This window comes from Asterias rubens, chromosome 12 (genome assembly GCF_902459465.1).
Source record: "Asterias rubens chromosome 12, eAstRub1.3, whole genome shotgun sequence".
In the NCBI taxonomy this organism is placed as follows: domain Eukaryota; kingdom Metazoa; phylum Echinodermata; class Asteroidea; order Forcipulatida; family Asteriidae; genus Asterias; species Asterias rubens.
The window spans coordinates 8,100,021-8,239,684 of NC_047073.1; the positions used below are offsets into that span (position 1 = coordinate 8,100,021).

The following is a 139,664-nucleotide window of genomic DNA, read 5'->3' on the forward strand; positions in this document are numbered from 1 at the left end:
GAAGGAGAGTTCTTTTGGTGACAATAGGTCACCAAGACAAGAGAATGGTGACCAGCAATTAACATGTAGGGATTTACGTAATGTTGCGTGAACACAGATGCCTAATTTTCTTTTATTAAAGTGGTAGTTTTTTGGTATTGTGGCGGAATAGACTTGTTTACTACTTAATCCCGGGCCTACTTTCACCCTCAGAGTTTGGATTAATAAGCTACTGAGCGTTAAGGAGCTATGTCCGTTTTGGAGGAAATTAACCGCCGATCGTAGTCAATTGTCTAGCTCTTATAATAACAGGTAATCAATGCACAAAATAAATCACAATGGACAGTTTAATTCAGAACAACAAACATCAATCAGTTTAATTATATTGGCCATCTCAAGTATCGTTCACAGAATATCAGTGGTTGAATTAGATAACAATGAATAAACAAATCACTTAGTAAACCATGTACTGTGTCCCTGTTCAACCAGGTGTGCCCGTAAAACCACTATAAGGCCACCACCGCGCCAAGTCAACCAGTACACCCGAGCCTTGACGGTACACTAGGGTTCGAGGCTGGTTCCAAATGGTCGACCACAGTACGGCCGTCATATGGCAAAACAGTGCAACTCATTTTGTGGTGTTTTTGAGAAAAACAGTTGTCTGGGTAAGTTGGGGGCGCTCTTTTCATATAGCCCGGTCTCGTTTTCGCACGTGGCTCCATTATCAAGATACAACTAGACAAATTGTGGTCTTTTTGCCTTTTTGTGTGTTTTAGTATGGCAAAACGCATTATGTTGACTTAGATACTTTGTTCTGCACTTTATTTTATGGCAAAACGGTCCATTTATAAGAAGCATTCTTCTGCTTGACTGTAGCTATGTGTTCAGCACGTCAGTGTTTATCTGGTAGAAGAGGCTTTCATTATGATGTAGTGTTTTGGCTTTAGTAAATTTTTACCACTACGGTAGTGTTCACATGGCAGAACGCCTTATCTGTATGATACACCGTTTTTGCAAACAAAGAAATTCAGAAATGTTTCATTCTATGTTAGACTTTTTACATGGCAAAACAATGTATCTACAAGACGCTTCATTACTCCCTATCTTTTAATGTGTAAAGGACTCGTACAATGTAATACATGTGAAGCAGTGTTTTGATTTGCCAGATATGGTGGTATGTGCATGACAGTATGATCTCATGGCTAGATCTAGACCATCTAACAGCATGCTATGCGCAATGCTACAGCACCAACTGCAACAACATGTAGCCTTTTAGTTCAACTAAAATGAATGAGAAAATAGAAACCATTACAAAAACAGTAAGTTTTAATGAGCATGAACTGCTCATGCTGTACTAGACATAGGCATCCTTCGAACCCAGTCCATAATGTTATGAATTGTAATGTCATTAACTCAAGCTGTGAATTGCCATACATCTACATGTACACATTTTTTGTAGTGCAAGTTTACTGTTTTGTATGGTGCAAGTTATACTGTTTTGTAGGTGTAAGTTTACTGTTTTGTAGGTGTAAGTTTACTGTTTTGTAGGTGTAAGTTTACTGTTTTGTAGGTGTAAGTTTACTGTTTTGTAGGTGCAAGTTTACTGTTTTGTAGGTGTAAGTTTACTGTTTTGTAGGTGTAAGTTTACTGTTTTGTAGGTGCAAGTTTACAGTTTTGTATGGTGCAAGTTTACTGTTTTGTATAGTGCAAGTTTACTGTTTTGTGTGGTGCAAGTTCAATACACTAATAAAAATAATTAGAAATTTGTACCGCAAAACATGAATTGTTTTTTTACAAAATCCTTAAAATACTCTTTAAAACCTCACCGTAATGAGCCGGAAACTAAATTTTTGTTTCTCCCCAGTTCCCCAAATCACTTATTAAAAAAAAAAAAAAAAAAAAATAGTAGATTCAAACCAGTTCGAAAACAAGATTTCTTGTTTCGGTTGATTAATGAGATCAAAACTGCCTTAGTGATGTTTTCATACTTACATATTGTAAGTTGAGTTGTATTTATTGATGTGTTGTTGTTCGATAAAGTTCATAAATGTGAATAATGTTGACCCAATTTGTAAAGTCATAATAAACAAAGATTTAATTTGAATCAATCGAAAATTACTTCTTCGCCCCATGTTTCTTTCTAAAAGGGATATTCAAATTTTGACAATTAACGTTTTTGGTTGATAAATACTTGTGATACAATTGTTTAAAAAAATTGTTTTTACACAGTTTAATAGGATCGTACAATTAGATACGTTGTTCTGCCATAAATTGACGTTTGTGTTAAACCTTTAAAATCGTTTACATTGTTTTGGTAGGAAATATTTTGGAAAAACGGACAATTTATGGGAAGCAAGATAAGATACTTTGTTTTGCCATGAAATTTCGGGAAGAACATTACTAATGAATTTTTAAATTAATGTTTGATGCATTGTTTTGCCATAAAAATACATTATTTAATATTAGTAACATAAGTTGCATTATTGTCAATGAAATAACAAAAGTGGCAAATTAGACAATTTGTTTGGTAAAACAATGTAACTTCGCTTAAATATTAATAACAACAAAACCATTTGTTCTTTTCAAACGATTTTTTTCTGGCTGATATGTCAACAACTCACAAATATTCTGTAACAGTTTTAGTTGAATAGAGAAATACATTAAAAAATGGCAGACGATGAATCTTTGAAGCACTTTTTCTTAAAATGCTCATTTTCGAGTTGCATTGTTTTGCCATGTGACGGCCGAGTAGTCAACCAATGGTCGACCAGCTTGGGTTCGAGTCAAAATGGTCAACCTTTAGTTAACCATTGTGCACACTCGAACTTGCTCTAAGTTGCAACGGGTACGAAGTGTCTGACAACCTAAATGTGGTGTATACTAGAACTAAAATATTTTACACGAAACGGTCATTTTCCAAGTCTATACGCATACATCGTGAAATTCCGTTTTTTTTTTAATCTCTGAACTCGACTGATTGATAATTTGACTTTCCGATAATTTGTCAGCAATAAACTTTCACCAAGAGTAAACTAAAACCACAAATTTTGTGAACACTACTTTTTAATCTAAGTTCTATTTTATCCTGATGGTGACGACCGAATAACCAAGTATATGTACGAACAGTATTAATTTATTTTATTTAAATTTAATCTCCATCCATAATCTGACCTCAAAGTATTAAATTCACCGCATGACTAAGACCAAACTCTTATTCTGTAAATGCACAGCTTTTAGAACCATATAACCGTGTACTAAGTTAATAATTACTTTGTCCTTTAACATGAGTCTTGTTTAAAGGCACTGCACAGCTTTGGTCAATGGGTCATTTGTTTCTTGGATGATTGTGATAGAGGAAAATATGTTCTATCAAGTGATTTTTATTTTGTTGATTTTTGGAATGATGCGTTATTTCAAAAATTGGGTCAAAGGTCACGATAACATATTAAAGATCATAGTGACTTGTACAAAAATAGTCATAAACTTGTAAATTTTGAAGAGCCCAACTGTTTCTTAGTGGATTCTGATAGAGGAAGACATGCTCTATCAAATGATTTTTATTTCGTTGATTTTTGGAATGATACATTATTTCAAAAACGGGGTCAAAGGTTACGATAACATATTAAAGATTACAGTGACCTACATTTCAGAAAATTTATTTTTGATGAAAGAATTGATTTGAGCATGCAATTCTCATCAATTTGATACCAAATTTGCATATATGTGATATAAATTGACATGGTTATGACATATTTTTACCAAAAAGGTGGTATTTTACCCTAAAAATGTCAGACCACATGGAAAGTCCGATCGGGCTGAAAATTTGTGTGCATTCATTGCTCATTAGGACCTACAAGCACAGCAATTTTTATCAAAATCGGAAGACATGAGGTAAAAAAGTGCGTTGGTCTGACATGGAATGACCCAAATGTGAAAAACCAGTCTTCTCCTCACCTTGCTGTATCTCAACATATGCATAAAATAACAAACCTGTGAAAATTTGAGCTCAATATTGGTCGTCGAAGTTGCGAGATAATAATGGAAGAAAAAACACCCTTGTCACTTAAAGGCATTGGGCACTATTGGTAATAACTCAAAATAATTTTTTGCATAAAACCTTACTTGGTAACGAGTAATGGGGAGAGGTTGATAGTATAAACATTGTTAGGAACGGCTCCCTCTGAAGAAATGTAGTTTTCAAGAAACAAGTAATTTTCCACGAATTTGATTTCGAGATCTCAGATTTACAACTTGAGGTCTCGAAATCAGGCATCAGGAAGCACACAACTTCGTGTGACAAGGGTGTTTTTTCTTTCATTATTATCTCACAACTTCGATGACCGACTGAGCTGAAATTTTCACAGGTTTGTTATTATTTGTATGCATGTGTTGAGATACAGCAAGTGAGAAGACTGGTCTTTGACAGTTACCAATAGTGTCCACTGTCTTTAAGTTGTGTGCTTTCAGATGCTTGAAATCGAGGCCTCAGCTGTGGTCTCGAATTCAATTCAATTATTTTATTAAATGTTTTATACTATCAACACCTCTCGTAGTTTTAATGGTAAAACTTATTTTGAGTAGTTACCAATAGTGTCCAGTGCCTTTAAACAAGTTGTACAATCACGTGGAGCCTGAGCACTTCTGGGTCAGTTTGACCCGGACTCTAGTCAGCCAAAACGAAATAGAAAAGAGTCAAACTGACACAATCAAAACAACCTTATAATCTTTACACGACCTCAAATTGTTGTACCGTTGTATCACTAAAACTTTAAAACTATGATTGTGCCCCATCTTAGAGTAGATACTTTGACACAGATACAAGAAGGACGTCATAATAAATAGTTCCAAAGGAGGCAGAAAGATCAATAAATGTCAGAAACAAACCCGATATTTTGTCCAAATTATAGATAAAATATAATGTTGAACCCCGAGTTATAAAAATTACTATTTTTGAACTGTGACATTTTGCATCAATGACCTTTGATCTATGCATCTTTTCTGACGTCATCAGCCAGTTTTTCCAGAGTGCGCATGAGTTGTTGTTTCTCTTCCAATGGGGAGTCCGTGTCCAGTTCAGGTTTATGCATAGAAATGACCGAACGATCTGTATTAATATGAGAAAAGTAAAGACAATAAGAAAAACAGGGTGTCTATTAAAAGTTCGAAAATGTTATAAGGTGAAGGTATGGGTATAGTTTGATGGTGTCTTCGAAGGCAAAGTATGGAACCGTTCAATTAATTTTAATCTAGAAATGTAGAAATACACAATAAAACTAACCTGTGAAAATATCAAAAGGTGGCGTTTTTGATGAGGCAGAAACTCTAGAGGGGTTTCAACGTCCACGCATGAAGAATAATCCCTCATTGGAATAGAAACGTTCCACGCACGAAACGTGTCTCAAATTGAATTTTTTATTATCTAAAATCTTTTCAAAAATGCTATACACTTTCAACGGTCAGTTTAGTCTTATTTCGTCCTCTCTCGAGGAAACGAACGTTTATTTAGTTCCAACCAAATAATTTAGAAATGTTTGTATTTCTTATATTCTTGTTTGTTTACGTCACTTTAGGGGATCCACACACTCATTAGTCAATTAATGGTATGGAATTTGGATGGGGGGGGGGGGGTAATATATAAATGCGCACCCAAATACAACTGCGCACTTGGTTGTTGAGCGACCTTCTCTGCAACACACAGCCACACGACGGTATCCGCACCCTGTTCCGGTGCGCGCAGTTTGCTCTTTCCATCACGGGTCCTCTTAGTCACTCGAAGGAATTTGTACAACAATGGCGTGTCCGTTATCCCAGGACGCATTGCCGAGAAGTGCACGTTCGGATACTCCTTGGCCCACATTTCAGTCATGATCAGTTGTTGACGCTGCATGTATGGATGAAATGTACATGACGTCATTAACCGCCATTTTGGAAAAGTGCACTCGTGTGCGCGCTACGCACGACTCTCAGCCAATGATGGCTGCACGTGTGCACGTTTCGTGAAAGACAGCGGTCAATGTAGGGGTCTATAGATTGGGGTTGTATTGAATCGTAAATCTTATTCTTGCAAAAACTTTCACACTAAAAATGAAATGACCGACAAACGTAATTATTGTGTCATAACTTTAAGGGACAAAAATGAAGAAAAAAAATCAAGATTTTATTTTGCAAGAAATATCAGTCAGTTGTCAATGGAACTTCTTCGAAATTGAGTAGATTCTATACTCTGTGACAATTGTAACTGTATTCCAAATATTATTGAACCGTTTGTCATGTCCTAAAGAAATAAACGGTTGTCCCCGGTATAAATAGGTAAACAAGTACATGATAATGAAACTGTATACCTTGCCCCGTGCATAGCAATCGTGTCCATCGAATGGTTCCATGTTTTCGTTGTTAAGATCGGAGAGATTCAGTTTTTCTGGGTAGACACCGCATGTAGAAACCATGATCTGTAAAAAATGTAAACAGTACTTTTATTTTTTACCTATAACACCAAATAAGAATCTGTTGTTTTTCCAAGGATTTTATTTTTGTTTTACAAACTTGTCATTCCCTTATAAAAATTGATGGGCAAAGGCCATTTATTGAAACATAACTGATTGATTATTTATCTTGTATTTGTCCATGTGTATTTATTCGAGCCTCGAAGTGTTACGTCAAACGTTGTTCAGGCGTAATAATTTACGTCGAGTAAAACGATATGCTACCTCACAGATAGGCGTAACTCACCACTCGTGATCCAGGCGTCTTGTTGATGGTCGGTAGCAAAGTCTTCGTAAGAAGGTACGGCCCCATGGTATTTATTGCGAAGTTTTTTTCAAAACCGAAGTCCGTAATCTCTCTTGTATATACTACATCTGCAGCATTGTTCACCTTGCACGATAATTAAAAAAAAACAATAAAATGGCATTGCCTATAGAAAAACACAGAATCACTTCTTTGTAGGGTTTTAGTAATAATTACACATTTTGTTAGAGTTTTGTTACTCTTTGTAGAAAACAAAACACAATTTCCACATATTATTTGAATTGGCCTTTGGTTTAAAGATAATGAAGCTTCCCTTAAAGGCAGTGGACACTATTGGTAATTGTCAGACTAGCCTTCACAGTTGGTGTATCTCAACATATGCATAAAATAACAAACCTGTGAAAATTTGAGCTCAATCGGTCATCGAACTTGCCAGATAATAATGAAACCACCCTTGTCACACGAAGTTGTGTGTGTTTAGATGGTTGATTTCGAGACCTCAAGTTCTAAACCTGAGGTCTCGAAATCAAATTCGTGGAAAATTACTTCTTTCTCGAAAACTATGGCACTTCAGAGGGAGCCGTTTCTCACAATGTTTTATACCATCATCCTCTCCCCAGTACTCATCACCAAGAAAGGCTTTATGTTAATAAATATTTTGAGTAATTACCAATAGTGTCCACTGCCTTTAAAATATTACTTGCTGTGATGTGGTGTAGTTTTTGAGAAATGAGTAAAACAATGTCACGAAAATAATTTTCGACTCATGAGACGAAAATCATTTAAGCAGGTACACTGTATCAACCCGTATTGATATTTAAATACCAGAACTGGTAAATACTTTGTATGCTCTCTCATGAGACGAACACTATTTCCGTGACATTGTTTTACTAACTTATCAAAACAACAGCACCTCAGCAATCCAGATTTTAAGGGAAGATTTCTACCATCATTATCTTCAGACCGTGTGAGTTAAGGGTAGACAGTGGACATTTCGTTTTGTGTCATACAAAAAGTATCCAAAGCCCTTAAAGGGGCCTGTGTCGTCATGATCAAACAGGCCATGTACATGGAATTGTGAACTTTCACCCATAGTAATGCTGCACGCACGTGCCCTCACATGCAACCTCAGAGTGCAACCTCACATGTAAACAGGGCTTTTTTATGACAGGCACCTTTAAACTAACAAAATAGTTGAATAGTCACTTAATTATGCAGCAGGTGCTTCAACATTCAGTTGTTTCCTGCAAAGTATATGTGGGACTGCGTTTGAGACCTTCTCTTTTTTTACACAGCACCTTGTAATGGTTGACAAGGTGCTAGCTGTGGCGCAATATGCGGCCAATAAAACTTGGAACACCGGGGCGAATTCTCTTTTCGATTAGTGCACTGGGTTCTTCTACGTACGTTACTCAACACAATGGACAAACGGCCGTTAAAGCCCACCATCTATACATGTCTAAAACGCTATGTTTTTAAAGTACAATCAAGTCGTAAACTACTTTGACTGCAAATTTCTCCCACTTTATACAAATCACATAGGCCTACAACGACTTCATTTTATTCCTTACATTAACATGACAGGGCTCACCAAAATGATGACTTTGTCCAAATGTAATGATTTGAACATGATATAGAAAGGTTTGCGGTAACACCATATAATGACTATCTCTAATGAGTTGGGGTGGTTCTGAAAAGAACCGTCGGTCTCAACTCGGCGTTTCGATCAGTATGCTCTGATCGTCTTCTTGAGAAAAGATAGTCATTACATGGTGTTACCACAAACCTTTCTATATCGTATTTCCACCATGCAAAGTTTCAAATCCTACTGATTTGAACATGGTAAAACCATAGAGAAAGGACCACTCTATGGCAAAACAAAATACGTTTAAAGGCACCTGGAAATAGGAATTGTTTTCTTTTAAACATAAGAGTATATGTTTATTAACAATAAAACAATTTTTTTTTTTTTTTTCACGATTTATATGTAAAAAAAAAAAAAAAGTGCTGGGGGGGGGGGGGGGTTGACTCCACCTACCCATTTTGTGAAGGAAGACTTTGCCTCGATCAAACATAGACCCCCCCTCGATGCGTAGATAAACACACATGCAAAAGTACATGTGACGTGAGTTTGTACGCTGCGAAAAAGGTTTTTTTCTGGCATTTTTCCGGCAATGCCGACCAGGTGTATTGCTGCTGGATGCAGCAAAACAACTAAAGATGGGGTCAGTCTTCATCTGTTTCCTGCAGATCCCAAGTATAGGCGGTTGTGGGCTGCGAAAGTCAGATTAACTAGAGCAAAGTGGTCCGGTCCGACGTCTTTTTCAGCGCTATGCAGCGAACACTTCGAGCCGTTGTGCTTCGAATCCGGGATACACCACTCATTTGACATGACGAGAAGAGCCATTCTTAAACACGACGCCGTCCCAACAATTTTTCCAGCTAGTGGGAAGTCGAAGAAGGTATCTGAAAGACGTGACGAACCCAGAGGAGCATTTGCTAAACGTGAAAAAATTCGGGTAAGTTTGAACTTTGAGGGTATGTTTTTAGCTTTTGCCAAGTGACACGTTAATTGTTGGTACCGCATGCGATTCACCGTGCGTGCAGGTCCTATGTGACCGTCCGCACATTATACAGCAGCCATAGTGCGTGCGTGCAGTCTGCTCCGTGGCCGTATTTCTATAATAATACGTAGGCAGACCCACATATTACAACCCATTTGGTCACTAAAAAGTCGCAAAGTTAAATAAAAATAGCAGCAATAGCTTTTGTAAAAACCACAAGGCGTTCAACATGTTCAAGTTTCAATGTACGTATGTGTGTAAAATCGTGTATAAATTTGTTTTGATGTGCCATGTTCCCAGACGTAATGTACGGGGGCCTGACTACAAATTTTCTCTATAAATATCGCGCCTTGAATTACGTCACGAACAGCGCCCTCTCGGGTCGAGGCCTACTCGTAAATTTGTAAATACAATCAAAACTAATATTTTTAAACCTTAGTTAACTTTTTATTTACATTCCTCTCATAAAAACACATATTTTAGTGACAAAAGCTTTATTTAAAAAAAATACCACTTCCAGGGACTTTAAAACAATTACATTCAAGTTTGTCGTTTACTGTGGGGGATGCCATCTTGTTTATGACCCGCTGCCTGGTGATCGTGAGATGTCGGGCGCATCATGGATATGCATAAAGATGACGTCGGGTAACTTGCAACGCTCACGTCACGACTTAGTACACGCGACGTCACATCATGCATATTCATAACTCTTCAGACAGGCCAGACTTGCCCATCTAATGAATATGCCAACTTATGCAGATCAGCCGGCGCCATGTCAAAAGTGATAAAATTAAGACCATTCCATACCAAAACATGAAGCTCCTTCCAGTCCTTCGCGAACTTTGTTGCAAATTCGTAGACCTCTCTGGGCTTGGATAGCTCCAGTACGTGTAGATGTATGTTCTGGGACAGGAAATAAGAATGTGTAAACTATAAAGGGAAATAAAAACACTTTCTTCATTAATGATAATATCGGAATTTAGCCAATTTAGAAGTTGAAAAATTAGGGGAAAAGATCGTACAGGGTATTGAAACGTTTAAATTACTGAAGAAGAAAAACCCAGATAATATGACCCGTTAGGCAGTGGTGTACAGACTATTAAAGAACCTGAATGACAAAAGGTACTCGGCGGTCTGGCTTCCTACCCCTCCAACATTTTCGAAAGCTCCCAGCTCTACATATGTCCTTGGCTATGTTTTTTTTAGTCGCCGCTCTATCATAATACCTGATTGAAAACTTACTTTAGAGTCTATTTTTCAGCCAAAAAAACACACACAAAACAAAACAAACTGCACTTTTATGCCGATGCTGGTATGACACTTGGCGTTAAAACAAAACAACAGTGAGTGTTATTTTACAGCGACCTTGCTGGTACACCAATATTTGCTGGTATGACGTATAGGCGTTAAAAAACACATCAAGTTGTATATGCTGATGGATAATAAGTCTTCGCCTCGGGAAGATAGGCTGCTCCGGGGATCACCTCGAGTGACTAGTTTCACTATGCCACTCGAAGCAGTCAATCTTTGTGTACTACTGTTATAAACTCGAAAAATGTAAGTTTCACTAATCACTAATCGACTGCGGATCACTCACCTCGTTCCCAGTTTTCTCAACAACCTCTTTCCTCGTTTCCTCGTCCGCATACTGGCAAAGCATATGGACTGTGCCACCTGAAAATTCAAGCATTTTTTTTAATGCATGTTCGCTTCAAACAAAGCTAAAAGACACTCTTGGTAAGGGGCTAGGCTGCAAGAGAAATTATTTATTTAATATGAAATAAAACTCTTTTAAAAGTCTAGATTGTAGGAGTGGGGGGGGGGCATGCACCATTCAATGAGATCGAAATGGATAACAGTATGTGGAATAATAATAATAGTAATATTTATAATAATAAGTGCGATTTATATATTACCTAATATAAAGTATCTCTAAGTGCTTTACAAATAACTCAAATAAATAACCTAGTGAATGATGTACAATTAACTGAATTAATGCTGTTCAGAAAAAAGGTGGGTCACTTCAGGGGACTTTTGTATGTTTTAAATGAGGTGACTGAACGAATGTGATGTGGGAGATTGTTCCAGAGAGTGGGAGCAGACGCTATAAATGACCGGTTTCCGTAGTATTGTGTGTTGAATCTTTGAATTTGAAGGAGATGTTGGTGTTGTGAGCGAAGGGAACGGGTTGTAGTGATGAGGGAGATCTGTGGTGTAGATTGGATAATAAAGCTGTTGGAATGGTAAATTGATCTACATGATCAGAGGTATATTATACAAAGTTTACAACAAAATCCTCCCTTTCCATGGACGTTGTCCATCTTCCCAGGGCTTACCTCGTTTAGCAAGTTCCATAGTTACGCTTTTCCCAATGCCTGTGTTTGCTCCGGTCAACATAAATGATTTGCCAGACAAATCAACTTTCAAGTCATTTTCGTCAAAGTTCTTTGAAGCAGCCAGAAATCCAGGCCTTTTTGGAAAGAAATGAAAAGAAACAAGAGGGGGATAAAAATGGGACGCGAAGACAATTGAGGATTGAAAGCCATTTTATACTCGAAATAGTTGTTAGAGCATCAACATAACACATTGTGACATGGTGTCCTTTAGAGTATAGCGTATAGTTTTTGAGGAAGAGGCAATTTTTCACGTAAGAAGACTTCTGCTGAAGCCTTTTATTATGCACAAGACACACAACATTTTGCAACAAGTGTTTTTTTTTTCTTTCATTATTTTCTTGCAACTTGATGACCAATTGAGCCCCAAATTTCACAGGTTTGTAATTGTATGCATTTTGGGACACCAAGTAAGAACACTGGTTTTTAAATATTACCAAACATGTCCAGTGCGTTTACGTTTAAAAATAAATGGAAATTAGAAAACCTTTTTGACAAGCCTACAGCAGCGTTTGATTGTACCAACCATTTTGTAAAAAGAAAAATTCACTTCAAAGTTACGTGGTTTTACGGTGGCTGATCTCCGCCAACAAATACACACTTTTTCAGTAGGGCGTTATAACGCCCTATACGGCGTTATAACGCCCTATTTTACGGCGTTATAACGCCCTGTTAGGACGTAATAACGCCCTGTACGGCGTTATAACGCCCTAAATTACGGTGTTATAACGCCCTAATTGAGAAATGAGGAGTTTTATATAACACCCGAGCAGATCCTTGCCATTTGATTGGAGGATTGTCCGTCACGTGATAGCAAATAAAAGTGCCATTGCACGCTGAGTCACTCACCGTGCTTTTTCGTTCCATCCGAAAAGTACCATTGCACGCTGCCAGCGTGCAATAGTACCCTTCTTCCCGATCCTAGGAAGGTTTCTGCCGCACGGTTGTTTAAGCTCAAAGTGTTTCCAGAAAATAAAAGTGCTTATAATTTAACTGTGAGTTTTATTTTTTTACATTTTTTTATTCTTGCTATATGTACTTGACATATTATCACCCTTCGTGATTGAGGACTAGAAAAATGATTGTCACCATGGACCTGCTTGCTTTTAGCTGATGGTTTTATGCTAACATTAGTCGATAGGCGTCGTTTCTGTGGAAATTATTTAATAAATATAATTTGTATGCTATCCCCACACTTTGTTTTTTAAAGCCATTGGACCCTTTCGGTAAACAGTGTTGTCAAAAGCCCACACTTTGTGTGCCACAACTTCTACATCAAATAACAAACCTGTGAAAATTTAGGCTCAATCGGTCATCGGAGTCGGGAGAAAACAACGGAAAAACCCACCCTTGTTTCCGCGCGTTTCGCCGTGTCATGACATGTGTTTAAAATAAATCCGTAATTCTCGTTAACGAGAATTTATATTGTTTTGCTGTTTTCTCAAAAAGTAAAGCATTTCATGGAATATATTTAAAGAGAAGTCTTTCACCATTGCCTTCTGTAAACCCTGTAAGTTATTTGTAAATCTGTGAATTTTTTTTTTCTGAACCAAAGGGTCCAATGGCTTTAAAACGGATGCTTAATCTACAAGTTTTCATATTTTTTCCTGAATTCTTTGGCATAATATAATTACTATTAAAAAGACAGATTGGCTGGAAAGCACCGTTTTATTCTTTAATTTCTCCCTTTGGAAAACAACTTGTGGAAGAGCTTTATAGCCCTTAACTTATGAAGAAAATATAAAACACTTTACAAAACTTGAACAAGATAACTAAAAACATTGGATCGGTCTATAGTTGGTCTTTGAAAAGCATTTGTAACCGTTTGTTATAAAATGCACATGGGTAGAAACATGTTGTTAAAAAGTAGAATACATGTACAATGATCCGCCGAACAAGCCTAGAAAAATGCGCAGTTTTCCTTTACCTTGTGACTAACACGGTCGGCAATTTATGGGAGTTTAATTTTTGACTCCAACAATTAATGGCCGACCGTTTTAGTTCGCAGAGTAAAAAGAAAACCACGCAATTTTCGAGGCAAATTTGTATGGATCATTGTATTCTACTTTTAAAACATCTTTCTACCCATGTGCATTTTATAACAAACGCTTTTTATAGATCAACTCGTCCGATCCAAGGCAACGTGTTCCTTATTTACAACTAATACGAGTTGCCCAACATGTTCAACATGCTCATCACGGTCATACAAAGAATATGAAAGGGGTCGGAGACCACGTGTGACTTTAAAAGGTTTTTAAAATACGCATCAATTTGATTGAACATTTTTGATAAGTAGTACTTTAGGGCGTTATTTTACGCCCTAATAGGGCGTAAAATTAGGGCGTAATAACGCCCTATTACTCAATTAGGGCGTTATAATTTAGGGCGTTATAACGCCGTATAGGGCGTTATTACGCATGGTTTTATATAAAAAAATGATAGTTTTCTTACCCGTAATTCGGGTGTACGCTAATCCAAGGTTGTGAATTTCTGTTACCGATTATTTATTTCTGCGTTGATAATAATTAATAAATTTTCGGTGGTATCTCAAAAACATGACTACTTTGAAAATCAATTTTTCACATACTAATTCAATTGTGTATAGCAAAAAGGTATACTTTGCCTTTAAATTATTATCAGAGTGGAACCATAACAAAAACATTTAAAAAAATACAGGTATCTTCTCCTGAAGACAAACACAGTTTTGTTCGAAACGTCGAGACCTCACACAACAGCTGTCAGAGGAAACACATTTTCTTTTAAAGGCATCTGGAAATAGGATTTGTTTTCCTTTTAAACACAAGAGTATATGTTTATTAACAATAAAACAATTTTTTTAGTAATTGTTTGTCACGATTTATATGTTAAAAAAATTAATCAAGTGCTTGGGGGGGGGGGGTGACTCCGCCTACCCGTTTTGTGACGTAGGAAAAGGAAGACTTTGCCTCGATCAAACATAGACCCCCCTCGATGCGTAGATAAACACACGTGCAAAAGTACATGTCATTCCAAGACGCGAGTTTGTACGCTGCGAACAAGTTTTTTTTCTGGCACTTTTCCGGCAATGCCGACCAGGTGTATTGCTGCTGGATGCAGCAAAACAACTAAAGATGGGGTCATTCTTCATCTGTTTCCTGCAGATCCCAAGTATAGGCGGTTGTGGGCTGCGAAAGTCAGATTAACTAGAGCAAAGTGGTCCGGTCCGACGTCTTTTTCAGCGCTATGCAGCGAACACTTCGAGCCGTCGTGCTTCGAATCCGGGATACACCACTCATTTTGACATGACGAGAAGAGCCATTCTTAAACACGACGACGCCCCAACAATTTTTCCAGCTAGTGGGAAGTCGAGGAAGGTACCTGAAAGACGTGACGAACCCAGAGGAGCATTTGTTAAACGTGAAAAAATTCGGGTAAGTTTGAACTTTGAGGGTATGTTTTTAGCTTTTGCCAAGTGACACGATTTTTTGTTGGTACCGCATGCGATTCACCGTGCGTGCAGGTCCTATGTGACCGACCGCACATTATACAGCAGCCATAGTGCGTGCGTGCAGTCTTCTCCGTGGCCGTATTTCTATAATAATACGTAGGCAGACCCACATCTTACAACCCATTTGGTCACTAAAAAGTCGCAAAGTTAAATAAAAATAGTAGCAATAGCTTTTGTAAAAACCACTAAGCGTTCAACATGTCTCGGGTCGGGGCCTACTCGTAAATTTGTAAATACAATCAAAACTAATATTTTTAAACCTTAGTTAACTTTTATTCACATTCCTCTCATAAAAACACATATTTTAGTGACGAAAGCTTTATTTAAAAAAAATACCACTTCCAGGTGACTTTAAATTAAATATACTTAAAGACAGATTGGACACAGATTGTTAAAATGTCAAAGACCAGTCTTCTCACTTGGTGTATCTCAACATATGCACAAAATAACAAACCTGTGAAAATTTGAGCACAATTGGTCGTTGGAGTTGCGAGATAACTATGAAAGAAAAAAACAGTAATTACCAATAGTGTCCACAGCATTTAAAAGGGGGATAGTAATCCATCAAGGGACCATTTCCCCCCAAATTAAGCAGATTATGCCTGCATGACTTCACTTACTCGAAATCTGTGAGTTTATCCATAACGACATCCAGTGCGCAGCAAGTCAATGTTAAACGGTCTCCAACGAAGTAATGTAATAGGTTTAAATGTTGTCATTTCTTTTAACTACAACGGAGCTCCGTGTCTGGAAATTTGTTTGCTGGTACTACGGAAGAGTCGGTTATCTATGGGGCGCCGTTTATGACTTTATTACGAAACAAATTTCCCAGTATATCTGTCGGGGGTTGTGTTTGGACTGTACCTGGGGGAAGTTTGGCCCTGACTAGTATGTCACCAAGGTTCTTAGGGCGGCGGAATGCAACCATGGGAACCTCAGGGATTGCTGAGTGTAACCTGCTGGAGGAGTGAAGTATAGGCATGTTATTATTGAGAATTGAGGGAAGTTTGGGTAGTTTGGGGTGGAAGGTGGTGACCAAAGCAACTCTATTGGTAGGAGCTTTTTTAGCTCCCGTGTTAGTCAACAGAGTATGACGAGGTACGTTGAGAGCCCTGTTGATAGCAAGTTGGACCCTACGTTCGCTGTGTCCCCTAGATACAAGGTGTTTCCTTAGCTCTGATGAGCGCCTCTTGTACAGGGTATCTGTGGAACAGATACGCCTGATACGTATGGCCTGACTGTAAGCAATTGCCTTCTACTAGTGACTAGGGTGACAGCTATTGGAGAGAAGGTACTGGTGGGTGTCGGTGGGTTTACTGTAAACATCTGTGACAAGACCATTAGGAGACTTGGTTATTGTCACATCTAGAAAGTTCATTCTGGTGAGAGATTGTGTGGTAGTGAACTTTATGGTTGGGTGAAATGAGTTGATATAGTCAATAAACTCATCCAAGCTGTCTTGGTCACCACACCAGATGGAGAAAATATCATCAATAAATCTCCACCAAACTAGTGGTCGGTTGGGGGAGGAGGACAGGAGTCTGTCCTCCAACTGAGACATGAATAGGTTAGCATATGAGGGTGCCATTTTGGTACCCACGGCAGTACCCTGTACCTGTAGAAAATGCACGTCAGAAACTGTGAAATTATTCTTCATTAGAATGTGGCTCATGAGTTCCTTAATATGACTCACTGAGGGGCGGGACTGATTACTAGCATTGAGGGCAGAGACACATGCACTCATGCCTTCATGATGGGGTATGTTAGTACATGTATACAGTGATGAAACATCAAAAGTAACCAAATTAGCAGAGTCAGGTATTTGGTGCTTGACCTCATCTAGCTTGTGGAGAAAGTCTTTGGTATCCTTGATGAAGGAAGGATTACGGCAGACTAAGGGTTTGAGGAAGCTATCGACAAACTCAGAAATGCGCTCTGTGGGGCTACCATTCCCAGATACAATAGGTCTCCCCGGGTTATTGGGCTTGTGTATCTTCGGTAGAAGGTAGAACCTTGCTGTACGGGGGTCATGTGGGAGGAGATAGTTAAATGTATCTTTCTCAATACCATTGGCGTTATAAATCCTAACCAGGGTGTCACTGCTATCTTGGGAGAAAGATTCAGTGGGATCAGAAGCACATTCAATGTAATGATCAGTGTTACTGAGCTGTCTAAGGCCCTCAGCAATGTAGTCATGTGTGTTCATGACTACAACTGCGGACCCCTTGTCAGCCCGTTTAATCACTATGTCTGGTAATTGGCGGAGTTGTGTAAGGGCGTGCCGCTCATCTTGGGGGAGGTTATTGGGAGTAGGGGTACTGGGGGCCTTAAGAACCTCGGAGTTAACCGAATATGTCTCTAGAGACACATCTCGGTTCTTAGGGGGTACCCAAGTACTCTTTTCCCTGAAGCGGTTGCGGGGAATAGGTTGGGTCTCCACAGATGACTCGAAGCGGGCGGCGCTTCCTGCTATTATGCTAATGTACGTGCTACTTTGCTAATATAGCGCGAAACAGAAATATATATAGAAAGAAACAAAAAAATATAATATAGAATGAAGAGACCGCACTGTGCGGCCTGGCCATTATTCGTCGAAGGGGGCGCTTCGTTCTATATATATTTTTTTTCATTCTATATTATCTGTTTCGCGCTATATATGTTTCGTTCCATATAGTTCTGTTTTGTTCTATATATTTTTTATTTCGTTATATATATTTTATTTCGTTCTAAATATTTTTATTTCGTTAAATATATTTTTATTTCGTTCTATATATAGATATTTTCGTTCTTTATATTTTTTATTTTGTCCTATATACATTTATTTCATTCTATATATTTTTTCGCTCTCTATATTTTTATTTCATACTATATATATTTTATTTTGTTATATATATTTTTATTTCGTTATATATATTTTTATTTCGTTCTATATATAGATATTTTCGTTCTTTATATTTTTTATTTTGTCCTATATATATTTATTTCATACTATATATATTTTATTTCGTTATATATATTTTTATTTCGTTCTATATATGTGTGTTTTGTTCTATATATATTTATTTTTGTTCTATATACTTTTTATTTCGTCCTATATATATTTGTTTCGTTCTATATTTATTGGTTTCATTCTATATATATTGGTGTCGTAATAAATTCGTAAACGGCGCCCCATAGTAATCGGTTTTTTTTTTAAGGAAAGGGTGGAATGATGTGTAGAACATTAATGTGTAGAGTGAGGGAAACAAAAACTCATACAGGTTTAAATTCTACGAAACACAAGAAACTCCAAAACATTCCATTATTGACAAATCTATTGCTGGTATGCACGAAGTACTGGGATGTACGAAAGTACTGGTATGTTGGATTTCTATGGACCGTTCCGGCTTTCCACTAAGCTCCGCCCACCGCGCACGTGAGCAAGACACGTGTACAAGCCGGATTGGTCCATGAACAAAAATTACAGCACAAGGGTTAAAGCCCCTGCTCCACACAGCGTCAGATGCCGAAGCCGCAGGAATCCTGCATCCATGACGGGAGGTACTCAAAGCCTTCGGGAAGGTGCTTCCTCGACAAAGCCCAAAGCAATGACGCCCAAGCCTGACTTGCGTAAATCCATCCGCGTCGCAACCTGGAATGTCTTGACCCTAAATGGATGTGGATAACAAACAGCTATTGTCCACCAGATGGAATCTTATAACATCTCCATAATAGGTGTCACCGAAGCCAGACTGGTTGGTAGCAATTCTAACCAGTCCAAGGAGGCCACATTCCTGTACTCAGGCGGTTCTACAAAGACAAACGGGGTAGGTCTTTTTTATACGGCCACCCCTAAACATAACTATCACCAAATGGCAGGCGATTTCTGATCGTCTCCTATATGCCAGGCTACAACATCGTCATGGTCAACTCTCAGTCATCGTTGCCTATGCTCCAACAAACTCATCCGACGACAGTGCCAAGGACCAATTCTACGATCAACTTGTTGCTGTGACTGAAATTATCTCTCCTCACGATGAACTTGTCATCCTCGGTGATATGAACGCCACACCATCTTGCTGTTCAAGGCAGGGTTTCGAGTTCATCTTGGGCCCTTTTAGGTCTAGCACCACTAACGACAACTCAATAAGGCTTCTCTCTTTCTGTGCCTCGCAAAATATACCTATCACTGGTAGCTGGTTCCGTCGTAAAATCATCCATACAATGACCTGGATATCCAATGATGGTCGCACACAAAAAGAACTCGACCACATCTTGGTGAGACAACGCAATATAGTTAAATCCTACAGAGTTTACAGAGGAGCGGAAGCCCCAGCTAACACTGACCATCGCCTCCTCATCGCAAGGTTGGCCATCACTCCATGCTTCTACTCCAAGAAGCTTCCTACACCTCAGTATGACGTCGACCGCATCTGCCAGGACAAGAACCTAGCATCGAAATACTCGGTCGCAATACAAAATAGATTCCAAGTCCTAAGCGACCTCCCAGAAGACGTAGAATCAGCCTGGTCCCACATATCTGCAAACATCCGCGAAACGGCTGATGTAATCATCGGGAGGAAACAGCGCATAAAACGACGCCCCTGGCTTACTGAGGACACCCTTAAAATCCTGGATGATAAGTCAAAAGCCAGACTGGAAAATCAACATTCAGAATATAGACGTCTCCGTGGGGTCTTCCGAGCTAAGGCAAAGCAGGATAGAGAACTCTACCTTGTGAGTCTCTCCACGAGCATTGACAATGACTACTCCCACCACAGTCTAAAATCCGCATACCGAGTGATCCAAGAACTCCGCCCAAAAACCACCAATAGCGTAAGCTCCACCATCAATAAATCCAACGGCACTCCTTGTACGTCGGATACAGAGTCACTCGATAGATGGAGAGAACACTTTGAGGTCGCTCTCAACCATCCACCTGCCCCACCCCGCAGAACTACACACATCCCAGCTCCCGCTCCCCCTCCTCCAGACCCAGATATTTCTGACGATCCTCCAACATTGGAAGAGGTTAAAACAGCCATCAGTAAGTTGAAGAACGGCAAAGCAGCTGGCCCCGATCACATCCCTCCAGAGCTTCTGAAGTTCGCCCTTGAACCAATCAGCACGGTCCTTCATGACCTTTTTATTCGGGTCTGGCTTTCAGGGAAAGTACCTGCAGAATGGAAAGAGGGCATCATCGTCACTCTGTATAAAGGGAAAGGCTCTCGTTCTGAATGCAGTAACTACCGGCCCATCACCCTTCTCTCTGTTCCAGGGAAAGTTTTCGCCCACGTATTACTAGCCCGACTAAACCCATTATTAGTCAAGCACAGACGAGCAGAGCAATCCGGGTTTACTGCTGGCCGCTCTACAATGGACGCCATTCTCGCCCTCCGCCTTCTGTCGGAGTTACACCAAGAATTCAACCAACCGTTGTCGGTGGCCTATGTCAATCTGAAGGCCGCCTTTGACTCAGTCGACAGGTCAGCACTCTGGGCAACTCTTCATGATATTGGAGTCCCTGACCGTCTACTCGGCCTTATCAAAGACCTTCATGCTGCTACCACTGCCAAGGTTCGCCAAGGAAGAGATGTCTCTGAACTCTTCCAAACACAATCCGGCGTCAGGCAGGGCTGCATCCTAGCACCCTCTTTGTTCTGCCGTGCCATGGACTGGACTCTAGAGAGGGCTGTTGCAGATTCAGGCATCACCATCGGTCTACATAAGTTCTCAGATCTGGATTATGCAGATGACGTTGTTCTATTCAGTCACAAGTCCGAAGATCTGACAAATTCTCTAGAGTCGTTCCAGAGCGAGGCCTCAAACCTGAAACCTCAACATCTCCTGGAAGAAAACAAAAATTCAAATTCAGAAACCAAATCAGAACAATCCCTCATCTCATATCCTGGTCAGCGGTCAATCTGTAGACGTTGTCGAGGACTTCATCTACCTTGGCAGTAAAATTTCAAACACAGGACGCAGTGGACCCGACATCCTCAGACGGCTTGGCCTAGCATCATCTGCCATGAGTAGCCTTCGCAGGGTCTGGAGGCTGAAGAAGCTAAAATTAACTACAAAACTCTGTATTTACCGGACGTGTGTTATCCCTGTCCTGTTATACGGATCAGAGACCTGGACCCTCCTCAAATGCGACTTTGGCCGTCTAAAAGCATTCCACCTACGATGTCAGAGATCCATCCTTGGTATTCGCTGGTTTGACTACATAAGCAACAACGAAATCATCGGCACAACACAATTCCCCTCGATAGCCTCTCTAATCCTTCGCCGGCAGCGTGCCCTCTTCAGCCACATTGTGCGCCTGGATGATAACACCCCAGCCAAGAAGGCACTCAACATCGCTATAAATGCCTGGAAGGGTCGACCCCCAGCCACCGGCTGGACGAGGCCCAGAGGTCGCCCAAGAAGTCCCTGGATTGCTCAACTAGGTCGACCGAGCAAGGTAGAGGCTATCTGGAACCAAGCTGTTCAACATGGACATATGAGGTCAGCGCGACGGACCAATGTTGTCTTTGCGGCTGATTGATTGATTGATTGATTGGTCCATTAGACCGATCCATTAGGCTCCGCCCACGACGCACGTGTGAGCAAGAACACGTGCACCTCTCCCATGCATGTCGGACCTTATTTGTCGGACCTTCGTTGCGTTGTGATTGGTCAATACGCAATGGGGCGGAGCTTAATGGATCGGTCTAAGATGGAGGGGGACTGGTGCATAACATACAAGAATTGGAGATCTATGGAACGCGGGATCTATTTTCTCTCGTTCTCCGTGGTGGACTTTTTTTTAAAGTGACCTAAGACCTGCGCAATTTGTCCGATGGAGGTTGTGCAGATGATACACGGCATAAAGAAAAAATACATCTCAGCATATTATACAGCAATATTAACAAGCGTACCAACATGTATAGCATAAGCTCATAATCATTATTTTTATGTTGCATTATTCTACGTCATCTGCCTCATAAACAAACGTTGTATACCACTATCTTTGTATTTACTATTGGTAAACAACAGCTCATTGGTGTACAGATGCGAGGCCCTTACTATCGTGAAAGTCTTCCCCCACCAACAGTCGGGCAGAAAGGAATGAAAAATAAAACAACAGTTTTACTCTTCAACTATTTTTTTCGTTAAGTTCTGACACCATAAAATCACTGTCAGCGAGCGGCTGCATGCAGTAAAGTGCGTGGATCCGTTTGGCGGAAAAATACCCAAAACACTTTCAAATTTGCCAAGAGATTCATATTACACAGCAGGGGAAAAAGAATGGCTTTGTATAGCATTTGTTTTATAAAACAAACGACATATCTTTTTGTATTCAACTTTCAATGTACACTGCATCATTGAGGGACAACATGATCAGTATATAATATTTTAAGTGAACTTATGACTGGATTAGCAACAAGTGCGTTGGATGGAACTTTAAATAAAAAGTACACTTATAATCTCTTTTGTGGGAATGATGGCTCTGAAAAGAGCCGATTAGGTATCGACACATTTTGAACAGCATACTATGCTCCACTAGATGGCCTCATCTTCCCTGGGAAATCAAATACGCTTAGAATGTTGTTACCGTCGCCTCGCTCTTCCCGTTGCCTTGCGAAAGCTCGCTATTAAAATAAGCTGGAGGAGAATGACTCAAAAGAGGCGCTCTCAGAAGAAGTTTGTACACAGTTTGCCATAATTATGGGGGGGGGGGATCTCCGAGTAACAGAATCTCCTGCCACACCGGGCTGCACAGCGATGCATTACGTTAAAGTAACACGTTACCTTAGGTGATCCGTTGAGTTGGTCTTTGAAAAGCGTTTGTAACTGTTTGTTATAAAATTCATTATGGTTAGAAAGATGTTTTAAAAGTAGAATACAATGATCCAAACAAAGTTGCCTCGAAATTGCATGGTTTTCCTTTTAGTTTGTGAACTAAGACGGTCGGCCATTTATCTGGGAGTCAAAAATAATTTACTCCCTATGGCTGACCGTGTAAGTCAACGAGGTGAAAGGAAAACCACATAATTTCGAGTGATACTTGTGTGGATCATTAAATTCTACTTTAAAAATATCTTTCTAATCATAATGCATTTTATAACAAACGGTAACAAACAATATTCAAAGACAAACTCTTCCGATCCAATGGAACGTGTTCCTTTAACTGCAGTAAAATCGATTCCATTAAAGGACAGTCCTAACCACCTCAGCACAATAAAAAAAAAAAAAAAAAAAAAAAATCAGATGCCAGCTGTTATTAATATGGCATCAGACACGCAATAATAGCCCAGTTTTCTATGGTTCCATACTGGTTTGTATTATAGGCTGCCATGAATCTGAAAACAATTGAACTCAATCCAATCAATGGATTTATGGACCAATCGAAAACACAATGACGTAGTCCGAGTGAAAGGAACAAGTGACAGGATGGAGCAGTTCGCCTAAAGTGCATTTTTGAAATTGTTTTTCGTTAGCATCACACGGATTTTTCTTCTTCAGAATGCCGGGGAATTTACACAAGAGTAAGACCACTCCGGATGGATGTTATACCAAAGGGTGGAGATGCTTTCTTTTAGGGCTTATTTTATTCCTTTGCATGGAGTTGAGTTGCATTATTTTAACATATAAGCCTGGTGGAATGCATGTATTTTGTAACCAAAACAACCAGACTGAGTGCAGGCGAGCGCCCTTGATGCTCAGTGTGCCTCGGTGCTCAAATTTATCACACAGGCTTACTCTGGATTCTAGAGGAAAGAACGAGGATGTGTCAAAAGGGATGGTTGTTCTGCCTTCATGCCACAAGAAATGGGACATCAATTGTACTAAAATCCTACAGGGAAACAAGGAGGAGATCCGACGTTCGGTCAGACTGCTTAATGTTTGGCGCCTCGATCCCAAGCGACCGACAGATCCGTTCATGCCATCGGATAACGAGGTACGGACATGGACGCATGACTGTGATGTATTCAAGAGAGCTAGACACTACCGGAGACAACCCACGTCTGTGGAAGAAGCTGACTTTCCCATGGCTTATATCATCGTAGTCCATCGCGGTTCCGCCCAAGTGGAACGACTATTGAAGGCGATCTATCAACCCCAAAATATTTACTGCATACACCCAGATCGGAAAGCACCGGGCGATTTTAAAAGCGCCATCAAGGGGCTCGCGGATTGTTTCGAAAACGTGTTCGTTGCTTCGAGGACAGAGAGTGTAATTTACGCGGGATACACGAGGCTATTGGCAGATGTGAACTGTATGAGAGACCTGATTGGACAAAGGGCTTCTGGTTATGCCTGGAAGTACGTCATCAATTTATGTGGTCAAGACTTCCCCTTGAAATCCAACCTGGAGATTGTGAAAAAGTTGAAATCGTACAACGGACATAATGATATCTCGGGAAGTGAGCCATCGGGCGGGAAGCGGCTCCACACGACATACCGTTATGTTGATAAACCAGGAGGACCCCATAGGACCGAGGAGCGTAAACCCTCTGCTCCTCACAACATACACCTGAGAACGGGTATAGCTTATTACATTGCCACGCGGGCTTTCGTGCACTACGTCCTGACAAATCAAACTGCCATAGATTTTTTGGAGTGGACCAACGGTACGTACAGTCCGGACGAGACCTACTGGGCGTCACTTCAGCAGGTAGCCGGAACTCCAGGTGGACGGTACCAGCCACCGGGCGGCTCGGTCATCCGTTTCATTCGCTGGTACGGTAAATCGCCTTATCCAAGGTGTCGCGGGAAAATGATCAGAATGGTGTGTGTCTTCAGCATGGGATATACGCAGCATCTAACAAAAGTGAAACATCTTTTTGCGAATAAATTTGACTATGCGTTCGATCCAATCGCGCTGCAGTGCATAGAGGAGGCTTTCGAGTTTCGAACTCTGCATCCGGGTGCACCAAACTAAACAAGGTTCCCGTTATCAACCAATGTGAAATGTCAATTATTCCAAAATATTCGCATTACTCCCCACAGCCACGAGATAACAAACCGAATATATTTTCTGACAACAAAACTTCGATTTTTGTTTTCCTTCTAAAACTCTGGTAGATTAGCCGTTTGGCTTTTGATACATGCTCATCCAGAACAGAATACCCCTTGAACGATTAGCCAGACTATTTCTTCGAAAAAATTACCCCACACCTATGTTAACCCCAATTGCTTCATTGCCTACGACAATGTATTTAAACAAGAATCAGTATGGCAGTGGAAACCCTATTTTTAAAAAGCATTATACCAGAAATAAAACAGTCGTCTTATCCTTGATCGACAAAAACCAAACCCAGGTGAGATGAATTGCATAAAACAGTCGTCCAACTTTAAAGGCCATCTTTTGAAACAGCCATGAAAACACCACGTGCAGCGAATTGCACGCGGTATGTACCTTTTGTATAATAGGTGAACAAAAACAGTTGGAAAATCACACCCAAACAAAGGATACTGTGAACGTTCAACTCCAGTGTTTCTGAACTCAGCTCACACACTGCAGTTGTATTCAACTTGTAGTGCATGTATTTGCGGTGTGTCATTGTGGAAATAATATAGCGTGTTTTACGAAAGTCTTCTACCGACGATGGGGCAGTTTTCACCGTCAAACAACATTGGGTTGATCCGCTATCTCGCCCTGGTGGTGCTGTGTTGCGTGGTCGTCACCGAATGTTCGTTAGTAAGGTTGGTTTGATTTGAGGAAGGTTGTCACTCCCTGAGATCTTTAAAGACACTGGACACAGTTAGTTATAGTCAAAGACCATTTTTTCACTTATTGTGTCCCAACATAAAATGATAAATCTGTGATGCTTTCAGATGTCTATTTAACGGGTCCAGGCCTGAAGTCTTTTAATATTTGAGTTAGAAATCTCCAAAACTATGTTTTACTAGTTCAGATGGTGCCGTTTCTCACAATGTTTTCCCACTAAGTGAGTAGTTAAGCAGGCGGATATACGGAAATTTTCGGATTAGCATAAATTAATTTTAATGAGGCGCTTAAGCATTACGAGATAGGGAAAAAATATGCGGAAAAGTGATCTGATTTGCATAAGGGGAGGAGTTAAAGCCGATGAAGGGGCGTAAGCGTTGGAGTAAGGGGGGAAATTTATACGGTAAAATGATTGTTTTTAAATGAGATGTTGATGAGATGTTAATGACTTGGAGATAATGAAGTGTCTAAAGTATTGGGGTCTAGGCTCGGAACATACGGAAATCTAGCCTGATCTGCATAGGGAGTAATGAGATGTTAATGAGTTGGAGATAATGAAGTGACTAAAGCATGGGGAGATAGGCTCGGAATTTACGGAAATCTGGCCTGATTTAAATAGGGGGTAATAAGATTGAAGACTGATGAGAGAATGACGTAATGCTGACGTACGCAAAAAACAAGAAGGGCGCACGGCATGGGGTCGGAACTGTTGAAAAAGAACCGTTGGTGGGAGGGGGTAGTTCTGAAAAGAACTTTTGGTGTATAAAACAACCAACTTACCCCCAGTGTGTAGCGAAAGTTTGATCTGAGATCGTGTCTCGTAGCGCAAGATATCTGCTAGAAAACTACCACAGATAGGTACAGAAAATTAAATGGAGAATATAGGAGAGCACAAGCGCTAGTGAGTGAGGGTTTTCTTTCTTTCCAGCAAACACCTGGTGTTTGACTCTCGAAGAAGTTCCCATTGTGGGTCTGATTAAATAATTGAAACAGGTCAGTCACCTTTCCCCCCGTCAATGTGACGTAGGTGTTTGCTGGAAAGAAAGAAAACTATGTGGATAATTATTGGACGCCTTGCAGCGTCGTATCCAAGCTAATCGTTCACCCGCCCGTTTAACCAAAAAAGGGCCCCCTTTTGGTCTGCTGGATCTAGGGTGATTTAACTTGTTTGCACGCGAACCATAAGAGAGTGTCAAAACTCAAGCGTATTTGATAACAATATTTATCAACACTAATACGCTAAGTGTAATATAATAACCAACTGCAATTTATTGATGACATCCTAAGTTTTTAAACTGTGAAAATAACACCAAAACCCTGTATTCGGTTTAAATCAATAATATATTATTGCCAGTTAAAATAACATTAAAATGGAAACACTCGGATTCATTTTCCAATTTATGGTTTCATATTTCAAGGTAGTTTCTTCGTTTCCTCTTGATTCTTTAATTGGTGTATAGGGTTCAATTGACTCATTTTAAGAGTCTCCGCAAACGACTGGGGCAAGCGGGGAAACTTCCGCAGAACTACCGCCCGAAACCTTGGTCAAAGTACGATAGGGATTTCATGAACACCGGTCCTGTACAAGAGCCTCTCCACAACTACTTTGATGTAAGTATTTACCCTGAAGTTGGCAAATGGTCAACTGGTTATACTGCTAGTTGAACAATTGATGGTATATATACCCCTTAAAATTCTAGTTCATAAATACCTAAGACAGTTTCGCTATTCCTATTGGTGGAGAGCGCGTCACGTGGGGGTGTTTAAACCTTTTTATAATGACCAGTAATAAGTGTTGAAACATGGGCGTGACACGCGAGCTTACACCTGTGTTTATAAGACAGTTTCTTCATTCCTATTAGTCGAGAGCAACGGCTGGAACAGTTGTGCCACATCATGCGATACGCGCGACGCGCACAGCATTCCATTGTAAGGAGTTGTTAACCCGAGGGCTTTACAGTTTCATAGCTGGAGGGGAGTTGTGTTGAAAGAAATCATTGAAAAATTAAAATGTTTGCATTTATTTTTATTGTTGACAAAAAGTGTTGATGTTTTTGACCGAAAAGGTATTTATGAATGGGAATCAAAGCGTGTTGAATCAGTTTTCAACTAGTGGTTTAAACCCGCCGAGGCCTGGTTCTTGACAATTACTCAACTTTGTCTCGGTAAAATTATCAAGAACCAGGCATCGGCGGGTTTAAACCACTAGTTGAAAACCTCTTCACCGCACATTGATTCCCATATTAATTCTCTGAATTAAAATAAATAAGTACAAAACAAAAACATCACTCACAAAGAGCTCTATATGACACTATTTCTTCCTATACAAAATAGACAGAAATACACATAGAACATAATGTGCATTCTCTTTGCTCAAAGCCAGAACAAAAAAAGAGAGTGAGCCCATTGATCATTGAACTAAACATTTAAAGATGAGCTTGGGTTTCCTACAATCGGAGCTGTGTATTAAAAGAGTTGACATTGAGGGACCAACTTTCTTAAAGGCAGTGGACACTATTGGTAATTACTCAAAATAAGTATCATCATAAAACCTTTCTTGGTTACGAGTGATGGGGAGAGGTTGGTAGTATAAAACATTGTGAGAAACAGCTCCCTCTGCAGTGACGTAGTTTTCGAGAGAGAAGTAATTTTCTACGAATTTGATTTCGAGACCTCAAGTTTAGAACTTGAGGTCTCGAAGTCAAGCATCAGAAAGCACACAACTTCGTGTGACAAGGGTGTTTTTCTTTCATTATTATCTCGCAACTTCTATGACCGATCTCGCAACTTCTATGACCGATTGAGCTCAAATTTTCACAGGTTTGTTATGTTATGCATATGTTTGGATACACCAAGTGAGAAGACTGGTCTTTGACATTTACCAATAGTGTCCACTGTCTTTAAGACACGTAATTGATGGATGCCCATTTCGAAACAGCAATAATGTAGCTTCTCCTGTCTTGTATAGGCCCTAACCCACTTTGCTGGCGTGACAATTCGGTGTCGCATGCAATTATGTCCTTTATGCAATACTATCCGCGAACATTATGTACAGTCATGTACATGTCCACCGGACGGTTTCTGCATAGTGTCGGACACGATTGCATATGCAAAAGTGTCCGGAGCGGACAGTATAGCACGGCGGACACAATTGCATCTGACACCGGCTGCATTTTGCTCAGTATTCATTTTTCTAAAAGGGACTGCGTGCTTATTCGTGGAGTCATTTTTGCCACTAGACTTAGTGTCTGCACAAATTATAGTTACACACAGCGATATTGCTAGACCGTCTTCAGTATTAAAGGAACGTTACAGAATTGGCAAGAAACAAAAATCGCGATGATCACAGATTTACATACAACTTACGCGGTCTAATTATGATGATAGTTGAAAAACATCCCTTGAAATATATCTGTCTGAAGTGTCATTTTTGATGAGAAATAAATAATCTAACTTCGCGTTTGGAGTTTATCGCTCAATGAGCGGTTTTATTCATTTTTATTTTGGCATCAATGCAATGCAAAATTGTTAATCGTTTTTTTTTTCACTATTCTCTCGTGACCCAGATGGCCGATCGATCTCAAACTTCTACAGGTTTGTCAGTTTTGTATATGGTGGATTACATAAAGTGCGTACACTGCCAGCAACTGTTTTGTTAACAAAAACCAATTCTGTAATATTCCTTTAAAATCGGTCACACAACTTGTTGAATAATTCAATACTGTGAACAGCCGTCTGGTCATTTGAACCGACCTTTTAAAACACGAATCTCTCAATCTTGATAACTATTAATTCATAAAAAACTTTAAAACTCTCTGTATTATATGCGCTATAGTCCTACTGTTTGGTTATACTTGTCAAACGGGGGCCAGTACAAAATTTGTTTGGTCCGAGCGCAGTTCAATGCCTTTTTTGTAGATGACCTATAATGATTGTTTACACAACAACCGCTTGGCAAAAGTCGTGACGTTATCATATCACATCAGATCAAAATGATGTTTTCACAAGGTTATTTTATGAATCACCGTGATACGACACGTTTAAAAGTACTGGACACTTTGACAATTGCCAAAGACCAGTATTACCACTTGGTGTATCCCAACATAAGCATAACATAACAAATCTGTGAACCAATAGTGTCCAGTACTTTAAAGGCTACATCTAACATACAATTATTTTTCATTTGCAACATGTAACTGGTAATGGTATCATGCCTAGTTTCGCTTAGCAAAATTATTCTAAGCTTTGTTTTCTAGTTTCAAGCAGCTCTTTGAAATCGGACCCATGGTGTTAAGAGTAACAGAAATAAGCTATTCACTGTTACTAAGGTTTAAAATCGCATCGAACCCCGGTACCATGAATACCATTGATTTGTTATCCACGACAGACGGGATCGAATAAAAAAAGTTAAAAAGTATAATAATAGTCAGAGACAATTATTGGAAAATGCTACTTCAATTTTTAATGAGCTTTGGTTATTCTCCCACAGGCTGAGTATTACGGAACTATCAAGATTGGCACACCATCACAAACCTTCTTGGTTATCTTCGATACCGGCTCATCCAACCTTTGGATCCCGTCATCCAAATGTCCATCTTCTGACAAGGCCTGCCGTTAGTATATCCCTTATTAAACAACATCTTCTGTCACGCCACCCCGCCCACCCTCCTCCTCCCTCAGATCAATGTGGTTAACATTCTTTTGTTTATCCTTTGTGTTCCTGCACTGAACAGTTTCCCAAAGACTTTGTACACAACTTTCTTTAAAGGCACTGGACACTCTTGGTAGTTACTTAAAATTATTGTTAAAAACTTACTTGGTACCGAGCAATGGAGAGCTGTTGAAAGTATAACATATTGTTGTGAGAAAAAGGCTCCCTCTGAAGTTAAGAGTTTTTGAGAAAGAGGTAATTTCTCACTCAAATAATTAAAGACTTCAGCTGAGGCATTTTATTACGCATCTAAAAGGACACGAGGTAATGCATCAAAGTTGTATTTACTTTCTCTTACAAATTCGATTAACCATTGAGCCAAAATTTTCACGGATTCGTTGATGTATGCATTTGTTGGGATACACAAAGTGAGATTACTGGTCTTTGACAATTGCCAAAGGTGTCCTTTAAGAAACACCCTGATGTGAAGACATTTTGTTTCCCCTTTCTTTGTTTTAGCCTTATTTGTTGATAACTTTACATTTTCTAGAATCACACAAGCAGTACGACCACTCGAAGTCATCGACTTACTATCCCAACGGCACGGCACTGGAGATTCACTACGGGACGGGCAGTATGACAGGCTTCCTCAGTACTGACATTGTGGATGTAAGTTGATAGGGTTTCAAACTTTGTACGGTGGAAGTATAAATACATGTAGAGAGGTTTGCAGTAACACCATCTCTTTTTGAGTAGTGTTGGTTCTGAAAAGAACCGATGGCTTTTCAGAACCAACATTACTCAAAAAGATGTATTCACATTGTTTTACCGCAAACCGGTGATGTATGATGTATAAAGTTTACAATTATATTATTAATAATTCCACATCCTGTGTCCCAGGCGGTGTCTGACCCGTTCTGGGTCAAGCTGCATGTTATCTCCGTCGATAAGTATTTTTTTGTATTGTATTATCATTATTCCTTCATGGTATTATCCTTAGGTATTTCTAGTATTGTCCTGCCCGCCTTCCCCTTTATTTATTTTAATAACTGCATTTCCGGTATTTACTTTGTATTGCTTTGGATTGTCCAGTATGCCCGGGTACCAACGTAGTGGGCGTTGGTTGCTAAATATATTCAGTGAACACCTTAGGCTCATTTCTGTTCCTGATTCCGTTGCGTTCTGTTCGAGTTTATTTTAGTTCTACTCAAACATGTTATTTCATAGCCATCTACCGATACCAGTGAACGCCCCAGAATACGGACAATGCATGACTTTCATATAGCCAATGATAGCCTTTCACGCGTGCATGTTTCATCAAAGCTGGCTGCCAATGCGGGGGGGGGGGGTCTATATATACTACCTTTTTCGTCGTAGTGTTATCTGTTGATAAAACAAGACAATAATTGTGGTTCACTTTAGGTACAAACTGTACAGGTCGTCAACCAGACCTTTGGTGAGGCGACGTCGGAACCAGGCGATGTCTTCTTGGATGTAGACTTCGATGGTATCCTCGGAATGGGTTATCCCACTATAGCCGTAGATGGCGCTACACCTGTCTTTAACTCCATGGTGCAGCAGGGACTCCTGGACAAACCTGTTTTCTCATTTTATCTGGACAGGTGAGGGCAAACTTTCATCAAAAGGACTCATCTGAATCTGAATTAAATATTTATCTTTATTTGTCTTTATATTATATTTATTTCAACTCTCGGGAATAAAAAGTACAATAATGCACATTAATTAGGTTAAAAACATTGAAAAATACAGCAAAGAGCAATTTAAATACACTAGGTTAAAAACATTGAAAAATACAGCTAAGAGCAATTTAAATGCAGTAAAGAAAAAGAAACAGCTAGAGCCCGAAGGATTGCCTAAAAGAAATACAGTTCATGTGAAGAGACTCTCCTCTCCAGCTGATCTTTAAAAGAACAACAATTAAGTAGAATAGGCAAAGCATCATAATGGAATCTCCTCATCAACTTTTTGCAAAGAAGACATTGGAGACATTTTCAGTTTTAGAGGTGGGAGGAAAACCAATATGGGGAAAAAACATACGTAGTCAAATAGAGACAGATGAACCTAAGTTTGGTCTGGGAATCACACCGGGGTCCACATAGGGAAAGACAGGTACAGAAACAACTGAAACTGACCTTCCTTGGACTGAGTGGAATCACCATCAAGAGTTTGGTATAAGCGCCTGTGGCTAATTTTAGACAAGGCCTCGTGGCTGATTTTAAAGCGGGCTTCATAGGCCTTCGCAGTGTTTCAGTTTACTTGGAAATACCTGAGCATTCCCAGCTTCCCAGCCACGCACGCAAAGAAAACTTGTGGAAGAATGAAAATAGTTAAATCTAAATATGTGTCCGACAACGAATAGTAAATAGCTACAAAAATTTGAACATTTACAACCACCGTGTGTAGTCTCAGGTCATGGTTATGACTGTTTTATCAGCCATAGCTTTTCGAAGATGACTTTTCCGCTGGAACATTACTGCCTCAAAACATTCTTAAAACATTGTACAAACTAAATGAGCTGTTCAATTGAATTTACAACAAACACAGATGAAAGACATTCAGAAAGTAATCTTTTCAGAACAAGCCAAAGTAGTGACTTATTTGGACGACCCACCTTTTGTGGTTTTACAGGAATACAAAAGACAGCAAAGGAGGAGAGCTCATCATAGGTGGTTCAGATCCCACATACTACAGAGGGCGCTTCACATACGTACCGGTCACAAAGAAAGGATACTGGCAGTTTGCTGTGGATGGGTAAGCCACTTGTGTTGTTCACATCCAGGGAAACAATTAAGGGTTTGGGTACTTTTTGTATGACAAAAAAAAAACGTTTACAGATTTACATTAATAAACTTACACGGTTTGAAGATAAAGCTTCCCTTAAAATGTTACTTGCTGAGGTACTGTAGTTTTTTAGAAATGAGAACACTATGTACAATTATTTATGTAGCACGTACAACTAATACGCGACTCTCCTGAATAAGCTATGTGATGTTATTTTTTTTTTCTCTCAAAAACTTGACGACTAATGATGCTGATACTTCTACAGCTAAAATAACATTACATATCTTCATTCACAGTGAGTAGGGATTCATGTCATGACAAAAAACTTGATCTACGACAAGTATCAAAACCCTTTAAAGGGAACTAAGATGTATGTTTTGTTATCACTCTTAAAATTATGGCAATACAAACTTTTGGTTAACTTAGAAGCCTAAACAGCAACTTCCGATTGTGGATAAAGCATTTTTGAGAAACATTTCACTTCGAAGTAATGATACTGAACAACGTTGTCCGTTTTTCTCAAGGCAGTTGGAAGTGTATACCGGTTTTGTAAACATCTACATGTATAGCCTTTTACATTTAAAGTGTTGTATTGATTTTTAGCTCTTCGTGTTATGCACTTAGTATTTCCAAATCGTCTTTTTATGTATGCGTGATGCTGAGGATCTTGGCGTAGGGTGATGTGCTGGGAACCTCTCCCCTCTAGCAGTTTTCTTTTAAATTACTTTTAGTTAATTTTAGTATCAGTATCTTATTATGTCATAACTGTTTTGTCATGCTGTTTTCTTTAAGCTTTGCTGCTCCTTTTGTTTTGGTTTAGATTTAGTATTTTTTTTTCTTCTAAATGGTTTATGGTTTTATTATCTCTGTACTAAAGGCCTATATGTGTTGCGTTTAACCAAATTGTTTTCCTTTTCGTGCTAATCGCTTTGAGGCTTATTTAGCATAAGGCGCTAACTGTTTTTTATATTTTATATTAAAGTTGAAGGACTGAAACAACATTGTTGCTTTTTTCTTCAATATCAATGATGCCTTTCGTTTTTCTGGCAAGCATTATTTTCCTAATTAAAACAGCATGGTCTGGTGCATTGTTCAAATAAAAGGGTTTCGGTAAATGGAAAGTCCATGTGTGGAGCTGGATGCCAAGCCATAGCTGACACTGGTACGTCACTGATCACGTGTCCTTCGGATGACTGCACCAAACTCAATGACTACATCGGCGCAAAGATGAACCCACAAACTGGTCAGGTGCGTTAAACTGGGTTGCCCATATTGCACATTGGTAGCTTTTTAGAAGTTTTTTTTCCCGGGGGGGGGGGGGAGCACACTTTTACTAAATTAAACATACATTCTCTTTCACGAAAAATATATACTACACTAATAGAGTAAGTCCCAATTCCTACAAATTTGGCAAGTTTGTGAACGTGTTAAACATGTTTTTAAGAAGTGCATCAGAGTTGAGTTATTTTGAACTTGGAGTTAAGATCTGAAATGCTAAGCACCATCAAAACCGCTGGATCAAAATGTTTTACCCTTTCCTAGATCAGGCTGACATTATGATTTTTCAAAGTGGGATTCTACGGCAGTTTGACCAATGTCTTTGTCGTGTTGACATGTATTACGGGACATACCGACTTGGGTAGTGCTACCTTTCTTGGTAAATAACAGCTTAATGGAAATAGTTAAGCTTGGAATATCTGTTTCTAAGACAATCTACCCTTCTATTTCCCTCTTCACTTCAGTTCATGCTTGATTGCAACACGATATCCAAACTTCCGGACATAGTGTTTGCCATCTCACATGTCAAGATGCCGCTCACGTGGAAGGACTATGTTATTATGGAGGTAGGTATTAAATCAGTTCTCTCTGTCCCAATGCACCATCTGGTCCCCTGTTTTCATCAGCAAAAACAAAGACAGGCATGGGCTCAAATATCTCATTGGATACAATGATCTCTGATCGTGCTGTTACGTTAGCTTTCCATTATCTGTGTGTTATGATTGGTCGAGCTTACAAGGTAAAATTGAGTTTATCAGTATCTACTTTCCATCGTCTTTATGCAATAATGTTGTGTAAATCTACATGGATAGCATCAGCACCAGAACTAGGTGTTTGGTCAATTTGCATGAACACAAGAGGGCGTTAAAAAAACATGTAGCGCTGAAGTTCAATGAAGTCAATTAATTATTTCCAAAACCAATAAAGTTCAATGAAGTCAATTAATTATTTCCAAAACCAATAAAAGACATTATCTCAAATAAAGTTAAATGTGTGGAGTGACGGTTCCGGTAGTTTTTCTTTTGTAAGTAAAACATATAATTATAACAAAATGTCTTTTATTAGTTTTTGAAATAATTAATTGAATGAATGAAAATTATAGGTTTTAAGCCATCAAATTTTTTTTGTACAAATATTTGCAGCCAGACTCATCCGGAGCTAAGACCTGTATGAGCGCCTTCACTCCCGCTGATGTTCCACCTCCCTTTGGCCCTCTCTGGATTCTTGGTGATGTCTTCCTGGGACGATATTACGCCGAATTTGACGTCGGTAACGACCGTGTAGGCTTCGCCCAAGCAGTGTAGATGTATCTCCTAGAATAATGTAGGTTGTGATCAAAGATTATGGAACGATGAATGTGCAAGATGGGCTGAGTTGTGAAACGTGCACTGGACGCCATTTCAGCAAGCAATAATTAAAGATGCTATGTCAGATTTTTGGCCGATTTGACCCCAAAATTTTGATTTAAAATTCGATAGGTATTTTGATGGGGGTCGATAAAGTTCCAAGCTTTCATTTGAGCCATTGCTCGAAAAAGTCCGCAAATTATTAGTAGCAGTGAAATAAAGTGCTCAAAATTAGTTTTTGTCGGGATCCCGACAATATATCATGTTACCAATTCTTATGTGTTTTATAAGAAACGTTTTAAATTGTTGTCATGGTTCCTGACCATTAAAAGTAAAAGTTAAACTTTCGTTAGGGCGGGTGATACTCTTTGAAATACCAATCACTAAAAAAAATCTATTTTTTAATGGTTGGGGCCAAAAATCTGCCATAGCATCTTTAAGCGGGAGATCCTCCCCGAACCGCCGATTTATGGGTGCGTTCGATTTAGCTTCACTGGGTCTACCCCGCGTTGTCACTCGGGTGAGCCCCTGACAAGAGCTAAACGAATGATCACTCACTGCTCCCGTAGTGACGACATGCACCTGGGGTCAGCCCCCAAGTGACCCACTCCACAAGGAGGGCACTGGGGGCTGACCCGGGTGAGCCCCTGGAATTACGTCAAAGTTATTCGAACGCACCGGGGGCAGACCGGGGTCGACCTTGGCAAGCTAAACGAACGCGCCCAATGGTAATCACATAATATCTGCTTGCTGAAATGGCGACTGTGTGTATTTGAAAACGATTCATCGCTACGAATCGTCCTGCAGGACTCGCATTAGCAATGGACTCGTATCATTATAGGGTTCACGTGTACACATTTTGGAGCGTCACTTGCCGCGGCAATAATAATGACAAAATTAACGTGTCGCTTATCAACCAATCAAATGACAATCTGTGATCTATTAAACTTGTTTTTCACTAAGTCACGGGACACGTTGGGTATGGTATCTAGCAACACAGCCATATATTATTTTTATTTAATCATCCAATCATTATTAATACATCAAACAAAATAGTGTACAAAGTTTGACTGGGATCAGAAAGACGAGAAAACAGATTAACAGAAAAAGTCAATAAATAAAACTTAACATAACTGCATTGACCCCCTGTTAAACAATCACAACAAAATATATATATATATTTTTTTGTTTACCCTTACACCGATGTGTGTTAGCACTAGATACTCAGTACTTTCCCGAGTCATGTGAAAAAAATATCGCATGCATATTACCCGGACGGGATTCGAACCTGGCAGGTAGTCTAGTTGGTAAGACACTGCTCTAGAATCGCAAGGGTCGTGGGTTCGAATCCAACCCGAGTAATATGCCTGTGATGTTGTTTTCACAAGACTCGGGGAAAGTACCGAGTATACAGTGCTATAAACACACATCGGTATATGCTGCTGGGTAAAAAAACCAAAATTAATATTCTTCATCCCGATGCAAATTTAACATCTATAATTACTACAAAGTTGTAAACTCATGTTGCGTAGTGACAAATCGAACGTCTGAAAAGGTTGAGCAGTGTGGTAAATTTATATAATTTTAATAATTAAATGTCCAAACAATTTGCATAGAAACAGCATAATCGAGTTGTCATTTGAGTGTAGAATGAAAGACGTCATCGGGGTGGCAAATTGGATGTAACATTAAAGTAAAATCAAACACAATGAGGCCATCAAGCAAAATATTTTAATAGCAAAGTTAAGGTTCAGCAATGTCAGAAACTCGATTTTCACTAGGTGGCAATTCCCGATTTTAGGATTGATTGTTTTGCTCAGTCCAACTTTACAATAAACTCCAGGGTAGATTTTCCTTCACGGTGGTTAAATGTGTACTATTTTATTTTCAAATTATTTTTATTACAGTTAATGTTGCATTTTATTTTGCTTATCATGTTTATTCACAAAGGATTGCAAGTTCTTAATTTCAAACTCTTAAATGCGGTTGCTAATACAGAAAGTGGGGTTCTCTCGTTTTGTGATTGTTCTTTCATATTCTTACTTCGTGTCCAATTCAAAACAGGTAATAACAAATAAAGTGCGCCACCAATTAGTGGTTGGAAAGGGAAAGCAGTTTTCGGTGGAACTTAATTGAAAGGTTACTTATACAATTTAAAATCAAACTTAAATTCTTAAAATTTTTGTATACAAAAATAACTCATTGCCCACATTATAGACAAGAGTTTACTTCTACCAAATCTTTTGAAACAATAACTATTCCAAACCAAACTTTTCGAAGCTCCAGTGTATGCCTTTTTAGCCTCTGACTACCACACAAAATAAAGCAGGAACCGTTTTTATTGTGCTGCTTTCCACGGAATTCGAAGCTAACGTTCCCCAATTAGCACCTAATGTGTTAGGGCCCACATTTCTTTCCAAGCTGTGTAAAGTGAAGTGCAAACATGCAAAAAATTAATATTTTTTGGTTGCTTACTGTTCACCAGTGATATAAATAAAGAGGCATGAACATATAATAACATATCCCATATCAAGCTTTTATGTACGTGCTGAACAATTATTTACAATGAAATCATATTAGGGAACTATAACCCCCTTATAGGATTCGTACAACGAGTCCTCCTTTTATCCAAGGTTTTTTTCTGCAAATTTAAATTGCCATGCTCACAAATTTTCCCGATGTTTTTGTTTGTTTAAAGGATTCCCTTTTTTTAATCGATTTAAAAAACAAAAATTCTCCATTAAAAAGCACTACGACGATGGCAATTTCGTAGTGCATAAAACAAATTGCGAGCCGGTTTAGGATTTGTAAACACCAATCGTGAAATTAGCTTAATTTTGTTCTCGTCAAATAATGACATTTAAGACAAAAATATTTCAAGGGATGCTTTCTACTATCACACCATTAGACCTCGTAAGTTTTAGGTAAATCTGTGATCTTATATAGACGAGTTTTTTTCATACCAAATCTGTAATGTTCCTTAAAGCAGTAAACAATGCTTAATAGTTTTCTGCTTAGCATAAATGAGCAGGGATACCAGTCACAATCGTAATGGTAATTTTAGCTGGTTTCCTTATTCTGTAAGCATAATTTTAGTGTGCATAACTATTTCTTTGTGCTTAATCAGCTTTATGAAATTGGACCCTTGCTATGAGGTTACGTCAGCCTCGTACCCAGATGATACAATCTCACTGTGAATCTTCATTCCGGTAATTGGTCGTTAGAATCCACATCAAACTTAATTTTCAATCGTTTAATTGGGGAATTAATTATCTACGGTAGCCGCAACGCTGTCCTCTCTTGCACTTTTCGCACAGGTCACTGCGGTGAGGCTTGTTCAGGTCACTGTGGTGCTCGTCCAAATCGTCCTGTTCGCAGTCACACAGGTTGGTGGGTTGGTCACACAATGAACACTTCAGCTTCTCTACCGTGTGCGGTTTGACCATGACAAGGCAAGTCTTACACTCTTGACCGGAGGAAGGCTGAAATAATGAAGACAGAAGGGTAAATGAGAGGAGAGGAGGCAATTTGATAACCAATTTGATAAAACACGTTTTCCGACTGTACGTATACTTTTTAAAATCTAGTTGCCGTTTTAACGCCTCCGTTTTTTTAAGTTGTTTTTTTTACAAGTCTTTTATGGCAGGGGCCAACAAGGGTAACAAAACAAATTCATCAAAGCGATGTGCCCTCCCAGACCCCGCCTATTCAAAATGTAGAGCTGGCTTAGGCACACAAATCTACTGAGCACCGAACAATTTTGCTTACTGTAAAAAAAGCCTTTTTAGCGGTTAATAAAATATCATGTTATGTGCACAGTTTGTGACTGGTTCCCTCTGCCTATTTTTTGCCAATCAGATAATATCTAAGCATATATGAAATGGGACCCTGATCAAATAGCAGGGGATTCAAATTGTGTCCTGTTTAGTTAGAAACGGTTGCCATGTACCGAAAAAAAAACAAGGGTAACATTTTTTTAATTACGTTCCACCAGTTTAAAGGAACATTACAGATTGATAAGAACAAAACTCGTCTAAGATCACAGATTTACATAGAACTTACACGGTCAAAAAATTATGATAGTACAAAAAATCTCTTGAAGTGTCATATTTGTTGAGAAATAAAAAAACACAACTTTTCGTTTGGAGTTTATCGCTCAGTGTGCGATTTAACCATTATTTCTTGTATCGATGTCATGCAACGGTTTTTCACTATTTTCTCGTGACCCAGATGGCCGATCGATCTCAAACTTCTACAGGTTTATTCGTGTATGTATATGGGGGCTTACATTAAGTGCTTTCACCGCCAGCAATTATTTTGTTAGCAAAACAAAAACCAATTCATAATTAATGTTCCTTTAATTCGACCGAAAATCAAAGTTTGAGAGTTTGTGGTATCAACCTACAATATCAGTTCCCTTGTAACACCAAGCCCATGAGCTCTCCCATCCGCGTTTGCAGGTTGGGCACGTGAAGAACCCATATCGGCGCTGGTCACTACCTGGCATAGTTACAGTCCTGGGTTTGTGTCGACGAGGATTCTTCTTCTTGGCAAAGGAAGGAGTGCCGTGTGCAATCGGTCGCCTCTGGTTAATCAAAACAATTAAGGGTATTTTAATGGACGTTCAATTTGCATCGGGGATTAAGAATACTATAAGGAGGGCCCTTACAGTTACACCAATATAGGATTCGAACTGCCTCTACAGTTACCGGGCTACTTGGAAATCTCGGTAGTCTATGTGAAAAGGCATCTAGAATTCCAAGGTCGTGGGTTGCAATCCCATCTGAATATTATGCCTGTGAATAACACACATTGGTGTATTACAAGGATAAACAAAAACAGTGTGAAAGTAAGGGAATTTGCAGCTTCTTCAGTAGATTTGTATTGAAAATATTGGCATCAAAATCATTAAAATGAGGGCATGCAATGTAAAACTTCCGTGCACATGAACACATGACATCACGCGTGAACATCTCGTATAATTGTCTAGTTGGTTGAACTGTGTTTACCCATTACTGGCATTTTCAGCCACCGGTAAGGTCACTGGTACAGACTCCAGGATATTCTTCACTGATTTCGAGAAAGAAAAGCCTCGATTAAACAAACAAATGCAACAATATTCATGTCTTTTAAACGCACGTCGATATAGTACGCCGTGTTTGTTGACGTTTAATACCATAGAGCTATATATACTGGGTGCGTTCGTTTAGCTTCCCTAGGTCGACCCCGGTGTGTGGTGGGTTTTTTTCCCAGGACGAACGTGGGTAATTATCTGCACACGTTCGTCCTGGAAAAAAACACCGCCACACACCGGGGTCGACCCGGGGAAGCTAAACGAACGCACCCATATACCAATCTCTGGTCACGCAATCGGTCTATCCTCGTGTTCATGCATAACCTCACATAGAATTTGTACACACAAGTGGAGCACGAGTCTGTGGAATTCCCCCACTGTGACCTTTGTTTTTCCTTATTCATTATATCACCGGTCTCCATAAGGTGGTTAATATTAAAACATGTTTCCATTTAAAGCCATTGGACACTTTCCGAACAGAACAAAAATTAAAAGTTCACAGATTTACAAATAACTCACAGGGTTTACAGAAGGTAATGGTGAAAGACTTCCCTTGAAATATTATTCCATGAAATGCTTTACTTTTTGAGAAAACATTAAAACATTTATCAATTCTCGATATCGAAAATAACGGATTTATTTTAAACACAAGTCATGTCATGACACGGCGAAACTTGCGGAAACAATGGTGGGTTTTCCCGTTTGTTATTTTTGGCGAGCTGCTTTAGCAGAATGCGAGCCTATGTAACCGATTTTGTCTGTCCGTCCGTCCGTCCGTCCGTCCGTCCGCGCTCAGTGGAAATGTTAAAGTTTTTGGTTTAAGTTTCAGTCTTTGAGTTGAGTTGTTTTTGGTATGTACAAGCCTAAGTGAGATTGTTATATATACTTGCCAGTAATGTTTAGCTGTGTTTTCCGATAATGTTGAAGTTTTGGAATAAAACATTGTTAAATTTTTTTTTTCAGGCTCAAACATTGACATCTGGATTTTAAAGAACCAAACTCAAACTTAAACCTTAAAATTTTGAAATAATTTGTTTAAACAAAAATCAATCTCTCTGTCACTGGGTTCAGTTGAATGAGCTGAAACAATAAAAACCTTAAATGGAGATAACTCCTTATTGGAATGATGTACTGTCTTGAAACTTAAATCAAATATTGCTTCCTACATATAGATGCATATGAAAAGATAAAACTCAAAGAGTGTATCACTGGTTCCAGTTGAAAGAGCTGAAACAATGAAAACCCTAAATGGTCATAATTCCTTATTGCCAAGATGTTCTGACTTGAAACTTAAATCAAATATTGCTTCTTACATAAAGATGCATATGTTAAGATAAAACTCAAAAGAGTGCATCACTGGTTCTAGTTGAATGAGCTGAAACAATGAAAATCTTAAATAGTCATAACTCCTTTTTGCTATGACGTACTGACTTGAAACTTAAATCAAACATTGCTTCGTACATGTAAACTCACATGAAAAGATGAAACTCAAAGAGTTTAACACTGGTTCAAGTTGAATAAGCTAAAAACAATGAAAACCTTAAATGGTCATCACTCCTTATGTCTTGGCCCAAGACTATGGTGCTTGATTCTGGATAGTGTACTACGCGCGATTGAATCGCCAAAGCGCGCCCGCCACGGTACGATTTAGTTAATTGGACGGCTTGAAATCTAGACTACACTCTGCAAGCTATAGCTTCAGAGTGTAGTCTAGATTTCAAGCCGTCCAATTAACTAAATCATACCGTGGCGGGCGCGCTTTGGCGATTCAACCGCGCGTAGTACACTATCCAGAATCAAGCACCATAGTCTTGGGCCAAGACTACACTCCTTATTGCAATAATGTACAGATTTAAAACTTAAATCAAATATTGCTGCGTACATGTAGATAATATGAAAAGATGAAACTCAAAGAGGTTATCACTGGTTCCAGTTGAATGAGCTAAAACAATGTATCCACCCCTTTGACCATCAGTCATTGGGTCTATCTGGCGATCGGCAGCTCGCCATGGCAGCTTCGCTGTCTAGTATATATAAGTTGTGATACACAAAGTGTGGGCCTCTGAACAAAACTTGTTACCGATGTTGTGCGATTGCTTTATATTAAAGGTGTATTTACGAATAGGGCCCAATTTTATAAAGATTTTAAGCAAAAAATATTGCTTTGCAAATTCCTTTGCTTAAGCGAAAAATGAGTGGCCAGGGGCACCAGTTGCAGAATTGCAAATTTTAATAAAACAGCATTGAAGATGAAACATGCATACCTTTAGACAGCGATTTCCTACAACAGAAACAAGAAAATAACCAATTTGAATGAATACAATGAAACAGAGGAAGAAAAAAAAACACTAGAAATAAATTTGCACTGAAAGGCAGTGGACACTATTGGTAACTACTCAAAATAATTGTTATCATAAAACCTTACTTATAGTAACGAGTAATGGGGAGAGGTTGGTAGTATAAAACTTTGTGAGAAACGGCTCCCTCGGAAGTGGAGTACTTTTCGAGAAAGAAGTAATTTTCCACGAATTTGATTTCGAGACCTTAGATTTAGAAATTGAGGTCTCGAAATCAAGCATCTGAAAGCACACAACTTCGAGTGACCATGGTGCACCAAGGGTGTTTTTCTTTCATTATTATCTCGCAACTTCGACGACCGATTGAGCTCAAATTTTCACAGATTTATTATTTTATGCATATTGAGATACAGCAAGTGAGAAAACTGGTCTTTGGCAATTACCAATAGTGTCCACTGTCTTTAAGCCAATCAAGATTATATTTAAATATAATACAATTTATTTACAAAACAATTCTTTTTTTTAGTGGCCACTGTTTTAAAAACGAAATTCACACACTTTAAAATACAATAAATTCAACCCTCGAGATACAGTAAAAAATACAATCATAAAATTCAGTCAAACCAACTCATAATTTTGTGAGTTACCGACTAGTCAAAAATTTATCAATTTCTGACGTCTTCGAATGCGCGCGAGAATTGTAAGGAAATTCAAGGCTGCTTTGGTAAACAAGCCAATCAATCAATCAATACAATAGCAAGATAAATAGGGACTTCAATCAAAAAAGATGAATTTAACCATTTAAGAACGCAACACAACCATTTATTGACGCATCAGATATGCCAGATCAAATAGTATCAGACTGTCGAAAATTATTTTGTAAATGCAGTTTAAAATGAAAATAAAATCAACAAGTTTGCTTGTTAGCCAATGATCCCAGTATAATAAGTGCATCCCAAATTATTACGGGTCATACCTGGTAAATAGCGAAGAGCTTTCCAGACAAGTTGAGAACACAACGCTTAGCAGACATCTCCCACACTGACTGGGTTGTTGATCAGCAAGCATAGGATGCCTGTAATTATGATTGCGTGCTCGAAGGGAATTCCCCCTGAACACTAGGGTAGACGGGCGTGGCATGCAGCAAATAGCCTTTATTCAAGAGGCACGTAGCCTCTTAGCGTTTGTGTTTGTTCGTTGTGGGTGTAATGGGGTGCCGTTTGCGCATTGACTGAAGGCTAATGACAGCACCATGTTATTGCGTGCTAGGGGATTCCCCATGACGTAAATGGGAATTCTGATGAGAAATTTCGCAATCTCGGAGATCCCAAAAAAATATAGCTGACTGTTTGCCAATAACAGTCATAATAAAAAGCTTGTTCATTGTCAACTCTAAAAATAGAACGTTCGTTTTGAGTGCATTTCCTTTGTTGTAGGCATTATGGAATTTGGTACGCAGTCGTAGAAGGCCTAGCATGTCTTAAGAAAGATATTGCATCGCAAAATATTGTTAAAAAAAAATATAGGTAGAAAAAGGTAACCATGCAGCCACTTTTGAATTTGATACGAAGTCAGAGTGTTAGAAGGTCTATCTAATTGCAGATTTGTCTTTGAAAAATATCTAGAATACAAACAAAACCGTGCAGCTATTTTTAATGTGTGTGTTTAAGTGCTGTTGTTCTATGTGCTATTCTTTCTATGTGAAAGGACAAATCTGCACTTTGGCCCTGGGCTGTTGATACACTTGTTTGCCTATGAAATGAATCCCTACTCACTGTGAATGAATATCTATGTAATTGGTACATGTAGAAGTTTCAGCTTCATTACTTTTTGAGATTTTGAGAAAAATTAGGTCACAGAGCGATGTTTTCATGACAGTCACGTAAGTATCAGTACTGGTAAACGCGTTTACATGCTCAAAAGTAACCATTTAATTGGAAATTTAAACTTCGTCACTTTTATACACAGTTCGCCATAATGTGTGTGGGTGTGTGGGGGAGGGGGGGCACACACAGAATCTTCCCGGGTGTGGGGGGGGGGGGGACACACACAGAATCTTCCCGGGTGGGGGGGGGGGGAGCACACGCATAGTCCCCTGCCACACGGGTACCCCGATGCCGAGTTACTCATCTCCTAAGTCGAACATTACATTTGTGAAATTGTTTCGCTTATTTCTCAAAAAAAATTACAGCACCTCAGCAAGTAAATACTTGTTTTAAGGGAAGCTTTCTACCACCAGTATCTTCAAACCGTGTCGGTTTGATGCTAATCTGTGGACATTGTGTTTTAGAACTCGTACAAAAGTACCCAATATCTCTATCATGCCATGGTTGTGTTAAGGACACTGGACGCTATTGGTAGTTGTCTAAGACCAGTCTTCTCACTTATCGCAACATGTATCTCAACATATGCATAAAATAACAAACCTGTGAAAATTTGAGCTCAATCGGTCGTCGAAGTTGCGAGATAACAATGAAAGAAAAAACATCCTTGTTACAGGAAGTTGTGTGCGTTTTCGATGCTTGATTTCAAGACCTCAAAATTAATTCGAAATCTGAGGTCTCGAAATCAAATTCGTGGAAAATTACTTTTTTTTCTCGAAAACTAAGTTACTTCAGAGGGAGGCGTTTCTCACAATGTTTTATACTATCGACCTCACCCCCATTACTCGTTACCAAGTGAGGTTTTATGCTAATAATTATTTTGAGTAATTACCAGTAGTGTGCACTGCTTGTAACGTGCTTGTATCAGAAATTCGAGTGAGTGTCGTGCAAGCTGAGAATGATGATCGTAAGCGCAATAGCAGAGCCATGAAATTGGGCCCTGCTTGGTGAAATGGCGTCCATGTGTATTTGGTAACGATGCTGTTATTCGTCTCTACGAAGTTTGCATTCGTCCTATATTTATCAATATAGGACTCGCATCTATCAATAAAGGAATCACGTGTCCACATTTTGGAGCATAACTTGCCGCTGTAATAAAATACAAAGTAAGTGATGCGTATCAAACAATGAAATGACAACGATTTGTAGTTGTGCTATATTATGATCTAATTTAGACATAATTTTCACTGAGTCACGGGACACGGTTGGTATATATGGTACCTAGCAAAATAGCTATAGATTATTTTTATTCAAAACATCAAATTATTATGAATACAAAAACCAAATATACAGAGTGCGACAAAGACGAGAAAACACATTCATTGAATAACATACGTCATTGCTTTCGTGTCAATAACTCAATAAATAAATAATAAGAATTACTATAATAATAATAACAATAATAAAACAGCATTTTTAAAGCGCTCTTAATCTGTAAAACATTCAAAGGCGCTAGTCAAAGAACAAAAAGAAAATTTCACTCAATATCGGCAAAGGCTAATCTGAAGAGATGGGTTTTGAGACTGTTGGAATCGTGAGATGTCATGTGTGTCCTTGAGATGTTGAGGCAGAGAGTTCCAGAGGCGGGGTGACCTCTCTTGTTAAATAATTACTACAAAATAATCAAAATTCACAGTGCGTATGACGAATCTAACTCCTAACAATGGTTATTATACGTTGCATTCGAATGATCATTATTGCAATATTGCCGTATCTGAAATAATTATTATAGGGAAAGTATTGGTTTCGGAACAGTCTGATTTGTTTTTGTGAAAAATTCATTTCAAAAGTCGGTCGCATTTTTTTCTATATCGCCAAAAATCATGAGTGATTTTGTCCAAGCAGGAAGAATTATCCGTGATTGGAATACACACATCTGAGAAACGTAACGGTTAGTGATGCTTATCATATTCAAATTTCGGTGGGACAAACTGATATATTTTTCATTACCACATTACTTCAAAGTATAATGATTATCAAAATGCGTTATACTTGATGGAAAGCTGTTTTACATCTAACCAAGTCAGTTGTAATTGATGTTAAAGGAACACGGTCGGCCATTATGTGGAGTCAAAAGTTTGACTCCATAAAACGGCAGACCGTGTTAGCTGGCGACGTAAATGGAAAACCGTGCAATTTTGAGGCATGTTTGTATGGATCATTACATTCTACTTTTAAATTGTCTACCTTATCATATGCATTTCATAACAAACGGGTCCAAACGCTTCTTAAAGACCAACTCGCCCGTTTTAAGGGTCAACGTGTCTCTTTAAAGAGTGGTTGCCAAACGAGTACATTCCCTGTAATACTAACTTGCTGTGTGCTAAACTAGCTGTGTGAGTTTAGTAATATAAATAATGTTATTTCACTGATTTAACTAGTTTCACATAATGACTCGTTGACTCAAAGTTAGGAGTCGTGTCAGAATTAACCCGAGAATGGTCTGCAATGGCCAACCTTTTCCGGATTAGTGACCGGTTCGGGGTCAACATTAATTTAATTTGGCACCCCGACCAAAGAAATTGACAAAAATAGGAAGACCACCAACATAGGGGTGGATAGCTCAGTTGGTAGCGCTCCGTCACGTTCAGGAGGTCGTTGGTTCGAGTTCAACTTTAGTCAATTTGTCTTTGTTCGACCACAAAATAATTTTAATTGTCCATAGGCCTACAATTTGCTGAATCGAATTGTCATTTGAGTGTACAATTAATTGCGTCATCGTGGTGGCATTGCTTTTAACATTTTGTATAAACAGCATGAAGAATGAACATACAATCATGCAATTGCTTGCAAAATATCTACAGTGATTACAATATGGCAATATAGAAGAAATAACTACGCCATCCTTGCAAAGATGGAAAGCCGGAAACTTAGTAACAATTTCAGTACATTTTTCACGTTATTGCATTTTCTATTTTGTGGTTTGATTTTTTTATATATATAAACCCAACCTTTACATTCTGAAAATTCGTTTCCGGAGGGGTTAAGCAGTTGTGTTGTTGTTACCATTATTTGATGCTGTCTCTATCCTTATACGAATGCAGACACATGAAAAGTAGAACATGTTGACCACCACCTTTGAAAAGTTAAGCTCCCTGTGTCACACTATTGGTGGAACTTCTTGTTGTAATTATAATCAAACTAAAGCCATTAATTGCATGCACCTTTTTACAAAAAATATATTAATGACCACATGAAGCCAATACACACAACAGTTAATTTTTACCATGTCTTTTAAAATTATTCTCTTGCAAATTCGAAGGCAACTGATGTAGATCTTGTAGCCGTTTGCCACCACACAATGAAGCATAAACTATCATATCATGACTCTGCTTATCGCGGAAGTACGCTAAGTTCCTCAGTCCTGCTTACAGTTAACGTAACTTTGAAGTGCGCACAAACAGAAAACACAACCGTAAGTGCTTACATATTCACCAGTGAAAAATGCTATCACAGCCTCTTGTATGCCCTTAATTTTTCCCCTTTTCTTTTCTGTCAACAAATAATGTTCACTCGCGATAAGCAGATCAATGAAGTTGGGCCAATAATATAATAAACACCTCATTTTTTTTCTATTTTTTAAACAAATATTTACAAAGAAGACAAGACGGGTAGGATTCGTTCAGCGAGTCGTCCTTGAGAATTTAGAGAAGTGATAAACCTTGCCAAGTTCGGTGACATTTTAATTTCTCAATTTTTACACCTCGTGACTTCTACAATTGCCCATTCCAGCTGTTTAACGCGTTGATTCTAGGCTATTTTTTGTAATTAAGTTGTTTTAATTAATTGGTGCCAATAATAGGAATACAAAAATTAAAACAACTTGTTAGAGGTTTAGGTCTGAGCAGCACTTCTACAGGTTTGTCACTAAGTACTTATCACTCCCAGCAACTGATTTGTTATTAACCACCAATTCTGTAATGTTCCTTATAGGATTTTAATATCCACGAGCCGTGAAGTTGCAGCGCTGTCCTCTCTTGCACCGTTCGCACAGGTCACTGCGATGGGGCTTGTTAATATCAACATGACGCTCGCCCCGGTCACAATCACACAGGCTGCCGCTCATTCCGCATATGGAACACTTCAGTCTCTCTACCTTGTGTGGTTTGACCATGATTTTGCAAGTCTGACACTGTTGACCGGACGACGGCTGAAACAATGAAGACAAACATACATAAGGTTATTATTCTAGTTTGAATGTTGACACACAATCACCATGAAAAAAAAAAAAATTAAAAACGCATTTTCCTGTTGTATGAATTCCGACTACGTCACAGGCATGCAGTTCTTTACACACATCAGCAAAGCCTTTACGTCCAATGCAAATGAAACTCTATTTAATTAAAATAACTGTTGCAGTATTAGATTATACAAATTAGGATTCAAACTGTCTAGCTACTTTGTTAGACATCTACTATTAAATGGCAAAGGTCGTGTACTGTCGTTGGGGGTTCGAATCCCACCCGAGTAATGACGCCCGTGGATTTTGTCCACATAACTCGGAAAATAAAACAGTATGGAGTGCGTTTCTCACACTACTAAGGGTTAAACGGTTTCCATGTGTGCATAGATCTGTACTTATACAGCCACGTCCCAGCACAGATATTATCATAATGTGGTAAACAGAAGGGTTGTAAATGGTGCTGTGCCCCCAAACCAAGGGTACACTTCTCATAATTATTCACCACCAGAAGTTCACTAAATGAATATCAATGTTAAAAATCTTGTTGTTGTTTTTTTACCAGGATGCTCTCCTTTCAGTGGAGCCCGCCCGGGAAATGACATGGCAAAGTTTTGATTTTTTAAACTTCGTTAGATATGTTTTGTATACCACGCTTTAAATTATAATTATTCCGAATGAAATCATTCGGTTTTAGTTCAAATGTGCCAGTTTGTTTCTAAAGATGCTTGTGGTATAAACGTACGTTATTGGTTCCTTTGAAACACCAAGCGTAGGAGCTCTCCCATCCACGGTGGCAGCGTGGGCACGTGTAGAACCCATATCGGCGCTGGTCGTCATTCGGCATTATTACGGTCCTGGGTAATTCGTGTCGACGGTTTTTCTTGGCCAAGGAAGGAGTTCCGTTCCGTGTGCAATATGTCGTTTCTGATTAAGTTAATACAAACAAGGATAGTTGTAAAAAAAATACATTGTACACCATAGGTTTTCCATTCTATGTTCACAGTATCAACAACTCAACTCAAGGGTCAACTCACGGGGTCATAATTGACCTGTATTCTACCAGGGAGCACCATCCCCGGGTCAGGCTGACCCGGGGATGGTTTAAGAACATTAATTAGATTTTAACTCTGCGTCAGCTTGACCCATTTCGGGGTAAATTGGCACTTATTCCGGATTATTCTGACACGGAAACTGGTCAGACCCCACTGGAACCACTAGTTTTAATGATGCTGGACATTAGCAAGAGACTTTCACAATATATCACTAACTGTTTCGTATCCTTGTTTTGGTTTAAACTACGTTTGCTTTGACCTCAAATTTTGACCCGGGAACGTTTTGAGTGTAAACAGTGTCATGTCAGAACATAGCTCATAGAAGCGTCCATACTCATGTTCATGTTCATATTCATTTTTTTTTTTGGTAAACATGAAACAGTGTCATTATGGAATTTTGTCCCCATGTGTGTGTGATTCCACCATACTATAACATTATTATTATTATTATTATTACTGGTTTATTGTAAAAACATCTGCTTGTCGCAGTCCTGAGACTGAATTAAAATCCAGATTTACATTATTATTATAAACATTTTAAAAAGCAGAGAGAAAATTTATACACAAGAAAAATTAAAAAATTAAGAGCAAAGTCAAAAGAGACGTCATGAGAACTAAAATTAGATAAAACAAAAACAATAAATATTTAACATGGTATGAAGAAAATGTTGCGACGACAAAAGAGGGCACTATCAGACAATTAACTCGCTGAATGAAAGAGAAATCACAGTACTAGGGGACAACATCCAAAGTGACACCAAGATATGAGACATTAAAAGGTTTTTGTTTCAGATTTCAGCTAGGTCTGGACCCTCAGAAGCAGGTCATGTTGACTCGGAAAATCTGACTAGAGTGATAGGTTCAGTAAATTAAGGTGCATTTACGAACAGGGCCCAAATTCACAAGGCTATAAGCAGAATAATAAAGCAATCGAACAATAAACAAATAAGATAAAGGGATACTTCACTGAAAAAGAAAACCCAACCCCATTAATGACGCATTGACTAGGTATCGAAATAGTTGTCAGAAAATGTATGCTGTAATGATAGAGCTACTGCTGCAGGTTAAAACAACGAAATCAGCAATTTCCTCTAACCAATATCCAGGTGTAAGAAGTGCATCCCAAAATAAGTAGTACGTGTCCTACCTGGTAAACACGTGAAGAGCGTTCCAGACAAGTTGAGAACACAACGCTTAGAAAACATCTAACACTGACGGGTTTGTCGATCAACAAGCCAATTTATAGGAGTCCGCATTGCGTGCCCGAACGGAATTCCCCCTGAACGGGCGCGTGGAAGTTAGCCTTTATTCAAGAAGCACGTCGCCGCTCAGCGTTTGTGTTTGTACATGGTGGATGTTATGCAGTGCCGTGTGCGCCTTGACTAAAAGCTAATGACATTGCGTGCTTGTAGGGGATTCCCCATGACATAGCGGAGAATGGGAATTCTGATGAAATTAACATTTCGCAATCTCGGACATCCCAAAATATATGTAATTGACTGTTTGCAAGCTCGTTCAAGTGTCAAAATCTCACAATATATAGAACGTTCGTTTTGTGTGCATTTCTTTTGATGATAGGCATTATGGAATTTGATACACTGAGTATCGTTAAAGTAGGCCTGTGTCATTAGACAGATTTTAGGCCTACATCGCAAAATTTGACTTAAAAAAAAAATGTCATAGGTATGAAGAAAGAAACCATTCAGCCATTTTGGAATTTGAGACCTAGTCAGGAGGTCTATTTTGAGAACCGTCGCAGATTTGTCTTTTTGTAGAATAACAAACAAAAACATGCAGCCATTTTGAATAGTGTGTTTAAATGTTGTTATTCTATCTACATTTTGTGAAAGGCCACATAATGTGGCCCTGGGGTTTTGAAACCGTTCATAGTCATGACATTAATCTCTACTAACTGTGAATGAAGATGTATGCAACCAAAACGGGGTCATAGTCAGAGCGATGTTTTCAAGAGAGTGGCGTAAATAATCGTTGTACATTGAATAATCATTTAAAAAATTAACTCCGTCACTTTTATGCTTTCCGTGTAGGCTACTCGAGGTTTTGGGGCAATAACTTCAAGATCTGGTCGAAAAATGTATACTCCCAAAGTATTGCGAATTCACAAAAAAAAAATGCCTTGGGGGTCCAATAATATATACTTGGTCGAATTAGACCCACTTTAAATTTTCACACAAAATTCCAAATGGCCCAATTTTCCGGAGCTGTGAGAACATTAAATTTGGAAAAAACACAACATGTTGAGTTTATCTGTCTCAATGGGAAAATGGGTGGGGTACATCATATTGTAGTGGGTGCATCCAGCTGAGATTGATACATAATTTATACAATTACTTTTAACAATACTGACAATTTGAGGGTGGAGTGTCCCTTTAATGTTGCCGCCCACTTTCATTATTTAATAAGTGCGCCCTCTTGTGAATGAATTGAGAATGAATGAGATAGGAATGGTGGCAAATTTAAGTTCGCAGACGACGCACCCTCGATCTTGCCAATTTTTGTCGCTCTTTCTTTACACTTTGAAAAGTTCATTGTATAATAAACTAACATCTTGCCCGCCAGTTGTTGATGTAACTGATTAAGATTTAATTGCACAAACTACAATGAGTGCGGCCCGTCAAAGACAAACGTCTGTGTGCCCCGTGTTTACATATGAAACTAAGTAAGCGCTGCACCGATTCCGTGAAAAACTGTCAGTCTATACTTTCGTTTTCTTCAATTCACCCGTCACAAGTTTCATAGAAGTGTGAGCTCAGTTAAATCAATGTAGGTGTCAACTTCTGAGTCATTTTGTAGAAGATGGGTTGCTTCTTACTGCAAACGTATGTGTTGTTCGAAGCTGTTGTCAAATTGCTGCTTGTCTTCCATGCAGCTGGATTAGGTGAGCCGAAAATTTATAATGGTATATTTTAAAAATGTTTTCCTTCTAACTATCTAGTTGGACTCATAATTGATCATGTTGTCAGACAAATTATTCAATGCTTTATTGAACAGTATTAATAACTGTAAAGTGAATTGCAAATTGTCTTTTAATTAACAATTGATTATGTGTACAGTTATTTTGCAATTGCATTGTCTTGATTGTTAAACCTGGTTTTCAGGTGTGTGTTTTTAAATTGCAGGCAAACAAAATTTCAATAATTATTGAGAATGTTTTTTAACAAATTAAAAAATAAATTATTAACAATTGTGTTTTATTAGAAGAATTCAGCTCAATTATTTTATGTGTTAAAAAAAAATAGACTACACCGAAACAAAATATCAGTTTAAAAAAGGTGCAACATTTCAATTGCAATTTTCTCAAAACATCTCTTTTTTTTGCTGTGAGAATAGGCCACATTGTGGGGACCAACTCTACACAAGGATCACAGAAGTTTGTTTGTTGATTTACTGTTCTTAAAGGGCGCCACAGCAAAAGCACAGGGTACCACGGCAATTGCTCTGGTGGAAGTGTGGGTCCAGTGGGTTTTAATTCGAGGCCTGCATCTCCACAAAATCACCACTGATTTTGCTTTTAATGGTCCTTATCTTGCAGTGAAAGCAGGGTGGACACCATGGAGCAGTTGGACGACATGTTCCATGTCATGCGGAGACGGGGGATTTACAACAAGAAGTCGTACATGCCTTGACGATGGATCACCATGTGTTGGCGATAACTTTGATGCAGGCCAGTGCAACATGGATCCATGCCCAAGTATGAGTGTTCAATCTAAACAGCCATTTGCAAGTTAGATTTAAATAATGTCTGGTACAATGACTTGTTTAGTCACAAGTTAACTGCTTACATTTGAATTCCTCAGACTACAGTAGACAGTTGGTATGTCAAATGGTTCAGGGCCAGCTTATCAAAGCAACCTCCAGATGAACCTCCAGATGAGCTGACCCCTATACCATTGTGCGATACAAATTCATTCAGAATTTTGAATGGGTGTTCACTGTCTCTCTTACAGAGCTACGCAAAATCTTGCCCCGAATCATGTGACATAGCAACTGTCTGAGTCTCTATCTAGGCTTATAATACAAATTTAAGTGCAACTTATGATCAAGCACTTCATTGTACCAGACAGTGTTCAAATCTAACACACACATGGCTTATTAAATACTAGCTTTAACTTAGTCTTGGTCAAAGACGTTTGACTTCATTCTGTGTCGTTGCCGAGCAGTCTACATGTAGTTCACTGGACCTACGCTCTAGTGTTGTCAATGTAAAGTATGGGTTCGAATCCAAGTCATGACACTTGTGCACTTGAGCAAGGCACTTCTTTATAATTGCTTCGTAAAGAGTTGGGAAGGTGTGCATTCTGCTCTACCAGCCAGGCTACTAGTGGATGATACCCATACCTGCACCCTTGCATTCTGTCAAGGGGGTAACCGTTAATGCATAAAAATACGCCTTCTTCCAAAGGGCTATGTCAGTTTGGAACAGGCTCCCACCATCTGCTGTCCTACACATAGCTCCATCCATACAGGTCTTCAAAACATCAGCCATCCCTGCCATCAGAGCAATGCAGCCTCTGCATGACAATATTGTCCTTTAAATTCTTTCCTTTTTTTTCTTTTCTTGCACCTGTAAAAAGTGCACCTTAAATCTGTTTCTTTTGGCACCTTATTCACCTGTCTGTTGCCGCACTTTCCTACCATCCAAGTTTAGCCCAAATGGGGCTGTTAAGGGATTAATTAACCAAGTACCAAGTACCTTGATTCAGCCCCAGGTAGTAGGTGGCAACATGCCCTTGGTGGCAGTTGATCTGGGTTGACAGCCCAAATCAAATAAATGTAGCCTTGTGATGTAAGGCGATCTCTCAATAAAAAAATATACAAAAAAATCCATAAGAATTGTCACTGGTAGAGGGTGCTATACGTCGAGATACACGGCTATCACAAGCACTTCGTCTAGATATAGGCCTAGTGCCCTCATACTTTTCACAAATGGATGGTTTAAAAATGTAATTTCTTTCAATTTTTTTTTTTGACCAGTCGACGGTGTGTGGTTAGAATGGACTTCCTGGACTAACTGCACCTTAGTCTGTGGTTCTGGGACTCAGTACCATCAGAGGGAATGTAAGGAGCCGAAGCACGGGGGGATGCCCTGTCAGGGGAACTTCAATGAAACAGAAGCCTGTAATGTAGACCCATGTCCAGGTAAGTTTAAAGGGGCTGTGTGTTCATGATCAAAGCAAATCCCCAATCTCATGCTGATGGTTACTGTACCAACAAATTCTGCTTTTAAGATCATCCTTTTCTGCTTACTGTGCAAGCAATTTAACATGGAGTATGCTTGCCCACTCAATTGCAAAGCACAAAATCAGGCTTGTCCGGTCCTAAAACCTCAGGCCTAAGGCCTGCAGTCCAGTTTTGATTTTGATACCTGATTTGGTGGATGAAGGGTAGGTCTTAGTGAGTTTTTTTCCTGAATTTATTTGGTGATATTTTACTCATTTAATGCCTGTGGTTGGGTGTCGTGGCCGAGTGGATAAGAGCTCCGAACTCAAGCTCTGGTGTTTCTGTTCATCAGCAGAGTGTGGGTACGAGTCCCGGGCGTGACACGTGTGTTCCTGAGCAAGCATAACTATAATTGCTTCTCTTCACCAAGCTTAGGTAAATGGGTACATCTTTGGGCACATATTTGTTGCATAGGCTGCATACTCCCCAGGGAGCTGAGATGGATTAAGGAATTAATTAAATGACCCTGTGACCAGAGGTAATAATGTTCGAAGCGCTTTGAGAAGCCCTATGGGTGTGAAAAGCACTATATAAAAACCAATTATTGTTTTTATTGTTGCAGTTGATGGGAACTGGACACAGTGGAGTGATTGGAAAGCTTGTCCTGTCTCCTGTGGTGGAAGCACCCACGCCAGGAATCGAACCTGCATCGGTCCGTTCCACGGAGGGCTTCCTTGCGAAGGAGTGGGTGTGGAAGAGAGAGACTGCAATCCTGACCCATGCCCAAGTAAGTGTCCTCGTCTCAGCACAATTCCTTACAATAACATGAAATACGCACTACAAAAGCAAAGATATTTGAATCTGAGAAGAGCCTTTCTCAGGCATCTGAAAGCACACAAATTTGTGCAACAAGGGTTTTGTCCTTCATTATTTTCTAGCAACTTTGATGACCAATTGAGCCCACAATATTTTTTGAAGTGCATATTTTGGTCTTTGACCGGGGGTAATAATGTTGGGAGCGCTTAATAAAAATATATAAAAACTGGTTAATTATTGACAATTACCAAAGGTGTCAATGCATTCAATTGGTTTTTCATTACAAGATGTTTTTCTCTTCTTATAATTTCATCTGTTGTATCGCAGTTGATGGGTCATGGGCAGACTGGGCGGACTGGTCTGAGTGCAGTTCCAGCTGCAACTTTGGACAACAATTTCGTCGGAGGACATGTGACAATCCCGCACCGCAGTATGGCGGAGTACACTGCCCAGGCCAAGGGAAGGGAGACAGGTTGTGCTTTTTACTATTTTGCCCCCGTAAGTTGAGAACTTTTTTTGTGCTACATGGAAGGATCGGGCCCACTTTTCATGGCTCTGCTTGCTTTAGGCAAAGAATCAACATATTTGGACGCAGAGAATTTCGCCCTTGTGTCAAGCGTATTTCACGGGTTAGCAGGGAATTTTTGCTTGCGGGTGTGCATACTCCATGTTTAGAATTCTTTGCTTACACAGCTAGCACAGAATTTCAACATTTGCACAGTAAGCAGAGAATGGTAAGCGTATTAGCGCATAGATCGACAGTAAGCAGAGCCATGAAATTGGGTCCTGTCTGTCTGTCTTTTGAACAGCCTTTCTTCAATTTGGACAATTCTGTTGTAATGTAATGTAATGAAAACCAAAACGAGATGTGAAGTAAACAATTTAAATTCCTGTCAGTATTTTGCACCTAAGGGGTACTGTTGTCCTGGTAATGGCACGTCTGTAGTTGTTCATAGAATTATGTACCCAAAGCCAGTATCTGCTTGTTGGCTTGCACATTACAGTCAGTATCACATGATGCACATCCTGTAAGTTTAAGGAATAGTCAGAATCTATCCGGTTTCCAGCGTAATCTTAAGTCATACCTTCTTCAAAATTGGTTTTCTTCTTTCCGTTATGTTGTCCCAGGTCTTTGTTAATTGTGTGCTTTGTCTAATCTGTATAAATGTACATGGTTTCTTTTGTGATTGTTTTTGTATAGGCACTCCCTAAAACAAGTTGTGCTTACTTGGCTGTGCCCCAAATTTTCTAAAATTCTTGTATTACTTTGTATTTATATTGATTGAAGAATTTGGAAATAGATGTTGATGATGATGGTTTAAACGCAAACCAAATAAATATTTAGAAAGTTTCAACTGTTTGAATTGCCTCGTTGTGATTCTAGCTCAAACCTGTTTTTTTGTTCATCATACTTTCCCTTTAAGAGCATGGTGGCTGGTCCCTATGGTCCCCTTGGTCAGGGTGTTCCGAGACCTGTGACTGGGGGTTCCGTGAGCGATGGCGATCTTGTGATAATCCTGAGCCCGCCTGGGGAGGGTACTACTGCATTGGAACTGAGACGAGTGGAGAGAGCTGCATGGAAACACCATGCCCAGGTCAGTGCAAAATAATTCCCAGGTCAGTGTACATGGATATCCAGGTCAGTGCAAACAAATGCCCAGGTCAGTGCTGCTAAATGCCCAGCTAGATTCTCATTATAGTATGCATTGGTCAATGCAAAACTAATCCCAGATTGGTGTAGATGGTTATTCAAGTTAGTGCAGACAAATGCCAAGGTAAACACTGAGTTTAAATATATTCATAAATACCTCAGACAGTTTCGCTATTCCTATTGGTGGAGAGCGTGTCACGTGGGTGTGTTTAAACCTTTGTTTATGACCAGTAAAAAGTGTTGAAACATGGGTGTGACACGCGAGCTTGCACCTGTGCTTATAAGACAGTTTCTTCATTCCTATTGGTCGAGAGCACTCTCCTTATAAAGAGTTGTTTACACGAGGGCCTTACCATTTCATAGCTGGAGGGGTGTTGTGTTGAAAGAAATCATTGAACAATTATAATTTTTGCATTTATTTTACCTTTTGACCAAAAAGTGTTGATGTTTTTTTATTGACCGAAAAGGTATTACTGAATGGGAATCAAAGTGTGTTGAATCGGTTATCAACTAGTGGTTTAAGGCCTGGTTCTTGATCATTTACCTCGACTTCGTCTTGGTAAAATTATCAAGTCCAGGCCTCGGTGTGGATTTAAACCACTAGTTGAAAACCACTTCACCACATATTGATTCCCCTATTATATGATTTCAAATTATGAGATCTAATAAGATTCTTATAAGAGAGTTATAATCAAACAAGAATTTGATAAAGACTACTCTTAGCAGTTAAATACAGGTTCCTATAAGATTCTTATAATTTTTTTAGATCAGTATTTCATAGGGGTTGTCTGCTTCTTGTTTTGTATTTATAGCTTTCCATAGTTTCATCCTCAATTTCAACAATTTGGGCTGTGACGTTGGAAAAGAAAGGTCTATACACCAAGGGACATTGACTCTCAAAATTGTGCCACCAAGATTTGTCATGACGATTAAGTCAGGTGACTTTGGTCGATATAAAATCCAGGTCTTGTTCTTAATATACATTTTTTATTTTTTATTTCTTATCCACAGTTGATGCAAGTTGGGGTACATGGTCTGAATGGAGCCCATGCTCACAGTCATGCGGCTCTGGAGGTAACTTTACCCATACCAGAGAGTGTGACTTTCCACCACCTATGTATGGCGGTAAAGACTGCAGCGGGTCGGACTGGCAAATGGCAGACTGCTACGTGGACAGATGTGAAGGTAAACATCTACAGGCCTGGAATTACATGCAGGCTGCAAAGGCCTTGCCTCCGTTGCCCCTGGCCTTGGTGCCAATGTTTCCCGCAGGCTGCAGAGGCATTGCCTCCGTTGCCCCTGGCCTTGGTGCCAATGTTTCCCGCAGGCTGCAGAGGCATTGCCTCCGTTGCCCCTGGCCTTGGTGCCAATGTTTCCCATCCACTTTGAGATTTTCCAATGAGTGCCCTCTGCAGCTCTATCTAAGATGAAATTTCAGGCCTGCGTTTGACCTCAATTTTCACTCAATTGTTTTCAGCAATTAGGACGTGTAAATTGCGCCACTTCACATTGCTGTATTATCTCATATCAGTATGATAAGGATCTAGTGGTTAAGATCTGGGCCCAATTTCATAAAGCTGTCGGGCAGAAAATAATGCTTTACATGTTTCTTTGCTAAGCAAAAATTGAGTCGAGCACCACCCACAGCAATGCAAACTTAATGTTGTTTTGACTATTCTGTGATTAGCGAGTTTTTGTGCTTACACATTTTATGAAATTGGGCCCTGTGTTTTGGGAAATCTCACAAGGAGTTAAAGAGGACGATTCAAAGGAGGGCGGCAATAGATTTATGCACTTTACAAGCTTCCGTAAGCGTACAAGTCTGTGGTAAGCATCGCCATGAAAAATTACTTGAACATTTTTTTTTTATCTTTGAGTTTTGTTTTGTTCCCAGATGATGGCGGCTGGTCTGATTGGACTGAATGGAGTAGTTGCAGCAAAGAATGTGAGACCGGAATACAGGTCAGGGATCGAACCTGTGATAACCCTACACCAACCTTGCCCGATGGTGAACAATGCCACGGACCTGCCAATGAAACTAGGGTTTGCAACACGCATATATGTCCAGGTGAGTAGAGGTTGAAGGTGAATTAAGTCCCCATTTTATCAGCCTCGCTACCATGGGTATTGCGCAAAATCAATACCTCTCGTCACTAACCTCTAGGAAAGAAAACACTGACATCCAACAGTGATTGGCTAACCAAATGTCACTGCGATATGCTTTAAATCAAACCAGCAACACAGAGGCGAAACCCTTCTCTTTCAATCAGTGCACTGGGTTCTTTTACGAGCATTAAACAACATGGGCTCCATTTGCAGGAAGAAGCATCACAGTAAACATGGTTAAGTGTCTCGTTTAAGGACAAGGTGTCACGACTGGGACTCAAACCCACACTTTGCTGATCAGAAACAACAAAGTTTGAATCCGGTGCTCTTAACCGCTATAGGCCATAACACCCCACATATTTGGCATGAAAAAGCGCATAAGAAATATGAACTATCATTTCTAATGTTTTGGTTGTTGCAGTACACGGTGGATGGTCTGCCTGGTCCATCTGGACCCTGTGCCCTGTCACCTGCGGTGGGGACATAGAGACGCGTTATCGCACCTGCAATAACCCCCCTCCATTATTCAATGGTGACGACTGTCCAGAGTTGGCTAATGCGGAGAGAGATTGTAGCACCAATGGATGTCCAGGTAAGAGGAGGGAAATGGGAAGGGGGAAGGGGTTAAAGGGAAGGTACACGTTTAGTAGTTACTCAAAGCAAATATTAACTTAAAAATTTACTTGTTAATGAGCATTGGAGAGCTGTTGATAGTATAAAACATTGTGAGAAACGGCTCCCTCTGAAGTAGCATAGATTTTGAGAAAGAGGTAATTTCTCACTCAAATAATAAAAGACTTCTAGCCAGAAGTCTTTTATTCCTATCTGAAAGCACACAAATTCGTCCAACAAGGGTGTTTTTTTCTCTCATCATTTGCTCGCAACTTCGATGACCAATTTAGCTCAAATTTTCACAGGCTTGTTATTTTATGCTTACATATATTGGGATACACCAAGTGAGAATACTGATCTTTGGCAATTACAAAACGTGTACCTTCTCTTTAAGGCAGATTTGTTTAATGAAATTAGTTGTTTTGGTGGTCTGGTTGGCGTAGTGGTATCTTTCCTCGCCTTCCACCTGCAGGACCCCAGCTCGAATCCCCCTGGGTGTACTATGTGGGTATTCACAGAAATCCAACTCGGTTTACTATCGGGTTTGTTAAAGAACAAAACATGAATGTTTACTTTTGTTATTCCCCATTCGAACACTACACCACTTCCATGTTCTTGTCCTCAGTTGATGGAGCCTGGACAACTTGGTCCTCTTGGGCAGAATGTTTCACAAGCTGTGGAGGGGGGATGACATCCCGAACTCGTACCTGCACTAACCCTGAAACAGTATGGGGAGGGATCCCTTGTCCTGAGGCAGACCCCAGTGAAGAGTGGGATACATGCAATGAGTTTCCTTGTCCAAGTAAGTAATAATAATATTAAAATAATAACGAAAACTTATATAGCGCCAAAGTCTGCATAAAATACGCTCAAGGCGCTTCTCAGAGAAACAATTTAAAAAGCAAAGGCCAAAAAAAAATAATCTAAGTAATTATTCATTAACAAACCTGTAAGAAATTTAAAAACAGCAATACAATTATAAAACACACTAATAAGTCTAAAAATGAACCATCCCCAAAACCTGAACCCGCCAGAAGCGGTTCTAAGCAAATAAATTACAACATTGAGTAAACTTAAACTTAAACCAAACAGTAACTAAAACCTGGAAGGCAGTACAAACATTTAAAAAAACAATCGGGCCTTCAAGAGAGGGTTTCGAAGGAAGCCATGGTAGCAGTTCTCAGCAAACAAATGAGTAAATTGAGTAAATTTAAACTTAAACCAAAGTCTGAATAAAATCATATGGCCGTTTCTCAGACAGGGGTCAAAATGAACACTAGTCTGCAGGCCCAAGGCCAGTGTTTTTTGCACCAGGCCAGTAAACTAACGATGTTACAAGTCCGGCCAACTTGTGTTTTTGAAAAATAATAACTCACTGCATTTTTTATTGAAACTGACAAATAAAAATGTCTTTCAATTCTTTTGAGTATTGAAGTATTACCAAAAGCAAGACAAATCTTCTCTTAGTGCTCGTTTCCAAAAACAGCTAAAACTTGAAACAGTGTGGTTAGTGACCTATGACGTGTTGTTATACAATGTGACATACAAGAATGACAGGCTGCCACCAGTGTTTATCATTATGGGTGCGTTCGATTAGCTTCCCCGGGTCGACCCCGATCTGCCCCGAGTACGTTTGAATAGCTTTGACGTAATTCTGAATCTGAAATGTTTCTATCACTAACAGTTCCCGGTGGTTGGTCTGAATGGTCAGCTTGGTTGGACTGTCCAGTGACCTGTGGAGACCATGAGCTGTTAAGAGACCGAGTGTGCGACGACCCCGTACCTCATTATGGTGGAGAGACATGCCCAGGGGATTCTTAGGATACTACGATATGAAGCCACTATTATTATTATTATTATTATTATTATTATCGTTGACAGTTCCCGGTGGTTGGTCTGAATGGTCAGCTTGGTTGGACTGTCCAGTGACCTGTGGAGGCCATGAGCTGTTAAGAGACAGAGTGTGCGATGACCCAGTACCTCAGCACGGTGGAGAGACATGCCCAGGGGATTCTCAGGATTCTACTGTATGCAATGACGACCCTTGCCCAGGTAGGGGAAAAAAAATTAAAGGTGTTATACCGGATTGGTACAGCTGACAAAATAGTTGCAGACAGTGTTGATTTTTGTGGTGATCAACCATACAAGCAATTACAAGGGATGAGATTTTTTCGCCTTTTGGCTGAATTCCGTCTTTCCGATTTTTAAAATTCGTCTTGTGTTCACAGTTCTGACTGTTTAAGTTCTGAATTTCATAATTTTTGTTTTAATTGTTTACATACATACATTATGGCTAGTGAACTAAAATTGCAGGCCACCCAAAATTAGTTTGACTTGTCTGGCCAGCGAGTTTGCGTGTGTTCACCTCCCGCGACGAACAAATTTCTGTCTTTTTTCAATCTCATCATCCCTGAACTACAGACCTTGCATCCAGTTACTTGTGCCCAATTTTATTAAAATGCCGTGAGCACAAACACAGCTAAGCACAAATCAATTCTGCTCACCTGCAAAAAGGTTACCAGCCACAACCCCATGTCTAATTTATGTGCAGTGGAATGTTTTTTAAACAATATTTTAAGCAGCTCTATGAAATTGGGTCTTGAATTATACTAAAGTTTTTGTTTCCTTGTTCAGGTTGTTAAATGGAAGTTTTGATTTATCATTATAGTCAGAAACACTTTTATTGATCTCCATTTTGAAATTAATGAGTTTAGTTTTTCAGCTTCACAAGTCTAGCTAAATAAAATTAATGTTTTTTTTTTCTTTCTGTTAGTGAATGGGAGTTGGACGGAGTGGTCTTCATGGAGTGAGTGTAGCGTCTTATGTGAGGGTGGACTCCAGTCGAGGGAACGCACCTGCGCTGATCCAGCCCCCGCCCACGGCGGCGCTAATTGCCATGGTAACTGGACGGATACGGACAGCGGAGAGGAGACAGAGAATGAAGAGAGAGGATGTAACCCTCAGATGTGCCCAGGTAAGTCACAAAATAATATGGTACGATTTGAAATTTTGCACGGTGGGAGTATAATTAGATGAGGTAGCACCGAGTGGTAAATCTCTTTTGAGTAGTTTTGGTTCTGCAGTCTGGTTTTTGCAGGATGTAATCTTCAGATGTGCCCAATTAAGTCACAAGAATATTAAACAAATAACGAATGTTCATGAGTGCATTGGTGAGAATATATTCATGATGGTTTAAAATAGTATGGAATGTTCTATTCAATGAGGTGACACAACACGGTCCGCTATTTTGTGGAACCAAATTTTGTACTGCACAAAATGGCAGAATGTATGTTCTCTACAAATTTTGCTTAATCACTGCTCACTAACTACATACAAAAACACTGTCAGTGTTTTTAAGCATGAACAACTCTAAAAAGGAGAAGCAGGTCTTCCAAATGGCAAAAAGAAAAAAAAATTGAAAAAAACGTGCCCCTCTAAACTTCAAAACTCGGAGCTCCAAATTTGGTACATGTAACTGGGAGGTAGCAATAACGTGTCTAATTCTGTTATGATTCTTTGTAGTTCATGGGGGGTTTACTCAGTGGACGGAGTGGCAGAATTGCCCGGTGTCCTGCGGTGGTGCCACCATCTATCGTCATCGCAACTGTACAGATCCCGCCCCCATGTATGGTGGTGTAGATTGCGCTGGGAGTAACAGGAGTCACAAGATCTGTAATGGTGACGTTCAGTGTCCAAGTAAGTGACATGAGTGTGCTTCTCAGAGTCAAATCCTGAGGGCATAACAACTGACATATTTTTAAATATCCCAATTAATTTCAAGTGAATTTTTTTTCCAAAATGTATTATAGCTGCTTTAGACTTCCAACCAAAAGTTTAAGAGTGATTACCAAATGTATGCATTCCCTTTAAACATCTGACATTAAATTCATTTCAATTTAACGTTTATTGTCCCTAAAATGGAAATTTGCTCATAACAGTAAAAATATTTATCAATATAAATCTCTCCTTGACATCTCTCCTTGGATATTTATAGTTCATGGGAACTGGGGAAGATGGCTGGACTGGGCCCCCTGCTCCAAGCTTTGTGAATTTGCTCATAACAGTAAAAATGTTTATCAATATAAATAATTACAGAAAACCAAATCTCTCCTTGACATCTCTCCTTGGATATTTATAGTTCATGGGAACTGGGGAAGATGGCTGGACTAGGCCCCCTGCTCCAAGCTTTGTGAATTTGCTCATAACAGTAAAAATATTTATCAATATAAATAATTACAGAAAACCAAATCTCTCCTTGACATCTCTCCTTGGATATTTATAGTTCATTGGAACTGGGGAAGATGGCTGGACTGGGCCCCCTGCTCCAAGCTTTGTGAATTTGCTCATAACAGTAAAAATGTTTATCAATATAAATAATTACAGAAAACCAAATCTCTCCTTGACATCTCTCCTTGGATATTTATAGTTCATGGGAACTGGGGAAGATGGCTGGACTGGGCCCCCTGCTCCAAGCTTTGTGAATTTGCTCATAACAGTAAAAATATTTATCAATATAAATAATTACAGAAAACCAAATCTCTCCTTGACATCTCTCCTTGGATATTTATAGTTCATGGGAACTGGGGAAGATGGCTGGACTGGGCCCCCTGCTCCAAGCTTTGTGAAAACGGCACAACCTCCCGCATCCGGCTGTGCAATGATCCTTCACCTCTCTACAACGGTGACACCTGTGAAGGGGACATGAAGGAGTACACAACCTGTAACACACACACATGCCCTAGTATGTATTTTTTGTAAATGTGTTTTAAACTTTGTTTTCATGCAAGTCGCCAGACACAATGCCTGAAGGTCTGTCAACCATTATATGGTGCTAAGGATTAGGCCTCATAATTCAAACTTCGCCCCACTCACCTTGCAGTAAATACTTGGCGCTTTGTATCCTTTGGAAAAAGGTGTGTTATAAATACAGTTATTCTTATTATTAAGGTGTGGGCTACTATTTTTCAGGGGCTGTTGCCACTTCTCCTGAGGCTGAAACAGGCTTACCTCCTTTACTGTCCAAACGGATGTACATTGTAGGCTTGGGTATCATCCATCAGAAGCCGAAAATCTGCGCTTACGATCACTTGCAAGGCAATTGCAGAATTTCTGCGCTAGCGTAGTGTAAGCGTAGAATGCCTAGTAGCTTGGAGTACGCACACGCACAGGCCAAAATCCCCGCTAACCAGTCCGTGAACTACGCTTGATGCAAGCTATGATTTCCCTGCGTTCGCAAGCGCAGATTCTCTGGCTACCGTGAGAAGGGGTTCGCCCTGATGTTCCTGGGCCCGATTTCACAAAGCAATAAAATTCATCACAAGACAAAATTTCCAGTATTACCAAAGTGATTTGTATTGTGACATCACACTTTGCTATGATTAATTTGCATTTACATGTAGATCAATCTTAGCTCTTTGTGAAATCAGCCCCAGGTCTGATTGGCAGCATATTGCTCCACAGCACCTTGTAAACCATAACAGGGTGCTATAAAGAGATAGGTCTCATACTTCCAAAGGTAGCTCCACATACAAAAAAAAACACTGAGCGCGTCATGATACTCCTTTAGCTTGGTCTCATCAGATATTTATGCTATTTTTATAATTGATTGCAAATTTGTCTCTTTCAGTTCATGGTGGTTACTCCCTGTGGACCCCTTGGAGTCAGTGCACCAAGTCTTGTGGTGGAGGCCAGACTCAACGCACTAGGCAGTGCGACAGTCCAGCCCCCTCGCTTGACGGAAACCCTTGTGTGGGTACAACCATAGAGAAGCGGCTGTGTTCAGCTTTCTACTGCCCAGGTAAGAACCTTGCAGAACAGAACATTTGACTCCAAATCTAATGATTATTTTCAAAACATTACACAGCTCAATTTTGTGCATGTAAGAAGTACATGTAAGAGATGCTCAGGTGAGGTTTATTACATATTTACAAATACTTTTTCTTTTTTTAATGGACATTTTTTGCAACAGTATTTACAGCAAGTCCAGGAGTACACATATAACAACGATTAATTTTTTAATATGGTTACGACGATATGTTACTTTTCATCTTTTGTTTGGAGTGGAAGCTGCAATCAAAGGTTTTTTTACGAACAGAATTGTTTACATGGCTTCAAATCCCTTGCTCACCAGTTGCCATCATACAAAACTAACATGCTTCAACCATATGTCCCACCGCGTTCCCTACGCTCTTTCTCAGAGAACCTCTTGGCCGTACATCGCACCATCTCTAGAGTTGGTTCGCGTGCATTTTCTGCTAGCGCTCCAAATCTGTGGAACTCATTACCATTACATCTTTGCCATGCAACTTCACATAAACAATTCAAGAAACTACTTTTTTTAGACTCATTTATACAGAAATACTTGACTCTTTCATTTCTCTTTACATTGGAACATCTTTAGTTTGGACTTCTTTGTTGCATCTTCTGTAGGGAAAAAGGCGCCTCATATAAATGCTGATATATGTATGAACTCATTTTAGTGATACTAGTCCTCTTGATTTTCACCTCAAGTTCATGGTGGATTCTCGCCCTGGGGCGAGTGGACACAATGCCCAGTCACTTGTGGGGGTGCTCAGGTCAACCATACTCGTGTCTGTAACAATCCCACTCCCCGATACGACGGCCGACAGTGTGAGGGACCGACGGTTTCAGGCAAACTGTGTGCCGGTGTAGCCTGCCCAAGTAAGTTTCTATGGTTGTTCTTAATCTATTCTCAACATTATTTACCTACAACCTAGTAGACCAAACCAAACTGTGTGCTGGGATTTGCCCAAATTATTTTTGTGACTTGTTTTACACATTTCACAAAAACTACAGCACCTCAGGAAGTAATATTTTAAAGGCAGTGGACACTATTGGTAATCACTCAAAATAATTATTAGCATAAAACCTTTCTTGGTGACCAGTAATGTGGAGAGGTTGATGGTATAAAACATTGTGAGAAATGGCTCCCTCTGAAGTGCCATAATTTTCGAGAGAGAAGTAATTTTCCACGAATTTGATTTCGAGACCTCAAGTTTGATCAACTATCTAAACGCACACAACTTCGTGTGACAAGGGTATTTTTTCTTTCATTATTATCTCGGAAGTTCGATGACCGATTGAGCTAAAATTTTCACAGGTTTGTTATTTTATGCATATGTTGAGATACACCAAGTGAGAAGACTGGTCTTTGACAATTACCAATAGTGTCCGGTGTCTTTAAGGGAAGCTTTCTACTATCATTATCTTCAAACCGTGTAAGTTTAATGTAATTCTGTGGACATTGTGTTTTGTGTCCTACGAAAAGTACCCGAATCCTTTATCTGGTGATACTCATCATGTATCATGTGATACTCAAACTCAACATTAAAGGAACACGTTGCCTTGGATCGGTCGAGTTGGTGTTCCAAAAGCGTTCTGTAACCGTTTGTTATAAAATGTATATGGTTAGAAAGATATTGTAAAAGTAGAATACAATGATCTACACAAATATGCCTCGAAATTGCGTGGTTTTCTTTTTACCCTGTCGACATACACGGTCGGCCATTTATGGGAGTCAAAATTTTGACTCCCTCTGAGTTGGTGTTCGAAAAGCGTTCTGTAACCGTTTGTTATAAAATGTATATGGTTAGAAAGATATTGTAAAAGTAGAATACAATGATCTACACAAATATGCCTCGAAATTGCGTGGTTTTCTTTTTACCCTGTCGACAAACACGGTCGGCCATTTATGGGAGTAAAAATTTTGACTCCCATAAATGGCCGACCGTGATAGTTCGCGACGTAAAAGGAAAACCGTGCAATTTCGAGAGATACTTGTGTGGATCATTATATTCTACTTTTAAAACATCTTTCTAACCATATGCATTTCATAACAAACGGTTTCAAACGCTTTTAATAAACCAACTCGTCCGATCCAAGGCAACGTGTTCCTTTAAGACATCTTTTTGAAAAAAATGCAAAGATGTTGAATTGAAAATAAAACAAGACCACGATTTGTCCCGTCTTGCGCTTACTGGCATGACACTAAAGTCTGTGTCCTCGGGTCAGTGTCAAGTGTAAAAGTTGAGCCTTGCATTTGTTACATATTTTTTTAAACATAATTTTGACAGTTGATGGTTTGTGGACATCATGGCTACCATGGTCCCAGTGTTCAGTCACATGCGGTGATGGTCACCAGTTGACCAATAGGAGTTGTTCAGACCCTAGTCCTGCCTTTGGAGGATTTGATTGCGTGGGTGAGGGTTACAGAGAAATCATGTGCTACAATCAAGACCAGTGCCCAGGTAAGTAAAGATGGCTTATGATGGGATGTAAAGCCTGGGCTGGATATCACAAAGAGTTAAAGGCACTGGACACTATTGGTAATTGTCAAAGACTAGTCTTCAGAGTTAAAATAGCAAACCTGTGAAATTTGAGCTCAATCAGTCCTCGAAGTTGCGGGATATTACTGAAAGAAAAAAACACCCTTGCCGCACCATGGTCACATGAATTTATGTGCTTTCAGATGCTTGATTTCGAAACCTCAAATTCTAAATCTGAGGTCTTGAAATCAAATTCTTGGATAATTAATCCTTTATCGAAAACTACGTTACTTAATAGAGGGAGCCGTTTCTCATAATGTTTTATACTATCAACTTCTCCCCATTAATAATTATTTTGAGTAATTACCATTAGTGTCCACTGCCTGCACCCATCCCAGTTTAGCCAAATTTGTGCTGCAAAGGGATCACACTACTCAAGACTCAAGCCTCTAAGATGAGTCTTATCTTGAGTTAGGACGAGTTACTAGTCCTAACTTAGGACTAGCCTTAAGCTTTTAATAACTCCTACCTAACTCTTTTTGAAATCGACTACAGGCCACATGACTTGTGGGTTGCATAATGCATGTAAAAGAACCCAGTACAATTTTTATTTATTTTTTTATTTTTATTTTAGCTATCTAACAGCGGATAGCCTCCACTTATACATGTACATGTATCATTAAAAACTATGTAGAAATATAAAAATGATTTTTGGGGTTGAACAAAGAATTGACTAGAGTGGGATTCGAACCAACGACCTCCGGATTAACGTGCCGCCCCTAGCCCTATATTTGCGGTGTCCCTATTTTGTCAATATTTTTGTTCGGGGGTGCCAGTCAGAAGCCATACAACCGTTAACTGCCGTGTAGCCAGGGATCACACCCAAATTACGATACAAACTGGGAAGCGGCAGCCAGTCAGTTTCCCTTGTGAAATACAAACATGTATCAACTATCGCTAAGAGTGGGGGTTTGCCCGGGTTTTTCTGGCACAGCATCTCATAACCTGGTTAGCCCATACACAGCGCTTTCAGTTTCATATTTCAAAAACTTGGCATGTCTGTAGCAAAATCTAGCAACAGAGAGTCCATCATTCTCTTGAAGATGATCAAGGCATCTGATTGAACATCGAGTTGTCAACCACTGGTTCTTTTCAGAACCAACACTACACAAGAGAAATTTACGCATGGTGCTACCACAAACCTCACCTAATTATGTCAGTCTTAACAATTCTGCATCTCAGAATATCAAACTAGATCGATGGCACATCATCACAGTTTGATACTGTTAGTATTGCTCAAGTTTTTCATGATTTAATTTGTTCATATTTCCGTTGTAGTACTTCCTCCAGTACCATTTAATATCACCTTCTCTGTGAGTAAAGCCATCAAGGGAGGTCTGGTTTCCGTCTATGTCAACTGGGATGTAAACCAGACTGATGTGGATTACTTCATTGTGCAGGTAGTTCAATCTCGCTTTTACATTTAGCTCAATACGTTCACGTTTTTATCTTGTTGAATTTCACTTTTCAGGTATTTTCACAATCAGCAAATCTCCTCCTTATTATACATGAAGCTCTCCCCGTAATTCCTTAAATGAAGGACTCTCTTCTCTCTCTTGCAAGACCCTTGCAGACAGCAAAATGCTACCCAGACGCTGAGGTCACACCCACATTTTTTGCACAAAGAACAGCTATCACCCAATAAATTTGCCTCCTTTGGCCTAAGTGAGGGCATTTTTTGATAGTGTGACGTGTCGTATGCAAGGGGTCTATTAACCGATAGCCTGTTTTTGGACAGCATAATGGGAAAGTTCCGTGAAAGAAAGAGGCTAGAAAAGGATAAAACATCCTTTTTATCTGACAACTAACACCTGTTATCTCCATGTAGTTCCTTGCGCAACAGTGTAAAACCAAAATAAATTTGAATTGTTATCAATGTCTTTAGGCTAAACGACTCAACACTCAAGGGGTACCCAAAGGTAATGCATCAGCCTATGAGTGGCAGACGTATGGCACCGTTATGGGCATACATCGCCTTGTTCCGGTCCGGGATAATCCAATGACCGGTGCAGGTTTATTCGAGGGAGACTTCAAGGTCAGGGTCATTGCTGGGAACCAGTTCTTGGAGTCTAGCTCAGAGGAATTGTCATTCAATGGTAAGTAAGAGATATTTTAATGGGAAGGTACACGTTTGGTAATTACTCAAAACAAACATTAACTAAAAAACTGAGTTGGTAACAAGCATAGGAGAGCTGTTGATAGTATAAAACATTGTTGGAAACGACTCCCTCTTAAGTAACATAGTTTTTGAGAAAGAGGTAATTTCTCACTAAAATATTCTATCAAGAAGTCTTTTATTCCTATCTGAAACCACACAAATTCGTCCAACAAAGGGTGTTTTTTCTTTCCTCATTTTCTCGCAACTTCGATGACCAATTGAGCCCAAAGTTTCACGAGCTTGTTATGTTTTGCTTATGATGGGATACACCAAGTGAGAACATTGGTCTTTGACAATTACCAAACGTGTACAGTGCCTTTATGTTGAAACTTTGCATGGTGGTAGTATAATCAGGCAAAGTTTGCGGTAGCACCATGTGTAATTCTAATGATCGTTTCTCCTGAAGACAGTCAGTTTCTCCTGAAGTTGATGAGAGCATACTGATCGAAATGTTGAGTTGTAAACCACTGGTTCCTTTTCCAAACCAACACTACTCAAGAGAGATTTACACATGATGCTACCGAAAATCTCACATAAGAGGCATTCTGTTATGGTGTTTTTTTTAAGGGGGTCTTTACATCTCTTTGTTGTTAATCCAGAGGTCGTTGGTTCAAGTCCTGCTCCTGTTAATTTTTCTATGTCTAAACCAAAACTATTTTTTTTATTTATTTTTTTTTTTATTATTACTCCTGTCTCCCACATCAAATCTTTTCTAGAGTCATGGAAGTTTTTGAAAAATCTGCAAATGTTCCTGTGCCTTAATTTGCTTTGTACTATTTCTTGTAAAGCGCTGCGGTATCCAGAGTTTTTGTTGTTGTTATTATCAGTTATTCAAGTTTCTACCCGTTACCATATTTCTACATGCAGTTATAAAATATTTGACTGGCGGATCGCAACCTTCTGCTGGCTTTAGCAATCCTGAATTGGTGATTCTGCTGACGGCATTCAGCGTCTATCTCCAACTGTATTCCTCATAACAGTGTACAGGATTCAAGGTGAGGCTCAATACTGAAAATAGACTGGTGCTCTTGATGATGATTTACTTTCAATGGCCAATTGGAACTTGTGAGACAGGGAGCCTGACTTGTAGAGGTAATTTTAGTGGTATCTTGCCTTGCCTTCCACCTCTAGGACCCTAAGTTCAAATCTCGCTGTTGTCACTATTATGTGGATTAGATTAATGAAACTGGACCTCCCTGCTCCGCTAAAGTCTTTAGTTTGAAAGAACTGTTAAAGGCAGTGGACACTATTGGTAATTACTCAAAATAATTTTAGCATAAAAACTTACTTGGTAACGAGCAATGGAGAGCTGTTGATAGTATAAATATTGTGAGAAACAGCTCCCTCTGAAGTAACGTAGTTTTTGAGAAAGAAGTAATTTTCCAGGAATTTGATTTCGAGACCTCAGAATTATATTTTGAGGTCTCGAAATCAAACATCTGAAACCACACAACTTCAAGTGACAAGGGTGTTTTTTTTTCTGTCATTATTATCTTGCAACTTCGACGACCAACCAATTGAGCTCAAATTTTCACGGGTTTGCTATTTTATAATGCATATGTTGAGATACACCAAGTGAGAAGTCTGGTCTTTGACAATTACCAATAGTGTCCAGTGTCTTTAAAGACTCACATTTTACTACCCCCCCCCAAAAGGCAAGTTGGTTTACTCCTCAGCCTCCACCAAAGAAACTCTTTGTATACATGTAAGTCACCGATTCTTGCCATATTCAGTTGTTTCAAATAATAATTTTATTTACAATTTACTTTACAATTATTAACTTAACTCCAGTTAACTTCAATGTTTACAGACTTTGCCATTTAGATTTATCTGAGGTGCTTTCACATAATTGTATATCATAGTTAAAATGCATTCCAAAAAAGTTTCTCAAAATTCATTATACTATCCAAGGCTGATAGAGATGTGCAGTTTAAATACAAAATATATTGTTAATAAATTTATTAGAATTTCATAAAGTATTTGCCAAAAAATGTCAAACTTGTTGCAATAGTTTTCATGTTGTTCTATGTTTACTTTAAACTCAAATGCAATCAAGAGATGTACAGTTGTAAAACAAATTACTGTTTATAAATTTGTTAGAATTTTATAAAGTATTTGCCAAAGATTTTTAAACTTGATGCAATAATGTTCATATTTTGTTCTTTGTTTACATTGAGCTGAAAGTTTGAATTGAAGAGTTGTATGATGTCAAAGTTGTTTTTTTAAGAACCAATAAATCCTTGACAGGTAATTTCCCAGGATTTTTCCTGATTTAAAGATTTCCTTGAGCCTTAAATTAATAATAATCTTTGAAGATGTTAAAGCAGTCACCAAATGGAGAAAGAAATAGTCCATATTGTGTCCAATCCTGTAGTCTTGTATTTCTGGTGATTCACAGAGTCTGTGAACCTCTTGAATTGTAACATCTGAGAGGTTCCGGTCAAGGGGGAACTCCAGGCATGCAAGCCATTTTCAGGAATTTTCAGATTTCAACTCTTACATGTATTTTGTAAAATCTTTGCTTGATGTGATTGAATAGACGGCAGGACTTGCAATCACAAGGTTGTGGGTTTGAATCCTACCAAGCTAACTGTGGTCCAGTGGTTAGACTGCAGGACTTGCATCCACAAGGTTATGGGTTTGAATCCTACCAAGCTAACTGTGGTCCAGTGGTTAGACTACAGGACTTGCAATCACAAGGTTGTGGGTTTGAATCCTACCAAGCTAACTGTGGTCCAGTGGTTAGACTACAGGACTTGCAATCACAAGGTTGTGGGTTCGAATTCCACCAAGCCAACCGCTGATTTTATAAATATTGTCCAGTTTACTGAACCACAATTTCTAATTTGTGCAATTCATAATCAAAGATCTCAAACCAATGTTTGCCAGCTTGGTATTTATATCCTCATGTAGGAGTTTGCCGAGCTCCCTTGACAGGAATCTTCACAGAGACAACTGACGTTCAGTGTGGCTCTTCCATGATGCTTCTGTACCCCCTCTGGTCATCCACCATTTTAAGGAAAACCCTGTGCTTTCTGTCGTGGAATTGCTTTGTCTTGGGATCAGGGCGGATGACATCACCAGCTCCTCCCATAGACTTCATAGCATCCTGCAACATAAGAACATAACATTTGTTGGGGCTGTTTGGTTATTGCTCTTACATGCTTACATGCGGTAGCGATGATAACAATGTAACAATACAAATCAATGTTCTTGCTAACCAGTAAAATACGTTTACACCTTCGAAAATTTGCTCCCCAATAAGCAGCGCTATGAAATTTGGCCCTGAACAATTGCGCTCCCATTATCATACTGTCTTGAAAGCTTATATGATAGTGAGTCATTGGTGAATTATGTTTAAAATGACATACCTGAACAGTTGGGAACCAGCCAGAGGCACGGGCACCGAGTAAAGATGCACCAATCAGAACAGACTGGCTCTCCTTGGGAAGAACAATGGGAAGACCTATAGAACAAAGCATTGGAGAAAACAATGAATATCTACTTAACAATCAGACTATTGACCTCTTGCACGCGCGTCACACGCGGCGACTGATGCCACGCTCACCATGTTGGTGGGCAGTTAGGTTTACATGTAATAACGCCGCGTCGCCTAAAATGCGCACTTCACTGCATAACGCACAGCATACTCTATGCATAGAGTTATATATGAAAACGCACAGTGAAATTGCCCACCAGTATGGCGCATTCAAGATTTGTCTGATGATGACGTCAGGTGAAATGGGTCAATAGTTGAATACACAATTAACCTGTCTTGTCCTCACTAAATTGCTATTTTTAAATTTCAATCCAAAAACTGCAAGTTATTTCAATGACTGTTTTTATCACGTCATAAAAGTAACCACAAACATTTATTGTGAGAAAGATGGTTTTTTTTCCTAAAGCTTGTTTGCCCGAAGGTAAAAACGGTAGTGGAACTTGCCCCTCTGCATCTACATTGTATCCACCCCTCCTGCTTATTTTGTGGTATAGCCTTACCCTCGCATCAACAACACCCCTGAGCAGGTTTTGCATCAGTCCAGATTCTTTTGTTAACCCCCATCCATTGTGGAGGTAAATTCAAATGCCCATGTGCTTGCAGTATGCAAGCAAGGCAGTGTGCAGGCGTGGCATGCTATACAGGCAGTATGCAGACAAGGCATGGTCCTGGCACTGGCAGTGTGCTTTGTGCTGTGCTTGAGGAACACAAGTTCAGGGAGTGCTGTGCAGATTTTTTTTACCTGGATTTACCTGGATGAAGAGACTTACTAAAGCTTACGCTTATTATTTTGTCCATTTTGACTGGAAAACTGTAATATTGGTGTTTTCCAGGGAGTGCTGTGCAGATTTTTTACCTGGAGTTATACATGTAGAGCTTATGCTTATTTGCCCCTCTCGACTAGGAAACTGTAACATTGGTGTTATTCAGGGAGTGCTGTGCAGATTTTTTTACCTGGATTTAACCTGGATGTAGAGACTTAAAGCTAAATGCTTGCCCCTCTTGACTGGAAAACTATAACATTGGTGTTGAAGGGCTGTATTTCAATGGATGGTCGGACCAGTGTTTCTCAAGCTGAGATTTGAATTGGTTAACGGACTAACAGCTAATGACTGAGTCGGGTGTGGATGATGAAATCCCAACTGCTATTACCAAGTAGGTAAGTTTTGTTGATTTTAAGTTAATTCCAAATTCTAGAGCCCCCTGGATAAGTATACGGAAAAGTTTCCAAGTTTCCGTATCCACCAATTTTTAATTTGTTATAAAATAGTATCTAAAGGGGGCAGGATACGGTTTTATAATATTAAATCTTTGTATACATCCTGTTATAGGCGCTTGGGCTGTTTGGATGCTGAGTAATACAAAATAATGTAAAATTTAAAGACACTGGACAATATTGGTAATTGTCAAAGACTAGTCTTCACAGTTGGTGTATCTAAACATAGGCATAAAATAACAAACCTGTAAAAATTTGAGCTCAATCGATCGTCGAAGTTGCGAGATATTAATGATAGAAAAAAACACCCTTGTCGCATCATGGTCACATGAAGTTGTGTGCTTTCAGATGCTTGATTTCGAGACCTCAAATTCTAAATCTGAGGTCTCGAAATCAAATTCGTGGAAAATTACTTCTTTCTCGAAAACTACGCACTTCAGAGGGAGCTGTTTCTCACAATGTTTTATACTATCAACCTCTCCCCATTACTCGTAATCAAGAAAGGTTTTATGATAATTATTATTTTGAGTAGTTACCAATAGTGTCCACTGCCTTTAAAAATATAAATATATAAAAAAAATGACAAAAATAGCAACAATTTGAGATTTATTGAGAACTTTGTAAGTTTGGGTTTTGGGTCCAAAATTGAAAAAAAATCTGCCATACCAGCATGGTCAAATTTTCAGATTTTGGTGATTTTGTAAGGTATTAAATGGTTTAAAACGGACTATTGAAGCACTCAGTGTGATCTGGGTATATTAGCAAAAGTCTGGGATTTATTGAGAAATTTGTAAGTTTGGATTTTTGGTCCAAAATTGAAAAGAATCTGCCATGCCGGCACGGTTAAATTTCCAGATTTTGGGTCAACACTTGTTAGGTGATTTTATTGTTTCAAAAGATAGAGAACGGACTACTCAAGACCTTTTTTAGAGTGTGGTTGGGTATATTTGCAAAAGTTTGAAATTTATTGAGAATTTTGTGAGTGTCCAAAATTTTTCAAAATGGCACCCCTAAACATATTGTTTTCGCGCTGGTTTGGGGTTGTCACAGAGTAGTCACAACTTTTGCTTCATCTTTTTGGGGAAAAAAATGTTAATACTTGAACATGTCACAAGCAACCCTATTTGTGACTCATTTAAAATAATTATACAGACTACGATCTGTCTAATACCTGTGACGTCAGCATGCGTTTGTATAAAAAGTTGATTCTTGCTGAGTCCCCCGCAAGCAAACACCATTGATATACGATGACCAGCGCCCTCCATTGACGATATAATATGCCTAGTACCGTGCTGCATGCAAGCAAACGACAAATAAAAAGATATTAGTATTCAATTAAAACCATCTGTGATAGATTTGAAAAATTAACATGAGGCGGAAAAATTCATAATTAACAGATTGCTAATTCGCCCGGGCTGATTACTTTTTCATAAGACGGAGACCTTTGTCTCCTACCAAAACAACATACAAATTAGTTTAAAACTCCCCGCACTGTCTATTTAGTGGCTGTCCTTATGGCTAAACACATCGCTAATTCACTAAAGCTTTATTGGGCAGCCTGGACAAATGGCTTTATGTCCCATCCGAAGGATGATGAAGCATCATGGTAAAGTGTCTTGCTTAAGGACACAGGTGTCATGACTGGGAATTGAACTCACACTCTACTGATCAGAAACACCAGAGTTTGAGTCAGTTCCCTTGTAATTTTGATCAAACTTACAGCAATGGCTTGCACTGTTGCTAAGTAGAGTACAGCAAGGTCACTGATGGAGGTAGATAGGGACTGTCCACTTATCTAGATGGTAGAATAGACAATCCATTTCAAACAATCAGATTGAAAGTGTGGCCATATACATTGTACATACTGGGTAAATTGGGTCATCAGGTCAGGTCAACCAGGTCAGTCTGGAGCAGTCTGGTAAGTCTAGTTGGTCAGTCATGTCAGTCTGTCCGTCAGGCGTCAGTTAGACCATAGAGCAAGGTCATGTCAGTCAGTCAGGTCAGTCTGCAGCCAATTTCACAAAACGCTAGGATTAATCCTATCTCGAGTTAGGACGAGTAACTCATCCTAACTTAGGATGGGTTCAATGCGTCCTACTGCTATGGATACGGAAACTAACTTTTCCTAAGTCCTAAGATTAATCCTAATTTAAAATGAATTTGGTGAACTCGACAGCTGGTCTGTTAGGTTATGTCAGTCAGGTCAGGTCATCAGTTGGTTCTGTTGGTCAGGTTTAATAGGCAGGTCAGTCAGGAAGGTCAGGTCGGTCAAGATGGTCAGGGAAGTCAGTCAGGTCTGTCAGGCAGGTTGGGTAGATAAGGCAGGTCGGTTAGATCATCATTCCGATCAGGTTGGTCAGGTCAGGTAAGCTCGGTCAGGTTGGTCAGGTCAGGTCAGGTTGATCATCACGTCAGAATGGGCGGTTGGTCGACCAGGTTGGATTGATCGGTCAGTTTTTCAGTTCGGTCAGTTCACAGTTAGGTCAAACCGGTCAGTCTGGTCAATAGTTTGGTCATTCAGGTCAGGTCGGTCAGGTCAGCTGGTCGGTTGGGTCGGTTAAATATACCATTCCTTTCAGACTTGAATCAGCCAGTGGTGAGCGGTTTCCATGGAAATCTGGCCATATATGTAAATCTCTCGTCAATTCTGCCATCGACACTGTTGGTTGAGATGCTGACATAATTTCAAGTAAGTTGAACAAGTGCTGATATACAGTTACACCACTAAGGAGAGAAGACATTGATATTGTAGATACTTTTATGTAGTACAAAAGAGGTTCCTCCAAAGTTTTGCATTACATGTAACACTAAATCAGGATTTTTATTTCTTTATTCATAATATAAGACCCCATCCCAGATGATTTTAGTATCGGGCCAGTAAACTCATGACTGGACAAGTCCTGCCATCTTGTGTTTGTTTTGCAATTTATTGACTTTCAGTCAAAATTTTATTTTGGTTTTTAATACACCGATGTGTGTTAACACTGTATACTCAGTACTCTCCTGAGTCATGTGAAAAAATATCACAGGCATGTTACTCGGGTGGGATTTTAACCCACGACCCTTGCAATTCTAGAGCAGTGTCTTACCAACTAGACTACCGATGTTGCCAGGTATCTAGAGGCAGTTCGAATCCTATGTTTTGGCAGCGGGTAATGCAACATCTAACATCTCTCATTTAACATCTCTTGATATTTCAGTCAAAATGTTAATTTTGTTGATTAGTTGCAGAATACTTATACCCAGAAAATAATGAGATAAATCTTCTCTAGTTCCTATTGGTTTAATCAAGCAGTTCAATTCCTAAATAATGAAGGCATGTTTTCTTCTCATTTCAATTCTTAACTGGCATGTACGGTCTTGTACACAATTCTCTGGTCCAGTCAATATTTTGAGCTAAAAGCAATGTGGTCTGGTGGTTATTTTCCCCAAAATTCAAGCCCTGGTCAAAATAATTCATCATCCCTGGTGCAACCCCCTGACGTTTTCTCCCATCACATTTTATGAGACACCTGACCTGACCAACCTGACCCCTGGCTGACCAGTTCCTGGTTTGATTAGCAGCATGTTGCGCCACAGCGCCTTGTTAACCTTACCATGGTGCTAGGTCGACTCATAATTCAAATGTAGTCCCACATACATGTACCTTGCAGGAGAATGCTGTATTTGAAATTGCCTTGAGAGTCACTGAGTGGCGGATATGCGTGCTATATAAGAAGCCACTATCATCTTGAAGAGGAATGAAAACGATATAACTTACTTGTTTTCAGCGTCCGTCTTGAGTGTTTGGTTTGCGGGATGGGATTCAATAACATGGTCTATGAGTTTACCAGACACACTCTGCCCTCCTTCATTCAGCCAATAACCTGGGACCATTGCACTATAGTAGGGTCCCCAAACACCAGGGACAAATGTTGGCTCTTTGCTCATCTGAAAATAAGGAGACAAGGTGAAATTTGAGTAATAAGGCATATCATGGCCGAACGATCTAGTTCACCGAACCCACGCACTGGTGTTGTCAGCAACAGAGTGTAGGTTTGAGTCCCGGTCAGGACACTTGTCCTTGATCAAGGCACTTAACCATAAACGCTTCCTAAACATTTCAGCCCCAGGTAGGTGGCAACTTGCCCTGATGGTAGTTGGTTTGGATCTATAGCTCAAATCAAATTAGTGTAGCCATCACCTTGATGTGATGTACATGTATACATGGTATAGGCGATCTCTCACACAAAACTAAAAAATCAATAAAATATCAATTGTTTCACAGGAACACGTTGCCTTGGATCGGTAGAGTTGGTCTTTGAAAAGCGTTTGTAACCGTCTGTTATAAAATGCATAACCCCAATGTGTGGTTAGAAAGATGATTTAAAAGTAGAATACAATGATCCACTTGAATTTGCCTTGAAATTGCGTGGGTTTCCTTTTACTTTGCGATCTAACACGGTCGGCCATTTATTGGCAGTCAAAAATTTGGCTCCCAAAAATGGTCGACGAGGTCAAAGGAAAACCATGCAATTTCGAGTGATTCTACTTTTAACATCATATGCATTTTACAACAAACGGTTACAAACGCTTTTCAAAGACCAACTCAACCGATCCAAGGCAATGTGTTTCTTTAAGTTTCTTAATTATTGTTCGCCAATTTTGTTTAAACCTGCTTTACTAGGCTTCTTGATTCAATGTATTGTTCTAGATACAAAATCTGTTATACAAATGTTGTGTTGGGTGGTTAAGTAAAACAAAGAATGCAAAAACAAATACATTTAAATGGGAAGTTTTTCACTCACTGCCATATGGCAAGATGATGTTCCACTTATGAGAGCTAACCGTGATGTCATTGTGACATCATCATTTGACATTCCGCAGCAAGATACATCAGCACCAAGCACACCTGTTAAACAAAAGGGACAATAACTGGTTAACCTGTTAACCATAAGAAAATATGTTGAAATCTGTGGTTCAAAAATTTCCCTGGAGCCAACAGTAAAAAAAGAGACCTCTACTGGTCCCAATTATTAGCTACACTGTACCTCTGGGATTTACACTTGTGGTAGCCACAAAACATAGCTAATCGAAAGTTGCAGTGTTTTCGCTTAACACTCTGGGTGAATTGAGGACAGCTCTGTCGTCTGCTGAATTGGAACAGTTTAATTATTTTGCACAGAGCCAACGCTGATGGTTGTTACTGATGTCGTACTGAACTTGTCCCACGCCATCTCGTCATTGTACGCCTGCAACCGGGAAACTGCGTCATTACATTCGAGCCTCCACCAGACACGAATTTCACAAGATGGCTAACAAAATGCTCTTGTGTAAGTTTTACTTACACTTGTAAGCTAATTTAAACGTACCCATAGTTTGGATGATTCTACAGCTGTGATGGAATGTCTTTTACATACCTAGACCTCCAGCATGGGCATCAATAATGGAGCTACCTACAGGCGTTCCCCGCAGGAGGCCAAGTTCTGCTGCAGCCTGATTGGTCAGCCCAGAACCAACGGGCTCCCCTGGCGACAAGACAGTAGCACCTGTAATTTCGAAAGAAAGAACAAATCCTTAATAACGTCGGTCCTTAAAAGCAATGTATACCTTTATTTTTGGAACAGTTTGATTGTTCTAATCCTATGTACATGTAGGTATTATATACAATAAAACTTACCTGAGAAAAATTTCATTTCTGAAGGTTGTAACATTTTTGAGATAGTGCTGAAAATCTGGAGCGAAAAATCCTTACCGATTTTAGCGTAATTATTTTCCTTGAGATCCCCAAGACCAATTTCTTCCCAGAAGGAATCACTCCATTCACTCCTCCCGGTCTGATCAGCTTGGTACGTCCATTTACAAACCACTGAGCAAAGAGATCTATCCATTGGCAAGTAAAATATTAAGGGCAAACATTCTTTTAAATTTTTAAAGGAAATATTACACGGTCAAACTTTAAGGATTGTGCACATTGTAGGTTCTTTGTGTTTTGTTAAAGAACACAGTGCTCGAGGGCTCGAGGTTGGCAGAACTATCCACAAGACTGCAGGATTTGTAGATCAACATTTTTACTTCACTAGGTATTCATATATTCCACTGGTATGATCGGATAGGGAATAAAAGGTACGTTGAAAGCCGGCAGGGTCGGCGGCCGTGTGATAAAGGTTCGGGCCTATCGCACGGCAACGACCCTGCAAGGTTTAAAACAAACGTTGAAGAACGAGTCACTACTCTTTTATTCCCATTCATAAATGCCCTTTTGTTAAAAACATAAACAAATACAGTTATAGACACTTTAACAATTGCGAATTCGAGGTTTGAAATATTTTTTTCCAAAACTTTCTAGAATCTGGTTGTGTTATGCGCGCGCACTTAGATTACGCGCTGATAGCTATGATTTGCGCGTTCCGCGTGATAATCTTGTGTGCCAGACACGCGGAAGCCAGCTCAGTGTGCATAAACAGAGCTCCAGTGTGCATTAACAAAAGGTTTATGCACACCCACGTGATGCGCTCTCCACTAATATGAGTAGAGAAACTGTCTGGGGTATTTACGAATATGTGATAACTACCTCAAGGGACTATAATGTCCCAGGGGTCTAGTGCAAACTCTGTGTAGTTTCTAGTAGAAATATTTGTACTTTAAAAGTTTACTTAATGAAATCCTCTTTTTCATCACCTCGATAGTGTTCCAGTTGACCTCCACGTCAAGTAGTCTGGCAGATCAAAGAAATGGGCAGCTCTGTCCCAACACTTAGCTTTGAGATTCTGGGATGCGAAGAAATTGAATGGAGTCGGTGAGTACCTTTAGATCTAGTACACAGAATTCTGCACTTATTTGTAGCTGGTTATTCACACTCTTGTCTTGTGCACGATTTTCAGCTTAGCAACTTTCATGCGAACCCATTGGTCTATACCCCTGGGATTAGCAGGAAAACAGATCTCAAAGTCGAAACAGATAACCAGCCAAATATCTACTGTTTTTGACTAAGCAGAAAAATTTGCTCAACAGCTTTATAGAATTGGCACCACAAGTGTAGTGAAATTAGTTGCCATTGGGTGCATGGCTGTCTTCTGGATCTGCTCATTGGCTCAAAACATGTAGTGAGCAGACAAACTTTCTCATCACCATTTCTCTACAAAACAGCCTTACAGAATTGGGTCACGACTGTGAAGTAAAAATCTGCTCACCTTTGGGGAACAGGTTGGCTCAGTGGTTCCTTTCCCTGCCTTTCACCCCTGTGGACCCTGGTTCGAATGCCACTTAGACAAAAGTCTGGCATTGGATTTTCAGTCTTCACCTGGGCCCAATTACATGGCTCTGCTTATTGTAAGCACAGAATCAGCGCTTAAGGAAGCAGGGAATTCTGTGCTTACGGCAAGCGTATTTCACGGGTTAGCGACGAATTTTGGCTTCAGCGCGTGCGTACTCCACGTTACTAGGCATTTTGCGCTTACAAGGCTAGCGCAGAAATTCGGCGCTTGCACGTAAGCGTGATCGTAAGTGCAGAAATCGGCGGTAAGCAGAGCCATGAAATTGGGCCCTGATTGCGTGGGTTTTTCCCCTTGGTGCTTTCCTCTCACATCTAAAACGTAAAATATCTTCTTGTTTCCTATTAATCCTGTAATTGGCGCTTATTGGGCTGATGAATGTGTAATCACATACAAATATAACAAATAAACAAAAACCTGTTTCAACCACAACAGTTTAGGAGGTTGCATTTCCAGTGATATTGTCCCTCCCACATAGTGCAGTACGTCATGCTTTGTCAGATTGATCTCAGCGGCCTGCTCTGACGCTCTGTGATCCATCCACATAACTATATTCCTTTGATTATCTCCTGAAAGATAGAACACCAAAAAAAAAAAAAATTAAAATGTTACTTGAACTACCAAGAATAGTAGTGTAGCGGTAGAGGAGGCCTTTATGGCAAAACAGACTTACTAAAACATTTTGGTTTCTTATATGAAATCATATCTGGGTAACTTGAGGGTGTTTTTCCATTTTGCAAAATATTCAATTCAATTCAATTCAATTCAATTCAATTTTATTTGCCCACCATGTAGGAAACTCTGTATGAATACATGCAATACAGAAAGAAAAATAAATAACACACAATCATAAATAAACTACTGGAAATATTAATTAATCAGAAAACAACATTACTAATAAACCACAACTTAATTATACTGAAAACTACATCTAAGCAGAAAGTAAACAAAGTAGTTAAACACAGTTGAGTAGACGGACGGAGTATGGGATGAAGGAGTTGAGGTACCTGTTTGTTTTGCACCTAAGTGACTGCCATCTCCTACCACTTCTAAGTTTGATGATGAATTTGTTTAATGGATGGTTGGTGTTACATACAACAGCCTCTGCTTTAGCTAGAACCTTATCTTTGCAAGTTTCATCAAGATCGATGTCTATCCCTAGGATGTTTGATGCTTGTTTCACATCCCGTTTCATTTTACCAGTATCTTGTTTTCTTGCTCCATTGTACCAAACCACACAATCATTAGTAATAGCACTTTCAATAACAGATGAGTAAAACAGAATCATAATTTCCTTGTCTACATGAAAATAATTCAATTTACGCCAAAAAATACATTATCCGACAGCCCTTTGTGATGAGCGCTGAGCAATGGTTACTCCAATTCAATTGATTGTCGATTATTGTACCCAGATATTTGTAACAGTTTTTTGCACATAATTTTGCACAATGTCAATATCCTGTCCAATGAGGGTAATACTATTTGCTGAAGGTTCACCTCTCTTAATATGCCTGAAATCAAACACAATTTCTTTTATTTTTTGAGGATTCAGTATGAGAAAGTTATCATTACACCACTGGCTAAAGTTCTGTATCGTTTTCCTATATTCCCCCTCCTGCTGGTTGTTTATGAGTCCAAGAATCACTGTGTCATCTGCATATTTGAAAATTTTCACTGAACTGAGGTTAGATGTACATTCATTTGTGTAAATGATAAACAATATGGGTGAAATGACACAGCCCTGAGGTGAACCAGTGTTACAAACTATAGGGTCGGAAAGAATGTTGTTGACTTTAACCTTTTGGACTCTTGCTGAGAGAAAGTCCCTTATCCAGAGAATTAAAGATGGTTTTACGCCTAAGTGTTTGAGTTTCTCCAGTAACAAAGTTGGTTGTATCGTGTTGAAAGCCGATGAGAAGTCAATAAACAGAGCCCTTGCATAGCACTGCTGTTTGTCCAAATGTTGGTAAATTTCGTGCGTGAAACTCAGAACAGCATCCTGGACTGATTTATTTGGCTGGTATGCAAACTGGTAGATGTCGAGTTTCTCCTGAATAGGCTGGATGAGGTTATGTAGAATAATCTTCTCCAAGCATTTCATCACCACAGATGTAATTGCTACAGGGCGGTAGTCGTTGTTCTCCGACGCACGGGTTTTTTTAGCGACTGGTGTTATGAGGGCTGTTTTCCAGCATAGTGGCAATGCTTGTTGATCAACCGACATCTGAAACAACTCTCTATATGGAGTTGCGAGTTGCACAGCATTTGAGAGTTCTTCCCCGTGTTTCATCAGGTCCAGTAGCTTTATTTGGGTTGATTAATTTGAACTGTTTGACGACATCCCTCTCCTCAATCGAAATTGGCGTGTCGTCCATTTGGCGTAAATCATCACTAATCAGATCAAGTGTAGTCGACATGTCGATATTGTCAAATCTGCAATAGAACTCGTTTAAGTCGTCAGCTTTCTGTTTTGAATCATCAATGTTTTGAAACCCCTTATTCTTTGGCGTTTTATAGTCTGTTATCATTTCCAAGCACCTCCATGCTCCTTTGGGGTTATTGTTTTGGAAACAGTGTTCAAGTTTTTGACGATACTTTACTTTGGCAAGTCTAACCTCTCGTCTAAAGATCCGATTAAGATCCTTAACCTTTGCATGATCCCCAGCTCTGTGTGCTTGTTTTCTTTCTTGCAGAATAAGTTTGACTTCCTTGGTCAGCCAAGACTTATTGTTGGGGTATTCTGTAATAGTTTTCGTTGCAATGTGCTGACTTTCACAAAAACGGACATAGCAATTTACCACATCAGTTTGTACGTAGATATCTCCACCTGAACTCAAAAGTACATCCCAGTCAGTGATTTCAAAGGCCGTTTGGAGTCTGTCCACAGATTCGGTGTTCCACAGTTGAACTGTTCTCTTGATCTGCTTTTCCCTTTTCAGTTGCTGCTTGTACTTTGGCAGTAGATGAATAACCTGGTGATCTGAGTTACCAAGACTTGGTCGTATAACTGCTTTATATGCTTCCTGTATTGAACAATAGCACCGATCTAAAATGTTTTCCCCTCGTGTTGGTCTATTGATGAATTGGTGGTAATGTGGTAAGCACCGATCAAGGAGACAATGATTAAGATCTCCCAAAACAATTGTTGGTGAAAGTGGAGATTGATTTTCCAACTGATGTACCTGATCATGTATCACGTTTGCTGCTAGTTCTGCATCTGCATCAGGGGGCACGTATACCAGACAAACATGAACTTGTGGAAATTCTCGCGGGAGGTAGAATGGGCGGAATGAAATGCAAAGAAGTTTGATATTTGCACTACAGAATGACGACCTCAACGTAAAGTTATTGCACCATAGTTTGTTGATGTAAACACACAAGCCTCCACCTTTAGTTTTACATGTATCCTCGTAGGATCGATCCTGTCTAACCGCAACAAAACCAGGAATGTCGATCAGGTTAGTAGGGGTGTCTTTATTTAGCCATGTTTCTGTAATGCAAATTATCCCAGAGTTGCGATATTCTTTTTCATACCTCACGTTACCCCGTAGTTCATCCATTTTGTTATTGATCGATCTGGCATTGCTGAGCGTAATGGCAGGAAGCGGTGGACGAAGACCCCTCTTCCGTACCGTTGTCGTATTCCCCCTCTCCTGCCTCGACGATGTTTATGTTTTGGTGGTTCATCCCCTTTCAGGGGACCCAGTCTGGCAGATTGGTAGGTTTAATCTTCGAGAGAGACTCATCGGCAAGATGTAGTAGGTCATTGCGGCCATATTGAATCAGTCTATGCGATGGGTCTGGCAATCCATAGCAAACAGCATTTAATCCTGGAGCTGCCAGGAAGCTACAAACTACTCCAATCCAAATCCAGAGGGTTGTCAAGTTGTAAAGGAACATACTGACCAGAAAAGTTTCTCCATCCAAAACGTAATAAATAGGAAAACAAGACAAAAACGACAGACGGATTTTTGCATGTACCCTGGTCGCCGTGGAACAGCGCCCTCATAGGCATACTATAATATATGGATGTGTATACACTATGTCCTAGTTTCTTTTTACACTTTCATCCACGGTTTTTTATGGCCAAACAGCTTATCTCAGTACTTGCTTTTCTCAAAATGTTAATTTTCAAGTTGGAAGGACCGAGAAGGTCTTGAAATGACCCAAGGCAACCACAGCAATCACAGTGGTGCCCTGTGCTGTGGCTGTGGTGCCTTGGCAAAGTTCCAATACAAATTTTAAATTTCTCTCATAAAAATGTCCATTGCCCCTTCAAGAATGAAATTCAAAGCCTGGTCCCATACCTTAAAACTGAGCATTTCTTCTAGTTTCCCATTCATATTGTTATCGCCACTGCTTTTGCTTTTGGATAGAGCAGGAAAACAAAAAATGAATTTAACTATATCAAAAATGAATAAATAAAAAATAAATGATTACAAAAATGAAAGTATACATATTATTTCTTACAAAAATGGTTTAAAAGGAACAACATCCCATTTAAAAGTTACTAATCTTTACTTGTGTAAAGACACTAGACTGGGATGTTCCAGAATATATCTCACCACTCTTGCTGACTGTGATTGGTTTGAAGTTGGTATCCATGGCAACAAGGGAGCAGGTTGCATCAAATCCAATTCCCTTGATTAGACTTGCATCTAGTCCTTCCATCGCTTCCTGTTGGGAAAATTCAGGCACAACTGTAAGCGGTTTAGTGTTACAAGTTTCTGTGACCCTTGACTTGAGGAGTTACCGGCACAAAAGAAAGTGATTTTTTTTTTGCATAATGTGATAAAATAAAATAATAACAACAATAAGGTGAGGTTTGCGGTAACACCACATCAAAGAGTAGGGTAGTTGATAGCTATAGACCTTATGCACATGACGTCATTTTAGTAGGGCGCCCTAAACCAGAGGTCAAAAGGAGGTTGTTCATCGGCCAATCCTGTGCACTGCGCGTACAAATCTGTGCGTTTTGATTGTTTCGTCACCGTTTTACCTCTAGAATGGCGGCTGGATGACGTCGCAATGCATAAGGTCTACCTACACCTACTCAAAATAGATTTTCACTTGGTGTTATCACAAACCTCACCTACATATTCTCTTAGCATTTAAAGTTTCAAATCCTACTTTATAATAATAATAATTTTAAATAAATAACTAAATTAAAATATATACTTTTTTTTAAACATCTATTTGACTGCCTATTTCTGAGAGTTTTACAAATATAAAGTACTTTATATTTGTAACACTTGTAAATAAATTGAATCATTTTTTTTTTAGACGTACGTTCATAGCTGCACGCCATTCTGTCCAAATATTCTCTGAAGATTGCTCGTAGATGCCTCCTTCCGACTGCCAAATTCTGATTGGTCGACTCGCTGTCCTTACGATAGTTCCAGTGTTGTTGACGACTGCTGTCCGTACGCTGGCTGTACCAACATCCACGCCAATAAACAAACCGGCCGAGGCCTTGCGGTCGACCATTTTTAGCTAAAAATAAATGTGGGGTCACTGTTAACTTGTGGGTGCAAATAAAAAACTGTGCGATTTCCATTTCATAGCGCTACTAACCGTAAGCATGAAAAGGCATGCTTACCGCAAATAAATAAATGACGCCACAATGCAAAACCATGGTAAACGCGCAATATGGCACCCAATTTTTCTGCTAACTGTGAAATACGCTTGCACCTTAGCAAATTTGTCTGCTACAGTAAGCACAAAAATTTGCTTACTATGCTGCTAAGCAGCGCTATGAAACTGGGCCCTGGCAGTTGGGTCATTACATTTTAATTTTATCGATCGCCTCATTTAATTTCTACCTTTTAATTAAGTCAGAATTTGAGTGATGAAACAAAAAGACACACTTGAAAGTGTGTCGTTTTGTTTCATCACTCAAGTCAAACAAAAAGACACACTTCATCACTCAAATTCTGACTTAAAAGGTAGAAATTAAATGAGGCGATCGATAAAATTAAAATGTTAATCCTCACATTAATAATCCTCACATTCACAACGTTGTTACCATACCAAATAATTACATCTCCTGAATTATCTTAGTTATACATGTATCTTTTATAATTACCAAGCGGCTAGCATGAGCACTAGCAGACGATTCCAATCCTCCAAAACAAAACTCATTCTTCAACAAGTAGTCTGGTACTTTTTAAACTTTGCACCAATCAATTACTACAGAACACGAGGTCCTGGTTTTAAGTCCAATAAAAAAACACCAATATCACGTGAATGTCACGTGCCCATTGTATTTTGACCAGCGACTTCATAGTTCAGCGGTGCATCCTGTCATCATGATACTCACACTCACAGAATAGAATGAATTTGCGTGGGCCGGGTGATATCTAAGCCCCAAAATCCCTATTTTATGAAACCGAAACACACTGGCCCTGCCATTTTGGATCGCCATGAAGCCTTCCGTGACCGTGTGTATGTTGGTGCTACTTTGTTGTTACAGATTTCAGTCTGCCGTGTCGCTGCCGTCTGTGTTGGATTATTCACCGCAAGAAGATCACGACCATGACGACAAAGTCAAAGTATTCGTCCAGAAAAAGAAAGGTAAAAAGGCTTTTCATCATACCACCATGGAAGAAGGAAACATCAGATTTCTAAAATACTGATTAAAACAGTATTACTATATTGTAACTCTGTAATAATCACATTTTGACTAATTATTATAGTATTACTATTAGTAATGGTGATGATGACGGGGGTTGGTATACTTGTTTTGTATATTTAATTTTAAAGAGCATCTTGCAATACATCATTGCAATACAATAATTTTAATTAGCCTCTACTTTTATACAATAGTAAGGACAATAGGGACACTTTGAGCCAAGTGTCCTTTAAGCAAGACACTTAATTAACCATTGCCTCGTCCTTCAGATGGGACGTAGAGCCATTGGTCATGTTGGTCCCATGTGTTGTGTAACGCATGTAAAAGAACCCAGTGCACTTATCGAAAAGAGAAGGGGTTCACCCCGGTGTTCCTGGCTGTGGCTGTTGTATGCGCCGTAGCACCTTGTAAACCCTTAGGCCTATCTATAAGGTGCTAAATAAAATTCATCACTGCAATTATCTATCTTTCTGAAAGTTTGTATTACAGGGCCTACTCAGCGCCTTGAGTATATGTACCTTGTTTGGTAGATTCGTGCGCTAGTACATGCATATAAATATAATATAAGACTTTTATATTACTATTATTATTATTATTATTTTATATCAGTCAGAAATGGTACATGGTTGGCTGGTATAAGTGGTATAATTGTTCTATAAGCATAGTGGTATAAGCATAGTTTAATTGCTGTCTACTTTTTTAGACGCGATAACGACGGTGGGAGAAAGGTTACGTTATCGCAACTACTACCTTTTGTGCTTAATTAAAAGCAGCTCTTTGAAATTGGGTACTGATATTTAAGGTTAAGCCTGCAAATGTCTGACAGTTCAGTTATGGTCAGATTGATTTGAATTGAATTTTAATGTTTGGTGTTTATCCTTTTGTAGACAGACCCCAGTTAAATGGTACCCTGCCCTTCCTTGTCATCGGTGATTGGGGAGGGCAGACTCTACTGCCGTATACCACCGAGGATGAAGTGGCATGTGCTAAGCAGATGGGCGTGATTGCAGAGAGAATTTCTTCCTTGTTTGTCCTCGCTCTGGGGGATAATTTCTATGAGCAAGGAATTCAAACGGATGCTTATGACAAAAGATTCAAGGTATACAAATTAACAGTTTGTACTTAAGATTACCTGGTATGTTTCGGTTTGACCTCATTTAAAAGGGTATTGTGGAAAAGGATGCAAGGGTTGATTTCACGAAGACTAGTCGTAACTCGAGTTAGGATAAGTAACTCGTCCTAACTTAGGACGCCTTGAGTTGTTCATTTCATACATGTCATAAGACTGAGTCCTAAGTAATCACTATCTTTGTGAAATCAACACCCCCCCAAAAAAAAAAAAAAATTAATAAATAAATAAATAAATAAAAAATAATAATAATAATATAGGCCTACATGTAGGCTACAGGATGTAGGTAAGTTCCAAGGACCAAATATCATGTCTGCAAAAAAAAAAGTTATATATCTTGAAACAAAATACTGTTTACTTTTAACACATTTCATAATATATTCCCATGCAAACTCGATGATTAAATTAACTTCAAAATGTTAACTGAAATTTACTGTGGTGTTTTAAATGAAATGACTTTGTCTTTTTACAGGAAACATTTGAGGATGTTTTTACACATCCGTGGTTGCAGACGCCATGGAATGTTATTGCTGGCAATCATGACTGGCGAGGTAATGTCACGGCCGAACTGGAGTACACAAAGTTATCAAAGAGATGGTAAATTATTATTGTTTTTGATAAGGGTTTGGGTACTTTTTTGAAAGACACAAAACACAAACATCGACAGATTTCCATTAAACTTATACAGGGTTTGAAGATAATCATGGTAGTAAGCTTAAAATATTACTCTCTGAGGTGCTGTAGTTTTTGAGAAATTAGTATAAATATTTCACAAAACTAATTTTTGTCAAATAATAAACTGAAGCTGGGTTTTTTTCAGGAATTTTCCATCCTTGTACTATAAACTGGAGTACACCATTGAAGGTACAAGCTCAACTGTGGTGTTCATCATGATTGACACTGTGGTGCTGTGTGGTGTTATGGACGAGTGGAGTACACCTGAAGAGCTGGAGGGACCGGCTGATAAAAACGCTTCTGAAGTCCAGTGGCAGTGGATTGAGACCCAGCTTAAGAATTCTACGAGGTAAGACTGACATGGGTGTCCTCCTTTTCAAACCTTTAACCTCTATTGTTTGCTCTGAAACTATACTTATTTACTTACTCTGGTTGTGAAGCAATGGATTATAGGGTTTGATGCATTGCATGGTGAGGTATCAATATATACTTGGTTTGCGGCATCACCATGTGTGTATCTACTTGCCAGGTAGAGTTTGTTCTTTAGAGAACTGTCTTTCTATACTCTACTACTGCGTAGACCTGTGGACAAGTCGTTAAATCGGCCCCACGTGGTAAGATAGTCGAGTTGTAGCGGTGCTCTCGCAAGATCACTGCTCTCACGCGAACTGCTGGCTCCCCGATTTCTACAGGAGTAGAAATCGGGGAGCCAGCAGTTAAGTTAGCGCGAACTGCTGGCTCCCCGATTTCTACAGGAGTAGAAATCGGGGAGCCAGCAGTTAAGTTAGCGCAAGAGCAGTGATCTCGCGAGAGCACCGCTACAACTCGACTATCTTACCGCCTGGTGATCTCGCGAGAGCACCGCTACAACTCGACTATCTTACCACGTGGTGATCTCGCTAGAGCACCGCTACAACTCGACTATCTTACCGCGTGGTGATCTCGCGAGAGCACCGCTACAACTCGACTATCTTACCACGTGGTGATCTCGCGAGAGCACCGCTACAACTCGACTATCTTACCGCGTGGTGATCTCGCGAGAGCACCGCTACAACTCGACTATCTTACCACGTGGTGATCTCGCGAGAGCACCGCTACAACTCGACTATCTTACCGCGTGGTGATCTCGCGAGAGCACCGCTACAACTTGACTATCTTACCGCGTGGTGATCTTGCGAGAGCACCGCTACAACTCGACTATCTTACCGCGTGGTGATCTCGCGAGAGCACCGCTACAACTCGACTATCTTACCGCGTGGTGATCTCGCGAGAGCACCGCTACAACTTGACTATCGTACCGCGTGGTGATCTCGCGAGAGCACCGCTACAACTCGACTATATTACCGCGTGGTGATCTCGCGAGAGCACCGCTACAACTTGACTATCTTACCGCGTGGTGATCTTGCGAGAGCACCGCTACAACTTGACTATCTTACCGCGTGGCGATCTCGCGAGAGCACCGCTACAACTTGACTATCTTACCACGTGGTGATCTCGCGAGAGCACCGCTACAACTTGACTATCTTACCACGTGGTGATCTCGCGAGAGCACCGCTACAACTTGACTATCTTACCACACGGGGCCGATTTAACGACTTGTCAACAAGTCTACTACGTACCGCGGAGTAGATTTATCGGATTGTTCGGGAGACTTCTCAGTTCTGAAAAGAACTGTCCTGCTTTTTAACTACTACCTGGGCGGAAGGTATAGAAAATTGGCTAGGACTACTACTTAAGCCGTTATTAACTGCACTACCTCGGAGTCAGTTCTTTAATAATGTCCATCTGTACTGTCCCTTTTTGTCTCTTCATAAATTGTGGCATCAGGAGATTAACTCGATAGTAATTTAGTTTACTTTTTTAAAATCCTTCAGGGGTGCTGCTTTTTTTGTTATTGTATTGTATGTTTATTGTTTTTGTTTTCTTACTGTTCTCATTGTCTGTGCTTGAATTTTTCCCTGTGAAATTAATAAATGAAATGAAAATGAAAATTTGTCTTAACGTTTCGACTAGCTTGCTTTAGTCATCATCAGGAGACTAGGATTCTTAGACTTAAGTGAACATAATCACTTGCCAATAACCCTGGAGTGAAGACAAGGAAGGAAGTTTCAGTTTCAGGTGTTTAGAGGTGAAAGGCAGGGAAAGACCACCTGACCAACCTGATTTATGAAGAATGAATTTAAAGGTCAATGGGTGAATAAATTGCTTGGTAATGTAGATCCCAAAGATAGCTTACAATAGAGATATATTATTATGGGATATTTAGTAGCAATAAAGTTTGATACTAAATAAACTTGGCTTTCAAAATGAAACAGAAATAGCAGGTTATTTCTACAGTGTTTGAATATTGCATTGCATATTATTGTATCGCAGACAGAAGAAAATACCTCTATTTTTCTTTCTTTATCAACTACACACATGAAATTGTTAGGGACTAAAAATGTATCCAAGTTCAAAAAAGGATTTATCAATTACTTTATTGATCAAGTGCTCTTGTTGTGCCTATTTGATGATATTTATGCAGCATGCCCGACAAAATGAGTTTCCAAAAAGAAAAAGGTTTGCATTTCTCGAATAATAATAAGGGATGAACATAACCCTGTTTTTGTGTGTATTTATCCTCATGCAGTGCCGACTATGTGATCGTTGCAGGTCACTATCCAGTATGGTCAATAGCAGAACATGGTCCGACAGAAGGTCTAGTATCCCGTCTCAGACCCTTGCTTACCAAGTACAAAGTCAGTGCTTACTTCAGCGGACATGACCATAATCTTCAGGTAATTCAGGTTTCTTTTTCTTACGCCCGCCTACATAATAACTCTGTCACTGTGTATTCAATTATCTTTTTATATTTCTTCCTATTTTTATTTTATAAGCTTATCTTGTGCTTTTTATTGTAAGATGCACACTGGGAAAACAATTTTCATCAAAACCTTTAAAGACCGTGGACACTATTGGAAATTACTCAAAATAATTATCAGCATAAAACCTCACTTGGTAATGAGTAATTGGGTGAGGTTGATAGTATAAAACATCGTGAGAAACGGCTCCCTCTGAAGTGACGTAGTTTTCGAAGAAAGAAGTAATTTTCCACGATTTTAATTTTGAGACCTCAAGTTAAGAATTTGAGGTCTCGAAATCAAGCATCTGATCAAAAGCACACAACTTCGTGTGACCAGGGTGTTTTTTCTTTCATAGTTATCTTGCAACTCTGATGACCAATCAAGCTCAAATTTTCACAGGTTTGTTATTTTATGCATATGTTGAGATACACCAAGTGAGAAGACTGGTCTTTGACAATTACCAATAGTGTCCATTGTCTTTAAAGTGATGTTTCTAATTCATTGAATTGAAACGTGGACTACCCCTCACAAACATTAAACAATATCTTTTCCTCCTCCAGCATATAAGAGAAGACTCCTCCACTGTTGATTATTTTGTGATCGGAGCCGGCCACATCGTCAACGACTCCCAAGAACACATAGATAAAATCCCTCCAAACTCCCTCAAGTATTGCTTCAGGGATGTCACAAGTAAAGGTGGGTTTGCCTACGTCGTTGCTACCCCCATCAGCATGCAGTTTATATTTGCAGATGGACTGAAAGGACAGGATTTGTACATGGCTGAAATTAAACCTCGCACCAGAAGACACAGTGAAGTAAAAAATGGAAAGAAACGCTTTTAACAACACCGATCGTCGCAGCAACTAAAAAACACCACGGTCTCGTCCAAGTTCGTTGCCCTGCGTCTTGTAATATCACTGCACTAAAAATGACATGTACTAACCTTTTTTATACTCTGTGTCTTCCCTCAAGGATAATGGTACTGGGTTACCCAAAGCAATTGTAATATTAACATTACTGCCAGTACTAAAATCAGGTAATTTTTATCAATGTTTTTAGTCTAAATATGCATGCAACTTTTCACCTGATCAACTTTTTACTTGGTAAACTCATGGTAAACTGAAAAACACTACACACGTTTGTGTGATTTGCACTTTCCTCTTTTTTGCTTGTCTTGTATCATTGTTTCCGACACTGTTTGCCATTTAAAGGAACATGTTGCAGTGGATCAAACAAGTTGGTCTTTGAAAAGCGTTTGTAACCGTTTGTTATAAAATGCATCTGGTTAGAAAGATGTTTTAAAAGTAGAATACAATGATCCACACAGGCATTACTCGAAATTGCACGGTTTTCCTTTTACGTCGCGAACTAACACGGTCGGCCATTTATGCGAGTCAAAAATTTGACTCCCATAAATGGCCGACAGTGTTAGTCGACGAGGTAAAAGGAAAACCACGCAATTTCGAGTGATACTTGTGTGTATCATTGTATTCTACTTTTAAAACATCTTTCTAACCAGATGCATTTTATAACAAACGGTTACAACACTTTTCAAAGACCAAATCGACCAATCCAGGGCAACGTGTTCCTTTAAAGGACGAAAGTGGACTGAGTGAAAACAGTTACGAATTACAAACTGAATTATTCTTTTAATTTAAAGAGTTTCAAACAGAATAAAAGCTAGTCAAAACAAATAATCTCATTCTTAAATGATGTATTTATTAAGCTCATACAACCTATTACATGTACTCGCCGGTAACAAGTTACTAATAAAAAGATTAATTCATCCCACTAACAAAGTTTGTTTTAAATGGCAGCATTCTTTTGTAATAAACTTGGTAGGAAAAAATATTACTAAAACATTAACTTCAACAAAAAGAAAAGATACAATTTCTAAATTTTGCTAGGCAGGTGGTAGTGTTCGGTAAACCTCAAGAAAAAATGTTCGCATCCCCCCCACCACTTATTCATTTGTTATGAAATAAATTAGTAACGGTTGTATGGTTTCTGACTGGCACCCCGAACAAAGATATTGGGAAATTAGGGAGACCACCATCATAGTGCGCTAGATAGTTCAGTTGGTAGAGTGCCGGTACGTTTATCTGGAGGTTGTTGGTTCTAGTAAAATTGCCTTTGTTCAACCCCAAATAAATAAATTAGTATCTAATTTACCCAAATGGGATATTCCTTTTAGTAAAAAATGAGTGACTAAGTGGTGGCAGGATACAGAAAGCTTTCCACCCTCTATTGTGTATCGAATGCATCATTATCCCCCAAACCGTTTTTTTTTAATAAAGAAAGTATCATCTGAAATCAAAATTACAGTTGATCTCTAAAACAAGCGCAACACAAAGCAAATTGTGACATAAAAAGCGCAGATGTGCACAACAGGTGCCGAGGAGATGCATGAAAACTTATAGGAAATCTAGCACTTGCTACATATATGCACCGTCCTATTATTGTTCAAAGCTAATTATACCTTTACTAAATTGATAGTAACTAGATGTTCTCACAAAATACTTTCAATCCATTGGCAATGTGTAAAGATAACATTAGAGCAGTGGCATGGATTTGAACTCTAATGTTCTTTTACTGAACATAGCTCAGTAAAATCTCATTGACTTGCTTAAAATAGATTGCTGCTAAGCAAGAAATAGGAAGGGACCAGTTGCAATCATGACATGACTTAGTATTTTGCATGGAAGGATCCTCCTCAGCAAGATAAGCTGTGCTTAGCCATTTTGTATTTTTAAACAGCTTTATAAAATTGGCCCTGAAGTATACACAACAACTCATGCATACTACATGTATAAAACAGGTTATCAATGTAAATGCTTAGTTATGTACAGCAATTGGTATAACCTTCCATTTTCGCTAAGCACTTGTATACAATTGCTAAGCAGCAGCTTTTTTGAATTGTTCAGCTTGAACACGGCCTAATTTCATGGCTCTGCTTAACGCAGAATTCCGCGCTTACAAACCCAAGTAAAACGCGCTTTACAGGGGACCTACTGTAAACACGATATTCTTTGGTAAGCAGCATCATGACATTGGACCCTAGTCCCGCTTAGTTAAACAAAAACCATCTAGATGTTGTTGTGACTACACTGCCATTACTTTTACATATATAATTAAGTAGGATACATCTATACTGCTCTCCACCCCAATAAAAAAATAAAATAAATAAAAACTGTTAGAATGTTTGGAGCCTTAACCTTTCAGTCCGAAATCCTTCTACATCCAATTGCCAAAAAGGAGGGATCCAAAAAGACTGGGGAATGTAGACCCAAACAGTGTGTGCGGTTATTATCAATGGGTCAGGCATACCAATCATATCCAAGTCCAAAACAAAAATTTTCGCATAATGACATAAGAGAAGAGGCTAATGGAGGACCGAGTCCACACACTAGCAAAGCTACGTAGCCTGTGATCAAAATACTGCACTTTCGGTAGCATCTGTAAATTTTATCATCTTCCATTTCTTTACATTTTACTATTTCAGCCAGTGTTTCTTTTTAAATTTCCCCAAAACAAACCTACTGATGTGGGTAGGAGAAAGTCTTTAATTTACTTCAATTAAGTACTTCTATTAATTTATTAAAGTGACCCAGACTTTTTCTTTTACTTTTTCAAGTGAAAAAAAAAAAAAAAAAACATAAACATAAAAATTCAACAGTAGAAAATTTCACAATATTTCTAGCAAACGATAAAAGTTTATTTTGTAATACAACTATTGGCTGATAAACAATGTGTCAGTTTCAGATTGTTTTTAATCATGTAATGCGATAGAAATGATATCTTTACTAAATAAATTTCGCCAACGCAATTCAATTCAATTCACAGATTGATTGTATTATTTAGTTGTGCAATAATTATACATACATATAAACCTTTTCAAAACATGTCACTCTCTAACTATTTGAAACCAGCTGCAACTGGCATGGGGCACAGGGTACCAGACTGAACTCAGTAGCTTAACTGTTCATAACATTTTGAGCACCAGATTCCTCAAGAGAAAGGTCACTGGTAACCAAAGCATAGCCCAGTTCAGAAACGACACTGGTACTTGACTATTGTATTATAAAACTTATTTGACACAGCGAGGCTTTTAAACCAATCTTACTTTTTGTTGTTGGTGGTCCAAGCTTCCCTCAACAAAACTACAGTGCAGCATCATCATCGCAGGATTCCACTCCTAGAGAAAAGAAAGGGGAATAACAAACAAAATACTGAAATTAAAATTGGTTGGAGTCATTTTGATGTTGATAAGAATTAAAGGTGGGGGTCATAGATTGGTTTGTGTCATTGTAATGCGGATATGTTTGCAATATCAATTAAGAAAGATACATGGGCATATCAGATGGAATAGTTTCGCAGGATGCCTACTACCAAAACCATCTTTATAACAAAGCTTTCAGATAGAAATTACACAAGTTTTTTTGTAGGTCATTACTTAAGTATGATCCTACCTTCAACACAAAAGGATGCTTTTGAGCAGCATTTTAAGAATTTGTTACCGACTAATTTGCAGCAAACATGTGTTTAAGATAAAAATGACAAATTAAATAAGCAAGTAATTTCTTTTTAATAGATGATACAAATGAATTCAAAGAGTCAACAAAGTTTACTAAGCAGCAATGAATATTTTTCACAATTTGTTAAATTGCATTTCATGAAACTACGAGTACCACCAAAAACTTAAAATAGGAAATACTAAAATTCGACACATACATTTTGCACCTAGCCTAAACCTAGCACCCAAACCTGAATACCACGAGTCGCACTGCAGGCCGCCCATTGCCGTTTTTTTTTATCGCGACCTGGAACGATGTCGCAGCCTCTTGGGGTTGTCTGACCTTTCCCTGGAGCGAGATCGTCGCCTCTTCTCTGGTGTTCGACTTCGCCTCGAATCACTTTGCCTTCGATACTTTCGATCACTGGAGCGTGATCTAAGTTGAGGGGATAAAATGGTGATTGCGAAAAGAAAAGTGATTTGTCTTTTTTCTTCAAGAGGCAACAAGACGTTTCTTCAGAATCTTTTCATTGCAGTGTGTTATTTAACCCAGGGATGAGAGTCATTACCAACGAAAAAGTCTGAAACTTGGATACAAATTCAAGGGTATGTTGAAATGATGCCTTTTCTACTGTTTGGTAACCCCTGGGGTTATAGATTTTTAAGGAGCTTTTGGAAACAGTATCCACTAGAGAAGTAGACCAACGATCAGGATTTCTTTATTTTTGGAAAAACCTATTGTCTGATTTTCTTCACCAGGCCGACATAAAAAGTCTGAATTCAGCCAAAAGTCTGAACAATATCATCCCTGTAATAACCCTCCTACTTTCCATAAGTTTCGGAAAATTTGGAAATATCCAACAGTGCAGTCACCACATGATATTATATTGCAGAGTGGGATAGTGTCTTATTATCTTCTCATTATCAATTTCTCATTATTAACTTGTCTTTATCACTGTCAATGGACTCAGTTTCTCCGCAGAGCAGCAGAGTGGCATTTGACCCTTGGCAGGCCTCCACCGTTTACCTAGACCTAGACTGGCTGTAGCTGCTGGAACCACTAATTGGGCTTAAAGCCATTATACACTTTCGGTAAACAGTATTGTCCAAGTCCCACACTTCGTGTATCACAACTTATATATAAAATAACAAACCTGGGAAAATTTAGGCTCAATCGGTCATCGGAGTCGGGAGAAAATAACGGGAAAACCCACTCGTGTTTCTGCACGTTTCGCCGTGTCATGACATGTGTTTAAAATAAATCCGTAATTCTTGCTTTCGAGAATTGATACTGTTTTAACGTTTTCTCAAAAAGTAAAGCATTTCATGGAATAATATTTCAAGAGAAGTATTTCACCATTACCTTCTGTAAACCCTGTAAATTATTTGTAAATCTGTTAACTTTTTTTTTTTTCTGTACCGAAAGTGTATAATGGCTTTAATGGATCGAGGGGACTTATCAATATTAACTTGTCGTTACTAACTTCTAGTTATTAACTTCTAGTTATTATTTTCTTGCCATTAACTTCTTGTTATTACTGTCAATGGATTCAATTTCTGCGCAGAGCAGTATTTGACCCAGGTCGGCACCGTTTACCTGGACCTAGACCGTCTGTAGCTACTGGAACCGCTAGAGGACCTGGAGCCAGAAGACTTGGATGAACCGGAGCTTGACGAGGACGAGGAGGAGCCAGAGCTACCCGATGGGGTCTGAGAATGGGACCTTGAGACCTTGTCATTGCGCATCGTCGTCGTCTTGGTGTCTTCAGCTGAGGGTTTAGAGGTTGGGATATCATCGTCTGCGTCTAGATCGTACTTTGATAAATCTTCATCGTCATCATCTTCCTCCTCAAAACAAAACAAAAGTACAACAATAATCACCAATTTAATAGATGAAAAATTGCAACGGGATTCAGATTTTAATTTGTTTTTTAACCCATATACACTGATGTGTTAGCACTGTATACTTTCCCGAGCTCTGCGAAAACAAAATCACAGGCATATTACTTGGGGGTGGGTTTCAAACCTACGACAATAGCAATTCTAGAGCAGTCTCTTACCAACTAGACCCCAGATTGCCCAGTAGCTAGAGGCAGTTATAATAAACCAATGCTACCATCTAATGCAACCTTTAGCTAAGCAAAAAAATTGAATAGCTTACTTTAGCCTAAATGCAACACCGTCTGTATGGATTATGATCGATTTACCTCCTTAATAGCAGAAACATTTCAAGGAATGTTTTCTACAACCATTCGATTGTTTAAATCCAAATCAATTATTTTAATCCTATAAATGTAGATGTGTACATTACAACCAACATGTGAACATTTTATTTCAAAAGGTGGTCGTGTATCGACACACAATTCGCGAGAATCTGCTCGATGTGCTAGCTTTAGCGTGGGTAGAACCCAAATTACATTGAAATGAATAGTCATTTTAGGCCTGTATGCTTCGTTTTTGAAAGGGCAAGGGCACCAAGGCATTTTCTCCTTGGTAAGGGCACCCAATGAGGAAATTGTTAATTTCTACAGGAGCATTTCAAGGGCACCAAGGCAAACCAGGGGGCATCGAGGCAATCGCATTCGTTGCCTGCAATTTGGTAGAAAAGATAAGTAGGATAAACATTCAGTATCTGCAGAGAAGAGAACCGAAAAAAAAAAATTACTTTTGTAAAAAAATAAATAAATAAATAATGAAAACATACATCTGAGTCCAGTTTATAGGCATCCAAGTCCCCATCATCCCCACTCTCCTCCTCTTCCTCTTCTTCTTGAGCTCTTGTTTCTTTTTTCTCATCTTCTGGTTTTGGAGGAAGACTCCCTCGATACTTCTTTTTCTTTCTTCCATACTAAAACCAAAATCAGAAAACCATGATGATCAACTTCACATAAAAGACATTCTTAATCTCTGTTTATCTTATATTTGTCAAAATTTCTTAATCTGTTCAAATTTGTATCCTCTGTAAAACACCCTGGAAGAAGAGCGTTATACAAAAGTTGTTTTATGATTATTTTGTTATGAATGATTTTCATAGACTTACAATATCAAATTCGCCGTCTGAATCGTCATTGTCCGACTTGTATTCCACTCCTAGTCTCTCATTGTAGCCGCCTCCGTACCCTAGGAGGGAAAGAAATCACAAATCACAGCTATTGTTTAAACGCAATCTTTTCCTCTTGGTGCTACATTTTTGGGTGTATAAATAGTTTGCTTTTACCATTACACCAATGTGTATTAAGCATTGTACACTCAGTACAATATCACTCTGGTAGGATTCGAACCACTGACCTATGCATTGCTAGAGCAGATGTATTACCACTTGATTACAGAGCAAGCCTGGTGGCTAGAGGCAGTATCAGCGAGTACCGCAATAAAATTAATAAATTTTTGTTTGATTTTTTTTTGTGGGTGCATTATGTAATTTTATTTTGCATTGACTAACAGCTTCTCTTGTTTATTTGCGGAGCTGCATACCTCAACGGGAGTGTCTCAACAGTCGAACTTTCTCATTGGATTGGAACTCCATGTGGTTTGTGAGGGAATGGTTCAGTGTAAAATTCAAGCCCAGGACATTTCAATTCAATAATTTATTTGTCCATTAAAAAAGATAAAAATGGAAAATTTACATGTCAATACATTGATAAAAAGCTCCAAGACAGAGAACAAAAAATACATAAATAAAACTATGATTTGAATATACAGTGATGAAAGACATTAAATCATCATTTAAAGGGCCTTGAACACCCAGCAGGGTGGATACTATTATTATTATTATTTATATTATTTCTTTTTACAACAGATACACAAGAAACAAAGGGGCAGCGAGTACCAAGAATACTTGGAACTACATGTACTCAAGCCTCAAAGTTTGTCTCCACTGATTATGAATTTGATTTCTTACCTGTTCGGGCTTCCTGCTTGCCAAACTTTGGTGTCTTGCAAAGGTTGCAGTCAGATCGTCGAGCCCAGTTGACATTACCGCAGCTGTGAAAAAATATATATTATAATCATAGTAATAAAAATAATAATAATAATATGTGGGTTAATAAAGCGTGCTTCGGCAATAGATGAAATGGATGTACAGTGCACTTTTTCTGCTGAAAGGGGGGAAGGTACACGTTCGGTAATTACTCAAAACAAATAGTTGATAGTATAAAACATTGTGAGAAACGGCTCCCTCTGAAGTAGTATAGATTTTTAGAAAGAGGAAATTTCTCACTAAAATAATAAAAGACTTCTAGTCTTTTATTCCTATCTGAACTCACACAAAGTCGTCCAACAAGGGTGTTTTTTCTCTCATCATTTTCTCGCACTTCGATGACCAATTTACTCAAATTTTCACAGGCTTGTTGATTTATGCTTATGTTGGGATACACCAAGTGAGAAGACTGGTGTTTGACAATTACCAATAGTGCACCTTCCCTCTAAGCAGCTCTTCGAAATAGACCGATCCATTAAGCTCCGCCCCATTGCGTATTGACCAATCACAGCGCAACGAAGCTCCGACATAAGGTCCGACATAAGGTCCGACATGCGTGCGCGCGGCAGAGTTGTGCAGAAAGGCATTGGAGAACCCCACGTGTTCTTGCTCACACGTGCGTCGTGGGCGGAGCCTACTGGATCGGTCTATTGGGCCCAGGTCAGCTGAAAAAAAATGCTGTAAAAAAAAGTTTACAAAACAGCCTGGGAAGCAGCAGCCAGGGGATCCCCTTGGGGGATTTAATAGAGGAACAGTTTACGTTTTGCACTGCCAGTCGTCCGCACTGAAGAGACCTTTACTCTTCTCCGCCAGCTGTTTACCTATCGCAGTTCCTCCGGCTTTGATTGTAGTGTGACTCTTCTCTGTGAGAAAGGAAGGGAAAACAAAAAATTACTTTGAATACTTCTCTAATACTCTATCATATAATGCAAAGACATATTGCACAGGACATTAAAAGCGACTGTGAGTGTTAGTAGCGGTCACATTACTGAGGTAAATGAAGAGCTACCCTTGCCTAGCTGAGAGACGTGCCAGCATATGTATATAGGTATGTCAGCATGATGTGCATGCTTCCATTGTTTAACATCTCCAGCCAATCTAGCTATGCTATTCTATTAAAGAATGTGTTTCCAATCCGACTGACGCAGCAATAATGATTAAGTGTCACAAGCGTCACGACGGGACTTGAATTGAACCCACACTCTGCTGAACAGAAACACCAGAGCTTGAGTCCCTCAGCCTCCTCAGCCATGCCACTGACCGAGTCTGAGGTGGTCTTGTAGTAAACAATACTCACCTGCCCCACAGCGATTACACTGATGCCTACGAGAGAAGTTTACATTTCCACATCTGGGGAAAGAAAACAACATTTTAATGTCACTGTCAAATCAGGTTAGATTAATTTAGCAATATTTTCCAGGCATGACAATGAACATGATTGACAAATCCCGTCCACACTCTCATCCGATTTCCAATATTTTTGCCATCGATCATGATGATAACTTACACTACACAGTCACAGGGCTCATATTCATAAACTAGAGCACCTAATTAAATAACAGATCACACCACCAACCCGACTGCAACTCAAGAGTTTTTTCCAGCTATCCCAAACCCAAACTCGACCAAGCCAAGCCCCTAAAAAAATTCCCCAAAATGGCTATGCCCAACATTCAACAACAAACGAGAAATTTGCAGCCAGTTAAGTTAGCAGTTGCAATCGAGATGGAGTAATAAAAAGAAAAGGGGCTATTCTTTACAGTGCATACTGCTCATAGAAGGAATATCTGTCCTACGTGTCAGACTTAACTACAACACAGTCCCTGCATTTGTCTTCAATAGTTTGAGTAAACTTAAGAAAATCGTTGACAACTTACTTAGCATCCCCACACACCCAGTCTCCATCGTTCGTCGACCGCTTTCGCGACGACATCTTGAAAAATCCCGTCGTCCCGGCCGTACGCGTACAGTCCGTGCAGAAATTTCCGGGCTATTTTGAAGCTGTCACATGAGGGCGCGATTTCTACTGCCGCTGTTTTCTTTTTGGTCCACTTTTTCAGTTCGGTCACATGAGGGCGCGATTTTTAATACCGTGGATTGTTTTCGTTTGCAATGTGTCATCATCCAAGCCCCCCCCCCCCCCCCCCCCCCCCCGTCGCGTTGTTTGTGCTATGATGTGTGTGTGTGGCAGGTTAGTGCACGATGCATGGGCCCGGGGGGATCGAAATCGTACGTTAACTTCGTAAAAGGATCACAGCGTGGAGGTCTGAGCTCAGAGGTAAGTCCTCAGAATTTCTCAAAATTTACGTTTCACTTTTTATTCAATGTGTGGAAGTAAACGAAAAACTATCCCTTTGTATTGGTGTTTGGCTGGTGTAATTTTTTGTTCATTTTAAGTGAAGTGAGTGATTTTTCGACGGTGTCTGTAAGCATAAAACTGTCGGTGATGGGGGATTTTTCGCTTGCCGTGCGTGCTGCGCTGGTCGTCGGCCGTCGTTTGTCGTGAAGGGTGGCTGAGTTGTTTTTACAGTTTTTACTATCTACGGTACGAGCGGATTTAGCCTCACAAGTGGGGCTACGAGAGGGTTCTGACCATGGGGTAGACATGGGGCTTATTCAATTAAGAACTTAATTTTGTTTACCAACTTGTTGTTTTAGTTGCTCTATGATGATGATGATGTTTTATTTAATAAAATACATTTTTCATTTATAAAACAAGGCTGCAAGGCATAATAAGCAATTTGAATCACTTTGTGTTGGTTCTACCACCATAGTGACCATTGTCATGGAGAAAGGGTTCTACCACCAAATCAATGTGTTGTGCTGTGTTTTTTTGTTCAGTTGCTGAGTGCTACCATTACTAAAAAAAAAATATAATAAAATTATTCTAAATTATTTCTAGACCTGTGCACATGTAAATTCGAGTCAACTCATTAATCAATACTCCAAGTTAACCAACTCGTTTTTGTTGTTGTCTCGGTCCGATCCCCTACATAAATGACTAAACAGTTCATCCTGGCACCATTCTTTCAACAACTGATTTTAGTTACCCATATTTTATGCTTCTTAATTCTTCAACACAATTTGGGGTCTGGAGTTTTCCTCCTGAATAAAGAGGTTTTGGCAGATTGCCAAAACCAAAAATTAATATTAATAAACAACAACAAAAAGAAGACACTTTTCCCCTCTTTTTAGCCCAAAAAATTAATAAAAAATCTTGACAAACAAAATAATAAATAATTAATCTTGACAAAACCGAGGTGTTAAAAAACAAAAACAAAAACACCAATAAACAAAAGGCAAAAAACAAACGGCAAAAAGAAGACCTTTACATCCCCCTCTTTTTGTAAAAAAAAGTCAGTTTTTAAAATATTATTTGGCCTTGTTTCACATCAGCTTGGAAAACAAGTTGACACTGGACAGAAGCCCTACACAAGATTGATCCCACTTGGCTTCAGGACTTCTAACTCAATGCAAACTCCTTGATGTGACACTGAAAAGACTTACTCAATCCACTGAGATAATCCCTTCTGTTCACATGGTGAATAATATACCCTGACAAATCTCGTAGGTGTCTGGGCAGGGCCCCTCATTGTACCCCTAATTAGGTGTCTACTCATATCATGGCTTGTTGGAGGCTATGAATGTTGATGGACCAGAGGGGCCAATTGAGTTTCAGTCATTATGACCTAATAGTGGGTTGATCTGGTGTTGTTTGTTGTTTGTGCGGGTTTGTTGATGAATGTTAAGTGTCCTTAAAAAACCAGTACAAGGTTATTTACAGTTGATGCTTTTAAGGGTGTGGGTACTTTTTGTAGGACACAAAACACAATGTCGACAGATTTACATTAAACTATAGTTTGAGGATAATGATGGTAGAAAGCTTTCCATATAATATTACTTAATTTGTATTCTTTTTTTTAAATGATGTCACAATCGTCTACCTTTAGTTTGGGGAGCAGTCTGTTATTAAATCCTGTATGGATACAATAAAACAACCTATGATATGGAAATTTAATTTTGAAAAAGGGGAAGCAATTTTTTTTATACATTTTTGGTTTGCGGTAGCAACATGTGTGTACTATACTTGCCAGGTAGAGTTTGTTCTTTAAAATGGTCTTTTTCCTAACAAAAAACATGATGTCCACAGATTTACATTAAACTTACACAGTTTGAAGATTATGATAGTAGAAAGCTTTCCTTGAAATTTTACTTACTGAGGTGCTGTAGTTTTTGAGAAATAAGTAAAAGTAATAATTTTCGTCTCAGTTTTAGCATGTAAAAACGTATTAAAACCAGTTATGCTATGGTTTTGGTATAATATCATAACTGGTTAAGGGGATTTTACACGCTAAAATAATTTTGGTCTCATGAGACCAAAATTATTTTTGTGACTTGTTTTACTCATTTCTCAAAAACTACACAACCTTAGTTAATAATAATTGAAGGGAAGCTTTCTACTATCATTATCTTTAAACCCTGTAAGTTTAATGTAAATCTGTGGACATTTTGAAAAAGTACCCGAATCCTTTAAAGAACTGTCTTGCTTTATATTCTGCTACCACTGAGTAGATTACTGCCAAAACCTAGAGTGGTCACGAAGAGTTAAATCCATAATTTGGAATACACAATCCGAGAATCTGAAAAAAAAGATAAAAAGGCATTTTTCCCTGAAAAAAGGCAAACCGAAAGCTTTGTTTTGTTGTAAATTTACTGTTCTAATCTGTCAAAGGCAGTACACATTTGATTTAATATTATTGCGTTTTCTTGAGGGAGCTCAGATTACTTCATAAATACATCGTTGTAAACCCTCTTATTGGATTCAGGTTTCCAGATTACAGCCACTTTTAGTGATCTCATTGGTGACATTTCTATTGAGGGATTATTATTAACAAATACTATCCATCAAGTATTGGCATTTAGGCCATGAAAAAACCAAAAATAGTTCTCTGTCACCATTCTGCTTCAATTTCTGCAGGTTGGAAGAGAAATCATATTCTCCCCCTAAAAAAACTTTAAAAAATATACATATTGGGCCTATAAGTCTAATAATTGTATTTATTGTATTGTATCGTATTTTATTCCAAAAACGGAAATGAAATAATAATAATACAAAAATGTTTACAAAAAACGCAGGCAATGAATTTTTCGCTTCCATGGAGTGCGAAAAGTTTTTGAGTTTCTACATTTTAAAACAAAGTGTAAACAATATTTTTGTTTAACATGGCCTAATATTAGACAAATCCTTCATGAACTGAAGGAGACAAATTGAGAGGTTTCTGTCGCCATGTTCCTATCGAATGTCTGGAATTACAGACCTTAAGTCAGTGTGCTACATTTATTACAGCTTGCTGACTAATTTAAGAGAGATCCTTTCATGTTCTTTATATTGATATGATGCGCTTTTGTCAAATGCAGAGAGTACTGGTAGTCTAGATCATCAAACTGACTAAAACCACCAAGCACACACATACAACAGTCTTTCACATTGACTAGAGCGGGATTTGAACCAACGACCTCTGGGTTATTGGGTGGTTGCTCTACCAACTGAGCCATCTAGCCCTATGTTGGCGGTCTCCGTATTTTGTTTTATCTTTGTTCAGGGTGCCAGTCAGAAGTCGTTTAAGGTTGGGGGGGGGGGGTCAGAAGTTTTAACTGCTGTGTGGGACACCTTCGGAAGATGCAATTTTTTGTTTTAGAAATCAAAAATAAAAAGAGAAAAAAAAGGGAAACTGACTTGGTATCCTGTCAGTTTCTCTTGAGGTTTATTTGTTTGATAACTTTAACGTGTCGTTTAAATCCATCAAAGTTTTTTCCACCTCTGATCTTTTTCACATGTTTAAACCATTGTTTCAAACTTGTTCCTTACTCTTTACTTGAATTTCAAAAGTATTCCTTCCTTTTTTTCAAAAGAGTCAATTCATTCCAGTTTTCAATGCTTTACGACCAATTTGGTCAATATTGAAAACCAGTTTGTTTTGTTGTGGATTTTGTGCTCACGATATTTAACAGTAAACGAACTGTAATCATGGATATAATCTAGGCCATCCAGATATTGGCTGAAGTAATTGTTTTCTATATAATCATGTGCCAGCAGGGCTCCAAATACAAGGCTATTGTCACCGACTCTACATCGTACATATTCCAAACCAAATCAAAATATTTATGGAAAGAAAATATTTTTACCATGTATGAAATGAAGTGTATCCTTTCATAGAACTGAATGTCCAGTGTCAGTGCATCAAGGTTGAGAAATTTCAGAGTTTTATCGGATTTGATTTGTTTATTAAAAACAAAAGAGATAAGACTAGTCTGACGGCGTGTTACTCGTCCTAACCTAGGACTAGCCTTATATTTTTAATAACTCCTGAAAAGGACTAGTCCTAAATGTAAGTTAGGGCTACCTTTTTAAAGCCATTGGACCCTTTCGGTAAACAGTATTTTCCAAGGCCCACACTTCGTGTATCACAACTTCTATATCAAATAACAAACCTGTGGAAATTTAGGCTCAATCGGTCATCGGAGTCGGGAGAAAGTAACGGGAAAACCCATCCTTGTATCCGCACGTTTCGCCGTGTCATGACATGTGTTTAAAATAAATCTGTAATTCTTGCTAACGAGAATTTATATTGTTTTACTGTTTTCTCAAAAAGTAAAGCATTTCATGGACTAATATTTCAAGAGAAGTCTTTCACCACTACCTTCTGTAAACCCTGTAAGTTATTTGTAAATCTGTGAACTTTTTTTTTTTTTTTTCTGTACCGAAAGGGTACAATGGCTTTAAAGTGAAATCGACCCCTGTTCACATATATGTAGCTTCTTGAAAATATGACTCAGTTTTTATTAAAAAACTGCAATTATGCTATTTTTTCCAACATACCCCGTAAATACTGGGACCCTACTTTAAACCCTTTTTGTCAAAAAAATATGACTACCACAAACCCTGAGTTCCTCTGACTCAAGCACCTTCCAATTGGCATCCCACTGAGGTTGCTAAAAAAAAATAACAAAAATAAATCTTCTGAGCCCAGCATTGTAGAAAAGCAAATCATCCAATTTTGTGGTTGAATCTGTCAAAGCCTAAGAAACCACAGTTTGTTTCCTGAAATGATCCCGATTCCCGCAAAATGATTTGTATTCAATGGATTACACCAAGGTGTGACTAAAAGGGCAAACAGAGAGAGAGTGTGGTGGGCGTTTTCTTATGAACTGTCAGAGAACTCTCTAATGTTTACTTTGAAATTGTCAAGCTGCTACGGTCTAGTGCAAACAAAGAGTTAAGAATATGGAATGATATTTCGACATGTTGCAAACGTAGAGTTAAGAAAATGGAATGATATTTCGTCATGATGTGTGGTCTGTTTTTCTTGGGAATGAGGGTGTAGGCCCTATTGAGAGGCTTTGTTTGATCTCAAAGAAAAGAAGAATAGTTTTTTTTAAGGAATGATTTTAAAAATTGACTCAATTTTTTTCACTCTTTTTTTCTTTTTTTTAATACTCAAATTTAAAAGTTGTTTTAGGATAATTTATTCAGGTCAAGCAGCTACATGTATTTTTGTACAGGCAATGCATGAATGATAATTTGTTAAGTTAATGTCTGATTTCCAGTTAGAATCCTATTTATCTGTAACAACTTCTTTTGTAATTTAGAAAACAAATCAGTTGTATTGCCATACTCGACACAGTAACTTGTTGCTTGCTATTAAGATTAAACTACTAAATCTTTGCAAATTTTCAACAAAACTTGTTCAGAATATTTTGCATGGTTTTTCTTTTGTCTGGTTGCAACATTCAACCCTGTACAAAACAGTAGTGGAGCATTTGTCACCTAGCCTATACAATGTGTTTAGAACCAACCCCATGAAACGTAATATAATATTCAGGTTTATAAGATTCTTGAAATGCTACATGTAGTAGTGTGTGTGTGTTGCAACAGACCATCCTGAAGGCCACATTCAGTACTTGTTGGAAGCTCAGACAGTCTCCTGCTGTTAGAGCAGATTATGTTCAGCATTTCACAACTTTAGCAAGTAGGCAATACATGTAGGCATCACTCAGTCTTGTTTTCTTTATCGGATTCGGGTAACCGCTGAAAATAAAATACATTTTTCCTGGAGCGGGAAGAGGCTGAACATTAAGGAGGTAGTAAGTTGTCAACATGTCTATGTGATAGGAATAGGATCTGACGTGTGGAAAAGTCAGTAATGTTTTGATATCGCAATAAACTCAGAAGCTAGATCTCCGTGGTTGAAGACTGCTTTGCGAGATCACTGCTGGCTCCCGAACTGCTCTCCGGTTACATTTTATAAATGAGTCCATAGTCGCGAGAGCAGTAAGCCTCGCGAGGACCAGCTGTCTTCGCAAGAACATCGCCAGTGTTTCCAGAGTGTTTGTCACGACACGTAGAACGCTATCATCGCGACAAACATTGACAAGTCTAGGAATACGTATGGGTGTAGGAGATAGGGGAGAGGAAGATAGAGGGGGAAAAATCTGAAGTTATGGTGAGGGATGTTTGTCGAGAGTAGAAAAAGGAATCTTTATATCTTGATCTTATCGTGTAGATCAGCGCGCAGTAAACATGTGCGGTTCAACTATACCCTGATCCTATGAACCTATTCAAAGTAGAATGCAATGAAATTTGACTATGGCTAAAGTTGTTGCAAGAATTTGCCCTGCAGTTCAACTGAGTTATCAACTTTTCCAAAATGTTTTTCGACAAACCTCCATATCTGATTTCCTGATTTGTTATTTATTTATTTCTTCTTTACCCTGGGGAGACCTCTCAGTGAGACACTGTTTTTCAGAGGTGCCCAGCAACTACAAATGCATTAACATTTTACAATTTTAATATACATGTAAAAATATTTATAATAACTGTTAGGGGCCTATAAGTTTATTTTCATGTAGTATAAACCAGAGCCATATTTCATAAAACCGCTTACAAAAACTTTACAAAAATTTTCTGGTAAACAGAAATTGGCAGGGTTCCAGTCACAAATTCTACATGTGAGATTGTGGATTGGCTGTAGCCGTACTAACATAATTTTGTTGGGCTTACATATGTACATGTACGTGTAGCCTCTTTTAGTGAGTGGCTCTATGAAATTGGGCAGATAATGTTATTTAGTACCTTTTTTCTACGATAAATCAAGGTCCCCCTATTTGTCAACAAGTATAACATGTATTTTGTTTCCTTTCTTGTCTCTCCCACACAGAGGTGAACTACAGTACCTCCTATTAGAGTGTTGAAAGAATTTACATGCACCGGATCTACCCGTTCCCGATTACTTTGTTCCCGACAAAGACTTAAAAAAAAAACTTAAAACAAATTTATTGGTTTGTTCCACATCACTGGAGTGAGCTGACCTACCTTTTAGGGAAGACTCATTGTTCGTTCAAGACCCATGCATCAGCTGTATAAGAGCCTTTGTTGTGAATGTATTGTACGTGTGGACTAAAACGCACACATGTTTGCGCAGACCTTGTGGATAGGAGAATTTGCTGGTTGTGTGTTTGTTCATGTTGATGTAAACATCGGGGGCTTTCTACTGTGACCACGAGACAGTTTGGTTTCCACTAAATGGTAAGTACTTAGTACGAGACACCAGGTAGGCCCTAAACAATAAAGGAGAACAACAGTTTAGAATTTAATGTGTAGGCCTGATACTTCACAAAAGCAACAAAGGTGATTTCCTCTATGCCTTGATGCCCTTAAATACAAAATTTCAAATTCCCTCATAAGGTGCCCTTTAATTCTACCTCCATGCCTTTACCAAGGAGAAAATGCATTTGTACCCTTGCCCTTTCTTAATCAAATCAAAGCTATGCTACAGTACAGGCCTTGTAATACTAGCTTACAGTTGATGTTTAGTAATATGCACCAATGCTACCAATGACAACTCCACCAATTTGAAAAGTAAGCATGGCCATAGGTAGAGAATTTAAGCAAAACCAGTTTGTATCAAGTTCAATAAAGGCAGTACAATTATTTGCAAAAGTCTGCAGTTAAATGTCATGGTTGACCTATTATCAAGGTAACAATAGGCTGAACCAGCTTTCCAAAGGGTGAGGTCGCTGATAAGGATGAAGTGAAATTTACTTGATATTTATAACGGACGTTTATTTAGACCATCTTGTTTACAAACCTCTTTTTTCAATTACTTCCCCTAACGTAGGTAAGTTCAAGAATATTTATGTTAAGGGTTCTCTCCATTTAAAAGCTATCGTATTAGATCCATTTGCGTGATTTGTGTGCCATTACACTTAAATTGCGTGCCGTGAGCGAAAAGTTTGGCCGAAATAACATAATAAATTAATAAAAAAACAAATACATTCATAATAAATTAAATTAAAAATTATCTTTTTTTGTTTTACTAATTTCACAAAAAATCATCAAGATAAAAACATGCTCCAAAATGCACAATAGAGCATTTAAAACCAGGATTAACACCAAGTAGAAGACATTCTGAATACCTTGTTTCAATTTAGCGTCCTTTGGCCAAGACGCTCAAAATTTGGATCTGGAATGCCCCGCAGTTTTGAAAAATCCTGCAGAGAACCCTGTCAATGATTCTAAGTTTTGTATTTTTCTTCAAATTAATGTTGAAGTTATCAAGTAGGCCTATCTTTAACCTTACAAATATTTGTTTTTGATTAATAGTGCTGACTCAAAAAATATGATGATTCATATTTTTAGTAATGAACCGGAAATTGAACTTAATTTATTATTATTTTGTTTAGATTATTTATTACAAAAGCACCGCAAGTGACCCCCCATGTTTGAAAGGTCAATGTTGCCCCAGAAATGACCTAAAGGTCACGCTTGTCATGAAAAGAGAATGCATCATAAAATGCTATCATGTAGAATGCCTATTATGAAGGAAGGTAAATTACGTGTGTGGCTTTGCAAAGCTCAATAACGTGGTGTTAAGTTTTGCTGGTACGTACGTAGCAGGGCTTGAAGGCTAGTGATTTTAGCGTTCTGGCCTGTAAACTCTGACTGAACAAGCCAGATGTTTTGTTTATGTTCTTTAATTGAGTAATAATAGGCTACCTCATTGTGTAATGTCTTTGTGAATGATGATTCAATCCAATTGTTTTTATTTTGTTTTTTAGATCACTTGACACTTGTACTTAGTTAATAATTGAAAAGAAATTCACCATTCCAGATGGAGAGGCGTCTTTCGCAATTTTTACTTCCATTCTTTCTCTGAAGAAAAGTTGTTGACTACATTTTTACAAGACCAAGTTGTAAGAAAGCTCACGTTATGTACTTTGCAGTTGACACTTAATGTAAATTGAACTTTAATTCAGAACATTGAAGAAGTCAGGGTTGTTTTGAGACTTGAAAAGTGACACAGCACCCCACACCCCATCCCCTTGATTTAAACAAATTGCTTCTCATACAGTCGGCCGTTACTGACACCTCAAACGCCATTGGTGTCCAGCATCGTATTACCGCCGACCCAGCCATTTTCCCATGGTATAGATGCACGCGGATCACTGGTACCCAGTGCCAGCTGTGGTCCTAGGCAACCGCTGGCGAGTAAATTGAGACCAATTATCTGTCTCTTCCTGACCAATTAAAGTGAAATGAAATGCATACCGTGATAAATTGAATGCAGACGATCAGAAGGTTTGCCTGCGAAAAGATTTGTTCCAATTTGCAAGTCCTGAGCAGTTTCGAGACAAACTGCAGCTAAATCGTTTTGTTTTCTAACTTGTTGACATTCTGAGTGAATGATACAGAACATGATCCATGAATTGAAGAAGTGTGGGCATACAACTGTTTGTAAACACTTCTGAAATAACATATTTTTTTGTCACAAACTCGTAAATTCCTTGTAACGATGTTTGTGACAAAAAAATATATAAAAAATTTAATGCACAAAAAAAATCAAAAGTGCATAATTCTGGATCTTTTTTGACACACTTTTGAAGACTCCAAATTCTGTAACTTAAAAGTTAAAGAATTTGGAGTCTTCAAAAGTGTGTTAAAAAAGATCCAGCATTATGCGCTTTTGATTTTGCGCTTTTGATTTTTTATTTGTTTTTCTACATGTATGCACTGTTTAATTTTCATAGGAGTGTTCTTTTTTTACAAAAAAGAGTGTGGAATAAACGAATGATTGAATTGAGAATCTGTGGATAGTATTGTTGTTGTAAAGGATTACTCAGTGTAAACCTTTCTTCAGCAAACCAAACTCGGGCACTTTCCCAAAGCAGGGGTAAACTCCAGGGGTGTCACCCAGCCACCCATCATAAATGGTTATACTCAGTCAGCATTTTGGGGACCTCAGGTGTGGGATTAAGCTCCAAATCAAGTTTAAATGTGATAATAATAATAAGAAAATGGCTTTTATAGAGCGCCTCTAACCCTCAAAGAGTCCTGAGGTTCTTTACAGGGGTTAAAGAGTTAAGCAAGTTAAGAAAATACTGAACAATTTTAGATAAACAGATTGAAAATGCTTACGAAAATCACAAGCATCCAATAACAATGTCTACAAATTTAGGCTAGTTGAGAACAATTTACGACAAAATTAGAAGGTCAGATGTTTTGAAGAACACAATCAGGCCTTTAAATTTACCCCTTGGACCATCGGCCTGAGGACGGTGATTTGAGCATAAGGCCAGTAAACTCATAACTGGCTAGGACATTAGTCTTGTGCTCTTGTTGTTTTTTTCAATTGAATAATATTACATGTACCTCTTTGTAAACATCTGATCAATAGCTTTCAATTCTCTGGAGTATTAAAAGTCCTTTTCACACTGAATCTCTTATCCCCGTGGTATACAGCCCCGGGGAGTCACACTGTATCTCTTATCCCCGTGGTATACAGCCCCGGGGAGTCGCTTGGACTTTTTTACCCCATGGTTACAGGCGCACTTTCACTGTTCCATGGGTTCTCTTTTTCATGGTACACTGTATTCTGCAAGCAAGGTGGCAAATTCAAGTTGGTTTCTCACCTTGCAACAACCCCTCCCTGCCCAAAAAATATGTTCTCTTTAAAAATTAAAAATGTGAGTTTCTTTAATTTGTATACATGTACATGTACTTGTAGTCGGATAGTCCTCCTGCTTCATCCAGTTTTTGCTGAGTAAACTGATTGTTGCTCGGCAAATTATCCTTAGCCTGTCAGATTCATCAAGTTGGAACTTATGCCATGATCCATCTTTACTTAGTGGATTTCCTCCAATGTGCCTATCATGCAGATCTTTTATGAATTCCAAAGCAACATGACTGTGCATTTATATGTAGAAAAGTTACAAGTGGAGAGCGAAGTTTGTTTGCTCCTTGTTTGTTTTATTTGATTATTTGTGTTTTGAAAGTGCTTATAAACTGGATTACAAAGTGGCTTACTTTTGTTAAAGAAGCCAGGTCTGTTTTTTGGCTGATCTTACCTCAAAATGTAGATACATAAATTTTCTGTTCAAAATTTTTAATTATATAAATTACAAGGTAACACAAAACAAAAATTCAGAGAATAAAACAAAACAAACAAACCCCCAAAAGTAAGTTTCTGTTAATAATCATGCCATTTAGCTTTAACTAGCAGTTGACGTAACCTTGAGAAAGTACACATGATGCAGCATTTAGCTTTTTGTTATGCATCAACATACAAAATACATGGAACATTTATGAAGGTGTGGCTTCGGTTTACATGTAGTCTATTACTTGACAGTCATCCATTTCATGGGTCTAAGGGTTTGGCAGTCATTTCCAGTCCGACGGGATTGGCAAAATTAATTTCAAGTGTAGTTTGGTAATGGTTCTGATGTTTACTTTACAAATGAAAGTGAACTTAAATCGTGTGTTCATTTCCCTTTAACAGCCCAATGCTTCATGTTTACCTTTCTATATTCTAATTAGAGTTTTATTGTTTGTAATATCATCACATGAAATCATGTGACTATGAAGAGACATTTTAAATGTTTGTTCAGAAAAATGAAACTATTTCAATCTATTCTAAACGGATGTAAAATATTCAATGTAAGACAAGAAATCAAGAAAAGTTGTGGTTAGTTTGGTAAATAAAACAATACTTCAGGTCTCAGATAGCTCCGTTGATAGAGCGCCGACACTTTAATCCGGAGGTTGCAGGTTCAAGCCCTACTCCGGTCAGTTTTCCTTTGTTCAACGACACTTCAACCCAACAATTCAAAAACTTTAAAAGAACGTTACAGAATTGGTAAGAAACAAAAATCATGAAGATCACAGATTTACATAAAACTTACACGGTCCAATGATGATGATTGTTGAAAACATCCCTTGAAATATTTCTGTCTGAAATGTCATAGCCTATTTGATGAGAAATCAATAATCTAACTTTGCGTTTATCGCTCAGACTTGAGGGTTTGATTCATTTTTATTTTGGCATCGATGCAATGCAAAATTTATAATCCTTTTTTTTTCACTATTCTCTCGTGACCCAGATGGCCAATCGATCTAAAACTTTTACAAGGTTTGTTAGCATATGTGTACACACATGTATATGGTGGATTACATCAAGTGCTTACACTTTCAGCAACTGTTTTGTTAGCAAAAACCAATTCTGTAATGTTCCTTTAAAGGCAGTGGACATTATGGGTAATTACTCAAAATAGTTATTAGCATAAAACCTTTCTTGGGGATGAGTAATGGGGAGAGGTTGATGGTATAAAACATTGTGAGAAACGGCTCCCTCTGAAGTGCCATAGTTTTCGAGAAAGAAGTAATTTTCCACGAATTTGATTTCGAGACCTCAGATTTAGAACTTGAGGTCTCGAAATCAACCGTCTAAACGCACACAACTTCGTGTTACTACAATTGTGTAGGGTGTTTTTTTCTTTCATTATGATCTCGCAAGTTCGATGACCGATTGAGCTCAAATTTTCACAGGTTTGTTATTTTATGCATATGTTGAGATACATCAACTGTGACAGCTACATGTAGTCTTTGACAATTACCGATAGTGTCCACTGCCTTTAAAGGGATGGACAAATACAATCCTTCGGCCAAATGACACCTTTTGCTCAGCAAATAAAATGTAGGGCCTAAGTGTTGTGTCGAAGCCAACTGACATGGTTTTCAGGGTCAAGTCCTCACAAAGTGGAATTAAATTTCAGTCATGCTTGGCTCATTTTTATACCTGTGATGCTGCCTAAAAAGCACAACAAGTAGTACGCGAGCAAAGAAAGAAATGCTACCCAGAATAAGGTTACTAGTCAAAATATACATGTAATTGTCGTGCGCTGAGCTACTTTTAGTGGTATAAAAAGCAGTCTAGCTTCAAAATTGAGCACTGAAGTAAGCATGCCTACAAACAAAACTTTCTCCTTCAACTATGAAGTATTATGATGTTTAGCTTAGTAAGCATACATGTAGCCATTAAAGGCTAATAGCCATGATATTAGACCTTGAGTTATCAACATTATCAAGTGCTTTTATAATAACGAAGTAAGGTAAAATGATATGATTACAGGTATGAAGCTCCCCTTAATGGTTTGTAGTTAACATCGATCGTAACCTCGCTTGTTGATTCAACTCCATTGGTGAATCAATTTTACCTCCCATATACATGCATAGGAAGTCAATTGCGCAGAGATTGAGCCATGGACCAATTGAATACAGGAAGTAATCGAGGATGGGCACAGTGGGTGTCACACTGATGACATTTCACTCCATTCAACGTACAGTGATGATCTCGAGGAAGTACCCCCAAAACACGCGAGTGCCGCGAGCGAGAACGAGATTTTTTCGAGTTTTATCGAGGGGAAATTCAACCCCTCGAAAAGCCAAACCCCTCGCTCGAAACCTGCTCGTAATCGCACGATCCACACAGCTGTAAAAATCACAGGGAAGCGAGGAATTACGAGGGCTCTTCGAGGATCACTGACCCGTGAAGACAAAGTTGATTTCTAACTGAAGATCAACCCAATTGAAGACGGTGCCATACAGGCTCTAGCGGCTACGTAGAAAAGGTTTTGAAAAGTGTACCACTACTTTGTAGTGAGGTTTACATGATTTCAAAAGCGTCTTTGTTACAAAAAAAGAATATATTAGATTTCCATTGGGGGATGCAGGCATGTTCTGAGCACTGACAAAACGCGGAGATTTACCTGTCAGAATTCGTTGTTTTAACACGATCTCTGGTCCACAAAAATTGCCATCTACATGATTTCGATCGTTCCATACTTAAGCGTCTTCAGTGTACAGATTCACGGCTTGGCCGCAGGATTTGGTCTCAAAATACGGCAATGTACAGAATGCGTGAACATTATCGGAATCGCGCTACTTGCTACGTGTATTTTGCACTCACTGTGCCCCTGTTTAGTGCTTGCACTGCGCTTTCTGAGCCATGCTGCGCTGCGGCAGTGATAACTTGGGCCTCGTGTAGCGATAACTTGGGCCTCGTGTAGTTTCAATGGCGGCGTACAAAGTGAAATGTATTACATTCTGCGTTCGGACTGCCAATCATTCTGCACAGCTGGCTTTTTTTTATTTTCTCCCGCTTGTTTGGTCCCCCACCGGCTCTCAGACTGTTACAGCATTTCATGTTATCGAAGGAGACTGCAAGTAAAATTACTGCAAATGATTCTGCGAGGCTGATTTTTATTTTCTATGCAGAGGTGACAGGAGTGGGGTATGGAATTCTTCCTAAGGCCCAAATCATAAATCGAGATATTGTATGAATTCAAAGGAGATAATATGAATTTCTTAATTGTTATAAGTTTTATCATTTGAAGTGGGACGTTTTCATGGTCAGAGAGGTCTTAAAACAGAGCTCATATAAATGGTGAACTTTGTATTGCCCTAATGAGGTACATGTAGGCCTAATGTGAAATCTCCATCTAGAAAAGACTTCATGTTTCTGTTATTTATTTTTTTAAATAAAGTATCACATTATACATGTGTTAAGATGTACATTTTTTGTACAGATAATTTTTAAATCTCCAAATGCTGCGTGGCAACTGACTTAAAGAAAGCATATCTTTTTGGGAACATTACCAAACGTTTTGGGGTAAAAACAATTAATTTATAATATAATTTATATGGGGGGGGGGGATTTCCTGCCTATCAGTATTTTGTTGTTTGTTGAATTTGTTATATGCTTGTCATCGCTTTTAACTTCATTAAAGCTAATTTAAAATCGATTTTTGTGCAAAATTTAATAACGTTTCCTTTAGATATGAATGTATTTATTTTCACCAATTATCGTTGTCTCAAATTTAACGATCATGTAAATTTTAAATGGATGTTTCATTTTTCTGCCTGTCCAACAGGACGAGCTGGTTTGGAGGCGACTTTGTTGGAGCTAGGGTGTGAAATGACCAGCCCCCAATTGGAGACCTATAGGGTGACCTACTATATCCCTCTTTTGTTTGTACTTTTTAGCAACAATTCCATTGGTTTTGAACACGATTTCCAACTTGGACCTTTCCAGAACCGGGGACCCTTCCTGAACCGGGGGCCTTAAAGTCCTCTTTTGTTATAGGTCACCTTTTCAACAATAGCAGCACGTGTAATTCTGTAAGCTTTTTTTAGGGGTACCAATTATTTTTCTTTCCTTTAAAAACAGATGTAATATAGACTTCATCCGTGAACAAAGTCGTGGTTTCCTACAATGTTTTGTCGGTTCCTTTTGAAAAGTTCTGTTTTCTAAAATTGATAACATTAGAACAAAACAATTTGTAACGAAAGAAAGAATTTAAAAACTTTATCCCTTAAGACCTTATCAGAAGGCTTTTTGTCAACAGGTTTTGCTTTTTTTTTTTTTTTTTTTTACATTAAATGAACAATTTTGCTAAAAAGAAGAAATATATTATAAGTAATTTAAATCGGAAAGGTTTTTTAATTTATAAATTTTCTTTGTAAATCAAGTTTAATTATTTACTTCTATTGTGTTTATGTGCATGTTTTTATGGGGAAACAAGCCGTTCATGAAAAGGAAAACACTAACTAGTGTGGGCGGGTTCTTTTATTTATTGGACTTATATTCATAACAACAGATTCAATCTGGACCGGTTTGTTTGTGGGACTTAGTACCCAGTTGCTCTGCCTTGGTTCTCTATCACTGCCGGGATGACTTTTTGGATGTGGTTGATCTATCTTTTGCAAGATTCGGGAGTCACTCTTGTTTCCCAAAACAGCTTGATACCACCGACGAGTTGCTCCTTGTTAGTGGGCTTGACTCGACGAGGCAGGAAGTGTTTGAACTCGTGCCACAGGTTTTCTATTGGGTTAAGATCTGGACTTTCAGCAGGCGTTGGCATCCAGTTGATCCTTTCTAGCCTTCATGAAATCCTTGTTTTCATTTGAGGTGTGTTTCGGATCGTTGTCCTGCTGGAACCGATGACCATCCGGGAACTGGGCTTGGAAGTGGATTGTAGAATTCCCGCCCGTAACTTTTTAAGTACCGGTCCCTTACCGTGATTTGTTTAATGGAGTAACAAATATTTAATTGCCGCCCGTAGCCTATATACCTGAATTTTTTTCAACGGAGGATTATTAGAATTCCCGCCCTGTACATTTTTAATGGAAGCGCATTAAGTACCGGTGTAGAATTCCCGTCACGTAATTGTTATTAATGAAGTAAATAAAATCAGCCAAGTTTTGTTGTGTTCCTTTTTTGAAATAGAAGTGGATTGTACAATTCCAGCCCCGTAAATTGTAAACGGGAGTTCATTGTACAATTCCCGTCCGGTAAACAGCCTATTTCAAAATAAGTAATCATACATTTCCCACTCTGTAATGTGTTTAATGGAAATGGGCTGCAGTGTCTTAGCCAGGAATTTGGAAAGTGGGAGTGCAAACTGAAAAAGTGGGAGTGCAACCTAAAATCACTACAAAAAATAGAAACGTGTGCGTAGCACACAACAAATTTTCTATCCATTCTTGTCCATTTGATTTCAGAACTATAGGCCAAAGAAGCTGATAATAGTTGTTGTATTTATTTATTGTTGTATTTATTTTAAACACATCAATTAATTAATGTAAAATAATGATTCACACAAATATTTGCAACCAACCAAAATGCCAAGAGTGATTAACATGTACCATAATTGTTTGCTTAATTTAAACTGACTGATCATGGTAATTAATATTTTCCTTAGTACTTTTTAAGGTTTCATAACGTTTAAGTCTTATAGGTTGTTTAATTGTTGAAACTGGGTCAAAGGCAATTTGTAAACAGTCTGCGGAGAATAAAGAACAAACAGTTACGAAAGACAGTGCCATTTAAGTACATGTAGTTCCACTGGGCAAAAAAACGTACCATGCATTGAAAAATAAATTTGGGAGGTCTATACAGCAAAACCGACTTAAGATTTGAAAAGAAACATAAACCAGTTTTTGATCCTTTCGGGCGGAAAATAAACATCGTTTTGTCAACTGCATTAACACCCAAGAGATGCAAACATTGAAATCCAAAAAAGTCTCGATGTTTCAAACAAACTCTACAACGAACAAACGATGTGCCCTTGAATTTCTAGAAGGAAAAAAGATCGTCATGTTTGCTGCCGTCGAGTTGGGAAAAACTGCGGAACCAATCCACCAAGCAACTGCAGAATGTATGGGGGTAAAAGGTGTACTGCGCCGCGTATCTCTCAGTTACCGATACTGACGTCATAGTAGAAAAATCCGGAGCGCGATAGTTTGTAGGATCGTGGAGATGAGATTGGTACCTAAAATAATCTGAACGAAAACGCGTGTGAATTCGCCTCTATCATACCACACGCGTGCATGGAGTTCATGCTGCCTGCCGATGACGGTCGATGACGACGACTGACTGTTAAAACGAAGTCTGCGTGTCTCGCTTGCGTTGTGAATTTGCACGTGCGTTGTGGATGTAATGTGTGGTTTGTGCGTTGTGTTTTGTGTGGTCGCAATGTGGTCAACGTTTTCAAGGCAACTTCGAGTGATTGTTTTATGGTTGCGTCGTTGAAATTTTGATTCAAAAAGAAGAAGGAAATCTGGTAAAACCAAATCTATATTTACTCACTGCTGTTTTTAAACTGTTCAACAACAACAAAATAATAAAAGAAGTTCAGTAATTTTCACTGAAATTATTAGACAGCACGGATTCACCATGCTTCACCCAAGCCGTGCATCATGTTTTTGCCGTGTTTTCAGCCCAACTAGCCGTGCTAACACGGCGTGCACGGCTCGCTAGCTAACACGTTGATGGGCTGTAAAGTTCCCGCCCCTGTATTTTTCTTAATGGAAGTTAATTTTCAAACTTGCTACTGAGCCTACTTACATTATTCTGTTACGACGCAAAAGTGTTTGCGGTCACGTCAGGCAACTACAATTGGGTTTTGACACTGTATCCCCGAGGTCAGATTTTACGCATGAACGCTCCTCGCAAGGCATTGATCGCGTGGAATTTTGGGGACAAAATGATAGCTCTCGACACCGCTCGAAAGTTGCTCGAACCTCGCTCGCACTCGCTCGATTGCTGCACGCAAAACTCGAGTGTGGTAAACGAGTTGCTTCGAGTGATTTGCGAGCACACGTTCCTCGTATGGGTACTTCCTCGAGATCACCACTGTAGAAGCCAAACCGCAAAAAAAATGAAAGTGGTATTTGAATCTAGTTTGTATTTGTATTTGATAAAGTGGAAGTGATGTCAGTGTAATCTTGGCCCGATTGTAATATCGCAACAGCGCGCCCTTTTTACGGAATGATTTAACCGAGTCAGTCAAGTTGGTGAAATCATGCCGTAAGACGGTGTGCATTTACAACTGAGCGCAGTACACTATCCACTATCGATCACTGACGTCTTGGGCCAAGACTACGTCTTGGGCCAAGACTATGTCTTGGGCCAAGACTCTATTCAGTGGTGACTGCACTGACTGGTGAAACAAAAAGCAATGAATGCATAAACCAACTAGTTGAGAGTACATGTAGCATTTATTTTTAAAACATTGTGTTTGAACATTCTGAAGAGGTACACAAGCCGAAACAAGAGGGCAGTCTCACAGATTCGCCAGAAGTTTTACTAAATTAAAACCCATACTTGTACTAATGTTATCCTGTGCATTGTATTGAATAGTGGCCTTTACCACCATTGAAAAGACTTGCAACATTGCACCTTGGGTAGGAAAGGAATCATTTTTAAAACTTTGTGTCCATCATGTTCCAAGGGTCCCTCTCTTGCAATCTCCCCATCTGCTACGGTATTGAAACAAGGTTGAATGCTGGCAGATGATCTGGAAGAGGTTGACTGCTAGGTATTTGTAATCACGTTTTTAATTTGAACTTGAAGTAAAAAAACAGTGCTCATGGTGACCTGTAATGCAAAGTGTAATTTAGCTTGCTGACAAAACATGCCAGATGCATGCATTGTACTGTTAACATATTATTCACAATCATGTTCTTTTGTAATTTGTGCACAAATGATGAATTACATGCCTGCCCTCCTCCCCCCCCCCCCCATTGGAAAAAGTACTCACACTACAATGATTAAACACTCCAATCAGTGCAAGCACGCAATCCACAGACTAGAGCAGAAAAAACATGGAACACACTGACTGTTTTTCAAGGAACCCTGTGATCTGTTAAAGCCAACGTGTGCTTAGTATCTATCAGCATGAGGTGTCTTGTGGAGGTATGTGATTTAGAACCTCCTTGAAGGCTTCATTTGGATCTTAAAGAGATGGAAATTGGAAAGCCTTTCTTCCTTGGAACTTTGACTTGTTCGTTGGATTTACTGTATCCGTCAAGTAGTGCAACCGTCTCTTATGCCTGGAATTTCACCGAGGGCACTGCCTCCGTTGCCCTGGTCTTGGCCTTAGTGTCCCTCCAGAAAGTTCCCCAGAGACTTTGATGTTTTTTCCAATGGAAGTGCTCTTTTCAAAAAAAGAAAATGTGCTGATTTTCACACTTTGACGTATACTAGTTGCAGGTGCAATAGCGGGCAAGCGAATAAAAAAATGCCCCCCCTACATTTATGTTCACATGAGTAGCTAAATTCGCTGCAATATTTGCTGTACACAGAGCAGGGGTTTCGCTTGACAAAATCACTTACATAGTATACGTATACAGTAGCTAAAATTGGTACCTTGCTCTGGGGGATAGCCTTGCTCATAATAGAAATAATAATGATACAGTTCTTATAGCAATTTATCACACCTGAAGGGCCACTCATATCAAGCACTTGTTTTTTCTCTGGTGTGCGGAGCAATTTTAATTATAAGACACGTTCTACACCACGTACATACATGTAGCATAAGGTGCTGCATGCGGACCATGCCAGAAACACTTGTTAAATCCCTTCTCTTAACGTTTATAAGTTAATTTTCCTTCATGTACATGTACTTACTTGTCTCTATTTTCTTACCTTATTGTATTACTGCTCAATCTTACTTTCTTGTATTACTGCTCAATTTTTTTTCTTAGTGCATAAAGATTTCTGTGATCAGCTATACAAGAATGGTTCATTATTAAAACATGTTTTGTTAGGGCTTACATACATGTTTTATGTATATAATGTTCAAAGCCTTACACTCTATTTTAAGGACAAAGTGACAATGATTTTAGTGTCTTGCTTAAAGACACAAGTTTAAGCTCGGGACTAGAACTGCTGCTAAGAGTTTGAATCCAGTGTACTTGACTGCTTGGCCATGACACACCATTTAGTTCTTCACATTACGATCAGCCCCCACCCACACTTTTCCAATAATGTGTGGAAAACTTACTGCAAGAGATTAACAATTGGGAGGAGTCCAATCAGTCAGATTTCCAGATGGTAATTAATTGCAGAGAGGGATATTAATAGTGGCTTGTTATCAATTCAATGTGATGTGGGACTGCGTTTAAATCATGAGATTTATTCTTTTATAGCACCATGTAGAATGGTTTAGTACAAGGAGCTGGGGCGCAATATGCTGCTGATCAGACCAGGAACACCAGGGCGAGCTCCTTCTCTTTGCGTGCAATTACACAACACACAGGACCTATGGGTACACAACTTTCTTGAAGGCCAGATGGCACAGGGGCGGTGGGGGTCTATGGAGGAGAAGACGAACTTTCCTCATTCCTGCTCATAACCACTAAATTATCCGTATTGTCATCATACAGCAATGCCACAACTATCCGAAAGTTCGCTGTATTCTCAACTTGAACGGAATGTCAGCTGTGATTGATCATCAATGCTAAACAAAATGTATAGGGCCTATAGAAATATAAAAAATATAAAAAATATCTAAAATTAAACCGACGGTCTTCCATGATAAAAAGAAAAAACCTTAGTTTCTTGGTATCCAGTGAGGCTCCAATTAGAGGGGCAGGAACCAGACCCAGCATCCCATGTTGCTTCGGTCCAGGGGTGCCGGTCTTAAGAAAGCAGAAAGTCTTGACCTCCGAAGATGCCTACGGGATGACTTGGTGGTGTACGGTTGCCGACAACACGCCCCTTTGGCTTTAGTTTCATTGATGGGAAACCAGCGGGTGGTTGTGAGGCTTTTTATTTTTTTACCTCCCTATTTTTTCTTTCTGCTGAGAAGAATGCATCAGGCTGAGGTTGCTTTAAGGGAGGAGGTTATGGAGAAACATAGACCCTTGGGTGACCTCATGGGATGCTTCATCCCTCCTGTTTTAGCAACTTATGTACAAGTAGAAACTTTGGTTGTTGGTCAGGAAGCTACATTTGTAATTTTAGTGGATGGATGCTACAAATGTATGCATTTTGTATGCGAGGCCTTTATGTACAGTACAGTGTGTCTACATTGTAGTCATTTTAATTGAGAATTAGTCAAACTAATAGTAATCAAACAATTATGTACCTCTAAGTAACTACCCTAACATGTGGCTACATACATGTACATTGTACTAAAATACATGTACCTCATATAGAGTCCTCGAATCTGAATGGTTAAAAATGGAGTCATGGAAATAGCTATGCCTGCTTTGTCTATCAAGATGACGTCATACATGTAGTTGAATATGCCCTGAAAATAACGGTCACAAATAGGTCGCTCGTGTGTGCTGATATGAACATGTACATGTACATGTACGGCTAGCGTTCCGTGTCATGGCGTGACACAGACGACCTTTCATCATTGTCACTTTTGTTGATTTGAAGAATCTTTATTCGGTATATAAAAGAAATATCGACTGCTTAATAATCAGGGCACAGTTAAAATTATAGGCCCTCGGTGATGTCAAATCATGGCTATGCTCTCAGCTTCGCTTGGGGCATAGTCATGGTTTTGACATCACCGAGGGCCTTTAATTTTAACTGTGCCCCGCATAGCAGTCAACATTTCCATATTGTGTATTAATTGTGTGCATGTGGGTCATTACATTGCTGGGTGTTTTAGGACCCTGTGTACTGTACATTGAAAATGTGTGTAAAATTTTGTACTGTACAATACTCGGCATTCATGTTCTTGTACCTGCCGTCGATTTCACAAAGAGTTAGGACTCATCTTATCTCGAGTTAGGACGAGTAACTCGTCCTAACTTAGGATTAATCTTAAGGTCTGCATGCTACAGTTCAGGGCTGGGACTCATCCTAAGTCCTAAGATTAGTCTTAAGTTAGGAAGAGTTTTGTGAAATCGATGGCTGTACTAGCGCACCACTATCGCAGTCAAATTTGGCCCTTGTCAAGTAGACCTGTAGACTAGATGGGACTGGATCAAGTACTCTGTCACCATATTGACCAGGATTTAAAACAGGATGACTGATGTTGTCTGTGCTTTTCTTGGTCAAAGTTTAAAGCCATCTGGCCATTGGACACTTTTGGTAAACAGTGTTGTTCAAGGCCCACACTTCGTGTACCACAACTTATATATAAAATAACAAACCTGTGGAAATTTAGGCTCAATCGGTCATCGGAGTCGGGAGAAAATAACGGGAAAATTTCGCCGTAATTTACATCCGTAATTCTCGCTACCGAGGATTGATATTGTTTTAATGTTTTCTCAAAAAGTAAAGCATTTCATGGAAGAATATTTCAAGACAAGTCTTTCACCATTACCTTCTGTAAACCCTGTATATTATTTGTAAATCTGTGAACTTTTTATTTTTTTTCTGTACCAAAAGTGTATAATGGCTTTAATAAAGAGAAACAGGCATTGGGTCACTTGTGTTGCTCAAAATGCCAATGGACTAATGTACATTGTGAATCCTCATAAATGCACCTGTAAATTGTGTGTGCACAGTTGCACAGTGCACAGTGTAATATTACTTTATTAATAACAAAAAGGTGTTACTGTTAGTCTTATTTCTCAGATGCTCCAGTTGTGTTATAACGAATAGTCACATAAGGAGACTGCCGATATTTGCGCTATATGTGTAATCTCAGTCGGTAGAAACAGTTTGCATTTTTACCTTTGGTACTTTACACATGGTCGAGCATCTCTGTCATGCATTCAGCTATAAATTAACCAGTGTGTCACAAAACTTCTCAAGCATTGCATACAAAGAAGCAAATTCTCACAAGAGATTTAATTATGGAAAACTCAATATATACACGTTGTAGCATGTTCCCGCAGATGTACTTTATTAAATAGTTCAATGCCTGTACACTGCACTGAAAGCAAAAATTCCATTTTTTTCATGGCTGCATTATATTAGCCTTGCCTATGAAATATGTTTTTACATAGATGTACATTGTACTACATAGATGCATTCGCTATTGATTGGCAGACGCCAGACATGCATAATATTAATAACAACAATATTTAAGCAGACATAGGTGGTAGGTGCGCTCCCACTGTTGGTTGGTAAACACCGTAGAGGGCCCCATTTCTGCAAAAACAGCTTACCAGCCAACATTTCATCAAGTTTACATCGTTTGCAACTGATGCCCCACTCTTTTTGTGCTTATCAAAGAAATTGGTTTTAAAGCAGTATTTTCTGCTAAAGCTTTTATGAAATTAGGCATAGAGACATGAGAGAAGAAGTGCATCTTAAGGCCGAGTCACACTGCATTGATAACGAAATATGATAACGATCACAACCTAAAGAGAATGCATTCTATTGGTTGAATTGCTCCACGCAGAAAGCGTGCACGCTCATTCAGCCAATCGAGGGCTTGCATTTTAAACGATCCTGTTATCGTTCTCATTGTGTGACCGGGCCTTCAAGGGATAAAAACTCTGCAGACACCACCCCTGCATCAATTCCCATAACTAATATTGTAAATTTCCCTTTCCCCAAATGATTCACATATCTGTGCCATACCTTTTGACGCGGTAAAAGCACACAGAGTTCCATACTTGAAAACAACAGTGATAAATGAGGAGACATGATAGAGACAGTCATTTTAAAGCTTCAAGGTTTGAGGGGCAGTCTGTTGGAAAACTTATTCATGAAGTTTTTATCACCATATGGCCATTGACATTGAATGATGATGGTTTCTGTTTTGAAGACCAGGATGTGGGGACCACACACAAGCCTTTAGTTGGATGGGTGAGAAAAATGATGTGGTCTACCAGATGACTAGAAAATGTGTTATTCGATGCGAACACAAAATATATATTACAGGTATGGGACAATTCATAAAAGAGTTAGCTAGGCCCAATTTCTGATCACAATTTCCCACTTGACATGCTAGTGCCGAATTTCTGCGCTAGCCTTGTAAGCGTAGAATGCCTAGTAACGTGGAGTACGCACGCGCACAAGCCAAAATTCGCCGCTAAACCGTGAAATATGCTTGCCGTAAGCACAGAATTCCCTGCTTCCGTAAGCGCCGATTTTGTGCTTCGGTAAGCAGAGCCATGAAATTGTGCACAGAAGCACATTTGGTGCAGTATAGCTGAAAAATGGGGTAATGTAAAAGTGCAGGCCTGATACTTCAAGAAGGCAACGAAGGCGATTGCCTCGATGCCCCTCGGTCGTTGCCTACATGTAGGTTTTCTTTCCTCATAGGGTGCCCTTTACCGCAGGGGAAAATGGTGCCCTTGCCCTCTCAAAAACGAAGCAGACATGCCTGAAAGTGTTCATAAATTATTAAGGAGATTTGACAGCATGTAGGTTTGCCTTCAGCAAGTTAGCGTGCCTCTTGCTTTGCTTATAGAGGTTAACTGTGGGGACAGACTCCAGTAGAAGCGTACAGAGGAAATTGTGTAGTATGTAGCTGCTGTAAGACTGCCTTTTTTATGATGGAAACATTAACGAAGTTCACTTGCATGGGCTGCAACTGTTTGACAACATCTCACGTACATATTACGTATAAATGTTGTGTCATTCGGTTTTTACCATAACACCGATCTGTATTTTAAAAACATTGTACGTTTATGTATTAGGCCTACTGGTGTTGTGAGACGAAAAAACTAGTGCAATTCATATTATTAGAGTTTCCATAAGTGGAGTATGTCAATGCAAGTGTTTACAAACATTTTAATTTAACTAAGTTGGCAGCCGTCGATTTCACAAACTCTTCCTAACTTAAGACTAATCTTATGACTTAGGACGAGTCCCAACCCTGCACTGTAGCATGCAGACCTTAAGATTAATCCTAAGTTAGGACGGGTTACTTGTCCTTACTCGAGATAAGACGAGTTCTAACTCTTTGTGAAATCGACAGCAGACTATTACCTGAATTTGCTATACATTTTGCTATGCATTTTGTTACGCATTTCGCTATTGCATGTAATGGGTCAACAATCTTGGGTACATGTACATCATACATGTATTTTTTTCTAATGTAACGCTGTGAACTGATGTAAAATGCCTTGGAATAGGAGTACATGATACAAATTGGGAAAATGCACCAATTAGTGGTATTGTCTGAGACAGCTACTCTATGCTTTCTCATGGTTTTAAAGACAGTGAACACTATTTGTCAAAAACCAGTCTTCTCACTTGGTGTATCTCACCATGCATAAAATAACAAACCTGTGAACATTTGAGCTCAATATTGGTCGTCGAAGTTGCAAGATAATAATGAAAAAAAAACAAAAAAAAAAACCTTGTCACACGAAGTTGTGTACTTTCAGATGCTTGATTTCGAGAACTCAAATTCTAATTCTGAGGTCTCAAAATCAAATTGGTGGAAACAATTTTTTTTCGGAATCCGTTACTTTAGAGGGATCTGTTTCTTACAATGTTTTATACTATCAACCTCTCCCCTTTACTCGTCTCCCCATTACTTGTCTCCACATTACTTGTTACCAATTGTTAGTGAGGTTTTATGCTAATAATTATTTTGAGTAACAACCAATAGTTTCCACTGCCTTTAAGAAATAGAAATTCTGCTGAATAATACACGTAGTATTCCATTAGAGGAAAACTCCTGCTGGCATGTTTTATGAAACAATTAATGTACAATTACCTTGTACTAAATAGGTTTCCATATCATAACCAGTTGTTAAGGTATGTGCTGGTACACACATGTCAACCCTGTACATCAAGGATTTCTCTTTGTTCTCCTACTGTTTGGAATGGTTTTTTTAAAGTGGCATCCCCACTGGTTTTGTGTGAGACAGCAGAGTGAGGTTGTCCTCGCTCTGTCAAGATGTGTGGATCTGGTTTCTTAATGTCTTCTGTTTCAATGGGCTATAAATACTTATGGGTTTGCTTTAAGCCCATACTTCCTGCGAATGTATGCAATACAAATTTCGTTGTCACATCCCTGTTTTCGTTGTGAATGTTTCGCAGGAGTTGAGCTACATGTAATATCCACTCTTACAAAATATTCCTTTTGAATTTGTTGACCTCAGAATTTGTATCACAGATCCTCTACCGCAGGGAGTATACACCAGGCTTTATAAACCAAGTGTGAACCAGAAAACAAGAGTGGTCCACACAATGAAGGGATATGAAACACTAACTGTGGAACACTCCCACATTATTTTTTTTGCCAATGTTGAGGAATGTTTGCTAATTAGTGCACAGAACAAAAGAATATCCACAGTGTTGTTTACACATTGGCTCATTTTACATTACCCAGGATGGAGACCGAGACAAAAACAAAAGAGGGGAAACAAAAGGTCTCAGTGTGGACATTGTACAGACTGGCCCGCTCCACAAAGAAATGGGTAAAAATTCTATGTGGAAACAAAGGAAATAACAAAAGAATGCTCCACAAGGATGCATTTTTGAGAATATGTACATACATACAATGGAATTATTACCAGTTTTGGTTCATTGGAGATCAATGAAAACAGAACATTTAGTCAAAGAAATAAACGCATTTTTGTTGTCTGTAATACTCAAAAGTGATTAGATTTGATTCAACACTTCAATATGAGTACATGTACATCCTGAAAATTTGTTCTGTTTGTACAGAAGGCCGGGTAAAAAAATTATATGTAATCCCTCAGAATTTGTGATTTTTGAAAGTTTGTTACATTAGCTTACAAGCTCAACCGTGAACAAATCAACCACATCGGGCATGGACCGTTGTAGTACTAGTAGGTTTCCTCAGAGCTATATTTGGAGTCCATGTCTTTCCCAACATTCTCCATGAAAGTGTACCCGTGGAGCACAGTGGCACACCCCAATGGTAACCAACGAAAGCCCCCCTCACCTCCTCCCCTTCCAACCCCTTCCTCCTTCAATCTGAAACTCATCTTTAAACACCTGTCATATCTATCAGTGATTGATATCTAATATTGTAACTGATCATTACCACAGAGCAGGGAAACCAGCTCTCAACAAGATAATAAACACAGCAATTCCCACATGGTGTTTCAAATCACCATCCTTAGCTTTAACGCAAGGAGACAGTTGATGAGTTTTTATAGTAGAATACTGAAGCGTTCGGGAGATATTCATAAAAGTCTGAAAACACCTGGTCAGGGAATTTTTTCTGAAGATCTGTAGATGACATTTTATTTAGTGTTGTTAGCACATCGCGGAACACTAGTAATTTTAGGTGTAAACATAGGATCACAATGTAAAGGCCAAGTCTATTATTAATGACTGAGATCTGCAATTCTACTCAGCTTCAATTTCATTTTCTTTTGACAGGGCATACTGTTAAGCATTGGTTAGAGCTTAATTGGGGAATGGTATGGTATGAACATCATTAGTTGTTTGAAGAGTCACACCCATTCTGATCATCTACACTGTAGAAGGAAGTACATGTAACTAAAAGTTACCGGGGAAAGGACGCAAGCAATTAATGTGCAAAATTGTACTTCAAGAAAACAAAGTGTGAAAGTTTTATTGTTTTTCTACCATTTTTTAGTCATCAATATAAACCACAAGGGAAACTGACTGGGTAAATTTGTAAATGATTTTTGGGGTTGAACAAAGAATTGACTAGAGTGGGATTCGAACCAACGACCTCCGGATTAACGTGCCGGCGCTCTACCAACTGAGCTATCTAGCCCTATATTGGCGGTGTCCCTGTATTGTCAATATCTTTGTTCGGGGGTGCCAGTCAGAAGCCATACAACCGTTAACTGCTGTGTAGCCAGGGATCACACCCAAATTACGATACAACCTGGGAAGCGGCAGCTAGGGGATCACCTTAAGGGGATGCGACTTTTTGTTTCAGATATCAATATAAACCACAAGGGAAACTGACTGGGTAAATTTGTAAATGATTTTTGGGGTCAGTTGGTAGAGCGCCGGCACGTTAATCCGGAGGTCATTGGTTCGAATCCCACTCTAGTCAATTCTTTGTTCAACCCCAAAAATCATGTACTAGGGTAGAAATGTCAGACCATTAACTATTTTTGCGTTTAAACCATGACCATAAAGCAATTATTAGCTCTTAATTCTGTTTTTCTCTCAGTTTGTATTTTTGAACTTTTTTGGCACAATGCAGTGAAAGTGTCTGAGCAAAGCACTGTCTATTCTTCTGAACCTGGCATCATATTTTCGCTGTTATGGAATGGGCACTTTGTACCACATTAGACTTCATTGTCACTGCATCAAGGCCATCAGTGTGTTTTTTCCCAAGTCTGCCATTATGATTATGTACAGGCTGTATGCAAATGTTCCATTGTGTGCTCAATGGGTTCATACAGCTGTGGTAAAAAAAACTCATTTAAACTCATGTTGTCTGCTGCTATGTGTTCTGCGGTCTAATCTTGCGCACAGGGCACTACAATACACATATCTTGGACAAAGACGCTATTGCCACGTACACATGTATAATTTCAACAACATTAAATAATAATTTTGTGCAAAAAATTGAGAATTTATTTTTTTCTTTATTGATGTCGACTAAGGGTGGTTGGTTACTTAGGCCATGGAGGACCTCCATGCTTAGGCTAGTGGGAAACTGAGATTTGTAAACAGATGCAGTTTATTAGGCGGTAGCCAGAGCCAGAAGAAAAAGCCAAAGCAAATAGCCAAAGCCCTTGCCAATAGCCAAGATTTTGTGCTCTAGAACACAAACCTTTCTGGTTTACGTCATGATGTATGGAGCTTCACTTTCTGGGCTGATATGAACTTCATCAATTGAGGCTCCTTGCCCCTGGTCTTTGCCTTGGTGCCCTTTGAAATGTGCAATGAAATACATCAAAACATTTCCTTAATAGAGGTACCCTTTTTACCCAAAAAAAACTGCATCGCAAATCCAAACCTTCCCAATATGTTCAGGTTTTTTTGCTCTTCATAAAAAGTGGTGCCGCTCAGGATATATTGATGACGTCTCTCTGTAAGTGATTTCATAATTGCGTTAATGTGTGTCTCATCCAGCACATCCCTAGAGCTCTGTTAATTTTAAACCCTCATCCCATGTGTCAAGCAACATTGCCTTCTCTGGGGAAATAATTATTGCTGTGGCAATATCTGTTTGGATGTTAATAAATTACTGGACTTGGGGGCCCTTAATTCTGAACGAGTTTTCAGACAAACTAAAGAGTGTGGAACCATCTGTGGGGAGTGGGGGTCGTATTTGAAGTGGTGGTACCTGACATAACAGTCACAGCCGAATATGCCAGAGCAGTGCTGCCCGACAGCTCTGATTAATATCCAATAATAATTTTCTCTGTGAAACTGTTACATCGTTTCCATCCAGTTTTATTTAATAAACACACCATCCAGCTGACCTGTGAGTTCACTAGATTATGGGATCCTATTTGAAACAGTAACATATTTATAATAAAAAAAATTAGAATTGTTGCGAGCTAAGCCAACAATTTTCAACTTTACATAAAGCTAATCTTCCAGCCAGCACATTGATTTCTTTACAACAACAACAATAGCAATGAAAAATCCGCCTGACTGCAGCTTGCCAGGGTTCTCACCAAACACAAGCTTTAGCATATCAGACCGATGTGAATTGCAGGCCGATACGCTCAAATGAGGGTCTTTAGATGCTACAAAATTTACTTAGAAATTTTCTTGCTTCGACAAGTAGTTCAAATACTTCTCTGGAGGACTGGTATGAACTGTACCATCAGTATCTTCAGATACCGCTATTAGTTTGACTTGAGATAAAATTTCAGTTTTATAATAATTTTAATATTTCTCTTAGTGATTTTCAGTTGTATGGACTTTATAATGGGTGCTTTCAGATTAGTAAAACAAAAATGTGATTTGCTTGTTATCATTCAATTGTGTATTTTGTTCATTTGTTGCAGCTGTTGACGTAATTGGGGGAAGGGGGGGGGGAGGGCGGCTGGCCCTCAATGCCCATTAGGAAAAAACAGGTGCATGGGCAATGTATACTTAGGAAATCTCAGTCAACAAACCAATTCATTTATTTGAACGGTAATTTATTTATCTTATTATAAAGCCCCCTTCCTCAGTAACATTGGGAACGGGGGAGTGGAGTACACACACATTGTATGGCCTGTCATAACCAATAGAGACATCAAGCATCCTGAGATCAAATGTCTGGATGATTCAATGCAATCGTCTCCCCCACAAATTGATCGTTTAATCAACGCAGCAATATTATGGTGAAAACCGCGGCGAGCTGTGCTTTCATCAGGAGATCAAGACCCTCGGAGCAGGACTCTGTGGAGCCTAGCTAGGTAGTCATGCGGAGCACTGGGATTCCTTTAAAGGGCAGTTTTTACGTTTCCAATCTTAAAATAAATGGCAAATGAAAACTATTGGTTAGAAACCTACATCAGCTTTTGAAAGTAAATAAAGCATTTTGAGAAACTTTTCCCTTGAAGTAATGGGGTCACAGGGAATGATTTTGCACAAAGCAATGGGGTTTATAACCATTGATTGTACCCCGAATTTGAATCTGAGCAGATTGTGTATTCCTATTTGGAGTATATTCTATCTGTGCGGACATTCACTCCAGTTTGTCAGGCTTACATGTTTCTCAAAATTGCGGCCACCTCTTGAAATGAAATTTCAAATTGGTTTTATTGTTTACATTTATATTTATATAAAACAATCAAACGGTTCGAAAAACAAAAAGTATAATTTGCCTCTAAAGTATCCCTTTACAAATTTGTGTGAGACATTGGAAAAGAGAGAGAAGGGCTTTGGAGACCAAATCCTCTTGTAATGTGAGCTGTCGGCAGCCAGTGGTCGAAATTACCATGGATGGGTTTTGGGGATCCTTCTAGTAAGACAATCTTCCATGCCCTCAGGTTGTAGATTTAATACATTGTAGAGGAAGTTAAATTTTCTGAATCCACTGTAACATCATTTAAATCTGTACATGGCCAGCTATGTAAAAGAAATTGTGGTTTAAATTGAAATATATTAATTTATAATCTTCAGACAGAACAATTTGAATTTTTTATTGAATGAAAAAAAAGCAGCAAGACACACAGTGCTCATAAAATGCAGTTTGTGGAATTTAAAGGATTTTTTTAATATTAAAACAAGTAATAAACCACAGGGGAATACAAAGATAAACACCAAGTAGAAAACATTCCGAAGATGTTGTTTCAGTTCAGCATACTTTGTCCAAACATTTGAAAAACCTGGGGAAAACCACTGTGGCAGTCTCCCTAATTTTATCAATATCTTTCATCAGGGGTGCCAGTTAGAAGCCAAGTTTGTACCAATTTAGATTTTTATTTCCTGCTCACCCTCTTTTTCTACGATGCAATTTAACATGGTTAATGTCACAGATACTATTAGTCTGGGCTTTTTTTTAACCTCATTGAGAAAATGCTGCTCATTTTGTGTGTGAAAATATTTTTTATTTTTTTTTAATATTTTTTTTTTGCATTCTCTTAAATTCTACTTTGTTTGAAAAAATATATATTTTGAAGTAAATGTGGCAGATATAAAATATGGCATTGAGTAAATCTGTACGATATAGATGACAGAAACATTATGTTGCCGAAAAATTTAAAATGAATAGGCACTATACAATGTAAATAAAATTCAAGTGAGCCGCTTGTATTTGTCGCACAAACACTAAGTGCAGTCATAAGTTTGTTTTTAGCATTTCTACAGCGTGAACTAATTTTCATTGAACATCAAAATTTCTGCACTTTGCCCTGAAGAAAGTGATAAAATAAAAGATATTATGAACGTATGCAAATAAATACCTTTTTCCGAGAAAGGTGGTCTGTACAGAGTGACTCATCCTATAGAGTTGTACAGTGGAGATTGCTTGTGTCGCTGCATATCAGGAGCAATGTCTTCATCGCGCTCTAGGTACAATGCTCCATTATCATAATGAAGTTGTAATGGCATTTAGTTCTCAGGTATGGCCAGCTACACATGTGCAGCTTCAATTTAATCATTTATTCCTTGTTTAACCTGTCTCATTTGTTTTACCAATACATCAATGTGTAATTGAATCAGCCTTGTTCTATCTCAGTACTTTCCTGAGTTCTGTGAAAACAAATCCATTAGTTGGATTCGAACCTGCTAAGCAGGGAGCCTGGGTCACAAATAAATATCACATGACTTTTCTGCTAATCGAGACATTTTGTGCTTAGCAATTTCATTTTGCTTACCAGCAGCTTTATAAAACTGGGCCCTGTACACACGGTGTGTAATCCACACTTGCTATTTCTACTTAACATTGCGGCTGAAACTATCCAGTCAAGATTTGATTAATGAGTCATCTATTGTTTTAGCTGTTCAAATAGTATGGGTACAGAGTCGATCAAAATGTAAATTTGCTCGATGCAAACATTTGAAAATTCTATCAGTGTTGAGGGTTTTGCCAGTGGTAGCCACACTTGCCATGCAAGCATTATTTCTATAAAAATAGTGTAATATTATGCCAAATCATGTACATGGGGAAAACAGTATTTCAGAAACAATCTTAGTGAAGTGTACATTTGTCAAGTTTAAAACCATGGAGTAGGGACACCAAGTGCAGAAAATAAATTCACACCATGGTACATGAAATAACCTGCATGCCTTGCTGAATGATAGATATCATGGAATGATTATATGCAGCGCACATTTAGTTTAAAAGTCTAAGTATACCTTTGGTTCTTTGAATCATGCAGTTTTTTTAATCCTATATAAATTATAGATTTGGGCCCTATGCAATAAGCGTGATTACCAAACTTCTACATTATCTTGAAAACACTCATAGGTTAATCCTATTTCTACCTCCATGGTTTAATCCAAGCTTTCCAGTGTACATCAAAGCGTTTCATATTTACCCTCGTTGTTTGACAGCTCTACAAACCTTGACAAGCTCCTTATCCTGCCAAAGAAACAGGAAAGACCCATTATCCAACTGGACTGACTTTTAAGATAGAAGGATTATGTGGGATATTATTAGTTTTTGGGTTATTATTACACAAATCTTAAAGTGTGTTAAGTAAAAGGGGTTGCAAAGAGTAGTGGACCTTTCCCATGCAATATGCAAATTGAACACAACGCTACTGGTGGGCAAAATGAAGGAACATTGCACCCTTTCGAGAAAGAAGTAATTTTCCACGAATTTGATTTCGAGACCTCATTTAGAATTTGAGGTCTCGAAATCAAGCATCTGAAAGCATACAACTTTGTGTGACCATGGTGTGACCATGGTGCAACAAGGGTGTTTTAGTCTTTCATTAATATCTCGCAACTTCGATGACCGATTGAGCTCAATTTTTCACAGGTTTGTTATATTATGCAAATGTTGAGATACACTAAGAGAGAAGACTGGTCTTTGACAATTACCATTAGTGTCCATTGTCTTTAATATAAATACATTAGGACACTTACTGTTTTTGAAGAAAAAAAAACTCAACAAACAAAACCAAAAACATTTTAAGAGTTGTTAAATTTAAGTGTTGGGGTCTGGGAGATATAAAGTTAGTAAGCCGTTGTAAATCATTTTACTACCAAGCGTTTCTTTCCATATTATGCAGACCATTTAAGGCCCTTTCCGGTGAGCTTCGTTCAGGCGGCTCATGAATGTGATCATGGCGAGATTTATGACTTTATTATTTTCCCCATTTTATATATATAGAAGAAAAAAAATGCACCTGTTTTAACTTTCTTTTTGTATTAAGACGAGAGAAAAAAAACCTTCTAAAACTTTTTTTTCTTCTTTTCTTTCCCACAACTATTTGAAAGCAAAACAAGATTGTGCTGGCTCTGGAGTTTCCAAAAGGGTGTATTTATGTGATATGAGTCACCACTGGTTATTATCTAAGGTGCTGTAAAGCTGTCACAACTAGAGAGTAATCGGACTCTATTGACATGCATACAATGAAAAGAAAGAAAAGTGAAGTTGCTGATGTCTGTGGGGCTTGAACTCCTGCAACCCCTGAGGGGGATTAGTTTGCTGGGAATACCAGTAGGCTACACATATGAGCACAGGGGCAGAAAGTTTGCGTTTTTGTCTGGGATGTATT

At 38.9% G+C, this 139,664-nt stretch overlaps 10 protein-coding genes across 14 annotated transcripts; 5 read left to right on the forward strand and 5 right to left on the reverse strand.

Moving 5' to 3' along the window:
- Positions 1–4,526: 4,526 nt before the first annotated feature.
- Positions 4,527–15,848, reverse strand: LOC117297765 (dehydrogenase/reductase SDR family member 12-like). Its single transcript, XM_033780913.1, has 8 exons — positions 15,791–15,848; positions 11,627–11,760; positions 10,888–10,964; positions 10,098–10,193; positions 6,709–6,852; positions 6,321–6,428; positions 5,626–5,860; positions 4,527–5,083 (listed from the first exon to the last, which is right to left on the reverse strand). The coding sequence occupies exons 1-8, from the start codon at positions 15,811–15,813 to the stop codon at positions 4,965–4,967; spliced, it is 936 nt and encodes a 311-aa protein (XP_033636804.1). The 5' UTR covers positions 15,814–15,848; the 3' UTR covers positions 4,527–4,964.
- Positions 15,849–21,177: 5,329 nt separating this feature from the next.
- LOC117297731 lies at positions 21,178–21,696 on the forward strand. The gene has a single exon (XM_033780880.1). The coding sequence runs from the start codon at positions 21,178–21,180 to the stop codon at positions 21,694–21,696; it is 519 nt and encodes a 172-aa protein (XP_033636771.1).
- Positions 21,697–23,934: 2,238 nt separating this feature from the next.
- Positions 23,935–25,077, forward strand: LOC117297732 (beta-1,3-galactosyl-O-glycosyl-glycoprotein beta-1,6-N-acetylglucosaminyltransferase-like). The gene has a single exon (XM_033780881.1). It carries the CDS (start codon positions 23,935–23,937, stop codon positions 25,075–25,077), a length of 1,143 nt encoding a protein of 380 aa, XP_033636772.1.
- A 578-nt stretch (positions 25,078–25,655) lies between these two features.
- Positions 25,656–36,054, forward strand: LOC117297648 (lysosomal aspartic protease-like). 2 transcript variants are annotated; one of them, XM_033780788.1, is made up of 9 exons: positions 25,656–25,841; positions 27,327–27,477; positions 30,356–30,479; positions 31,068–31,186; positions 31,940–32,139; positions 33,167–33,289; positions 34,423–34,567; positions 35,062–35,163; positions 35,740–36,054. In XM_033780788.1, exons 1-9 carry the CDS (start codon positions 25,744–25,746, stop codon positions 35,899–35,901), a joined length of 1,224 nt encoding a protein of 407 aa, XP_033636679.1. In that variant the 5' UTR covers positions 25,656–25,743; the 3' UTR covers positions 35,902–36,054. The 2 variants fall into 2 exon arrangements, with proteins under 2 accessions (XP_033636679.1, XP_033636680.1); XM_033780789.1 differs by having other exon boundaries at positions 35,744–35,861.
- Positions 36,055–38,458: 2,404 nt separating this feature from the next.
- Positions 38,459–44,395, reverse strand: LOC117297883 (ZAR1-like protein). Of its 2 annotated transcripts, XR_004519921.1 has the most exons (4): positions 44,291–44,383; positions 43,282–43,298; positions 40,349–40,528; positions 38,459–39,425 (listed from the first exon to the last, which is right to left on the reverse strand). XR_004519921.1 is itself a non-coding variant. In XM_033781057.1 (3 exons), exons 1-3 carry the CDS (start codon positions 44,345–44,347, stop codon positions 39,213–39,215), a joined length of 450 nt encoding a protein of 149 aa, XP_033636948.1. In that variant the 5' UTR covers positions 44,348–44,395; the 3' UTR covers positions 38,459–39,212. The 2 variants fall into 2 exon arrangements, 1 of the variants encoding a protein (XP_033636948.1); XM_033781057.1 differs by lacking the exon at positions 43,282–43,298 and having other exon boundaries at positions 44,291–44,395.
- Positions 44,396–47,834: 3,439 nt separating this feature from the next.
- On the reverse strand, positions 47,835–51,687 carry LOC117297860 (zygote arrest protein 1-like). The gene is made up of 3 exons (XM_033781025.1): positions 51,580–51,687; positions 50,123–50,304; positions 47,835–49,347 (listed from the first exon to the last, which is right to left on the reverse strand). Exons 1-3 carry the CDS (start codon positions 51,635–51,637, stop codon positions 49,135–49,137), a joined length of 453 nt encoding a protein of 150 aa, XP_033636916.1. The 5' UTR covers positions 51,638–51,687; the 3' UTR covers positions 47,835–49,134.
- Positions 51,688–52,936: 1,249 nt separating this feature from the next.
- LOC117298056 (SCO-spondin-like) lies at positions 52,937–72,601 on the forward strand. Its single transcript, XM_033781284.1, has 20 exons — positions 52,937–53,331; positions 53,986–54,144; positions 55,428–55,592; positions 56,236–56,400; positions 56,757–56,927; positions 57,854–58,024; positions 59,092–59,265; positions 59,975–60,148; positions 60,608–60,778; positions 61,424–61,600; positions 62,680–62,850; positions 63,572–63,772; positions 64,321–64,494; positions 65,369–65,539; positions 66,425–66,595; positions 67,309–67,479; positions 68,892–69,065; positions 70,422–70,543; positions 71,029–71,239; positions 72,169–72,601. Exons 1-20 carry the CDS (start codon positions 53,250–53,252, stop codon positions 72,276–72,278), a joined length of 3,285 nt encoding a protein of 1,094 aa, XP_033637175.1. The 5' UTR covers positions 52,937–53,249; the 3' UTR covers positions 72,279–72,601.
- A 1,415-nt stretch (positions 72,602–74,016) lies between these two features.
- On the reverse strand, positions 74,017–89,428 carry LOC117298060 (FGGY carbohydrate kinase domain-containing protein-like). The gene is made up of 14 exons (XM_033781289.1): positions 89,355–89,428; positions 88,559–88,762; positions 87,835–87,946; positions 83,687–83,838; positions 82,677–82,765; positions 81,751–81,878; positions 81,416–81,544; positions 80,804–80,907; positions 79,777–79,946; positions 78,584–78,740; positions 77,737–77,811; positions 77,188–77,308; positions 74,673–74,767; positions 74,017–74,410 (listed from the first exon to the last, which is right to left on the reverse strand). Exons 2-14 carry the CDS (start codon positions 88,754–88,756, stop codon positions 74,264–74,266), a joined length of 1,677 nt encoding a protein of 558 aa, XP_033637180.1. The 5' UTR covers positions 88,757–88,762; positions 89,355–89,428; the 3' UTR covers positions 74,017–74,263.
- A 119-nt stretch (positions 89,429–89,547) lies between these two features.
- LOC117297337 (tartrate-resistant acid phosphatase type 5-like) lies at positions 89,548–95,823 on the forward strand. Its single transcript, XM_033780315.1, has 6 exons — positions 89,548–89,842; positions 90,788–90,999; positions 91,502–91,626; positions 91,850–92,053; positions 94,334–94,481; positions 95,108–95,823. The coding sequence occupies exons 1-6, from the start codon at positions 89,692–89,694 to the stop codon at positions 95,387–95,389; spliced, it is 1,122 nt and encodes a 373-aa protein (XP_033636206.1). The 5' UTR covers positions 89,548–89,691; the 3' UTR covers positions 95,390–95,823.
- Positions 95,824–96,244: 421 nt separating this feature from the next.
- LOC117297586 (zinc finger Ran-binding domain-containing protein 2-like) lies at positions 96,245–105,013 on the reverse strand. Of its 3 annotated transcripts, XM_033780691.1 has the most exons (9): positions 104,917–105,013; positions 104,337–104,389; positions 103,800–103,902; positions 102,962–103,044; positions 102,101–102,180; positions 101,765–101,908; positions 100,658–100,908; positions 99,312–99,496; positions 96,245–98,742 (listed from the first exon to the last, which is right to left on the reverse strand). In XM_033780691.1, the coding sequence occupies exons 1-8, from the start codon at positions 104,970–104,972 to the stop codon at positions 99,358–99,360; spliced, it is 909 nt and encodes a 302-aa protein (XP_033636582.1). In that variant the 5' UTR covers positions 104,973–105,013; the 3' UTR covers positions 96,245–98,742; positions 99,312–99,357. The 3 variants fall into 3 exon arrangements, with proteins under 3 accessions (XP_033636582.1, XP_033636583.1, XP_033636581.1); XM_033780692.1 differs by having other exon boundaries at positions 96,245–99,496; positions 100,658–100,905; XM_033780690.1 differs by having other exon boundaries at positions 96,245–99,496.
- Between the last annotated feature and the right edge of the window lie 34,651 nt (positions 105,014–139,664).

Bases quoted from the DNA above. Each gene is read 5' to 3' on its own strand.
- LOC117297731 (XM_033780880.1), top strand. From the start codon at position 21,178: ATGAGTAGCCTTCGCAGGGTCTGGAGGCTGAAGAAGCTAAAATTAACT.
- LOC117297586 (XM_033780691.1), bottom strand. From the start codon at position 104,972: ATGTCGTCGCGAAAGCGGTCGACGAACGATGGAGACTGGGTGTGTGGG. The intron at 103,045-103,799 runs GTAAACTGTTCC...ATTTTTTCACAG, and splicing joins GACGACTGGCAGTGCAAAAC to CTGCGGTAATGTCAACTGGG. The intron at 102,181-102,961 runs GTAAGAAATCAA...TTTCCCTCCTAG, and splicing joins CAAGCAGGAAGCCCGAACAG to GGTACGGAGGCGGCTACAAT.
- LOC117297860 (XM_033781025.1), bottom strand. From the start codon at position 51,637: ATGTTTTCTAAGCGTTGTGTTCTCAACTTGTCTGGAACGCTCTTCACG. The intron at 50,305-51,579 runs GTAGGACACGTA...TAACTTAATCAG, and splicing joins GCTCTTCACGTGTTTACCAG to AAACGACATATTGCACACGG. The intron at 49,348-50,122 runs GTACGTTTATAC...TCATTGTTTCAG, and splicing joins GTTTCAAAGGAACCAATAAC to CCGTCGTCCGGTCAACAGTG.
- LOC117297337 (XM_033780315.1), top strand. From the start codon at position 89,692: ATGAAGCCTTCCGTGACCGTGTGTATGTTGGTGCTACTTTGTTGTTAC. The intron at 91,627-91,849 runs GTAAATTATTAT...GGTTTTTTTCAG, and splicing joins ACAAAGTTATCAAAGAGATG to GAATTTTCCATCCTTGTACT. The intron at 94,482-95,107 runs GTAATTCAGGTT...TTCCTCCTCCAG, and splicing joins GACATGACCATAATCTTCAG to CATATAAGAGAAGACTCCTC.
- LOC117297648 (XM_033780788.1), top strand. From the start codon at position 25,744: ATGGGGCAGTTTTCACCGTCAAACAACATTGGGTTGATCCGCTATCTC. The intron at 32,140-33,166 runs GTGAGGGCAAAC...GTGGTTTTACAG, and splicing joins TTCTCATTTTATCTGGACAG to GAATACAAAAGACAGCAAAG. The intron at 34,568-35,061 runs GTGCGTTAAACT...TCTTCACTTCAG, and splicing joins TGAACCCACAAACTGGTCAG to TTCATGCTTGATTGCAACAC.
- LOC117297732 (XM_033780881.1), top strand. From the start codon at position 23,935: ATGGTTGTTCTGCCTTCATGCCACAAGAAATGGGACATCAATTGTACT.
- LOC117298060 (XM_033781289.1), bottom strand. From the start codon at position 88,756: ATGGTCGACCGCAAGGCCTCGGCCGGTTTGTTTATTGGCGTGGATGTT. The intron at 82,766-83,686 runs GTTTTTGTTTAT...TTCGCATCCCAG, and splicing joins AACTGTTGTGGTTGAAACAG to AATCTCAAAGCTAAGTGTTG. The intron at 81,545-81,750 runs GTAAGGATTTTT...TCGAAATTACAG, and splicing joins AAATAATTACGCTAAAATCG to GTGCTACTGTCTTGTCGCCA.
- LOC117297765 (XM_033780913.1), bottom strand. From the start codon at position 15,813: ATGGATAAACTCACAGATTTCGA. The intron at 11,761-15,790 runs GTAAGTGAAGTC...CTTTCCAAAAAG, and splicing joins GATAAACTCACAGATTTCGA to GCCTGGATTTCTGGCTGCTT. The intron at 10,965-11,626 runs GTAAGCCCTGGG...TTGAATTTTCAG, and splicing joins TATGGAACTTGCTAAACGAG to GTGGCACAGTCCATATGCTT.
- LOC117298056 (XM_033781284.1), top strand. From the start codon at position 53,250: ATGGGTTGCTTCTTACTGCAAACGTATGTGTTGTTCGAAGCTGTTGTC. The intron at 56,401-56,756 runs GTAAGTGTCCTC...GTTGTATCGCAG, and splicing joins CAATCCTGACCCATGCCCAA to TTGATGGGTCATGGGCAGAC. The intron at 60,149-60,607 runs GTGAGTAGAGGT...TGGTTGTTGCAG, and splicing joins CAACACGCATATATGTCCAG to TACACGGTGGATGGTCTGCC.
- LOC117297883 (XM_033781057.1), bottom strand. From the start codon at position 44,347: ATGTCTGCTAAGCGTTGTGTTCTCAACTTGTCTGGAAAGCTCTTCGCT. The intron at 40,529-44,290 runs GTATGACCCGTA...TTGATTAACCAG, and splicing joins AGCTCTTCGCTATTTACCAG to AGGCGACCGATTGCACACGG. The intron at 39,426-40,348 runs GTAGGTTGATAC...TCATTATTTCAG, and splicing joins GTTACAAGGGAACTGATATT to CCTTCCTCCGGTCAAGAGTG.